This window comes from Hyperolius riggenbachi, chromosome 4 (genome assembly GCF_040937935.1).
Source record: "Hyperolius riggenbachi isolate aHypRig1 chromosome 4, aHypRig1.pri, whole genome shotgun sequence".
In the NCBI taxonomy this organism is placed as follows: Eukaryota; Metazoa; Chordata; class Amphibia; order Anura; family Hyperoliidae; genus Hyperolius; species Hyperolius riggenbachi.
In genome coordinates, this window is record NC_090649.1 from 46,469,708 (window position 1) to 46,613,886 (window position 144,179).

At 45.1% G+C, this 144,179-nt stretch overlaps 2 protein-coding genes across 2 annotated transcripts in view; both read right to left on the reverse strand.

Moving 5' to 3' along the window:
• Positions 1-46,852: 46,852 nt before the first annotated feature.
• Positions 46,853-102,081, reverse strand: LOC137570339 (serotriflin-like). Its single transcript, XM_068278987.1, has 8 exons — positions 102,027-102,081; positions 86,345-86,404; positions 79,695-79,811; positions 78,013-78,103; positions 73,545-73,690; positions 55,734-55,828; positions 53,524-53,612; positions 46,853-47,066 (listed from the first exon to the last, which is right to left on the reverse strand). Exons 2-8 carry the CDS (start codon positions 86,402-86,404, stop codon positions 46,933-46,935), a joined length of 732 nt encoding a protein of 243 aa, XP_068135088.1. The 5' UTR covers positions 102,027-102,081; the 3' UTR covers positions 46,853-46,932.
• A 25,892-nt stretch (positions 102,082-127,973) lies between these two features.
• The window catches only part of LOC137504639 (allurin-like), a 98,349-nt gene continuing 82,143 nt past the window's right edge, over positions 127,974-144,179 (reverse strand). The window contains exons 8-9 of the mRNA XM_068233220.1: positions 142,660-142,748; positions 127,974-130,360 (exon numbers count right to left, since the gene is read on the reverse strand). Coding sequence (XP_068089321.1) covers positions 130,356-130,360; positions 142,660-142,748 — 94 coding nt within the window. The 3' untranslated portion in view covers positions 127,974-130,355. The remainder of the gene's footprint in view (positions 130,361-142,659; positions 142,749-144,179) is intronic.

A 144,179-nucleotide genomic window follows, 5' to 3' on the forward strand; every position in this document is an offset into this window, starting at 1 on the left:
GACCGCATCAGGGCCCTTGGGCCACAGGGGCCCCGAAGGGCCCGCCCTCAACTACAGTATTAGCTCTCTATTGGTCCTGTGCTCATAATAATCACTTCTATAGATACTTTGAATAGTGGTAATCATTAACAAATAGTTCCCCATCCCCTTCTTGCACCTCAGACACTGTAATTGCCATTGGCAGGTTGTGGTGCACCGTATCAATTGTTATGTATAGAGTGCTTGGGGGGCCCCATTGTAAAACTTGCATCGGGGCCCATAGCTCCTTAGCTAAGCCACTGTTTACAAGGCATGGTCCAATTAGCCCCAAAAGGGAAAAATTCCTTCCCGACTCCAGATGGTAATCAGATAAATCCCTGGATCAACACCACTGGGCATTACCTAGTAATTGTAGCTATGGATGTCTTTCAAAGCAAGGAAAGCATCTAAGCTCCCTTTAAATGCAGGTATAGAGTTTGCCATAATTACTTCCTGTGGCAATGCATTCCACATCTTAATCACTCTTACTGTAAAGAACCCTTTCCTAAATAAATGGCTAAAACGTTTTTCCTCCATGCCCAGAGCATGTCCTCTAGTCCTTTGAGAAGGCCTAGAGACAAAAAGCTCATCAGCCAATCTATCTATATATATAATAGACTAAGTGCCTCAACCTTCAAACAAGAAGAAGAAGTACTTTGCATGAGAAAATTTATGCGTGATCAAACACCAAGTTTAAGGCCTCTTTTCCACGGACTGTTGAGCTGTGTGCTCAGCAAGCAGTTACCAGGCAGCAGTGAGCAGATACCAGGCAGCAACAAGCAGTTACCAGGCAGCAACAAGCAGTTACCAGGCAGCAGCAAGCAGTTATCAGTCAGCAGTGAGCATATACCAGGCAGCAGCAAGCAGTTACCAGGCAGCAACAAGCAGTTACCAGGCAGCAGCAAGCAGTTACCAGGCAGCAGTGAGCAGATACCAGGCAGCAACAAGCAGTTACCAGGCAGCAACAAGCAGTTACCAGGCAGCAGCAAGCAGTTACCAGGCAGCAGCAAGCAGTTACCAGGCAGCAGCAAGCAGTTACCAGGCAGCAGCAAGCAGTTACCAGGCAGCAGCAAGCAGTTACCAGGCAGCAGTGAGCAGATACCAGGCAGCAACAAGCAGTTACCAGGCAGCAACAAGCAGTTACCAGGCAGCAGCAAGCAGTTACCAGGCAGCAGTGAGCAGATACCAGGCAGCAGCAAGCAGTTACCAGGCAGCAGCAAGCAGTTACCAGGCAGCAGCAAGCAGTTACCAGGCAGCAGCAAGCAGTTACCAGGCAGCAGCAAGCAGTTACCAGGTCAGCAGTGAGCAGTTGTGAGAGTTTGAGAGCCATTTCACTGCCTATTCACAGTCCATGGAAAAGAGGCCTTACCTTAGCAAGTCTGACATTGCAAATCTGGCCTAATTGGCTATTCATGAGGCAATGCTCATGCAAATGCATGCACAAACCAATACCACAAAGCAGTCACCCTGCTACATGCTACATTAGCACTATCCAGCTTAGTGCACACCAGAGCGGTTCGGCAGCGTTTTGCGATCCACTTGCGGCTGCGGATACGCTTGGGTAATGTATTTCAATGGGCTGGTGCACACCAGAGCGGGAGACGTTTTGCTGAAACGCATACTCCCGAGGTGAGGCATTTTTTTGGATTTCGGATGCGTTTCTGCCTCAATGTTAAGTATAGGAAAAACGCAAACCGCTCTTAAAAACGGCAGTTTAGAGCGGTTTTGCAGGCGTTTGTTACAGAAGCTGTTCAGTAACAGCTTTACTGTAACAATATATGAAATCTACTACACCAAAAACGCTTTACAAAACCGCAAAATGCTAGGTGAAATGCTACAGAAAAATAAGAAAAAGCGTTTCAAAATCTGCTAGCACTTTGCGGATCTGCTAGCAGTTTTTGGTGTGCTCCAGGCCTCCAGAAGTGCCACGGGGAGGATTCCCAATGCCCCCTTTTTATACAACTGGGGGGACCGCAGGGTCCCAGGCTCTCTCACTGCCTGTAAACCACAGCGGCACCCCGGAGGGGGGGGCTGGGTGGCGTGGACGACCCCCCCCCCCCAAGTTTGGCCAGCGCCGGGGAGAGCCGTCTGCACCCAACTCCCAATATTAAAAACAGGCACTTACCTTAACGTCCATTGCGTTCTGCTACATGCGCATTAATTTGGGGGCACCACATGAGAAAGGAGAGAAGCATGGGTCACCCCGAGCTTTAGAGCTCAGGGCTGGCTCACATACAGCACTCCAGAGGGGGGGGGGGGAGGACAGGCGCACTCACTCCAGGGTTCACACCACCGGAGCAAGCCATCCACCAACTGCCTCCAAAGGATACAAACTGCACAAAATGCTTTCCATGAGAAAATTAATGCGCATGTAGCAGAACCCAATGGACGTTAAGGTAAGTGGCTGTTTTTATTATTAGGAGGTGGGTGCGGACGGCTCTCCCCAGCGCTGGCCACGCTTGGGGGGGGGGGGGGGGGGGCGGCTGCGCCACCCAGCCTCCCACTCCGGGGTGCCGCTGTGGTTCCCAGGCAGCGAGAGAGCACTTTGCAGTATTGTTTTTTTGACCCTGCATAGTTTGGCATGCGAAAGCAAATGCATATTTGCATGAGCATTGCCTCATGAATAGCCAATTAGGCCGGATTTGCAAAGCCAGACTTGCTAGGGTTAAACTTGGTGTTTGAGCACGCATACATTTTCTCATGGAAAGCCTACTTCTTCTTGCTTCAAGGTTGAGGCACGTACTCTATTAGATAGATAGATGCGGCGTATGCTACGACGCGGGTTGGCTAGTCTTTTATATTCACCTATGATGTCTTTATACATGTTAATTAGATCCCCTCTAAGGTGTTGTTTCTCTAGACTAAATAAACCCAGTTTATCTAACCTTTCTTGGTAAGTGAGACCTTCCATCCCTCGTATCAATTTTGTTGCTCGTCTCTGCACCTGCTCTAAAACTGCAATATCTTTCCTGTAATGTGGTGCCCAGACTGAATTCCATATTCCAGATGTGGCTTTAGTAGAGAGTTAAACAGGGGCAATATTATGCTAGCATCTTGAGTTTTTATTTCCCTTTTTATGCAAAATTTTATTAGCAAAATCGCAAAATTTTGTTCGCTTTAGCTGCAGCGGCTTGGCATTGAATATGATTATTTAACTTGTTGTCGATGAGTACTCCTAAGTCCTTCTCCAAGTTTGATGTCCCCAACTGTATCCCATTTATTTTGTATGGTGCTAGACCATTAGTACGTCCAAAATGCATGACCTTACATTTGTCAACATTGAATTTCATCTGCCATGTATGTGCCCATATAGCCATCCTATCCAGATCCTGTTGCAATATGACACTATCTTCCTGAGAGTTGATGATTCTGCACAATTTTGTATAATCTGCAAAAATAGCAACATTGCTTTCTACTGCATAAATTCATAAATTCTAAATAATAATAATAATAATAATAATAATAAAAATAATAATAATAAAAATAATAATAATAATAATAATAATAATAAAAGGGACTCCTCTATTGGGAGAAAGGTTAGTAGTTGGGGGTCCCACACAGCTCTGGGGTCACTGGGCCTGCATCCCTATAGTTACAATCGTGCATAATGACATTTATTCTGCATTTCAAAATGCTCCCTTCCTGCTATCAGAAATCTTGATTACATAAGGTGACCGCAGGCCCTGTGGGTGGGGCTGCTACATAAGCTCTTCAAACTACAGAACTCTATAAGAAGATAATTATACAGTACACTAATGAGTGATTATAAGTTCAGGGAGAGTATACAGTGCATTTCTTTTTCACAGGCTAGTAACAGTCACTTTTGTTCTGCAGGAGTTATTTATTTTGTAAGTGTTGCCCTAGTATGTTCAGGCTTGTGTACATTATACAGTAGGTGACCTGTTCTGACCTGCGTTATTCTACTAACAACAAATGTAGAGTCTTAGAGGCTAATTCAGTGCAATTATAAATGCTTAGAAACAATTACCATGTGCTAGGGGAATAACTAAAAATGATGGGCCCCAAGCAAATCCTGGATGGGGCATCACAGCGCTCACAACCATTCCTGTGCCAACCCCTTGAGACCCTCACAGCCTGGGGGCCCATCTCACAAGAGTCATAAAACAAGTGTGCACATCGTAATCTTCACACCCATAACAAGTGTAGCCACAAAAACATCTGAAGGATGGAGTCAGGGGCATAACTAGAAATCACTGGGCCCCCCTGCGAAATATGTGATGGGGCCCCCTTCCGCCAAACGGCTCCCAGCCGCAGCTTATTACACTCACTCTGTCCATCTCTGATAAAAAATAACTGGTTCTGCAGCCTTCTCCAGCAAAACTACAGTAGACAGATCCCAGGTAGGGGTAGAGAGGTTGGGGTCTGGGCACTGTACACAAGAGCCTGCTGCACACTGAATAGGGAATGTCTACAAATCTGTGTCTGCAAAACTTTGTATGATTCCTTATCGGTGGCTGAGCAGATACTTTCCTTACAACAATTGAACAGAGAGCAGAAATATTTTTCTCTCCTTCGCCTTAGTTGTCAGTCTCTCAGGACGGAGCCCCGTGTGGCTTCTGGGCCCACTTGCAGCTGCATCCGTTGCAGGGTCTATCTATGGAGCCTTTTATGAGAAGGAAGGAAAGTAGTAGTTACAGCTTACAAGCTCTGGGCCTCCCTGCGGCCACAGGGGCTGCCCCCCCCCCCTTCCCTGTAGTTACACTCCCTGGCATGTACTACCATTAAATTGTGTCAAGGGTTACTTAAGATAATCTTTACCATATCATGGGGTACTTGGTGAGCACAGGCTTCAAGAGGGGTACATGCCAATAAAATGTTGAGAAATGCTGCTCTGGAGGTCCTGTTTACACATTCTTGATAGGGCTGAAGATAAAGGCACCCTCCGCATGCAACCTTGTTGCTACGGCTCAGAGGGGGGAATAACATTTAACGCAGCCGGATATTTGAGCGGCAGCAAGGTGAGCTGCCATTCGGCTCACCCTGCACCCAGCTCACTGGCAGCGTATATATATATATATATATATATATATACGTATGGTGCCATGTGATCAGGGGAAGGAAGCCTGGAACCACTGCCATTAACAATAGAAGGGACACAATGCATCACTGGAGCAAGTAAATATCACATTGCTCCGCTGTGCTACTCTGCTATGTGGGGATATGTAGTTGGGGGGGGGGGGGGTACTGATTTTGCTGGGGAAGTACCATGGGGTTTTGCAGCACCCTGGTTAAAACGGACAATGGCCTCAATTCACTAAGATCATGCTGGAGATAATAGGGCAAGAGAAAACTTACCTCCACACAGTGAGAGAGTTATCTTATCTCTTCATTCCTTAACCTTCCTGGCGGTAAGCCCGAGCTGAGCTCGGGCTATGCCGCGCAGGAAGATATCTCAGCCCCTGGTGGAGCGATTTGCTCCATTTAAAATGCTGTACGCGCAGCTAGCACTTTGCTAGCCGCGCGTACAGCTTGATCGCCGCCGCTCTGCGCCGATTGCCCGTACGCAGCGGCGCAAGAGGGCCCCCCCCGCCAGAGCCCTGCGCTGCCCGGACCAATGAGTTCCGGGCAGCGCTATGGGCTGGATCGGAGGTGTCTGACGTCAGGACGTCGGCTGACGTCCATGACGTCATTCCGATCGTCGCCATGGCGACAGGAGAAGCCAAACAGGGGAGCGCGTTATATACGCGTTCCCCTGTTTGCTATTGATGCCGGCGACGATCGCACTAGAGGGACACATGCGCCCTCTAGTGGTGTTTCATGTAGCTACCACTCTGGTAGCTTTACATGAAACACAAAAAAAAAAAATTAAAAAAGAAGGATTTTTGCCATTTTGGCAAAAAAATTAACCGCCAGGAGGGTTAAAGAAAACCTGAGGTGTGTTTACAGAATGTTATCTGCATACAGAGGCTGGATCTGCCTATACAGCCCAGCCTCTGTTGTTATCCCAAACCCCACTAAGGTCCACCTGCACTCTGCAATCCCTCATAAATCACAGCCGTGCTGTGAGGCTGTGTTTACATCTGTAGTGTCAGTCTCAGCTGCTCCCCCGCCTCCTGCAGATAATATTCTTCAAACCCACCTTGGGTTCTATTTAAAGGGGAACTTCAGCCTAAACAAACATACTGTCATTAAGTTACATTAGTTATGTTAATTAGAATAGATAGGTAATATAATCTCTTACCCACGCTGTTTTAAAAGTACAGGCAAATGTTTGTGATTTCATGAGGGCAGCCATCTTTTTGGTTGAAAGGAGGTGACAGGGAGCATGAGACACAGTTCCAACCATGGCCGGCCTTTGACCTGAGCGACCTGAGCGGTCGCTCAGGGCGCCGGCTTCCAGGGGGGCGCACATCCCCCTGGAGTCACATAAGGCATCTACTGCATCGCTTCCCTCCCTCCGATAAAAGGGTCTTCCCCGCCGCACTGCTTCCCTCCTTCCCTCTGAATGTCCGCCGCTCTGAGCTTCTCTCAGTTCCCTTCCCTCCCTCCAATGTAGAAACCGGTGTAGGTAATCTCTCCCCAGCCGCAGAGTAATACAGCCGCAGCGCGTGTGTGATGTAGGAGACAGGCAGCAGCAGGCACAGGCAGGGGAACATAGTGTATCAGCTTATTTTGCAGCATTGCCGCTCTCAGTCCTGCCTCCCGACCCGACCTGATCCAGCCATGGTTCTCTCCTTGAGAGCACAGCAGGCACAGGAAGAAGGTGCCGTGCTGTAGTAGGAAGCAGACGGAGTGTGAAGTCCTTGGCAGCTGCATCCACAGGTAAGAGATGCTGCTGGCCTGCTGTACTTTCTCACTGCACGCTTGGGTAGGGGAGGGGTGTATGGAGAAGGAAGAGAGAGCTGCCTGTGTCACTGTAATTCATGCTGGGAACTTTTACTCTTCCTTAATTAATCAGCTAACTATCAGTGACCATGGCCCCCTCCTCTTACACACACACACACACACACACCCCAGCAGCAGGAAGGGGGGATGGGGGTTGGACAGACTGAGGAATGAAGAGAGAGAGAGTTGCCTTCAAGATGGGAATAGTTAAGTTACTTACTCATTACTCTATTTGTAAATTCTCTGCAGTCTCTTCCTGTTTTACATTCCCCTTTCTTTGCATTGGATGGGACACCACAGCTGCACTACATGTAGTGGTGGTGAGCATTGTGGCTTCCCTTCATGTAATAGATTCATTATGAAAGCATGTGTTACATGAAAGTCATAATGCCCACACAATTGCACTCAGCTGCCCTTCCCCCGACTTGTGCACCCTGCAAAGTTTTTGACAACATAGCAATAACTCGTCTGTAACTCGCCTGTCCCGACTGGCACTGCTTCATTAGTCCCTGCTACATGTCTTCATCCTTATTAGACTCATCTTCTCAGGCCATTGAGAAGAGGCGTCCCTGCGAGGATGAGGACGAGAGCTCGGACTAATAGAGCAGCACATCTACAGGGACAAGTGAGTTGCTGTGTTGCCAAAAACTTTGCAGTGGGCCCAGGGATCAGAAGGCCTGGAGAGGGGGCACTTCGACAGCCAGTTTGGGGACCCTGGGGGGTGAATTTGCTGCCCCCAGGTTACTTTTGTCCCAGGGCCCCATTGTAGCTAGAACCGGCCCTGATCGGAGGGAGGGAAGGGAACTGAGTGGAGCTTAGAGCAAGGGACATTAATCAGAGGGAGGGGAATACGCTTTTATTGGAGGGAGGGAAGCTGTGCGGAGGGGAAGACGCTTTTATTGGAGGGAGGGAAGCTGTGTGCCAGGGGGAGATATTTTAATTGGAGGGTGGGAAGCGGTGCAGCAGGCGCCTCTTATTTGACTCCAGGGGGACGTTCTGCGAGAGGGGAGGCCGTGTGTGTGTGGTCTGCATGTGTGTGATCTGTGTGTGTGATCTGCATGTGTGCATTTGATCTGCATGTGTGTGTGATCTGTGTCTGTGTAATCTGCATGTGTGTTTGTGTGTGTGGTCTGCATGTGTGTGTGTGATCTGCGTGTGTATTTGATCTGCATGTGTGTATGTGTGATCTGTGTCTGTGTGATCTGCATGAGTGAGTTTGTGTGTGTGGTCTGCATGTGTGTGTGATCTGCATGCGTGTGTGTGATCTGAGTGTGTATTTGGGGGGGGGGGGGGGGGGCACCAAAATCTGGTTACGCTCAGGGCGCTGTGAAACCTAAGGCCGGCCCTGGTTCCAACTGCCCTGTGTCCTAATCACACCTCCCAGTTGCTAGGCAACATGAATAACAACATAGGAAATCCCATCATGCTTTGCACAGCATCAGGGGAAAAAAGCCCGGGCAGTTTTCTTTGATGGGGCCGAGCTTAGCTAAAAATGTAGCTAAAAATGAGACTTCTTTGAGACTTCTATAAGAAAGACAAAGGTCTGATGCTTTGAAACTGTTGAAGAAACACCAAGCCTTTTCAGTTCTGCTGAGTAGATTTTTAGTCTGGAGGTTCACTTTAAGTTACCTCCTCTGTAGTTATTTTCACATGCAGTTAAAACAGCCTGTCTTTAACTTTAGAATTCTGGAGTTATTATAAGGATTGAAGAGTTAACTTTGGGTTTGCCTGAGCTAAAATGTTTTCTGAATACGACATGCCTTATCACCATGCTGATAACTCTAGAAACGTTATTAAAGACAGGAGATAAGCCTATTGAATTGAGGCCATTGTTTCAACTGGAGACACTGTCACTGGTGTGCTTCTCTGGATTGGGAGCAGTGTGCTGTGCTGTGCTGTGTTCTGCTCATAGTCATACACTTTTGAAGCTTTAGAGGCCACACACAACGGCAAGGAGGGCCCAATTTTGCCCACGGACCTTGAGTTTAAAACCTGTGGCTTAAGGGATACCTGAAGCGATCCAAAATGTACTAAAGTAAACATGTAAATGTGTTCATCATGGGGTCTGAAACTTATAGGTCCACTGGTCACTCAGAATTCCCCACCATTTCATTGCTTTGCACCCACATTCATGGGTCTGATGCAAGACCGTGGAATGGAAGCTGAATAAGCTAGTGATCCGGTCCTGAGTGAGCCCCTCCCCCAAGTCACAAAGGACACTGGGGGCCATTGCTAGCATGCTAGTGATCCGGTCCTGAGTGGCCCCTCCCCCAAGTTGCAGAGGTCACTGGCGGCCATTGCTAGCATGCTAGTGATCTGGTCCAGAGTGGGCCCCTCCCTCAAGTTGCAGAGGTCACTGGAGGCCATTGATAGCATGCTAGTGATCCTGTCCAGAGTGGCCCCTCCCCCAAGTCGCAGAGGTCACTGGAGGCCATTGCTAGAATGCTAGTGATTTGGTCCTGAGTGGGCCCCTCCCTCAAGTCGCAGAGGTCACTGGAGGCCATTGCTAGCATGCTAGTGAAAAGGTCCTGATTGGCCCCTCCCCCAAGTCACAGAGGTCACTGGGGACCATTGCTAGCATGCTAGTAATTTGGTCTTGAGTGCACCCATCCCCCCATGTCACAGAGGTCACTGGAGGCCATTGCTAGCATGCTAGTGAACCGGTCCTGAGTGGCCCCTCCCCCATGTCACAGAGGTCACTGGAGGCCATTGCTAGCATGCTAGTGAACCGGTCCTGAGTGGCCCCTCCCCAAGTCGCAGATGTCACTGGAGGCCATTGCTAGCATGCTAGTGATCCGGTCCAGAGTGGGCTCCTCACTCAAGTCGCAGATGTCACTGGAGGCCATTGCTAGCATGCTAGTGATCCGGTCCTGAGTGGGCCCCTCCCCCAAATCGCAGATGTCACTGGAGGCCATTGCTAGCATGCTAGTGATCCAGTCCTGAGTGGCCCCTCCCCCAAGGCGCAGATGTCACTGGAGGCCATTGCAAGCATGCTAGTGCTCCGATCCTGAGTGGGCCCCTCCCTCAAGTTGCAGAGATCACTGGAGGCCATTGCAAGCATGCTAGTGAACCGGTCCTGAGTGGCCCCTCCCCCAAGTTGCAGAGGTCCCTGGGGGCCATTGCAAGCATGCTAGTGAACCGGTCCTGAGTGGCCCCTCCCCAAGTCACAGAGATCACTGGGGGCCATTGCTAGCATGCTAGTGATGACATAATACATCATTGTGCAGTTCATCTGAGTTTGTTTTCACCTTACTTTAAGACCTGCTCCAACCCAGATGAATTTTTTTATTATGTTTTGATTTACAAACCTTAGAATTAAAATAGGGTGTACTTTCTGCTTCTCATGGCTGTAAATACACAGTAGTAATCATAATTTAACGTGCATTTCACTTTAAAAAGTGACCTATTTATTTATTACTAGGTAATAAAAAAGATCAAAGGCATGCCTGCCCAGAATACAAAAACATTTGTGTTTGCAGCTGGGTTATTCTTTCGAGCTCCGTCCTAAAATACAGACCAGCCTGCATCGATCACATGACCCAATATTGTAAGAGGAGAAACAAGGCATCCTGTGCTGGAGGATGTGGAGGGATTTGGTGCAGCAGTTTGGCTGCCCGTTCCTGATAAGTAAACTATTGGGTAAAGTCTTGTCACCAGTGATGAGCATAAATTACGCCTATGCGTAACTACGCATCGTAATTCGCAATCCCGCACCGTAATCTTAATGCAAAATTTTGGAAAAAGCGTAATTAATTTCATATGCAATTGTAAGATTTTGTAATTACGCATTAATTTAATTTCGTGCTGCCTTTGGTGGTGAATAGCAAAGCCCTGATACCTGCTATTGCTACCAAAATTGCCACATGTTTTAAAGGATACCCGAAGTAACATGTGACATGATGAGATAGATATGTGAATGTACAGTGCCCAGCACACAAATAACTATGCTGTGTTCCTTTTTTTCTTTCTCTGCTTGAAAGAGTTAAATATCAGGTATGTAAGTGGCTGACTCAGTCCTGACAGGAAGTGACCACAGTGTGACCCTCACTGATAAGAAATTCCAACTATAAAACACTTTCTTAGCAAAAAATGGGTCACATTGTAGTCACTTCCTGTCAGGACTAAGTCAGCCACTTACATACCTAATATTTAACTCTTTCAGGCAGAGAAAGAAAAAAAAGGAACACAGCATAGTTATTTGTGTGCTAGGCACTGTACATACCTATGTTTATCTCATCATGTCACATGTCACTTCAGGTATCCTTTAACCACTTTGTCCTCCTGGACGTAGAGCTACGTCCAGGAGGCCATGTGCACTCCTCCAAGCTCCCGGGGCCGATCGCGCGCGTGCACACGCGTTTACACGCGTTCCTGGCTGCGGATCGTTAGCCCAGGAATCAATGAATCGGGCCATGGTGCATCACAGAAAAAGTGACAACTTCTCTCGGAAGCCTTGCTTTTTCTACCTCCTACGTCCCCCTACGTCCCTCTAAGCGTACATGTTATGCTTAGAGTGACGAAATGTAAACAAACCTAAGGTAAAACTACATCTACATAAAAAAAAAGAGAAACGTATATTTACATTAAAAAAATTACTATTTACATCCCACCCTCCCAAAAATACCCAAATAAAATGTTTAATAATAAAAAAAAATTACAATAAAAAAAACAAAAACATAAATATTTACCTAAGGGTCTAAACTTTTTAAATATCTATGTAAAGATGAAATATATATATATATATTTTTTTTTTTTTTTTTTTTTTTTTTTTTTTTTTTTTTTTTTTATTATTATTATTATAAGCTTGTCAAAAGTGATGGATGCAAAATGAAAAAAATGCACTTTTATTTCCAAATAAAATATTGTTGCCATACATTGTGATAGGGACATAACTTGAACGGTGTAATAACTGGGAAAAATGGGCAAATACAATACATGGGTTTTAATCATGAAGGCATGTATTATTTTAAAACTATAATGGCCGAAAACTGAGAAATAATGAATTTTTTTCCGTTTTTTTCTTATTCTTACTGCTAAAATGCATTTACAGTAAGGTAGCTCTTAGCAAAATGTACCATCCAAAGAAAGCCTAATTGGTGACGGAAAAAACAAGATATAGATCAGTTCATTGTGATAAGTAGTGATAAAGTTATTGGCGAATGAATGGGAAGTGAACATTGCTCGGATGCATAAAGTAAAAACGACTGAGGGCTGAAGTGGTTAAGGAGAATAGTGGGTAGAAGTTAAAAAAGGTAAAACAAAAAAATCAAAAAGACCTTGTAGTTTTTGAGAAAATCGATTTTAAAAATACAAAGAAAAATTGTTTTTAAACTATAATTTTTCTGAGTTTAAAAAACATTTTTCTTTGCATTTTTAAAATCAATTTTCTCAAAAACTACAAGGTCTTTTTGAAAAATATTTTCTTTTCACTTAATCACTATTCTCCTTAACAAATCTACCATGTATGGCGGCTTTGCTATTTACCAATAGTCGGCACAAAATTATGCTTAAGTGTGTGAATTAACAATTTGTACTTACGTATAGGTGTAATTGCGAAAATGTACGCAAAATTTTGCGTAATGGTAATTCGCTGTTTCTGATCATCACTGCTCGTCACACATACAAGGCATGTCTGCACACTCCAACAGGTGAAGTCTGTCTCTGAGAATCATGTGTTTCAGGGCGGCAATAATAAGACGGCTGCAAGAGCCAACTCCCCTCTCCAAATGTCCCCCTCCTCACATCCTAAAACGTACAGATAAGTTAATTGATTACCTTGCACTACGATACGAACACTAGACTATAAAGGTCCGTACACACGCCCGGCGGATCGCTCAGAAACAGCCGTATCAGTCCGCCGACAGTGCGTACACACGCCGGACTGTCGTTGGAACGCCCACCCAGCGGGAGGTGACGACGGAACCGTTGTTGCCTCCAGTCCGGCGTGGTACGGACCTTAAAGAGGATCTGTAACATCAAAAGATCCCCTGGGGGGTACTCACCTCGGGTGGGGGAAGCCTCCGGATCCTAATGAGGCTTCCCACGCCGTCCTCTGTCCCACGGGGGTCTCGCTGCAGCCCTCCGTACAAGATGACGTCATTATTTACCTTCCCGGCTCCTGCGCAGGCGCTCTGACGGCTGTCGGCTCCGAACTACACAGAAATACCCGATCGCCGTTGGGTCTGCTCTACTGCGCAGGTGCAAGTTTCCGGCGCCTGCGCAGTAGAGTGGACCCGACTGAGATCGGGTATTTCCGTGTAGTTCGGAGCGGAAAGCAGCCACAGCGCCCCCGCTGGAGCCAGCAAAGGTAAATATTGAAGCTACAGTCGGGTCTGTCGCCGGCTGTTCGGAGGGCTGCAGCGAGACCCCCGTGGGACAGAGGATGGCGTGGGAAGCCTCATTAGGATCCCGAGGCTTCCCCCACCCGAGGTGAGTACCCCCCAGGGGATCTTTTTGAGGTTACAGAGTCTCTTTAACACTGGTAGGAGTTTCATTACCATCTCATCTATGGACAGTCAGTGACATGACTATGTCCTCTGTACAGTGCTGCTGAAGATGTCAGTGCTATATAAATACATAATAATAATATGGTAGGACATCAGGCTATGACTATGGCAGGATTATATTGTGAGCTCCTCTGAGGACAGTCAGTGACATGACTGTGTATTCTGTAAAGTGCTGCAGATGATGTCAGTGCTATATGCATAATACTAATAATATAGTCGTACATTACACTACTGCTCTGGTAGGCTTATTAGCCTATGAGCTCCTCTGAGGACAGTTGGTGACACGACTACGTATTCTGCAAATTGCTCAGTGGCTATATAAATTACATGATAATAATATGGTAGGACATTAGACTATGACTATGGTAGGGTTAGATTGTGAGCTCCTCTGAGGACAGTCATTGACCTGACTATGCACACAATTTAAGTCCATTGGAAGATGTCAGCACTATGTAAATAGTGTATAATATTAATTTGAGGGTTTTGCTCAGAAGGCAAACACAAGGCAGTAATACAAATGACTAAAAGTTATATAAGTAGTTACAAATGAGATTATTCAGGAAGGGTAAGTACACCCTCAGGCAGCTGAGAAGATGGTGTCCTGCCATGTCTCAGGAGAAGGATGAAGAACCAGGAAGGATATTTAGAGGGCTTTTCACAGTTGTTTTTGTTCTGTAAGCTCATTAATGCATGATGTCACTGTGATTTAGATGAAGAATATGTTATTGATATAAGTGCATTTGTGTTGGCCTTTTGTTAATAGCGTGGAGTTCTCAACATGCCACAGAAGATAAACAAGTAGCACCAGTCCTTCCCTGACAGGGCCTCATGGTGCCGAGCATGTCCCATAACTGTACCGAGACAGAGGCGCTATACCACATGTAGACACTCTTAGAGTTGCTCCTTCTAGTATTTTTGTCTGAGGAAGCGGGCGTGAGACCAGCGAAATGCGTTGCAGATCTTTTCGAGTAAGAATTAAATATAATTTGTATATTACACATTATTGTGTCTTTTTTTTGTGATGAGGTAAGTCCACCATTAACCCCCCAATTTTAAACAGCTTTTAATTTATTTTATACTGTAAGGCTTGGTGGTGTATTCTCCACAGTCAGCATGCAACGCATGAGCTGGCGTGGAGGAGGTACACACACTAGCACCAGGAAACAGGCTATCCCTAGTATAGTGGAGGGGAGGACTGACTCCAATAGGAGATTGTGGCGCACAGAGCCGGTGCAGATCTGACAGCCACAAACAATGCTTTCGTTATAACGTCTCAGCGCAAAGTAGCGCTGAGCGCACAAACCAGAACTGAGGAGATCAGGACAGGTAGACAGAATGAACGCTTGCTAGCTAGCGGCTACTTAGCGACAGCAAGCGTCCAAAACCAGACAGACTGGAATGAGGCAGCCAATGCGATGCGGCGATGGCGTGCCTCACAAAGACAGGACAGGATAGTCAGAAAATAGCAGGATTAAGATAGATAAACGTAACACAGATAAATATACAATAAGTATGTTTTCCTAGCGTATTACAATTACAGCTATCAATGAAACTATTTGTAATGTCTGACTAACATATGTATATATCGGCAATGAACCGATATATGACATAAGCAGGAACGCTGACTAACACTGGAGCAAAACAGGGAACAGGGCTCAGAAGGATTCGCTATCTCTTCGCAGAGATGAACGCAATCCACAAACGGTAACAGGACAGGATTCAGAAGGATTCGTTATCTCTTCGCAGAGATGAACGCAATCCACAAACAGTGACAGAACAGGATTCAGAAGGATTCGTTATCTCTTCGCAGAGATGAACGCAATCCACAAACGGTACCAGGAACAGGATAACTAGCTCAGCACGGGTGCTCACGGTACGCGCAAACTACCAAAACGTGCTGGAAGGCTGACTAACTGCACACAGGATATAAACAGTTCGTGTACGTATACATCAGCGACACTGATGTATTAACGTAACACAAATACAAGGAAAATAATAAACGTGCTGGTATGCATATATATTGGCAATGAACCAATATATGATGCAAAGACCAGCAAAGTATCTTTATAACAAGAAACACGATCGGGGGCTAAAGCGACAGCAAGGCAGGCTTAAAGGGGAACTGAAGAGAGAGGTATATGGAGGCTGTCATGTTTATTTCCTTTTAGACAATACCAGTTGCCTGGCAGCCCTGCTGATCCTCTGCCTCTAATACTATTAGCCATAGCCCCTGAACAAGAATGCAGCAGATCAGGTGTTTCAGTGGTTCAGACTTATAAGTCTGATCTGACAAGACTAGCTGCATGCTTGTTTCTGGTTTTAATCAGATACTACTGCAGAGAAATAGACCAGCAGGGCTGCCAGGCAACTGGTATTGATTAAAAGGAAATAAACATGACAGCCTCCATATACCTCTCTCTTCAGTTCCCCTTTAAGCTGAAGCTATGAAAACCCAAGGAAACCCTGCAGGAAGCAGATCTTTATACTGAGGTCATCCAATGGGAGCAGACATGCAGATTCCCACACAGGTGAATGATAATCAGTCACAAGCTGACAGCAGGGAAAGACAGACAAATCTATGCAGCTTGCATGGAAATAGATCAGAACTGCCTGAGCTGCAGCACTACTACTTCCAGTAATAGCTGCTGCAGCAGCGATCATTACAGTACCCCCGCCTTCAAAAGCGGATTCCAGACGCTTTTCAAAACTGAAATTCCCAACAAAACAGTCTGACTGATAATTCATGATGACCGGGACAGCCCGGCAAGACCGAATTCCAGAATCAGTCCCCACAAGACTGGACCCATCAGAACCAGAACCTACAGAACCATGCCCATCAGTACTACAAGCCCCAGTGTGACACCCATCAGAACCATGATTTCCAGAAGAAAGCCCTCCGAAATTCCCTGAGCGATACCCACCGCCTTCCAGGAACCGTTCAGAAACGCCAAAGCCTTTGCAATGCCCACCGGTACTGTCTTTACCAAGACAAAACCCACTGTTGAACCAGTCCAAGGCACCAGGACAAGTTTTCTCAGAGACCTCCCAGAACACCTTGAAGCTCCAAAGAGATCCCCATAGGTCAGAATGCCCCTTAGGCTCACATGGAGAACTATCAAGAACCCCTATGGAACCTAGGGCAATTCCCGAGTCAGGGCCACAAGGACAAACATCAATATCAGGGCTTTCAGGGACCAGAACCATCTCTGGGCATGCAGGCAGACTGGCAACATCAGAACGTGTTCCCACTAAGGAAGCATCAGAGCACGCTAACACCTTAGACACACTTGGGCATTCTGGCACACAAAGAACATCTGGGCACACCGGCACAAGAGAAACCTCTGGGCATGTCAAGGAACTGTGAGCCTCAGGGTCAGCCAAGACAGGACCAAAACCAGGACTGGCCAAAAAAAAATCATCATGACTAAACTTCGCAACTACTGGACTTTTACACGAGAATGCTGGATCAGACTTAGATGTCGCTGATTCCAGCAAAGTCAGTAACAAATCAGATTCAGGGGCACTAACCAGACAGGACAAATCTTCTGATGTATGCACTGAACCAGATAGGGACTCCACAACTACCTCTGGACTGGACAGAGACTCATTTAATACACTGGATTGGAGCTCATGAGGCGCTGCAGAACAAGTCAGTATTGCAGCAGCCCCCACTGGACTAGGCAAAACTGAGGAATTCCCTGGACAGGAAGGGGACTCTGGAACCTCTGCCACAGCGGCCAGAGAACCAGAATCTTCCAGGATACAGGGCTGGGTTTCAGGAACACTCATCAGACCGGACTGAAATTCTGAGATTTCTATTATTTTGACCAGCGAGTCAGAATTATCCATGTTACAGGGCAAGACTTCTGAAACATTCAGAGGACAGGGCTGGAGTTCCTCGGCTGTTACAACACTGGAGAGGGACTCAACATTGGTTAAATCAGACTGTGTACAGGGCAAGGTATCTGACACACTTGCTGACGAGGACAATATTTCAATGGCTTCTGCTTTGCTGGGCAGAAATTCATCAAGTTTTATTAGAGCAGACTGTAATTCCAAAACAGCTGCTAGACAAGTGAATATTACTGCAACACCAACTGAGGTAAGCAGTGCTTCAGCCTCCTCTGCTAGAGGGTTTAAAGTATCCAAAGTACTGGGTGAAGCATAAGACTCTGTGACCACAGCTTCACTGGACAGGATCACTGAACAGTCCATATTGCAGGGCAAAACCATGGAAGCACCTGCTGGACAGCATAATGATTCTGTGACCTGAGTTTCATTGGAGAGATCTACTGCACAATTCATGGTACAGGGCAAATTTATTGGAAAATTTTCTGAACAAGGTAATAATTCTGCGATTTCAGGTTCACATAGCAGATGCTCTGAGCTATTCACGAAACTAGAGCGAGGTGTAGAAACAGGAAGATCAAGACACAATGTTTGCGCATCTGAATCACCATTCATTTGTAAAATTGGAAAATTCAGATGCTGGGGTTCTGAGTTTACTAGACAGGATTGCTGGGACTCGGAAACTGATGTAGTGCATCTGCTGGATCAGACATGAGTTGAACTTTATTAACACAGGTAATTTCTGCAGAAGTGTTTGCAGAGACAGGCAAGATTTTTCTGGTGTCTGTTTCACTAAACAAAGAGTCATGAGTACTGGCTAGGCTGGACTCGGAAGTCAGCAGGACCTCTGGATTCTCTGCTGAGAAATTTGCGCAGGGCAAGGTTAAGAATGTATCAGTGGCTTCTGTTTTACTGGGAAGTAACACTGAGTTATCCATGGTACAGGGTGGAATTGCAGGAACTTCAATTTCACCCAAAAAGAGCTCCGAATCACCTGCTGAATCAGCCAAAGGTGCTGAAGCAGGCGGGTCAGAACGCCAAATTTGCGAATTCGGAGTCACATAAAAATCATCCAAAATCAGTTCCCACACATCAATCAAGGGAGCCACACAGTCATACCTACACACACCAGCCTCTATTAGGTTATAGGCTGACTTAATGCATGCGTTCAATACCATTTCACTTTTTGCACTGTAAAATTGACAAAATGAACTTGAATCATTCTTCCATTCACAGACCAGGGCTTCCATCTCTCCCCTCTCGAATGGAGGATCCCATGCATACTTAACAGGCAGATCATGGTTTGCAGATATGATTGTGGCAGGCACATGTATAGGGTTAATTAGCAGGTGATTGGCAGATTCCTTATTCTTAAGAATCTCCAATACCTGTAGCAAATGTTGAACTGTAGTGTATGCAAACTTCCCTTGGTTCACAAATAAGTTGATTTGTTCAATACTCTGTAATATCTCATCATAATCATACTCAGATAATTCTTTTAAACAAAAATCTTTATTTTCCCTAGCCAGGGAGGAAAGTTCATTAGTAGTTTCATAAGTCCATTTAACTCCCCTGAAAGACAATTGCATTTCATTATCTGTTAATGGCAGAATCTCATTATAGGTCTCAGTCGCTAAGGATAACGATTCTGCAGATTGGACACGTTTCTTAGAACGTTTGCGTTTTGCCTTTGACCTTGCGGTTTTTGGTGATTTATTCAAAGCTGCAGGAAAATTGTCAGGAACACTTTCTGCTTGCTGCTCATTCCTGCAAGCAATTGAAGGAGCAGCTGATTGGCCTGCTGCCAGGAGTTCATTAAGAGGAAAAGGCAATGGATCTATGCGCAACCAGTTATGGATCACAAACGCTAGAAATTCCAGCGGTCTATCTTTCAAATCAGAATGATTGAGAACATCAAATGCCCACTGGAATAATTCCCCTTTAAACAAAATATAACTTAGTTGGAGTGCCCAGGTTGAAACAGGAGTCGCTTGGAGATCAGGATTGGCCAGGAACCTGGCACATTCAGAGAAAAACTCATTTTCTGTTTCAGAGCTAAGTTCTTCAAATTTCTTAAAGGAACAGGAACCATAATTAACAGTGTCATACTTTCTGGGAATCCCCCCCACAATGGGGATTGGTAAGGGGGTTTTCATAATGTAAGGCTTGGTGGTGTATTCTCCACAGTCAGCATGCAACGCATGAGCTGGCGTGGAGGAGGTACACACACTAGCACCAGGAAACAGGCTATCCCTAGTATAGTGGAGGGGAGGACTGACTCCAATAGGAGATTGTGGCGCACAGAGCCGGTGCAGATCTGACAGCCACAAACAATGCTTTCGTTATAACGTCTCAGCGCAAAGTAGCGCTGAGCGCACAAACCAGAACTGAGGAGATCAGGACAGGTAGACAGAATGAACGCTTGCTAGCTAGCGGCTACTTAGCGACAGCAAGCGTCCAAAACCAGACAGACTGGAATGAGGCAGCCAATGCGATGCGGCGATGGCGTGCCTCACAAAGACAGGACAGGACAGTCAGAAAATAGCAGGATTAAGATAGATAAACGTAACACAGATAAATATACAATAAGTATGTTTTCCTAGCGTATTACAATTACAGCTATCAATGAAACTATTTGTAACGTCTGACTAACATATGTATATATCGGCAATGAACCGATATATGACATAAGCAGGAACGCTGACTAACACTGGAGCAAAACAGGGAACAGGGCTCAGAAGGATTCGCTATCTCTTCGCAGAGATGAACGCAATCCACAAACGGTAACAGGACAGGATTCAGAAGGATTCGTTATCTCTTCGCAGAGATGAACGCAATCCACAAACAGTGACAGAACAGGATTCAGAAGGATTCGTTATCTCTTCGCAGAGATGAACGCAATCCACAAACGGTACCAGGAACAGGATAACTAGCTCAGCACGGGTGCTCACGGTACGCGCAAACTACCAAAACGTGCTGGAAGGCTGACTAACTGCACACAGGATATAAACAGTTCGTGTACGTATACATCAGCGACACTGATGTATTAACGTAACACAAATACAAGGAAAATAATAAACGTGCTGGTATGCATATATATTGGCAATGAACCAATATATGATGCAAAGACCAGCAAAGTATCTTTATAACAAGAAACACGATCGGGGGCTAAAGCGACAGCAAGGCAGGCTTAAGCTGAAGCTATGAAAACCCAAGGAAACCCTGCAGGAAGCAGATCTTTATACTGAGGTCATCCAATGGGAGCAGACATGCAGATTCCCACACAGGTGAATGATAATCAGTCACAAGCTGACAGCAGGGAAAGACAGACAAATCTATGCAGCTTGCATGGAAATAGATCAGAACTGCCTGAGCTGCAGCACTACTACTTCCAGTAATAGCTGCTGCAGCAGCGATCATTACATATACTTTATTGGAGCCTCTGTGTCAGTAATCCTGCGCTTACCAGGTCAGTTGCTGCTGCCACCGCTGGCAGCGCATCTGGGACTTCCGGTGCGGCTGGCCGCAGTGGCAGGGATGGTGTCAGCGACGTTCCTGCGGAGTTCCAGCCGCATAATACTCAGACTGTTAATGAGGGCGGACACATGCGCTGTCAGCGTCGCTCCTCTTATGCTCTAAGGAAGCGTGTCAGCTGACCAGATGTCAGCTGACACGCATGGCTCCATCTCCGGTTCCGGATTGGCCAAACGGCTTGGGGGCGTGTTCTCCTGCTTACCCGGGCTTCTTAAGCGCTGTCCTGACATTTGCTCACTATATGCTCTAGCGAACACTTCGCAGTGAAGGCTTCAGACCCTAGTCAGTTCCGTGTGTGGCTTGAACCGGCAGGACCCCGGGGATTCCATACTAGCTCAGCTTACATATATATTGATTGCTTGTGTTTGACTATTGCCTGTTTCTCTGACTTCTCTCTGCCTGCCGATTCTGTACCTCTGCCAATTTGATCTGTTGCCGACCTCTGCCTGATTACTCACTTAGATTTTGCCTGCCGATTTTGTGCCTTACTTATCTGATCTGTTGCCGACCCGATTTGTATGACCATTCTCTATATCTGTATTCAGTGTTAGCACTGTCTTCTACTATCACTGTCTATTAGACATTTCCCTTTCAGGGAACGTCGTATAGTTGTCTGTCTGCTAGTGCCCACACACACTAGCAGATCGTTACGCTCTGTTCTTCAAAATATCCCATAATTGGAGCTGTCACTGTGTCACAAGATTAGTGATGATCGCAATCAGCTAATTTCAATTACGCTGAATTTCACTTAAATTTTCACAATTACGTCCATATACAAATTCATTTTATATTGTGTAATGATTTGTAATTTCACATAATATTTGCGTTATTTTGTGCCATGAATAGCAAAGCATGCTATCTCCACTAGTGATCGCAACCCAAATTGCTACATATAGTAAGGGGAATAGTGGGTACAAGTAAAATAAGAAAAAAAGAACTTTTCAAAAAGACCTGTAGTTTTTGAGCAAATCGATTTTAAATAAGCAAAGGGTTTTTAAACTCAGAAAAAAGACAGTTTAAAAACCATTTTTTCTTTGCATCTTTTAATCACTTAAACCTATCTGGACGAGCATTCTCGTCCAGATAGGCTGCGCACACTCCCGCGCGCTCCCACCACCGGCCATTAGTCCTGTGATCAATTAATGGGATTATAGATCCCATTCATTGAATGAAGCCCCATGTAGAAAAACCGACAGCCTCCTATCAGAGGCTGCAGTTTTTCGGAGTTGAAAAAAAAAATCCTGACCTCCTAATGCATCCTGGAAGCATGATGGTACGCTTCCAGGACTTTTTGACTGTTGCCCTTTAGTGGCCAAATAGTAAAACTACACCCACACCCATTTTTCAATAAATAAAAACATTTTTTTACATTAAAAATTAGCTATTTACCTCCCACACCAAAAATTACCCAAATAAAATTTTTAATAAAAAAAAAATACAATTAAAAAAATAAATAAAACACAAATAGTTACCTAAGGGTCTGAACATTATAAATATGCATGTCAAAGGAGTATATTAAGATATATTTTTTTTAAATTATGGGCTTGGAAATAGTGATGGACGCAAATTGAAAAAATGCACCTTTATTTCCAAATAAAATATCGGCGCCATACATTGTGATAGGGACATAATTTAAATGGTGTAATAAGCGGGACAAATGGGCAAATAAAATACATGGGTTTTAATTACCGTAGCATGTATTAATTTCAAACTATAATGGCCAAAAACTGAAAAATAATGATTTGTTTCCATTTCTTTCTTAATATTCCTGTTAAAATGGATTTAAAATAAATTAATTCTTAGCAAACTGTATCACCCAAAGAAAGCCTAATTGGTGGCAGAAAAAACAAGATATAGATCAATTCATTGTGATGAGTAGTGATAAAGTTATTGACAAATGAATGGGAGGTGAAAGTTTCTCAGATGCAAAAAAATAAACAACCCTGTGGGCTTAAGTGGTCAAAATCGATTTTCTCAAAAACTACAAGGTCTTTTTGAAAATTATTTTTTTTTGAATTGTGGGGAGAAAAGCATGTATGGGGGCTTTGCTATGTACCGCTAAAGTTGGCACAAAATTATGCAAAAATTACGCAAAGTTATGAATAATTACAATTACGAATGAAATTAAATACGATTTTTCCCCAAAATGTTGTATTATGATTTGTGTGACATAAAGAAATAAACGTGTGCACACAGTGCCAAGCATATGAATAACCAAGCTGTGGGGGACTAAGTTGCATGCATGGAATAGAGAAAAAATTGGGGGCAGGTGGAAAACAAAATCGTAATTTACGATAGATATCGTGGCTAACTGGGCGCGGGTTGAAACCGAAAATATGTAATCAATATAGCGTTTTGAAACAGACAGGAAATGAAAATGAAAAGATATTTACTTTAAAAACTGTTTCATACTTCAAAAATGCAGCATAACCTAACCCTACTCTCACACAGATCCCTCCCCTGGTGGTGCCTAACCCTAACCCTCCTGGTGGTGCCTAAAGCTGGCCATACACTAGGCCGATTCCCCGCCGATCGACAGCAGATTCGATCACTGGGATCGAATCTGCTGTCAAATCGTTAACATTAACGCTAAATTTCGATCTATTGCGTCCCGAAATAGATCGGTCCCATCGATCGCTCTGTGCGGGAAATTAGCGTCAATCGTAGGGAGTGCGTCGCTAGCAGTGTTCGAGTGCCCGACGACCGACGCAATACAGCTGCAATACATTACCTGCTCCGCTGGCGCTAATCCCCCGGTCTCTGCTGTCTTCTTCTCCGCTCTGGTCTGGTCTCCGGCATGCTTCACTTCTTCCTGTCCCGGCAGGAAGTTTAAACAGTAGAGGGCGCTCTACTGTTTAAACTTCCCCCAGACAGGAAGTGATGCCTGCCGGACCCGGAGACCAGTCCAGAGCGGAGAAGAAGACAGCAGAGACCGGGCGAGAAGCGCCGGCGGAGCAGGTAATGTATGCGGGGGGGGGGCGGCAGCACCATCACCACCACCACAGATTGTGAACGGTTTCAGGCTGAAATCAAGTCACAATCTGTTTGCAGTAAAGGCAGCCATACGATCCCTCTCTGATCAGATTCAATCAGAGAGGGATCTATCTGTTGGTCGAATCTGATGGCAAATCGACCAGTATATGGCTACCTTAACCCTAAGACCCCCCCCCCCCCCCCTTCCCAGTGGTGCCTAAGACCCCCTGGTGGGACCTAACTCTAGCCACTCCCTCTCCCCAAACACAATACAACCATACCCTTACAAATGCAGAAAAGAAAGCATATTTGATAACGTAATATTTGTATATGCAAACAAAATAATATGACAAAAACTTAAGTTACAAGTTTCAAAACAATAACCTATTTCAAAAATTGTAATGTTCTAATGTTGAAAACTATATTTATCGGGCGCCCAAATTTCTGCCGTATTACAGATAAAAGCATAAGCGCATAGGGGGCGCCCAATTTGTCCGCTTGCCACCGGCGCCCGAATTCCCTGCTTCCATTAAGGACGCATGTGCTGCGTCCCGACCCCCACCCACCCTCCGTTGTGGATTCACCTTGCCTCCTCCATCCTGCACGGATTCAAGCAAGCTTGCCTTACACAGCGGAGACCAGCTAATCACGTTGGGACAAGACAGTCAGCTCACGTAAGCAACACGGGATGTCTGCTATATGCATCCCAAGCCAGCAATTGAGCGCTTCTGTCTGTCTGCTAACCTAACCAGCTTATAAACCACCTGCTTTATGCTTGAAGCATACTAATATGGAACTATGTGTCGCTGCAAAGTTTCTCTGATTGCCTGAACTGTATCTATGCAGGAGCTGAGCGGAATTTATTTGCTGCTGGGCTGTATGTCTATGAACTTGTGCTTCTGAGGATACGCTTTGCTGTGAGCTTATACTGCTTTATCTGGAACTGTATTGAATATACTGGCTCATCACTGTGCGCAATGTACCCAACTGTGAGATAATACTGTCTGGCTGTGAGCCAACTTTGCCCGGCCTAGGAACTGTCTACAAAGATCCTGGTTTATCACCATGTGTGACGTGTTTGGTTGAAATCAACACTATTTCATCTGGATCTGCTTGTCTATGTGTAACGTGTTTTGTTGAAATCAACACTATCTCATCTGGATCTGCTTGTTTATGGTCTCTCCAGCTTGGCTGGTGAACATCCACATAATCTTGTACAAGACTTTGCATTGCAGTCCAATACCAACGTTATTCCTTAGGTTTTGGTATACTACCAGCAGGAGTTAGGGAGGGGTTTTGTGACCCTACGGGGTGGTGTGGTGGGGGATGCGGGGTGGGCACATTTTTATGGGGTCATTTTTAAATGTTTGATATATTCGACTAATAAAGTACCTTTTTGGATTTGAAGAATCATTGTTCAGTGTGATTTGTGCTCAACCGGGTCATACCGACACTTCATATGATCTCATCGTTTTTTGGATTGTTCCATTAAGTTTGCTTCAGGCAGCAGATAGTCTAGAACCAGCCCTGTCTTTGCCCCATTGCCCCAAGTCTGCCTTGCAGTCTACGACAGCCAAGAAGCTTCAAGCTGGAATAAGGTGATCAAGGTCTTCTGAAGTTTCCAAGAATCAAAAAGAGAATCAAAAAGTACTTTTGATAAAGTGACAGCAGAAGGTGGCGGGGAAAATAATGAAGTCATTGTGACACATAGCAGTGCCGGTGAGTCACCCCTGCCCTGGCATTATCTCTATGAATGGTGTGCAAGGAAGGTTCTGCAATGACTAAAGTAATTTAAGAACACGCTGTAACGGGCAATCTGAACCTGTATCAAAATAACATGGCATAAACACGTCACAGAAACAAAAGGGCCACTGTTACTCCGCATGATTATCATGATTGGAAAGTGAAGGCTACAAAACAGCTGAATAAGAGATGGGATTGGAGATGGGACAGTCTTGCCATAGGCTAGGAACATACTAGGCAGAAAAGCTAACGCTGCGGAAAACGCACACAATGCAAGTCAATGGACCGCATGAAAAAACACATATTATGCAGGAGAACAGAGGTGCCAAAAGGATAAAAGGAAGCTAAACGAGTTAAAAAAAACAAATTCTTGGTATATAGCCTGGCTCTTCTACTGACCACATATGCTATTGCTCTGTTGTTATTGCCTGATGAAGCGGGATCAAACCTGCGAAACGTGTTGCATATTTGGAGTTCATAAATAAAATATATTGACTGTCTTTACTACAGTCGTTGTGTGTCTACTTGGAGGAGGTAAGTCCACCACTACCTCCTCTATTTACCAAGAATTTGGTTTTTAAGCTCATTTAGCTTCCTTTTATCCTTTTGGCGCCTCTGTTCTCCTGCATAATATTGAGTCCACCCTGGGTGGAGGGTTGAACCGCCTTTTTTCTCATCTACAGAGAGCGACTTCTTATTCCTGAGTGGGGTCAGGAAAATCTCCCCACCTGTCTTTACAGTGGTTGCCTAATGGTAACCCTGGTTTGTGAGTATTAATATTTACTCTATCTAGTAACCATTTACCTGTACATATTACACTATTGGGGCTCTTGGCGTTCCTTGTTTTTGAAAAAACACATACAGTATGTTTGCGTTCAGCAATGTGCATTATTAGAAATGTCGGTTTTATTGCATGTTTTTCAAAAACCCATCAAAACCACACATAATCAAAGTCAATGGTGACGCCGAGGTTTTGCGTTTTTAGTCCGTTTACTATGCATTTTGCATGCTTTTTATATGCGTTTATTATTTTTTTTAAGTTTGATGTATTTCCTCTTCCAGTTGACTCCCTAGTGTTTTGCATAAAACGCATAAAAAAGCATGCCAAAACGCATAGAAAACGCATATGTGATATATATCCAGTGGCTGGATGGTGTAATGGTTAAGGGCTCTGCCTCTGACACAGGAGACCTGGGGTTCAAATCTCGGCTCTGCCTGTTCAGTAAGCCAGCACCTATTCAGTAAGGAGTTTCTTGGGCAAGTCTCCTTAACACTGCTACTGCCTACTGAGTGCGCTCTAGTGGCTGCCTCGCAAGCGCTTTGAGTCCGACAGGAGAAAGGCGCTATACAAATACTGCAATTATTATATATGCGAACTGCAAATGCATTAAAACGCAAACACAAAAGCATGTGCGGGAAAAAAACGCAAACGCACAGAAAACGAAGGTAAAATGCACTAATAACGCACAAATGCATATGCAGTAAAATGCGACCTTTACCACACTGCCTAGTGTGTTCCCAGCCTCAGTTATGTAGACTAAACAGCTCATAATATTGACAAAAAATAATTGATGACAGTTGTGTCACAACTATTGAGTAGTCATGCCCATTGCATTCCTTTTCTTCCCCTCAGGCCCCAATCATATTATGCTTCACATATTCACTCACTGGGTCCTACTAGCGGAAGTTGGAAATTTGGGCGCCCAGTGGCTAATGGTGCCCCATAGGCGCTAATGCAAATATCGGCTATTAGGTGCCCAAAGCAGAAATTTGGGCGCACGATAATTATCATTTAGAAAATTACATTAAAGTTTTTGAATTTTTTTTATAATTTTGAACCATTTGGTTCTGGTATCCTTTAAGAGTGCTATCCACTACGCCATCATGTCGCCAAAATGTTCCACTATCTAGTGAGGAATTCTGACTTCTCTGGTTGTATATAGGCAAGAGATGAAAGTGGGCATCACACATACAGTATATCTTTATCAAAAAGTTCCATCACGCCATTGTATCTCCATTGTGTAACCATGTATGTACTTTTCCCGGATTTTATTCTGGATGAAACAAAACAATAAGTTGTAAGAAGGAAGATGTGCTGTTTAATGTTCTGTCAATTTATTCCCACTATTAACAATGCTGGAAAGTAAACAAAAGAATGACAGCGTAACAACAGTTGCTAAACTTTTTCCTTGTGGTTACAGTAAATAGCAGAGATGGATTAAGCTGTAATGTACATTGACCAGATTTTTCTTAGCTCAACCTGGGACGGGATGGGGGGAGGGGCAATAGTGCAGTGCGTCTATGGGCGACAATTGTGTGTGTCCATGACCGTGGGGGGAAATGGGCGTGTTATGGTGTGGGCGGAGTGTAACGCTGTAACTGTGAGGCAGTGGGCCAGAGTTTCCTCCCAAAACATAGATAGGCAAAGTGACCCTAAAGATAATTAGGGCAAAGTTTCCCGAAACACATAAGAAAGCATCCCGAAACACATAAGAAAGCAGTGTTCCCACAATGATGTGGTGAAATGGGAGATTCGCATCATGGATGCCACAGTCCATGACATGACTATATACTCTGTAAAGTGCTGCAGAAGAGATCAGTGCTATATAAATACATAATAATAATAATATGGTAGGACATTAGACTATGACTATGGCAGGATTAGATTGTGAGCTCCCCTGAGGACAGTCAGTGACCTGACTATGTAATCTGTAAAGTGTTGCAGAAGATGTCAGTGCTGTGCTATATAAATACATACTAATAATATGATAGATCATTACACTATGACTATGGTAGGGATTAGATTTTGAGCTCTTCTGAGGGAAGCCAGTGACATGACTGTGTACTCTGTAATGTGCTGCAGAATATGTCAGTGCTATATAAATAAATAATAATAATATGGTAGGACATTAGACTATGACTATGGTAGGGTTTAGATTTTGAGCTCTTTTGAGGGAAGCCAGTGACATGACTATGTACTCTGTAATGTGCTGCAGAAGATGTCAGTGCTATATAAATACATAATAATAATATGGTAGGGCATTAGACTATGACTATGGCAGGATTAGATTGTGAGCTCCCCTGAGGACAGTCAGTGACCTGACTATGTACTCTGTAAAGTGCTGTAGAATATGTCAGTGCTATATAAATACATACTAATAATATGGTAGGACATTACACGTCACTATGACTATGGTAGGAATTAGATTGTGAGCTCCTCTGTGGACAGACAGTGACATGACTATGTTCTCTGTAAAGTGCTGCAGGATATGTCAGTGCTACAGTATATACAGAAAATACATAATTATTACAGTGCTGCCCATGTTCATAATTATTACAGTGCTGCCCATATTCATACATAATTTTGACTTACTTAGTTACTTTTATTCAACCAGCAAGTGATTTTTTGATGGGAAATGACATACAGTAGGTGTCTCCCAAAAGATAATTAGACGATGTACCAGAGACATTAATGTGGAAAAAAAAACATTTCCCAGCTTTTATTTACATTTGAGCAAAAAGTGTCCAGTACAAAATTATTCATACCCTTCTCAATAATCAATAGAAAAGTCTTTATTGGCTATTACAGCAACAAATACTTCCTATAATTGCAGACCGGCTTTTTGCATCTCTCTACAGGTATTTTTGCCCATTCATCTTTAGCAATGAGCTCCAAATCTTTCAGGTTGGAGGGTCATCTTTTCCTGGCATAGTATGGCTCACCCTGCTGCTTCAAGGATTAGTACTAGGCAATTTTACATACATAGGTATTCATTACCAGCATAGCACCAATGAAAAGCTAATAAGATGGATGAAGGAAGGGCCCTAGTGGATCCCCTATCGCTACGCCACTGGTGTTCATGACCATTGAGAATACACCCCAATCCAACGGAAGTGCTGCTAAACAGATGACAGCATGAGATAGGCTCAGCGCCAAATGACGATCCCGTCTAGCAGGTGACATCTGACGTATCTTTTCTTTGGCTGTAAGAACCAACCATGCAGAGACCAGCTATTCCCGACACAACATCTCACACAAAGAGCCTGCTTGATGGATGTCTTGTGAAACAGGTACAGATATCAATCATTGTGCCATGGCTCATGTTTCATAACTCCTGTCAGATTTCCCAGATGATAATTAGGTGACACATTGAATAAAACCACATCCACAGGACGATCCAACGGAAACACCAGCCAAAGACAAAATGGCCTAGATTAAGCCGCTCGGCAGGGATGACCACGGTATTTCATTTGCGGTATGTCATTCAGTGTATGACGTCTTGTGAAACGGATACAGATATCCATCATTGTGTTCTAGCTCATATTTCATAACTCGTGTGAGATTTCCCAGGTGATAATTACGTGACACATTTATTGAGTAAAACCTCATCCACAGAACAAACCAACGGAATCACCAGCCAAAGGCAAACATGCTTTGTTTAAAGGCAGCCCCTGTCAGCCATAAGATTGGGGTGGCAAAGTCAACAACCACCTCACACACACGCACACACACACTTTTTTTTTTTAATTTTTTTTTTTAACAAATTGATCTTTTCCACTATCATGAACAAGGGCTCACCCCTACCTTGAGCCCAATGGTGTAGCAATAGCCATAGCAGTCATAGCAATTGCAATGGGGCCCCGGAGGTTGTACTTGATGTCTTGACTATTAACTTTTCTTTGGACCTCCGCCCTCTGACTTTTTCTCTAAAGGTGCCTACACACGTGCGACTATAGTCGTTTGAAACGATCGTTCCCCGATCGTTTCAAAGGACGATCGTTTAAAAAAAAGCAGCCAACGACCATTAAGTCTAACGACGGACGAGCTAGATCGTTAAAAACGAACGATCTAGCTTGGCGGATTTTTTCCAACGTCGATCGTTTGCAAAAGTAGTACATCGCGCAAAAAGGTGGATCAGCGCAACACCAGGCCGCCTCCGAATGGCCTCCATCAGAGATGCGCTGAGCCCCCCCAAGAACTACAAACGCACCTTGAACCCAAACAGAAGCTCTGCATATACACCAAAAGCATGGCTGTTCCTTGCTATGCTATGCAAAAGTAGTACATCGTTGGAAACCGTCGTTCGTACTAGGCTTGACATGCGCATTTCACTATTTCTCCATGGAACTTTTCATTTTTATGCTCAAGCGCAATAGTTGCTTTACGTGATGTAACGTTCGTTCTAACGATCAGATCGTTACACACATTTAAAACTAACTTTACTTAGGTCGTTCTTTCGTCAATTAAAAGTTCGTTCGCCGTTCACAACGAACGATCGTTGTCCCATGTGTCTACGTAGCTTTAGCCCAAGGATCAGTGATGATCGTAATCAGCTAATTACGTTTACGCAAATCTTTGCGTACATTTTTGCAATTTCGCCTATACGTAATTACGATTTCTACATTTAATTGATTTCGTATGGTGTCATTCGTAATTTTGTATAAAATGTTGTGTAATTTTCGCATAATTTCTTGCATAATTTGGCAGTGAATAGCAAAGTCCCCATAAATGCTATTGACACCAAAATTGCTATGTATGAGAAAAGTGGGGACAAAAAAAAAAAAGAATTTTCCCAAAAGACCTTGAGAAAATCGATTTTTAAACATGCATATAAAATTTGTTTTTTAAACTCTGAAAAATGACATTTTAAAAAACATTTTTCTTTACATTTTTAAAATCGATTTTCTCAAAAACGACAAGTTCTTTTTGAATAAATTTTTTGCGTTGTACCCACTATTCTCCTTAACATATGTAGCAATTTTGGTGTCAATAGCATGTATGGGGGCTTTGCTATTAACCACTAAAGTCAGCACAAAATTATGCGAAATGTAGCGAAAATAACACGAAAAATTACTCAAAAATATGAAATATTACTATTGCATACAAAATTAATTATGATTTTCCTTGAAATTTCACATTACGATTATGATGAGTAATTGAGAATTTTGATGCAACATTTTGGCTCCCCACTGCCAAGGACTTCATTGCGTGGGAATGTCTACTGGCCAATCAACTCATATCCATACGATAGAGGCAGATGGCATTGCTCAAGAGTGCCTAGTTCTGAGGTCCCCATGAAAATGTTGCCATGGGGCCCCATCATTTCTAGCTCTGCCACTGCTTGAGCCTCTTACTGAAGAAGGCAGGAAACAATTCTCTGTTTTCAAGTCAGCTGTGGTGCCTCAATGGCGGGCATGCTGGGAGCTGTTGTGCATCAGTCGGGCTTATGCTGGTTGCTGTGGTGCCTCTATGTGGGCATACTGGGTGCTGTGGCATCATGTTTGGTGCTGTGATGCCTTTATGGGGGCATGCAGGGAGCTGTGGTTCTTCTATGGAGGCATGCTGGGAGTTTTGGTACCCCAACGGGAGGCCCGTGGGAACATGGGAGGGGGTCCACTAGAAGGTCATGGACTGCTGTGAGGAAACTCCCATATAACTTAGTGGTAGGCCAGCCCACCCGGCAGAAAGCCAGACGAGCCATCACAGAAACCAACTAACTCTTCTTAGTTTTTGCCTTTTTATATGATATGCTATTTTTTTTTTTTTTTGTATTAATGAAGAGGGGGCTTCATCCAACATTTTTCTGGGCAAGCCTACTTAGACTGCTGTTAAGTTCATGTAAATGTGGCTCCACCCATGACCACACCCACATTGTGGTGTGTTGCCTCAGCCATTTTCAATATGGAGTGTCCAAAAGTGGATCGGTTCTCTTACGATCCTAGCAACACCCCTGGAAGGACAGATAATTCATAAAGTAAACAGATAAGTATAGTAATAAAAAACACCAAGAGCCCCAATAGTGTAATACGTACTGGATAAGGTGGCAGTAAATTCGTATTACTAGATACTCACAAGTCAGGGTCACCAGCAGGCAACCACTGTAAAGGCAGGTGAGATGCTTAACTTGAATCCTTGTGCAGACCGCTTGATACTCCTCCATGTATTGCCTGATGAAGCGGGATTGAGCCTGCGAAACGTGTTGCAAAATTTTTGGGGGAGTTTCTAATAAATGTTTGACTGTCTGAATCACAGTCGTTGTCGTGTCTGCTTGAGGGAGGTAAGACCACCACTTCCTCCTTCATTTTTGCCATTTGAGTTGGTTTTTAAGCTCATTTAATCTTATTGTATACTTTCTTCATTGTATACAGATAAGTATAGTAAACCATGAGGTAAGTCAGTTAATGAGACTCTGTAACCCCCCCCCCCCCCCACACACACACACACACACACACACACACCAACCCCAAGTAGAGTGGGCCCGATCGGGTTCGACTGTTTCTGCCTGAGCCCGATTGGAAAGCCGCTACTGTACCTGTGTGTTGTTGATGTTGCCACCCCAATCTTATGGTTGGCCTGTTTGCCTGTGGCTGGTGTTTCCGGGGGTTAGCCCTGTGGATGTGGTTTTGCTCAATGTGTCACGTAATTATTGTCTGGAAAATCTGACACGAGTTATGAAACATGAGCCAGAGCACAATGATTGATATCTGTATCTGTTTCACAAGACATCCATCAAGCAGGCTCTTTGTCTGTGATGTTGTGTCGGGAATAGCTGGACTCTGCCTGGTTGGTTCTTGTAGCCAAAGAAAAGATACATTACATGTCACCTGCTGGATGGTATCGTCATATGGCTCATCTGAGCCCATTTGGAAAGCCGCTACTGCGTCTGCACAGGTATGCAGTAGATAAATGTTTATTGACAGTGTTTGGGGGCTACCAGGGCTGGATCCCGGAGGGTGAAGAGGACAGGACAGGGGAAGCCTCATTAGGCTCCAGAGGCTTCCCCCTACCAAGGTAAGTATTCCCCGGGGGGGGGGGGGGGGGTTGTTAGAGATTTTCTAGGGAAAGATAAATCATGAGTTAAGTTAGATAGGAAAAGATTCAAGGAGAGCTAAATTGTGAGTTAAAGGGACTCAGAGGAGTAACAAAAAAACAAAACCGGAACTTACCTGTGGCTTTCTTCAGTGCACCATGGTCGGGAGGTCCCCTGGCGTCCTCCTGGCTCCTCTCTGGATCCCTCTGCAAAAAAAATGACCGGTGACACCGGGGCCGAGTGTCAGGCTGACACTTCCTGAACGGCCACGCTCCTCCTCATCACGCCAGGCCACTTGGCGTCATCGCGGCGGCCGACGTGACAGTACTGCGCATGCACGGTTTAGAGTTAGAAACCCGCGCATGCGCAGTACTGTCACGCCGGCCACCTTGATGATGACGAGGAGCGTGGCCGTTCAGGAAGTGTCAGCCCGACACTTGGCTCCGGTGTCGCCGGTTGTGTTTTTTGTGGAGGGACCCAGAGAGGAGCCAGGAGGATGCCGGGGGAGCTCCCGACCTACGGTGGGCTGGAGAAAGCCCCAGGTAAGTTCAGATTGTGTTGTTTGTAACTCCTTGGAGTCCCTTTAATAAGTAAGGTGAGATATTCAACAGAAAAGCTTTATGAATCAGCTACTTGTGTTTTATTTACAACAAAGAGGACAATATAAGAAAGCTATTGCTCACCTTTACTTAGTGCCAGGTTGTAACAATAGCAGGTGTCGAGGGGGGGCTAAGGGGGCACAGTCTTGAGGTGCGGAGTAGTGCTGAGGTACAGAGTAGCTAATTTTTAAAAAAATCGTGCCATAAGAAGTACCACAGCGAAGCTTCACACTGTACCTCGACAGGTCCCCTTAATTTCCTCTTCAGTGTAGCTGCTGTGCAGCCAATCATGTCTGTCTCAAGACACACAGTGTTGGGAACTGCAAGGTGATTGGCTGCGCGCCCCTGCTAAGTGCATCTAAAGCCTCGTACCCGCGTACGCAGAGTGTTGTCCAGCAAGACTCAATCCCTTGAGCGACAGTTGGGATCTACAGATGCGTCACTAACCTACAGACGTGTCTTTCACTATGGTGGGAGGAGGAGGGACAACACACAGTGTACTGTATGACGGAGCAGCAGCTTCTGGCTGGCGGTTGGAGTGAGGGAACAATGTGCTCAGGGATGCTTGGGGATGCTGCATGCCAGATCTTTAGGCGACATCAGGGGGCCCCCTTACACATGCCAGATTCTCGATTGCAGTGGTATTTATCAGCTACCTTGGCTGAATGTAATCTTCTAGTTATGTAGCTTTAGGGAGTGACCTCCAAGTGACTGAAAGCGGATGGGTCATCGAAGTATGAGAGAGCAGCTGATAAGGGTCCATAAGGTCTGAGGTGACCAGAAATGGATCCTCAATCAGGAAGAGGGGCACAATGGCTTCAATTCACATGTTCAGTAAAAATTACGTTCGGCAATTTACCTCATGCAGAATTTTAGATGTTTTTTTCTGACTAAGATTTTTACACATGCGGTAATAGTTTTGTAATATACCAGAAAACTGCATGACAATTCACTATGATTTGTACCTTATGCTGTATTTCAATTCAGTATATGATGGATTATTGCGGTGCAGAGAAAAGGGATGAACGATGTGCCACAGATAACATTCTTTTTTGTTTTTCTAGGAAGTAAAGAACAAGTCCAAGCTGCTTAAAAAAAAAAATTAAAAAAAAATAAAAATTAAAAAAAAGCTACCATAAGTATTTTATTTACTTTAAAATTACTACATAATAAATATTGTGAAACTAGGGAAATATGTTTTTTTTATTACAGGGCCAAGCCAATTTTCATAATTCTGTGATGCCTTTGCTTAAATTGATAAATCTTGGGCAATTTTTAGTCTACCCAAACATATTTAGTCTTGTTTTTTTGTGTGTTTTTTTTTCAGGACAAATAGGGCTTTCTTTTGATATCACTTAATTATAGTAAATCTGGAATTTGCTTGTGTTAGAGATAATATACTTAAAAAATGAAAAAAAAATGGAATTTTCTGAATTTTTCAACCAAAATTATGTAAATATCTCAAACTGCAGCAGTAAAACTTTCAGAAATGGACTATTCTATATGTTGTCTATGCAGAGATGTCAATATTATGTAGATTGCTTTTTTTTGTAGGTACACTGCAGGGGCACTAAAAGAGGTGGAAATTAGGATTTTACGAGCAAAAAAGTGATAATTATGCAATCCTAATGATAAGGTGATCAGCAGCCAATCAAAATCCTCCTCATTCATTCCAGAAGGTGGCAGCTGTCAAAGTACACAAGAATGGTGGAGTAAAAATCTACTATGTGTCAGAAACTGGCATTCATAGACAAGACATAGATTTTAATATGCATGGTCCTGAAGTGGTTACGTTTCTTTGTTTTCCTGAATAGTTTAATTAGTTTGTTTTTGGCAGTATCCACAGAAAAGGCATTAGAATAAGTTAATTGTCTCCCCCTAAAAAAAATTGGCCCTAGACTACAGTATTTACACTACATAATATAGACATATGGCAATGGTAGGGATTAGATTGTGAGCTCCTTTGAGGGACAGTTAGTGACAAGATATATATATATATATATATATATATATATATATATATATATATATATATATATATATATATATATATATATATATATATATATATATATATATATATATATACACACACTGTACAGCGCTGCGTAATATGTCGGCGCTATATAAATACTAAATAATAATAGTAAACCAACCACAAGATGTCACTGTCTGTAGAATGATGTGATGATCTCTATGGCATTGTTATTTCCTGTATTCTCTCTGTGTTCCTCTCTGTTCTAAGTTAGCTGCATCACCTGATGGTGGTGTATGATATATCTCTCTGCACGTTTTTTGTTCAGTAAAGAATTCTAACTTGTTATACCAGGAGCCTCTCTGTGTGTACAGAACTCTCTGCTCCATCAGTTTTCACCTTTTCTCTGTTCTGTCCCCTCCCTTCTATAACCTTACCAGAGGGCTGTTTGTTACCGACAGCTTCAGGCTGGAATAAAAAACTAAAATCTCACTTGTTTTACTGCATGCTCTAATCTATGTGAATTAGCGTTTATTTTGGTAATTTATCTCACTAGTCGGTAATGCCAACTGTTCATGTGCCATAGTTTTCTGCTTTACTTACTAATTCTCAGTGAATTTATCTCAATACGTTTTATACCACCTGGCTGGCATCGATAGACTTTCAGTCCTCTGACAAGCATGGTGAAATACTATTTTTATAACTCTCTTGAGACATTATAAGTACCTATTGAAGCACAAGGCAGACATGGAGCTACTCCAGTAGCTCATAAAAGGGCTATGGTAATTCTTACATCAGATGGGCCGGGCATTGGAGGATCTCTTTCTCATCATAACGAAATGCAACCGCCAGGAACATTAAAGTGCTATGAAACTCAACATTTCTTCTTTGTACTAAAAGATTATTTACAGCATAACATCTACTACCACAAAAAATGTAGCAGAACATCATTCAAACAGTTAAACACAGCACTTTGTTCTTCAGTGAAAAGCCTCTGGCCACATCTGGATGTGATAACATTATCTTTTGTTTACAATCCATTGTCAGATACAATTAGTATACATTGCTAGCTGTGCCTAAAAAGAGCCGTCTCCGTTGTAGAAGATGAAAGCTGAGAAGTTATCACTAGATAGATTTAAATATATAAATACAGAGGCTATACAAGAAATGCAATGGTAGCTTTCAGTGCAGGTAAACTGTACTTTGGGAACTTTTGATTTGTAAACAGAAAATATTATTTGTGCACAAAAACAAATATACTAATTATATAGGTAAAAAGTAGGAAAACACATTTTTATTGAATGTTATGTCAGAGTTTTATCTCACTTTTAAAGTCCTTACAAGCCGTTGTCATGTGTGGGTTAAAGAGGAACTTCAGCCTAAACAAACATACTGTCATTAAGTTACATTAGTTATGTTAATTAAAATAGATAGGTAATATAATCTCTTACCCACCCTGTATTAAAAGAACAGGCAAATGTTTGATTTCATGAGGGCAGACATCTTTTTGGTTGAAAGGAGGTGACAGGGAGCATGAGACAGTTCCAACTGTCCTGTGTGCTGATCACCCCTCCCAGTTACTAGGCAATGTGAATAACAACAGAGGAAATCCCATCATGCTTTGCACAGCATCAGGGAATAAAGCCCGGGCAGTTTTCTTTGATGGGTGGAGCTTAGCTAAAAATGCAGCTAAAATTTATCCTTTGGTAAGGAAAACAAAGTTCTGATGCTGTGAAACTGTTAAAGAAACACCAAGCCTTTTCAGTTCTGCTGAGTAGAGTATTAGTCCGGAGGTTCACTTTAACCTCCTTAGCGGTAACCCCGTGCTGGACACGGGGTAAGCCGCCGGAGGGTGTCGCTCAGGCCCTGCTGGGCCGATTTTCATAATTTTTTTTTTGCTGGACGCAGCTAGCACTTTGCTAGCTGCGCCAGCACTCTGATCGCCGCCGGCCCCCGCCCGATCGCCGCTATTTGCTGCGGCGCACGGCCCCCCCCCCCAGACCCCAGCGCTGCCTGGCCAATCAGTGCCAGGCAGCGCCGAGGGGTGGCCCGGGACTCCCAATGACGTCCCGACGTCAGTGACGTCGGTGACGTCATCCCGCCCCGTCGCCATGGCGACGGGGGAAGCCCTCCAGGAAATCCCGTTCTATGAACGGGATTTCCTGATCGGAGATCGCCGAAGGCGATCGAAGCGGGCGGGGGGATGCCGCTCAGCAGCGGCTATCATGTAGCGAGCCCTCGGCTCGCTACATGATTAAAAAAAAAAATTTTTTTTAAAAACTGCTGCGCTCCCTCCTGGCGGTATTTTTCATACCGCCAAGGAGGTTAACTCAGGGAAATACTAGCTAAGGGAGATGTGTTTTGGATAGTTTATTTCTTAAAGAAGACTAGCTAATATTTGCCCATTGGGCACAGCAGGGGTTACACTAAGCCAGTAAGTGGGTAAGGGAGTTGTTAGAATGTGGTGATGTTTGGGAAGGGTGTGGGAAGTCTTCAGTGAACATGAATTTTCCCAACCCCCACGTGATAGCAAGTATAATCATTTTAAGAAAGGTTAATGCTAAAATAAATGTTTTGTGTGGGTTTGTTAGTAGATTTGTTTCTTAACTCTGCTAACAGGGCCGGCGTTACCATAGAGGCAAAGGAGGCAGTTGCCCCAGGGCCCCTGAGCCTGTAGGGGCCCCCAGTGGCTACAAGAGGTTAAAAAACAAAAAAACAAAAACAACCTTATAGTTTTTTACAGAATCAATTTGAACGTTTCAAAGGAAAAAAAAAACATTTACAAACCTGCCGACTTTAACGGTTAATAGCAAATCCACCTTAAATGCTAGAAACTCTGATTTTGCAGGATATATTAAGGAGAACATTGGGAATAAGATGAAAAAACAATTTTTCAAAAATACCTTATCATTTTGGATAACATCGATTTTAAAGTTTTGAGGAAAAAAAGTATACTTTTAAATGCGGTAAATGTCACTTTTAGTAGCAAACCTAACAGTAGTGTAAGTTTACATGTATCAAAAGAAAGAGCAATACATTTCCTGACGGGGTTTCCAGGGGGTCCATACACAGCCGCATTGCTTTGGCCAGGGATCGTTATACAGCCGCAATATGGCTGTATGAACATCCCTGGGATTTTTTCCTATTTCCCAAATTTTTTTACTTATGTTTACAGTGTGGAAATGTAATATTTTCATTATGTGGGGTCCCCCCTCCTGACACTTTTTAACCCCTTGTCCCCCATGCAGGCTGGGATAGCCAGAATGTGGAGCTCCAACCGATTGGGGTCACCCTGACTATACCAGCTGCAAAAAAGGTCCCTTAATGCCGATTTTTGTTCCGGGGTATCTGTTGGGGGGGCCCCCCAGGTTAATTTTGCCCTGGGCCTCATTGTTGCTTAAACCAGCCCTGTCTGCTAAGGTACCAATATGGTTAGCCCACCTGAAGTGAGAGTGATAAGGAGGCTGACATATTTATTTCCTTTTAGGCTGCTTTCACAGTGGGAGCAGCCTGTAACGCAGCCCACCGCACAGTAATGAAAAATCAATGGGCTGTTCACAGTGCCCACGTTGCGTTACATTGTAACGCTGCACGTTCTGGGAAAGTGCAGCATGCTGTACGTTATACTGGGCTTTAGCTGCGTTAGACTGCTTGCACATGCTCAGTGACTAGCCACATGGCTAATTAATATTCACTGCACTGTGGAGACGTAACCTGGACTCGTAGTGTTGTCCGGATCATGAATGAATCGTTCATTTGATCCGGATCTTTTTTGTGAGTCGAATCATCCGGATCATCACAATGAACAATTCGGTTCACAGTGGATGTCTGTCTGGAAGAAACAGGAACATACAGAATGTACAGTGCAGGGAAAGTCCTATCCTGCTAGTCATTTCACCACCATGCGTTGCATTAGGGGCACGTTATGCGACCTTAACGTCCCCTAAAACGCAACGTCTTGGTGTGAAAGAGGTCTTAAGCAATACTAGTAGCCTGGCTGTCCTGCTGATCCTCTGCTTTGCATTACTTTTAGCCATAGACCCTGAACAAGCAGGCAACAGATCAGGTGTTTCTGACATTATTGTCAGATCTGACAAGATTAGCTGCATGCTAGTTTCTGGTGTTACTCAGACACTGCTGCAGCCAAATAGATCAACGGTGCTGCCAGGCAACTAGTATTGTTTAACAGGAAATAAATATGGCAGCCTCCATATTCTTTTCACTTCAGTTGCCCTTTAAAGGGTACCTGTGAGGAAAAAAGTAAACGTTTGATGCTTACCTCAGTAGAGGCCTGTGAATAATCCAGAGGCTTCCCCCACTTTTCCTCGACCTCACTATTCCAGGGCCATTCAATTAAATGATCGAATTTGAACACTAAGTCAATAACAGGAAAACTTGGATTCGTTTTCTGGATTGTGTGGATCTTGTTCAGACCCAAAATACGTTTAAAATGGCCCATCGAGACTCTCACAGCTCCACACAAGACTGTACAAGCCAAGAAATAGGTCAGGGAGGCTTTTTTATGCTGTGGACAAGATCATTTTATAGGCCAGCCCAGGGGCGGTCCTAGGGTCCTTGGAGATCGGTGGCATCTGGGGGCACTAGGTGGGGCTATGTGCGCGCCGCGGCACAAAATGGGCGTGGTCATGCAGTGAATGGGCGTGGCCATGGGTGGGACCAATCTGACATTAGATTAGGACAGTGGTGGCGAACTTTTTGGAGGCCCAAACTGCAACCCACAAGTCACTTATCTATCGCAAAGTGGCAACAGCAATTTAAACTAAATACTATACAAATGTTTTAACACATACATGAACATTATGGAAAATCCAAGTTGCAAAACTGAAAAGATAAACAATTTCATCCATCCTACTCCTGAAAACATATATTCATTTTTTTAGAACCTCCCAGTTTTATTTTCTGTTTTAAAAAGCTAAAAAAGTAGGTTTAATGCTATTGTCTCATATGATGATGATTCACTTTTCCCATAGTCTTGCAGTTAGCAATCATGTGACCCCCAACAAGACAAATTCAGCAATCATGAGGCCCCTATCAAGACAAATTCAGCAATCATGAGGCCCCCAACTTGACAAAGTCAGCAAGCGTGAGGCCCCCAACAAATCATGAGGCACCCAACAAGACAAATTCAGCAATCATGAGACACCCAGCAAGACACATTCAGTAACCATGAGGCCCCCAACAAGACAAATTCAGCAGTCATGAGGCACATAAATAGACAGCATTTCACATAAATAGGCAGAATGCCCCCTTAATATGGTAGACACCTCTCACCTGGCTTCTGAATTCTCCTCTACTGGCTGCTGTGCCTGGCAATACTGTTTTTGGCTGGATTGGGGATGATGTGTGGGCTGAAAGGCCTGGCAGTGATGCTGTGGCCTGGCTGGCGGTGATGCTGGGCTGTGCTTGGCTGGTTGAAGTAAATGCTGGCCTGACTGGTGGTGATGCTGTGGCCTTTTTGATAGTGATTCTGGGCTGGTTGGCTGGTGGTGATGCTGGGCTGGCTGGCCTGGATAGTTTAGGTAGCGACAGGTGCCCCCTAGTTAAGGTAGCGCCAGGAGTACCCCAGTTTAGGTAGTGACAGGAGCCCCCAGTTCAGTTAGTGACAGGAGCCCCCCAGTGTAGGCAGTGACAGGAGCCCCCAGTTTAGGTAGTGACAGGCACCCCCCAGTTAGGTAGTGACAGGCACCCCCCAGTTAGGTAGTGAGTGACAGGGACCCCCAGTTGGGTAGTGAGTGACAGCAGGGACCCCCAGTTGGGTAGTGAGTGACAGCAGGGACCCCTCAGTTAGATAGTGAGTGACAGCAGTGACCAACAGTTAGATAGTGAGTGACAGCAGGGACCCCCAGTTAGATAGTGAGTTACAGCAGGGACCTCCATTTAGATAGTGAGTGACAGCAGGGACCCCCAGTTAAATAGTGAGTGACAGCAGGGACCCCCAGTTAAATAGTGAGTGACAGCAGGGACCCCCGTTTAGATAGTGAGTGACAGCAGGGATCCCCGTTTAGATAGTGAGTGACAGCAGGGACCCCCGTTAGGTAGTGAGTGACAGCAGGGACCCCTGTTAGGTAGTGAGTGACAGCAGGGACCCCCAGTTAAATAGTGAGTGACAGCAGGGACCCCGTTAGGTAGTGAGTGACAGCAGGGACCCCCGTTAGGTAGTGAGTGACAGCAGGGAACCCCGTTAGGTAGTGAGTGACAGCAGGGACCCCCGTTAGGTAGTGAATGACAGCAGGGACCCCCGTTAGGTAGTGACAGCAGGGACCCCCAGTTAAATAGTGAGTGACAGCAGGGACCCTCGTTAGGTAGTGAGTGACAGCAGGGACCCCCGTTATGTAGTGAGTGACAGCAGGGACCCCCATTAGGTAGTGAGTGACAGCAGGGACCCCCGTTAGGTAGTGAGTGACAGCAGGGACCCCCAGTTAAATAGTGAGTGACAGCAGGGACCCCCGTCAGGTAGTGAGTGACAGCAGGGACCCCCGTTAGGTAGTGAGTGACAGCAGGGACCCCCGTTATGTAGTGAGTGACAGCAGGGACCCCCATTAGGTAGTGAGTGACAGCAGGGACCCCCGTTAGGTAGTGAGTGACAGCAGGGACCCCCAGTTAAATAGTGAGTGACAGCAGGGACCCCCGTTAGATAGTGAGTGACAGCAGGGATCCCCGTTAGGTAGTGAGTGACAGCAGGGACCCCCGTTAGGTAGTGAGTGACAGCAGGGACCCCCGTTAGGTAGTGACAGCAGTGACCCCCGTTAGGTAGTGACAGCAGGGACCCCCGTTAGGTAGTGAGTGACAGCAGGGACCCCTGTTAGGTAGTGAGTGACAGCAGGGACCCCCATTAGGTAGTGAGTGACAGCAAGGACCCCCGTTAGGTAGTGAATGAGTGACAGGGACCCACGTTAGGTAGTGAGTGACAGGCACGCTCCCCACCCCACCTACCTTGCCGCGTCAGACCTCAGGATCAGCGGGCGACCTGACCAGATAGAGCGGGCGCCGGGCACAAATATGCGGAAGTGATGTCTAGCGACGCCCCTGCCAGCCATGGAAACATGCTAGATTTTATACAGGCTTCTAAGTAGAGGCATAAAGGGGCTCTGAGGGGGTCCAAAAACTAGACCTCAGGCCTCACCGCTCCCCTATAAGCAATACACAGGCCTCAGATAAGAGGCAGAGGGCTCCAAGAGGGTCTAAAAACTAGACGCGAGGTCTCACCACTCCCTATAAGCAATACACAAGCCAAAGATAAGAGGCAGAGGGCTCTGAAAGGGTCCAAAAACTAGACGCCAGGTTTTACCGCTCCTCTATAAGCAATACACAGGCCTCAGATAAGAGGCAGAGGGCTCCAAGAGGGTCCAAAAACTAGACGCCAGGTTTCACCGCTCCCCTATAAGCAATACACAGGCCTCAGATAAGAGGCAGAGGGCTCCAAGAGGGTCTAAAAACTAGACGCCAGGTCTCACCGCTCCCCTATAAGCAATACACAAGCCAAAGATAAGAGGCAGAGGGCTCTGAAAGGGTCCAAAAACTAGACGCCAGGTTTCACCGCTCCCCTATAAGCAATACACAGGCCTCAGATAAGAGGCAGAGGGCTCCAAGAGGGTCCAAAAACTAGACGCCAGGTTTCACCGCTCCTCTATAAGCAATACACAAGCCAAAGATAAGAGGCAGAGGGCTTCGAGAGGGTTCCTCCAGTCCAAAAACTAGACCCCAGGCCCAGGGGTGTAGCAACAGGGGTTGCAGAGGTAGTGTGGGGGGAAGGCTGCGCATCCCTAAACACATGTTGCAATTGAATGGTTAATCGCACAGGCATACACCGCCTCTGCCAGACTGAAAAATGCATGCCCTGCATCCAAGACAAGAGCTAACATTTATTAAACTAGAAGGAACTTTAGCTTCCAATATGGTTTGCATGCAAAGTATATTATACTAGACACTTGCGCCACGGTGAGGCAAACCTCCGGGCAAGTGACCTAACCTAAATTTAAAACCTTGGGAGCAGCTAAGCAAAAAAAAATGTGTAACTTACATTTTGTTGGACAGCGAGGAGAGCGCCAGCGCATACCACTAAGGCTGCATCTGAAATGACAACCAGCTCTGTGTGCAGCACCTAAATAGATTTTCTGCACACTTCGCATTCAATTCAGATGCTTAGCTGCTCCCAAGGTTTTAAATTTAGGTTAGGTCACTTGCCCGGAGGTTTGCCTCATCGTGGCGCAAGTGTCTAGTATAATATACTTTGCATGCAAACCATATTGGAAGCTAAAGTTCCTTCTAGTTTAATAAATGTTAGCACTTGTCTAGGATGCAGGGCATGCATTTTTCAGTTTTGCAGAGGCGGTGTATGCCTGTGTGATTAACCATTCAATTGCAACATGTGTTTAGGGATGCGCAGCCTTCCCCCCACCTTTCCTTAACTTTGTAACTATGTAACTGTCAGGTTAGCTGCTCCCAGCCCCTCCTCCTGAGTTTCCTGTTTGCATGATAAGTAGTAGCAGATTTGCATATGATTTGCATCTGAATTGAATGCCATGTGTGCAGAAAATCTATTTAGGTGATGCACACTGAGCTGGTGGTCATTCCAGATGCAGCCTTAGTGGTATGCGCTGGCGCTCTCCTCGCTGTTGCAGAGGTAGTGACGCATCGGGGCCCTTGGCCCAGAGGGGCCCCGAGGGGCCCTCTCTCAACTACAGTATTAGCTCTCTATTGGTCCTGTGCTCCTAATAATCACTTTTAGGCCTCTTGCACACTGCAACCGATTCCGATTCAGATTCCGCTTTTTAATCAGTTTTTACATCCGATTCAGATTCCGATTTGCAGTGTGCAAGGAGCAAACTGCAAATCTGAATCTGAATCGGAAGTAAAAACCGATTAAAAAGCGGAATCTGAATTTGAATCGCTTGCAGTGTGCAAGAGGCCCTATAGATACTTTGAATAGTGGTAATCATTAACAAACTGCTCCCCATTCCCTTCTTGCACCTCTGACACTGTAGTTGCCATTGGCAGGTTTTGGTGCGCCATATCAATTGTTATGTATAGAGTGCTTAGGGGGCCCCAATGTAAAACTTGCATCGGGGCCCACAGCTCCTTAGCTACGCCACTGCCCAGACCTCACCGCTCCCCTATAAGCAATACACAGGGCTCAGATAAGAGGCAGAGGTCTCTGAAAGGGTCCAAAAACTAGACCCCAGGCCTCACCGCTCCCCTATAAGCAGTAGACAAGCCATAGATAAGAGGCAGAGGGCTCCGAGGGGGGTTGTGCGGTCCAAATCACTTGGCCGTTTTTAAGAGTTCAATTACAATTTATGTAACATGATGACATCTGTCCAGTCTAAACCACCTGGGTTCTGTTATATATATATATATATATATATATATATATATATATATATATATATATATATACTTCACAAATACTCAAAGTATATTTTTTAAGATATATCCCCCCCCCCCCCAATCCTTGTGTGTTTTGTGTCAGTCTGTCAGACCGACTGGCCATGCAAAACTTTAGTGCTAAAATAATCAACAAAACACAGTCAAACTATCTGTCAGTGAACAAAAACAAAAAAAGTGAACAGTGACAAAAAGTATACTTCACAAATTCTCTAAGCATATTTTAGGGGGTATTCTTCCCCAAAAAATCCTTGTGTGTTATGTGTTTTACATTCTGGCCATGCCAGACCAAGGCGGCCTAAATCAAATTTTATATACTTACCTAGATAGTCCCGTGTCTCTCTCACCCAACCTGTTGCTACCCTTGGACCCTTGAAGCATATCGGACAAGAGCATGTTGGATATGTTATCATGGCCACACTCCTCTGCTTGCACAGATGTCTCCATGCTACTGCGCAGGCGCAGATGTACTCATAAAGGCCAGTACGACCACCCTCATGCACAAACAGCACATCTCAGATCTTGTAGAGGGTCCTGGGCAGCGGAGGTGTTCTGGAGAAGGATGTAGAAGGATTTTGGAGGATCCAGAAGCTTCCCTCTTCTTAGGTAAGTAAGTGTAGGAGGATAGATACAGGATAGATACAATTGTTTATTATCTCCTCGTTATAATTTCACTTAAATGATTTCCGAGCAGGGGTGCTTAAACAGATTTTACTTACTTCTTCCAGCCCATAGCAGCCATCTCAGTCCCTTGCGCAGCCCCAGTCCTCCGCGTTGTCCCACTGGCCGCCGGTAATGATCGCGAACCACCGGCGGGGTCGGCTCTTCCACACGTCCACATCATCTGATCTGGCGCATACTGCATACTGCGCCAATTTACGTGGACGCGTAGGCCTGAATGCCCGCACAGGCTCAGAAGAGCTGACCTGTCGGCGGGGTTGCGATCATTGCCGGCGGCCAGCGTGACAACGCGGAGGACCAGGGCTGCGGTGAGGAACTGAGACTGCTGCTAGACCCAGGTGAGTAAAATCTGTTTTGCCCCCTCGCCTCGACAGTCCTTTAAAGAGAAACCGGAACCAAGAATTGAACTTCATCCCAATACCATAGCTGATACGCCCTTTCCCATGAGAAATCATTCCTATTCATAAATGGATCATCAGGGGGCTCTGTATGGCTGATATTGTGGTGAAACCCCACCCACAGTGTGATGTCAGGATTATGGTTCTAACATCACACTGTAGGAGCCTTGTTGCATTGTGGGAAATAATGTTTGTTTACAGCTGTTTCTAACTGCCAAAAAAGCAAGCAGCATCTCCTTTTACTGACATCACCTGCCAGCAGTAAACATGTCACAATGTAAATCAGGGAGAGGAAAGATTTTACAATGGGCAAACACTGACTAAATCATTTATACATAATTATTGTAAAAATGAAGCGCTTTTTATATTACATTATTTTCACTGGAGTTCCTCTTTAAGTATCACTTTAAACAGGAATACCCAGATGCATACATCTTTAATCAGGAGGAGCACTAACAGAAAAAAAAATTACACAAAAATGTTTCTAATCTTAAATTCCAACTTTATTTGCCAATTCTTATTATGGGTGATATGTTGCCTTTTGTTTCATTTTACATAGGTTTGCCTTGTGCTGCAGGATATATCGTTTCCCTATTATCTGCAGTTACAAGTTTCTTTACACAAATTTTTAATTTTAAATTCCTCTGACATGCCTTCTTCTTCGGAATCACACATTTCGTAGAGATCTTCACACTCATCAAATTCATCCAGATACGGGCAGTAGTTAGCTGCAAAGCAATGAAATATTGGCTTCAGTAATAGGGTACATTCTGTATAAACATTGGAGTTCAAAGCTCTGAGTCATAAATAGAGTTGAGCTGAAATTTTCGTAATTTCGCATTACTATAATTACGCATGCGAAATTTGCGATTACGATGCGAAATTAGCGTAGCGAAATTGCCATTAAAATCGTAATTGAAAATACCGTAAGCGTAATTTTCAACGTGAAATTTCGCGTTTCGTTCATGCCGTAATTTCGCATTAAACGCTACCGTAATTTCGCGTTAAACCGTAACGCTCCGTATAATATAAAAAAGCCGCCGACTTTAAGGGTTAATAGCAAAGCCCCCTTAAATGCTAAGAGCCTCTAATTTGGAGAATATATTAAGGAGATCAGGAGGAATAAGAGGAAAAATTTTTTTTTCAAAAAGACCTTATAGTTTTTGAGAAAATCGATGTTAAAGTTTCAAAGGAAAAATGTAAACATTTAAAAACCCGCCGACTTTAACGGTTAATAGCAAAGCCTGCTTAAAGTTTAGGAACACCAAATTCCCAGGGTATATTAAGGGGATCAGTGGGAATAAGAGGAAAAAATTTTTTTTCAAAAAGACCTTATAGTTTTTGAGAAAATCGATTTTTAAGTTTCAAGGGCGAAAATGTCTTTTAAATGCGGAAAATGTCCGTTTTTTTTGCACAGGTAACAATAGTGTATTATTTTCATAGATTCCCCCAAGTGGGAAGAGTTTTACTTACTTCGTTCTGAGTGTGGGAAATATAAAAAAAAAACGACGTGGGGTCCCCCCTCCCAGACCTCTTTAACCCCTTGTCCCCCATGCAGGCTGGGATAGCCAGAATGCGGAGCACCGGCCGCGTGGGGCTCCGCACCCTGACTATACCAGCCCGCATGGTCCATGGATTGGGGGGTCTCGGGAGGGGAGGGGCAGCCAAGCTTTCCCCTCCCCCTCCGAGCCCTTGTCCAATCCAAGGACAAGGGGCTCTTCTCCACCTCCGATGGGCGGTGGAGGTGGAGGCCGCGATTTCCTGGGTGGGGGGTTCATGGTGGAATCTGGGAGTCCCCTTTAAAAAGGGGTCCCCCAGATGCCCACCCCCCTCCCAGGAGAAATGAGTATAGAGGTACTTGTAGTACCCCTTACCCATTTCCTTTAAGAGTTAAAAGTAAATAAACACACAAACACATAGAAAAAGTATTTTAATTGAACAAAAAACATAACCACGAAAAAAGTCCTTTAATATTCTTAATTAACCATTAATACTTACCTGTCCCTTTAAATAAATGATCCCACGCAATATCCTCGGAAATGTTCTATCAGTTACAATGTAACAAAGTTATTACAATATAACAACTTTGTTACATTGTAACTACGCCGCACCCGACGTCACTCACCGCCGCCGCCGCCGCGTCTGTGCTGCAGGACCCGACAGAGCTCTGAGCTATAGCTCAGAGCTCTCAAAAGCATCTTTGTATTTGGGCTCCAAGGAGCCCCATTGGTCCTTAGCAGACCAATGGGGTTCCTTCTGATTTGAAGGAACCCCATTGGTCTGCTAAGGACCAATGGGGCTCCTTGGAGCCCAAATACAAAGATGCTTCTCAGAGCTCTGAGCTATATAGCTCAGAGCTCTGTCGGGTCCGTGCAGGACGCTAAGTCCCCGCCGGCTCCGCTGCCCTCCCCGCCTCTCCCACATGTCACCCACATGTGGGTGACATGTGGGTGACAGATGTGGGCGGGGTGGACAGCGGGAGCTGCGGGGACTTAGCGTCCTGCACGGACGCGTATGCGGCGGCTGAGCGGCGAGTGGCGTCGGGTGCGGCGTAGTTACAATGTAACAAAGTTGTTACATAATAACTTTGTTACATTGTAACTGATAGAACATTTCCGAGGATATTGCGTGGGATCATTTATTTAAAGGGACAGGTAAGTATTAATGGTTAATTAAGAATATTAAAGGACTTTTTTCGTGGTTATGTTTTTTGTTCAATTAAAATACTTTTTCTATGTGTTTGTGTGTTTATTTACTTTTAACTCTTAAAGGAAATGGGTAAGGGGTACTACAAGTACCTCTATACTCATTTCTCCTGGGAGGGGGGTGGGCATCTGGGGGACCCCTTTTTAAAGGGGACTTCCAGATTCCACCATGAACCCCCCACCCAGGAAATCGCGACCTCCACCGCCCATCGGAGGTGGAGAAGAGCCCCTTGTCCTTGGATTGGACAAGGGCTCGGAGGGGGAGGGGAAAGCTTGGCTGCCCCTCCCCTTCCGAGACCCCCCAATCCATGGACCATGCGGGCTGGTATAGTCAGGGTGCGGAGCCCCACGCGGCCGGTGCTCCGCATTCTGGCTATCCCAGCCTGCATGGGGGACAAGGGGTTAAAGAGGTCTGGGAGGGGGGACCCCACGTCGTTTTTTTTTTATATTTCCCACACTCAGAACGAAGTAAGTAAAACTCTTCCCACTTGGGGGAATCTATGAAAATAATACACTATTGTTACCTGTGCAAAAAAAACTGACATTTTCCGCATTTAAAAAACATTTTCGCCCTTGAAACTTAAAAATCGATTTTCTCAAAAACTATAAGGTCTTTTTGAAAAAAAATTTTTTCCTCTTATTCCCACTGATCCCCTTAATATACCCTGGGAATTTGGTGTTCCTAAACTTTAAGCAGGCTTTGCTATTAACCGTTAAAGTCGGCGGGTTTTTAAATGTTTAAATTTTTCCTTTGAAACTTTAACATCGATTTTCTCAAAAACTATAAGGTCTTTTTGAAAAAAATTTTTTTCCTCTTATTCCTCCTGATCTCCTTAATATATTCTCCAAATTTGAGGCTCTTAGCATTTAAGGGGGCTTTGCTATTAACCCTTAAAGTCGGCGGCTTTTTTATATTATACGGAGCGTTACGGTTTAACGCGAAATTACGGTAGCATTTAATGCGAAATTACGGCATGATACGACTGTAATGCGAAAATTACGCGAAAATTACGCTTACGCGAAATTTCGCGAAATCCTTCTTCATTACGATTATGTACTTACGGCCATAATCGTAATTACACTAATTACGCGAAATTTCGCAAAATCGTAATTAGGTCATTACGCTCATCTCTAGTCATAAATATGCAGATGTAACAATCTGAATACCCATTCCTGATGTTTCTCCAGCCTGGAAGAACTCCAGTATAGGTGTCTACTGTACTGCCCCTCACGCTAAATACATCCCATTAAAGCTGTCTATTGTACTGCCTGCTAGGCTCAAAGAATCCCATTAAGGCTGTCTACTGTACTGCCTGTTAGGGTCAAAGAATCCCATTAAGACTGTCTACTGTACTGCCTGTTAGGGTCAAAGAATCCTATTAGGCTGTCTAGTGTACTGTCTGTTAGGGTCAAATAATCCTATTAAGGCTGTCTACTGTACTGCCTGTTAGGGTCAAAGAATCCCATTAAGGCGGTTTACTGTACTGCCTGTTAGGGTCAAAGAATCCCATTAAAGTGGACCCAAATTAAAAATACAAGATTTCAGAAATAAAATCTATTTTCTAAATTATAATAATAAATAGCAGCCTTTTTTCAGCTGCATGATGACAAATATAAAATATTTTACATTTATTGGAGGAACCCCTCCCTTCCTTTCAAATTGCCGGGATTTTTCCGGCAAACTGGTGGAGTAGATGGTGTCTGGCAATGGAGGAATTGCTAATGGCTGCCCCCAGTATAACCCTAGCTATGAAAAGAGAAGGGTGAAAAGCATGCACTGAAATGATCATAGGTTTGAAGGAGTGTTTATTTATCTTTGTATGTGTCAGAGTGGTGCAACTAAATATTTTTATTTAAAAAAATGTTTGGTTTGGGTCCGCTTTAAGGCTGTCTACTGTACTGCCTGTTAGGGTCAAAGAATCCCATTAAGGCTGTCTGCTGTACTGCCTGTTATGGTCAAAGAATCCTATTAAGGCTGTCTACTGTACGTGTACTGTCTGTTAGGGTCAAAGAATCCTATTAAGGCTGTCTACTGTACTGTCTGTTAGGGTCAAAGAATTCTATTAAGGCTGTCTACTGTACTGTCTGTTAGGCTCAAAGAATCCCATTAAGGCTGTCTACTGTACTGCCTGTTAGGGTCAAAGAATCCCATTAAGGCTGTCTACTGTACTGCCTGTTAGGGTCAAAGAATCCCATTAAGGCTGTCTACTGTACTGCCTGTTAGGATCACAGAAACCCATTAAGACTGTCTACTGTACTGCCTGTTAGGATCACAGAAACCCATTAAGACTGTCTACTGTACTGCCTGTTAGGGTCAAAGAATCCCATTGAGGCTGTCTACTGTGCTGTCTGTTAGGTTTAAAGATTCCCATTACTGCTGGGAATACACAATGAGATTTTTCAGTCAATTTTTATTTTCCGATCGATTTTCTTATCTTTTCTTATTCATTTCCATTCACTTCTATGAGAAGACGATCGAAAATAAGATTGGACATGTCGGAAATTATCTATCGAACCATCTATCTGCTGAAAAATCTTATGGTGTATTCCAAGCATTAGGCTGCTTAAAACGGCCCTGAACTCAGAACTTCCTCTATGCTCTAATAAAAGATAAGACAGCATAATAACCTCTTTGTTACAGCTGATACACACCGTGCAATAAATCTGCAGTGTGTCTAATTGCTGCTTTCAGGGAAGAAGACATAGGATTAACATCATGTGATAACAAATTAGCTGCTCTATCAAGGACTGCTGAGATTCCTGAGCTAAAACGGCTAAGAGATCAAATTACACTTGTGATTAATCACAGATAAGGGGGAATTAGACAAGTTAAACTCTCTATATAAATACAGGGTGCATTTCTCTAGGTTTATCTTCTGTCCTGTGCAAGAGTCCAGGTTCACTTTAATGTACTATCAGTCTTAAAGAACCTTACAGAGGCTGTATACTGTACCGCCTGTCAGGCTATAAGAACCCAAATGAGGCAGTTTGGTGCTCTGAAACAGAGATACACACCTCAGACACTGTCCTTTATTGACCTGAGGAAGCGGACACGTCCCATGAAACATGTTGCTTTTTTATTGGTGTCTAACAAGTAAAATTTCAACCTCTGATCACGATGTAAGACTGTTCCTATTACTAATCTCCACTCACTACACATTGTATCACAACTGGGGCACCTCCTCTCATCTTACATTGTCTCCTCCCCTGTCCCAGGGGTTACCTCTGTGACTACATCCAGTGGTCCTTTGTTTTTTCTGGAGTGAGACCCGCATTGATCAACCGAGTCATCATAACCGAGTGTGAACAAATGTGTCAGCACACCGTTTTTCCTTAAGATCACGCTCTTTTATTGAGCCATGCGTTACAAAAGGTAAGAAACCGACAATTGTTTCGGGGGCCTCACAGGGTCCCCCTTCTTCAAGGCGTATAGTTACAAGTGCATGCAATTCAAATCACCATATAAACTGACATAATCCCCCATCACTCCACCCATGATGATGCAAAACAATGATGTCATCTCCGTTGTTTACAACATAAACATGCCACATAGTTGATTGTAACCTTCAAACGCTGCAGCAATTATCCACTGTTTCACAACGGGGTGTGACTGGAGGAACCCCCAAAAGGTATGAATAACAATATACAGTAACGCTGAGCGCACTGATAAACATTATTTCTTAATCAAGGGCTTTGATTACAGGTTACAATCATGGGTGGGGTGATGGGGGATTATGTCAGTTTATATGGTGATTTGAATAGCATGCACTTGTAACTATACGCCTTGAAGAAGGGGGACCCTGTGAGGCCCCCGAAACAATTGTCGGTTTCTAACCTTTTGTAATGCATGGCTCAATAAAAGAGCGTGATCTTAAGGAAAAATGGTGTGCTGACACATTTGTTCACAGTTCTACTTGGGACATTGCCTATGTCCCAGTGTCAAGCACCCAACAACAATTCTGATGGTGTGCCCTCCAGAACCCTTTTCTTTTCATCATAACCGAGTGGAGACGGTCCTTCTCCACATGCCCGATATTGTGGTTGCCTACAGCAACCCACGTTTGTGAGTAGTTGTTATTTCTTTACATTTCCCAGAAAAACTACACTATTTATGTTCTTTTTGTCTCCTTTTCTTACCGGTACCTGGGTTTCCAAACCTGAAATTCATCTACCGGACCTCCCAGAATTGCTACCTAAGTGAACAGTTTGATTTCACAGAAGTGTGATTGACTTAGAGTTACACTGTGTTGTTTAAGTGTTCCATCTATTTTTACGAACAGTGTAGTAGCCCCTTTTTCATATCCAGGTGCCCCTTGGCCTGCATCTGCCCATGGCTCGGGCCTTTGGGGCCTTTGTGGCCTTCCCAGATATCCGGCCCTGTGTACTCTTGCGGGTAGATCTGCATCAGATGACCTGTTGATGAAGCCTTCAGGCCAGGTCCCAGCTAGATTATCTTCAGTGAAGTGATATAAGAACTTACTACATAATCCATTGCGACAATGGTTGGTGCAGTTGGCACAGTTATGCCCTGGAGTATAAGGAGTGTTGATGGTTTTCTTTTCATTTCCTCTGCAATGAAAGAACAGGACACCTAACTATCTCTGTTGTCACATAATGGTACACCTTCTACAAAAAACAATGCAAAACATCCGCATGAACATAAATCAAAGCTGGTTCAGCTATTAAAGGGGAACTCCAGCCTAAACAAACATACTGTCATTAAGTTACATTAGTTATGTTAATTAAAATAGATAGGTAATATAATCTCTTACCGACCCTGTTTTAAAAGAACAGGCAAATGTTTGTGATTTTATGATGGCAGCCATCTTTTTGGTTGAAAGGAGGTGACAAGGAGCAGGAGACACAGTTCCAACTGTCCTGTGTCCCGATCACCACTCCCAGCTGCGCGCTAGGCTTCAAATCTCAAATTCAAAATTTACATAAAAAAAGTTTGTACCAAAACAGCAGAATGAGAACAACAACATCAGAAATCCCATCATGCTTTGCACAGCATCAGGGGAAAAATGCCAGGGCAGTTTTCTTCTGTGCAGCTAAAAATGAGGCTTGGGTAAGAAAAATAGTTCTGATGCTGTGAAACTGTTAAAGAAACACCAAGGGCTCGATTTACAAAACGGTGCTAACTTTAGCACTGGCACTTAGCACGTCTAAACTCAGTTTAAATGTGAGAAGTAGTGATCGCGCGCAAAGTACCGCGCGCAAAGTTTTGCGCGTGCACTGCATAGAGCGCAGGGCGCTCCGCGCGAAGTGCCCACTGAAGCCTATGGGACTTAGACTAAAGACTTTAGACGTGCTAAGTAGGTTAGCACCACATAGTAAATCAAGCCCCAAGCCTTTTCAGTGCTTCTGAGTAGATTTTTAGTCTGGAGGTTCACTTTAAAGCAAACTTGTAACGTGTGTGTGTGGGGGGGGGGGGGGGGGGGGGGGTGACGGTGGTAGATACTTACCTCAGTAGACAAAAGCCTTGGGATGATTTATAGGACTTTACAGAACCTTGTCAAGCCACTGTTCCAGTGTAGGGACTATTTAGACTGGGCATGCACAAGCAAGATCCGCACATGCCCGGTAGAAGCTTTTTCTCCCATGCATTAGGGCTTTGATCTACTTAGCATACACAGAACGTACTTGCTCATGCCTAGTCTGGATTTGCTTGCCCACAGCAGGAGCACAGCCCCAAGAAACCTAATCGATAAACTTTAGCCAAAGAAGTTTAGAGGAACCAAAGCTGGAACTCTGGGCTGCAAGAGGACCAATTGAGATAAGTAACTAACTTTTTAGTTTTTTTTCCTTCAAGCACACCTGAACCAGATTTAGAACTGGGGATTTTAACTCATCTGGGGCTTCTTTCAGCACCCTGTAGTCCCTACTGTCTACACATTCTTCTCGATCCCATCCCCATCACTTAGAGCGTTCTGCCCATGTGTGGTTCATAAAATAATAAAATGTGCATGCATAGTGCACTCCCAGCGACAGGAGAGTGATTGACAGAGGGCACATGGATCATGGGATTGTGGCAGGGCCAGATTTGTTTTGGAGGCTTGGCCGTCCCTCTCCCCCAGAGCCACCCATACCATGAACCATGCGGGCTGGTATAGCTCAGGGTGGCTATCCCAGCCTGCATAGGGGCTAAAGAGGTTTGGGAGGGGGTCCACACATATTTCTTTTTTTTTTAAAAGTACCCTTTTAATGGCCCAACCATAGCTGCTATTGCCACTGACCACCTGGAAACCCCATCATGAAATTCACTGATCTTTCTTCTGATATATGTAAATTTACACTACCAATAGGTTGATACATTATCTGTCATTTAACTGCATTTAAAATATTTTTTTCCTTATTGTAAGTTAAAAATATATTTTCTCAAAAACTACAAGGTCTTTTTGAAATGTATTGGGGCTTTGCCATTGACCGTTAAAGTCGGTGGCCATTGACCAATTTTTAAGGCAAAATTCAAGTTAAACCTGAGCAGGCGAACGATCGTTATTCGCCGGGAACCGTTCGCCGTCGAACATGCACTGCCATCACCATTCTTCTTATATTTGTTTGCATCTATTTTGTTTGTTTTGATTTGGTTGCTGTAGCCTCTCGTAAATTCTGGTTATTTAATTTCAGTTGGGCAGATAAGCAGCTCATGATAGTTATATTAGTAAGTAACAGAGGAGATATACTCACGCAGGGCAGTAATGGCACACATAGAAGTAGCACAATTCCTGATCAGGACAGTAATGGACGGCACAGCCTAGTTGGTAAGACTTGTGCCAGACAAACTGTAAAGATAAAAAGAAAATACATTAATATCCATGCACTGAACTTCAAAGCATGATGAAAAAAAAAATAAAAAAAAAAAAGTTGCAAATACTTCTACTACTTGGAGTTCTCTTTTTATAGCCGTGGTCCCCTCCATGCTGCTGCTGTAGTCGCCATTCTACAACTAATGTTTTGAACCACACTTACCCAGGATGCCCTTGGCCATGCCTACTGTGCACAGCCATTTGGGAGTAGGAAGTGGCATGTAAATAAGACAGCGCATGCTTCCCTGACTGGAACACAAGATACATCAAGGAACATATCAGCTGCCGGGGCTGGAGGAAGTCCTGGGTAAGTATAGCTCATTTTTCTTATTTGCCTGATGATTCCACTTAAAACTAATGGGAAGCACAAATAAATCGAACAGATACTTACCTAAGGAGAAGGAAGGCTCTGGGTACTATAGAGCCTTCCTGCTCCTCTCCTGGTCCCCATGTTCCAGCTCTGGCTCCTCTGGTAGCAGTATTTCACCAATTGATACTGCTCTCTGCCGCTGCATTGGGAGCAGGAGTGCTACTGAAGACGGGCGGCTCCATACTACACCTGCATTGGTGTGATATCTCACGCGCTCACGTGCGCGCAGTACAGAAGTGTCTTCGGAAGCACTTGAGCTCCAAAAGACTTCCGAAAACTCCCACAGTGGGGCATTCAAAAGGCGGGGGGGGGGGGGGGCGTTAGGGGATGACACTGCTGGAATATATATAGGACCCAGAGCCTTCCCACTCATTAGGAGAGTATCGTTTTTTTTTTTTTTTTTTTTTTTGTTTGCTTCCAATTCACTTTAATCAGGAGCTCCTTCACAGGTCACTTCATGGTTACAGACACCCATGGCTGCAGCTGCAATCTTCAGGACATGCTTGGTCTGAGCCAGCCCCTTGCAGACAGGATGATTCAGCAGAGACCTCTCCCAGGTCGGGATGCAAGACCACAATATTAAAATTAGGATTTTTAGCTGCTGGTGCATTCTTTGACACCAAAAGGTAACATATGGACACTCTGCGTCAGAGCAGGGACAAGGTCCTCCAGCACCCAAGGCTGAGACACCAAAGTGCGCCCCTCCATCCCTGCCACCCCAGCCACCACACACTGATTGCTATTAGACTAAGAGAGCCACAGTGCCCACAACCTCCCCAACACCTTAATCTCTAGTTATATGGCTTGCAGTCACTGCTATGTATCCCTTTTTCTTATTTCTTTCTGCTTCATACACAATTAGGAATGACAGCTGAATGAATTGTGCGCCCCCTCCTACACTGCGCCCTGAGGCTGGAGCCTCTCCAGCCTATGCCCCGGCCCTGCTCTGCGTTCTAATGTCTATGCCTGAAGCTGGGCTTAGCATCCTCTATAAGATTAATTTTCCACTGCATGAGTTTCAAACCATTTTTTCAGCAGGCATGTGTTTGGCAATGATTCTCCTATTGCTATATAACTTGTTTTGCAAATGAGTTAAAGTCAATGGAAGCAATGGAGAGAATCTTACACAAAATGCAATGTTATGTAATATTTTGTGCAATTTCCCTGTCTCAAGCAGCTCAGAAGGTTTGTGACAGTGTTCTGCTGCCATCAGGTGGCTGAAATACGTCTGTGCAGCCTTCAATCCAAAGTGAGGTCTCATTCACACCTAAAATCGAAAAATGCAAACGCAAGCGTTTTGTATTTTTGTGTGCTTTCCCCACCTCTCCCGGCACTTCACTGCACACTCTGTTACTGGTAAAAGCACTTTTCTAAGTGCTTTTCCAGAGCGGTTTTGTAACTCGCTCCCTGACTCAAGTCAGGAAGTGAACTGTTTAACCCAGAAAATAATAAATACAATGTATTTATTCTTAAAAACGTGAACGCAATTTCTGCACAAAGCGATTTTCTGAGCGTTTGCGTTTTTCCTATACCTTCCATTGAAGCAAAATCGCCTCAATGGTCCAGGCACCGCTTTGCTGAACGCACAGTGCACAAACCGCGCTGATATGAACCTTCTCATAGACATTCATTGCCCAAGCATTTTGTGGGCAATTTTAAAAATTGCCTGCTTAAATCCGGAACCGGGAGACATCCGGATAGTTGCTATCTGGATATCTCCCAGTAAATCTGGGCGGGGTGGGCGGGGGGTCAATCTTACCTGTCTGACGTATTCTTCGTCCGTCCCTCGGCGCCTCCCATGGTGCGGTCCAAGCGGCGGTCACGCGATTACAAACACTTCCTCCTTCTGGGTTGAAGGAGGAAGTGTTTGTAATCATGTGACGTGCGTGGACCGCATCGTGGGAGGCGCCGAGGGACAGACGAAGAATACGTCAGACAGGTAAGATTGACCCCCCGCCCACCCCGCCCAGATTTACTGGGAGATATCCAGATAGCAATTATCCGGATGTCTCCCGGATCCCAATGAGGCTTCCCCCTCCCCTGTAGGTGCAGGCAGTACAGCTCTGGCTCTCCTGAAGTGTCCCTCAATCTGCCCTCGACAAGCCTGACAAGCGGTGAATATAATAAGCGCTGATTTATTTACCTTTCCTGGCTCCAGCGGGGGCGCTGTTGCGGCTCTCAACATGGAGATAGGCGAAAATAGCTACTGCGCAGGAGCAGGAGACTTGCGCCTGCGCAGTAGAGCGGCCCAACAGCGATCGGCTATTTCTGCCTATCTCCGAGCGGAGAGCGGATAGTGCGCTTGCGCTGGAGCCGGGAAGGTAAATATTGTCGCTACCATGGGACACAGGAGGATGGGAGAAGTCTCAATAGGATCCGGAGGCTTCCTCCACCCGAGGTGAGTACCACCCAAGGGAGGTTTTTTCGTTACAGGTTTTCTTTAAGGCTTGCATTGTCTCCATTACGTCATTTAAGTAAAAATCATAAAACAGAATTCAAAGTTATTGATAAGTTATGTCGAAGGCACTCTCACCTTGATGGTTGTCCCAGTTTGTTATAATGTTGATGATTTTTTGAGCCATAATCATCAACATTATAACAAACTAGTTGACCTAAGCCTGTTACAATAACGGGCTCTAGGCCACCCTCGCAACCCCCTCCACTCCCACCCGTCACCTGTGCTGGCCTTATGTCACTATGCATGCGCATGCACCGAGCACACACCCGTGCACCAAGCGCACAATCTCACGTGCACCGTGCTGCACACGCCCGCCCCCCTTACCCCATACTCCTGCTGCTCTAAAGTCTTCCCGCATGCCTCATATGTGCAGTACGCAAAAGCACAAACACAGGAACACGCAGGAGGAGGATGCAGGGACACATGGGTTTTATTAGGTAGGATTAAGGGCACCAGGTTCCCTCTCCTATGCATCCTACAGCTTTCAGCTGCTTTCCGGCACCCGATGCAGGTCAGGTGACACGTCGGGAGCCATACGCGTAGGACACAGGAAAGGTGCTGGGAGCTGCAGCATTAGTATATTGTGAAAATGTTCAATATTGTTTGCTCAAAGTGTCTTACTCTAATTCATCCAAAACACCTGTGAAGTGTTCCTGTTTCATATAGTAGTTTCACCTTTTAAAGAGAACCTGTAACAAAAAAAGTTCCCCTGGGGGGTACTCACCTCGGGAGGGGGAAGCCTCAGGGCCCCAATGAGGCTTCCCCCATCCCTGTAGCTGCAGGCAATCCAGTGCTGGCTCCCAAGTGTCCCGCAATTCTCCCTCGACAAGCCTGACAAGCGCTGATAAGTGCTGATTTATTTACCACTAGTCGACCCGCGGCGTAGCATACGCCGCATAAGAGGGTAGAGGGCAGGAAGGGGGTATTGGGCACAGCGGCGGGGAGGGGGGTTGGACCCCCCTCAACTGGGTCCCCCATGTGTGCTCTACCTCCAGCTTAAGCTCAGCAGGAACCCCCTCACCTGGGTCCCCCATGTGCACTCCCCCTCCTGCTTAAGCACAGTAGCAGCCGCCACTATTAGTAAGAGGCAGCGGGCGGGGATGACTCACCTCTTCCGTGTTCCATCGTGCGTTCCACTGTCGTCACTTCCTGCAATGCCGCACACTGTATTGGTGTAATTTCCCTTTTTAAAACAGAAGGAAATCTGCAATAATTCAGCTATAAGTGAACCTTTGTGGCTACCCACAATGCACTGTTACTAAATATGCAAATTACCCCTTTTCCCCCTTGGTAAGCCAAGCAAGCATATAGCTTTAAATTTTACACAGTCATATCAAACCCACATGTAGACTGTCTGTTTCAGACTTTTGGTCCTCATCAGTACATGGCAGGGATTGATATGGCTGTATGAGATAGGGCTTGGACCAGTACAACAGAGTAACCAAGCAGCTCAGGGTGACCCAAACCACTCGGAATGCATAGGGGGGATAAAAGGGACCAAAAAGACCTCCGACTAAAAAAAGCAAAGCTTGGTATAATTTGCCTTCTTAAATCTGCAATAATTCAGCTATAAACGAACATTTGTGATTACCCACAATGCACTGCTATTAAATATGCAAAGTATTCCTTTTCATCCTTGGTAAATCAAGCAAGCCTATAGCTTTAAGTTTTACACAGTCATATCAAACCCACATGTAACAGCCTATTTCAGACATTTGGTCCTCATCAGTACATGGCAGGGACTGATACAGCTGTATGAGATAGGGATTGGATCAGTACAACAGAGTAACCAAGCAGCGCAGGGTGACCCAAACTACTAAGAATGTATAGGAAGATAAAAGAGACCAAAAAGCCCTCCTACTAAAAAAAAGCAAAGCTTGGTGTAATTTTCCTTCTTAAAACAGAAGGAAATCTGCAATAATTCAGCTATAAGTGAACATTTGCGGTTACCCACAATGCACTGCTACTGAATATGCAAATTATCCTCTTTGCCCTTGGTTTGATATGGCACTACTTCTTCTTCCTGCTTGGACCAGCCCCTTCTTCTTGCTTGGACCGGCCCTGGGGGCAGGGCGCTACTTCTTCTTCTTGTTTGAAGGTTGAGGCACTTACTCTATTATATATATAGATTCCTGGCTCCAGCGGGGGCGCTGTTGTGGCTCTCCGCACGGAGATAGGGGAAAATAGCCGATCTCAGTCGGGTCCGCTCTACTGAGCAGGAGACTTGTGCCTGCGCAGTAGAGCGGGCCGACAGCGATCGGCTATTTTCGCCTATCTCCGTGCGGAGAGCTGATACTGCGCTGGAGCCGGGAAGGTAAATACTTACATCCCCGCTGTTTGGGGAGCTTTATCGCCGCTGCTGTGGGACCGAGGAGGACGGGGGAAGCCTCAATAGGGTCCGGAGGCTTCACCCACCCGATGTGAGTACCCCCCAGGGGAGGGGGGGGGGGGTTTGTTACAGGTTTTCTTTAAGTTGAATTACTGAAATAAATAGACTTTTGCATGATACTCTAATTTTTTGAGTTTCACCTGTACTTAAAATAAAATGCCGTAAAATCTCCTTCTCTTATTACACAGACTAACCAGCAAGCTCATGGTGACCCAGAACTCATTGGCGTGTGTAAGGGACTACAATGGTCCTAAAAGCCTCCTTACTAAGATGTTAACTTTTGTTTTTCTTAACATCTTAGTAAGGGGGCTTTTAGGACCATTGTAGTCCCTTACACACCCCAATGAGTTCTGGGTCACCATGAGCTTGCTGGTTAGTCTGTATCTCTCGGTGTTACAAGCCCTACTGCATAGAGCCAAATTAATCCATGCCATGCACTGATGAGGATCAAACAATCCAAAACAGTCTGTATGCATGTTGGATTATTATGGCTCTGTACACATTAACAAGCTGACACATCATTGCATTCCAGCAGTTCTGGAGGTGTGTTTAGCTTCTAAGGGTAACAATGGTTAATTTGCATATATTCAGCAGTGATGCCCTGGGAGACATTTCAAGCTCACTCCAACCTGAATTTTTGCAAATTCTTTCTGTTTTAAGAAAGCAAACTTTTGTTTTTCTCTTATTACACAACTGAAGAAGCTGAATTGAAGTAACTTTAGATTTTATCTTGCTCAACAGTGTTCTGCTGCCACCCAGTGGCTGATATAAAATATTGCACCTTTTGGTCTTGAACAGTGCTTGGCTGCGTTCTGTCACCTAGTGCTTGGAAGAAAATCATATACGTACGGTATATATTTATTTATTTTACATTTCTGAATATATTTTAATTTAATTAACTTAATTACGTCAAATAACTTTTTGAATTGTACTGCATAAAATCTTTTCCTGCTAAGGAAAAAAAACAACTTTTGCCTGTTTGTCAGGGAGGAAACATAACGCTAAGGAGTTTAAATCCAATAGCACAATATTTATAAACCTGTGCTAATGTATTGATACATAGTTATATCTACATTATTTACTTTGCCATAATCATTTCTCGGTGGTGAACTGCAATTGCCGACTGCTGACTTAGTTTGCAGAAGCAAGAAGTTTTAAATCAGGATGATACCATTTATTGGCTAACTAAAAATGAATAAGAATAAGCAAGCTTTTGGCCTTGCAGCCTTCGTCAGGTTTATATCCTGTTAGTTTGCAAGCTGGTGGTACAGACAGCTTATATACATGCAACATCAAAAGGGAAAACAGATATTTTTTTCAAGCATAAATACATGTCATTAAGATGCCTTAATTCAAACAGACCATCAGAATGGGGTTAGAGGTTATTAGCTAAAATAAGGATCCTTGTTTATGCCATTGCTCACAGACCTGGGATTAGGATTGACCCAGAGGTATCGTAAATTCTTAGTTCACAAGTTCAGCTAGAATGGCTGAGAAAGTTTAAATATCATCAGTCTCATACCAATATAAAAAATTGTTGTCCTTATTCAAACCGTTTTGCACAGCTTTAAACCAATTTATAAATTTTGTTTCTGCTATTAATCGATCATTTGACGTTTTGAAGCCGCCCTTCAGGGCAGTGACATGAAGATCATCCATGCTGTGTCCGTTGGACCGAAAGTGTGAAGCAACTGGGAGTCCAGATTTGGTATCATTAATAGTGTGCTTGTGTCCATTCATACGTTTGCACAGGGTTTGTCCAGTTTCTCCCACGTACATAATATTGGGGCATTTAGCACACATGATCAGATATACCAGATTGGTGAACCCACAGGAAAATTTACCTTGTACTCTGTACTCCTGTTGTGAACCTGGTATCGTTACCCTGTCAGTGGAGTAAATGTGTCTGCAGGTCCCACATATTTTTTGTCGGCAGGGTGATGTTCCGTTTTGTTGAGGCCTATTCAAAGAACTCCTGACAATCATCTGTTTTAGATTGTGTGGTTGCCGATATGACAAGAGGGGAGGTTTAGGGAATATCTTTCTCAGTCTGTTAGTTTGCAGAGAGAGACTATGCCACTGGTGGCTTCGTAAGATGTGCAAACTAAGCGTGAGTCGCACCGAGTGTACGCACACACACGGCCCTGTCCACACATCCTTCTTGATTGTGCTCCCAACCCCATAAGCATTCTGTGCATGCATTGTTTTCAAAAAAACTAACCGCGCATGGCCTGAACACCCCCTGCGACTTTCGGGTCACACATCTTACAGTCACGCATCTTACAGAGCCAACAGCAGGAGAGTAGAGGGGAACAAGAGGATAGTGAAGGGCCTCACAGACTACGGGGGGGGGGGGGGGGCGGGAAGAAGCCCCAGGCATTAAAACAAGAAAAAAAAGATACTTACCTATAGAGCCTTCCTGCTCCTTTCCTGGTCCCCTCGTTCCAGCACTGCCTTCCCTGTTAGCAGTCTCCAACCGATGGGTCAGGGACTGCTCTCTTCTGCCACAGGAGGCTTCGGTCTTCGAGAGTTCGGAGCTGCCCGTCTTTGTGAGTACTTGAGCGAGGGGGGCAGTGCTGAAACGAGGGGCCGTGAGAGAAATAGGAAGACTCTATGGCCCATATGCAGTTCACTTTTTCTCCTGAGTTTTCTCCTAGGTGATATTTTCACACCTCCTCATAAATTACCTTTAAAAACACCAGCAAGTGGGAACATACTCAAAATAGTTTTGATAGTACTTTGTCATTTACTTTTTGGTACTTTTTCAATTGCAAAGTGCTAAAAAGTTATTTTAACCACTTGAGGATCACAGTCTTTTCGCCCCTTAAGGACCAGAGCCTTTTTCTCCATTCAGACCACTGCAGCTTTCACGGTTTATTGCTCGGTCATACAACCTACCACCTAAAGGAATTTTACCTCCTTTTCTTGTCACTAATACAGCTTTCTTTTAGTGCTATTTGATTGCTGCTGCGAGTTTTAGTTTTTATTATATTCATCAAAAAAGACATGAATTTTGGCAGAAAAATGATTTTTTTAACTTGCTGTGCTGACATTTTTCAAATAAAGTAAAATTTCCTATACATTTGAGCGCGAAAGTTATTCTGCTACATGTCTTTGATAAAAAAAAAAACATTCAGTGTATATTTATTGGTTTGGGTAAAAGTTATAGCGTTTACAAACTATGGTGCCAAAAGTGAATTTTCCCATTTTCAAGCATCTCTGACTTTTCTGACCCCCTGTCATGTTTCATGAGGGGCTAGAATTCCAGGATAGTACAAATACCCCCCAAATGACCCCATTTTGGAAAGAAGACATCCCAAAGTATTCAGTGAGAGGCATGGTGAGTTCATAGAAGATTTTATTTTTTGTCACAAGTTAGCGGAAAATGACACTTTCTGACAAAAAAAAGAAAAAAAAAAGTTTCCATTTCTTCTAACTTGCGACAAAAAAAAAATGAAATCTGCCACGGACTCACTATGCTCCTCTCTGAATACCTTGAAGTGTCTACTTTCCAAAATGGGGTCATTTGTGGGGTGTGTTCACTGTCCTGGCATTTTGGGGGGTGCCTAATTGTAAGCACTCCTGTAAAGCCTAAATATGCTCATTGGACTTTTGGCCCCTTAGCGCAGTTCGGCTGCAAAAAAGTGCCACACATGTGGTATTGCCGTACTCAGGAGAAGTAGTATAATGTGTTTTGGGGTGTATTTTTACACATACCCATGCTGGGTGGGAGAAATATCTCCGTAAATGACAATTGTTTTATTTTTTTTACACACAATTGTCTATTTATAGAGATATTTCTCCCACTCAGCATGGGTATGTGGAAAAATACACCCCAAAACACATTATACTACTTCTCCTGAGTACGGCAATACCACATGTGTGGCACTTTTTTGCACCCTAACTGCGCTAAGGGGCCCAAAGTTCAATGAGTACCTTTAGGATTTCACAGGTCATTTTGAGAAATTTCGTTTCAAGACTACTCCTCACGGTTTAGGGCCCCTAAAATGCCAGGACAGTATAGGAACCCCACAAATTACCCCATTTTAGAAAGAATACACCCCAAGGTATTCCGTTAGGAGGATGGTGAGTTCATAGAAGATTTTTTTTTTTGTCACAACTTAGCGGAAATTGATTTTAATTGTTTTTTTTCACAAAGTGTCATTTTCCGCTAACTTGTGACAAAAAATAAAATCTTCTATGAACTCACCATACTCTTAACGGAATACCTTGGGGTGTCTTCTTTCTAAAATGGGGTCATTTGTGGGGTTCCTATACTGCCCTGGCATTTTAGGGGCCCTAAACCGTGAGGAGTAGTCTTGAAACCAAATGTCGCAAAATGACCTGTGAAATCCTAAAGGTACTCATTGGACTTTGGGCCTCTTAGCGCACTTAGGGTGCAAAAAAGTGCCACACATGTGGTACCGCCGTACTCAGGAGAAGTAGTATAATGTGTTTTGGGGTGTATTTTTACACATATCCATGCTCGGTGGGAGAAATATCTCTGTAAATGACAATTGCTTGCTTTTTTTTTTTTACACACAATTGTCCATTTACAGAGAGATTTCTCCCACCCAGCATGGGTATGTGTAAAAATACACCCCAAAACACAATATACTACTTCTTCTGAGTACGGCGATACCACATGAGTGACACTTTTTTGCAACCTAGGTTCGCTAAGGGGCCTAACGTCCTATTCACAGGTCATTTTTAGGCATTTGGATTCTAGACTACTGCTCACGGTTTAGGGCCCCTAAAATGCCAGGGCAGTATAGGAACCCCACAAGTGACCCCATTTTAGAAAGAAGACACCCCAAGGTATTCTGTTAGGAGTATGGTGAGTTCATAGAAGATTTTTTTTTTGTCACAAGTTAGCGGAAAATGACACTTTGTGAAAAAAAAAAACAATACATATCAATTTCCGCTAACTTGTGACAAAAAATAAAATCTTCTATGAACTCATCATACACCTAACAGAATACCTTGGGGTGTCTTCTTTCTAAAATGGGGTCACTTGTGGGGTTCCTATACTGCCCTGACATTTTAGGGGCCCTAAACCGTGAGGAGTAGTCTTGAACCCAAATGTCTCAAAATGACCTGTGAAATCCTAAAGGTACTCATTGGACTTTGGGCCCCTTAGCACAGTTAGGCTGCAAAAAAGTGTCACACATGTGGTATTGCCGTACTCAGGAGAAGTAGTATAATGTGTTTTGTGGTGTATTTTTACATATAACCATGCTGGGTGGGAGAAATATCTCTGTAAATGACACATTTTTGATTTTTTTTACACACAATTGTCCATTTACAGAGAGATTTCTCCCACCCAGCATGGGTATGTGTAAAAATACACCACAAAACACATTATACTACTTCTCCTGAGTATGGCGATACCACATGTGTGACACTTTTTTGCAGCCTAGGTGCGCTAAGGGGCCCAATGTCCTATTCACAGGTCATTTTGAGGCATTTGTTTTCTAGACTACTCCTCACGGTTTAGGGCCCCTAAAATGCCAGGGCAGTATAGGAACCCCACAAGTGACCCCATTTTAGAAAGAAGACACCCCAAGGTATTCCGTTAGGGGTATGGTGAGTTCATAGAAGATTTTATTTTTTGTCACGAGTTAGTGAAAAATGACACTTTGTGAAAAAAATAATAAAAATCCAATTTCCGATAACTTTTGACAAAAAATAAAATCTTCTATGAACTCACCATACCCCTAACGGAATACCTTGGGGTGTCTTCTTTCTAAAATGGGGTCACTTGTGGGGTTCCTATACTGCCCTGGCATTTTACGGGCCCAAAACTGTGAGTAGTCTGGAAACCAAATTTCTCAAAATGACTGTTCAGGGGTATAAGCATCTGCAAATTTTGATGACAGGTGGTCTATGAGGGGGCAAATTTTGTGGAACCGGTCATAAGCAGGGTGGCCTCTTAGATGACAGGATGTTTTGGGCCTGATCTGATGGATAGGAGTGCTAGGGGGGTGACAGGAGGTGATTGATGGGTGTCTCAGGGGGCGGTTAGAGGGGAAAATAGATGCAATCAATGCACTGGGGTGGTGATCGGAAGGGGGTCTGAGGGGGATCTGAGGGTTTGGCCGAGTGATCAGGAGCCCACACAGGGCAAATTAGGGCCTGATCTGATGGGTAGGTGTGCTAGGAGGTGACAGGAGGTGATTGATGGGTGTCTCAAGGTGTGATTAGAGGGGGGAAATAGATGCAAGCAATGCACTAGCGAGGTGATCAGGGCTGGGGTCTGAGGACGTTCTGAGGTGTGGGCGGGTGATTGGGTGCCCGCAAGGGGCAGATTAGGGTCTAATCTGATGGGTAACCGTGACAGGTGGTGATAGGGGTGATTGATGGGTAATTAGTGGGTGTTTAGAGGAGAGAAGAGATGTAAACACTGCACTTGGGAGGTGATCTGATGTCGGATCTGCGGGCGATCTATTGATGTGGGTGGGTGATCAGATTGCCCGCAAGGGGCAGGTTAGGGGCTGATTGATGGGTGGCAGTGACAGGGGGTGATTGATGGGTGGCAGTGACAGGGGGTGATTGATAGGTGATTGACAGGTGATCAGTGGGTTATTACAGGGAATAACAGATGTAAATATTGCACTGGCGAATTGATAAGGGGGGGTCTGAGGGCAATCTGAGCGTGTGGGTGGGTGATTGGGTGCCCGCAAGGGGCAGATTAGGGTCTAATCTGATGGGTAACAGTGACAGGTGGTGATAGGGGGTGATTGATGGGTAATTCAGGGGCGTAGCAATAGGCCCTGCAGCGCCTGCGCCCGGAAGCGGAAGTGACGTCAGCCGCTAGAGCGAGAAGGCAGCGATGGAACGCAAGGAAGAAGGTATGTATCCCGCCGCCGCTGCCCACACACATTCACTAGCTGGAGGGGGGCGCAGAGGGGAGAGCCCCGAGGTGAGGGAGAGGGGGGAACTTCCCCTCTCCCCGCCGACTGTGGGCAAGGCTTTCCCCTCATGCTGCCACCCCTCCAGCCCCCAAAAACCGACCACGAGCGGGCCCCAGGGGGGGGGTAGGGAGGGGGGCGCTCTGAAATTCTGCAGGGGGATTTTCAGGTGTCTGCTGCCCACATTACGATTTTCTGGTCACTGCTGCCCACATTGCGATTTTCAGGTGTCTGCTGCCCACATTACGATTTTCTGGTCACTGCTGCACACATTGCGATTTTCTGGTGTCTGCTGCCCACATTACGATTTTCTGGTGACTGGTGCCCACATTACGATTTTCTGGTGAACTCTGCCCACATTATGATTTTCTGGTGAACTCTGCCCACATTATGATTTTCTGGTGAACGCTGCCCACATTACGATTGTCTGGTGAATGCTGTCCACGTTACAATTTTCTGGTGACTGGTGCCCACATTACGATTTTCTGGTGAACTCTGCCCACATTATGATTTTCTAAAGGCCCACATTACGATTTTCTGGTGAACTCTGCCCACATTACGATTTTCTGGCCCACATTACGATTGTCTGGTAAAATGCTGTCCACTTTACAATTAATTTACAGTGAAACGCTGCCCCATTACGATTATTTGGCACCTATGGGGGGGGGGGGGCATCCAAATATTCGCAGGGGGGCCCAGTGATTTCTAGTTACGCCCCTGGGGTAATTAGTGGGTGTTTAGAGGAGAGAAGAGATGTATACACTGCACTTGGGAGGTGATCTGATGTCGGATATGCGGGCGATCTATTGGTGTGGGTGGGTGATCAGATTGCCTGCAAGGGGCAGGTTAGGGGCTGATTGATTGGTGGCAGTGACAGGGGGTGATTGATAGGTGATTGACAGGTGATCAGTGGGTTATTACAGGGAATAACAGATGTAAATATTGCACTGGCGAATTGATAAGTTGGGGTCTGAGGGCAATCTGAGCGTGTGGGCGGGTGATTGGGTGCCCGCAAGGGGTAGATTAGGGTCTAATCTGATGGGTAACAGTGACAGGTGGTGATAGGGGGTGATTGATGGGTGATTGATGGGTAATTAGTGGGTGTTTAGAGGAGAGAAGAGATGTAAACACTGCGCTTGGGAGGTGATCTGATGTCGGATCTGCGGGCGATCTATTGGTGTGGGTGGGTGATCAGATTGCCCGCAAGGGGCAGGTTAGGGGCTGATTGATGGGTAGCAGTGACAGGGGGTGATTGACGGGTGATTGACGGGTGATTGACAGGTGATTGACAGGTGATTGACAGGTGAGCAGGGGGGATAGATGCATACAGTACAGGGGGGGGGGTCTGGGGGAGGGGTCTGGGGAGAATCTGAGGGGTGGGGGAGTGATCAGGAGGGGGCAGTGGGCAGGGGGGGGGATAAAAAAAAAATAGTGTTGACAGATAGTGACAGGGAGTGATTGATGGGTGATTAGGGGGGTGACTGGGTGCAAACAGTGGTCTGGGGGGTGGGCAGGGGGGGGTCTGAGGGGTGCTGTGGGCGATCAGGGGGCAGGGGGGGGGGAAATCAGTGTGCTTGGGTGCAGACTAGGGTGGCTGCAGCCTGCCCTGGTGGTCCCTCGGACACTGGGACCACCAGGGCAGGAGGCAGCCAGTATAATAGGCTTTGTATACATTACAAAGCCTATTATACATACGTGCAGCGGCGATCCGGGTGCTAGTAACCCGCCGGCGCTTCCGAACGGCCGGCGGGTTACTACGAGCGGTGGGCGGAGCGAGTCCCCGGCGGCTGATCGCGTCACGAATGACGCGATCGCCGCATAGCCACTCCCGCAGCCGCCCCCGCCGATGGGCGTATTGCGGTCGTTTGGGCCCGGACTTTGCCGCCGCCCATCGGCTGGGGGCGGTCCTCAAGTGGTTAAAAAGAAGTTGAAAATTATCTCCTAGGAGAAAAACACAGGAGAAAAAGTTAATTGCATATGGGCCTATAATACTTTCCTTCGGAGGGGGAAGCCACTGGGTCCCAATGGGGCTTCCCTATCCCTGTAGCTGCAGGCAATCCAGCGCTGGCTCCCTCGTATCCTCCGGTAATCATCCCCCGACAAGCCTGACATGGGATGATATATTTCTCTCTCCGGGATCCAGCGCAGGCGCAGTAGCTATTCTTCATTCGGGCTAGGCAGGAATAGCCAAGCCCGATCGTATTTACACTACTAGGACTCATGCCTGTGCAGTAGAGCGGATCAATTGGGTTCGGGTATTTCCACCTTAACCTGAAGGAAGAGCGGCTCGGGCGCCTGCGCAGGATTGCGGAAGGTAAATATTTACCTCTCCACGCTTCGGGGGACCCAGACAGGTTAACGGAGGGACGGAGGAGGACGGGGGAAGCCTCATTAGGATTCAAAGGCTTCCTCCTCCCGAGGTAAGTATCCCTGGAGTCCTATTTTGACAGTACAGATCCTCTTTAAGCTCAGTTCAGGTGTGCTTTAAAACTTCTAAATATATATATATGGGTGGGACCTGAGTGATCCGGGAAAAAGGATCAGGACCAGGGCTCCAATACATACACAGTGGCAGGGGGGCAGGGCATGGCATCAGTTGCGGGGGGCTGGGTCAGTACCAACTTACACCCTTTAGCTCTACCCCCTTGCACAAGACCCAGCGTACCATTAAAGAGACACTGAAGCGAGACTAAATCTCGCTTCAGGTCTTATATATAGCAGGGGCACGTGTGCCCCTGCTAAAACGCCGCTATCCCGCGGCTAAAAGGGGGTCCCTTCACCCCCAACCCACCCCCCGCAAAAGATGGTCGGCAAGTTGGTCGTGGGGATTGTCTTCCTGGAGGCAGGGCTAACGGCTGCAGCCCTGCCTCCAGTCGCGTCTATCAGACGCGCATCGCCGCCTCTCCCCCGCCCCTCTCAGTGAAGGAAGACTGAGAGGGGCGGGGGAGAGGCGGAGATACGCGTCTGACAGACGCGCATGGGGCAGGGCTGCGGCGGTTAGTCCTGCCCCAACCAGGAAGCGCTCCCCCGCTGCACGGAGGGAGTTTGGGGGGACAGGGACCCCCGTTAAGCCGCGCTATAGCGGCGTATTAGCAGGGGCACGCATGCCCCTGCTAGCTATGAGGTCTGAAGCGAGATCTATTCTCGCTTCAGACTCTCTTTAAGCGCTTGTGGTTTCTGGAGGGGTCCACTACTTTGATCCACATAGATTCTATGTGGATAGAGGGATGCCATGCTGGACCGGATCCAGCAGTGGTGCCCCTACAGTGGACAAAAAGCGGTGGAGTGACATAAAGAGGTGGTGGGCTCAGCAGCAGGGGTGAAGGCCGGAGGAGTTCTGAGTATCTGAGTTAACACGTTTTTTTTGGTAGAAAAATACATATATTTACATAGATCCGTACATGAGTCCTGAGAGAGGGACAAATGAGGGAGGGAGAGGGACAGGGGTACATGGCTCCCAAAGAGGGTCTGTCCCTCCAAAAGGGGGACAGCTGTAAGCTATGGGTATACTCTACATCTATGATTCTGTTAATAACGTTTGATACCTTAGCTAAGCAATGTTAATGTATACGATGTGAGCAGTATCATCTCCCCACTTGACATGAACCCATATGTGGTGTCGGTATATACTCCTCTATACTTCCTGATACTGTTTGTGATTACAATATGCTATCCTATGATTGTATAGTCATTGTTTTTTATAACTTTGCCAATAAACATGTTTAAAAAAAAAGTGTGCAAAATGCACAAAGGTGTATTAAGACTCACGCTGCTCTACAAGTACCGGGTGTCGCGCTAATAGGGTGACTTGTGGTACTTGCTGGCGGAAATAACAGTAATATTACCATGCAATGTCTGTGCCTGGCAGTATGAGGCTGGGAACACACTAGGCAGAAGCGCTAGCGTTGCGGAAGAACGCAGCCAAAACGTGCATAATGATAGTCAATTGGGCCGCATGAAAAAACGCATGAGCTTTCTGCAATGTGCTTTTTTAAAAACGCTGGTTTTGTTGCCTATTTTTCAAAAACGCACAAAATGAAAGTCAATGGTGACACAGAGGTATTGCGTTTTAGTGCGTTTTGTATGAGTTTTGCATATGTTTTTATATGCTTTTTTTTTTAAACAAGTTTGACAATGTATTTCCACTTCCTGTTGACTTCCTAGCGATTTGCTTGAAACGCATTAACCACTTAACGACCGCCTAATGCCCATAGATGTCGGCAGGTCGAAGTGGTGTTACCATGGAAACGTTCCATGTCAGTTCACGGAGGGTGTCTCCATGAACAGCCTGCGAGCCTCCGATCGCGGCTCGCAGGTTAAATGAAAGCGCGCGGGGAAGAAATCCCCGCTGTTTACATCATACGGCGCTGCTGCGCAGCAGCGTCGTAAAGGAGATCGGCGATCCCCGGCCTGATTGGCCGGGGATCGCCGGCATCTGATAGGCTGAAGCCTATCCTAGGTGGCGCAGGACGGATCGTCGTCCTGTGCCGCCCACAACGTGAGGGAGAGGGAGGGAAGGAGAGGGAGGGCGGAAATCGCTGCGGAGGGGGGCTTTGAGGAGCCCCCCCACTCGGCCACACAGAGCGGCGGCGATCAGACCCCCCCAGCAGGACATCACCCTAGTGGGGAAAAAAGGGGGGGAAGTCTGGTCGCCCTGCAGCAAACCTGATCTGTGCTGTGGGCTGGAGAGCCCACGCAGCACAGATCAGTGAAAAAGAGTGTGGTCCTTAAGTGGTTAAAAAAATGCATACAAAATGCATATGCACTTTATATATAAAAACCACAAACACATTAGAATGCAGGCAAAACGCATGTAAGGGAAAAAAGCGCAAAACACAAACGCACATGCAGTAAAACGCGACCTTTACCGCACTGCCCAGTGGGTTCCCAGCCTGACAGCGATGTTGTGCATTAACCTCCCTGGCGGTTTATTTTTTCCGCAAAAATTGCAGAAATCCAATTTTTTTTTATTTATTTTTTTTATGTTTCATGTAAAGCTATCAGAGTGGTAGCTACATGAAACTCCACTAGAGGGTGCATGTGTCCCTCTAGTTCGATCGTCGCCGGCAACAATTGCAAACAGGGGAACGCGTATATAACGCACTCCTTCCTCTGTTTGGCTTCTCTCGCCATGGCGACGATCGGAATGACGTCATGGACGTCAGCCGACGTCCTGACGTCAGGAGCCTCAGATCCAACCCATAGCGCTGCCCGGAACTCATTGGTCCGGGCAGCGCAGGGCTCTGGCGGAGGGGGGGGCCCTCTTCCGCCGCTGCGTGCGGGCGATCGCCGCAGAGCGGCGGCGATCAAGCTGTACGCGCGGCTAGCAAAGTGCTGGCTGCGCGCACAGCACTTTACAGCATGTAAATCGCCCCACCAGGGGCTGAGATCTCCCCCTGCGCGGCATAGCCCGAGCTCAGCTCGGGCTTACTGCCAGGGAGGTTAACCCCAATGTTGGGGGATGGGCAGTGCAAAGGTAAAATTTGCTTTGGAATCTGTAGCTCTGCAGATTTGCCACTAAACATGACTATAGATAATGAGGTATTTGCATATTCTAGCCATACCTGGGTGTAATGACCAATGACTTTGCCTGTCATGATGGCTCCTTTTCCATGTTCAAAGTCCGCATGTTCATCCCACCAGCTCTGTAACACTTTGGACCAGCTCTGCAGCCTGTTAGCCATGTACAGGTTCTCTCCACAGCCCCAGTCTGTAAAGGATAATGGTGAAGTCAGGTGCATACAGAGGCGTAGCAATAGGGGTTGCAGAGGTAGCGACCGCATCGGGGCCCTTGGGCCAGAGGGGCCCTCCCTCAACTACAGTATTAGCTCTCTATTGGTCCTGTGCTCATAATATTCACTTCTATAGATACTTTGAATAGTGGAAATCATTAACAAATTTCTCCCCATCTCCTTCTTGCACCTCTGACACTGTAGTTGCCATTGGCAGGTTTTGGTCTGCCATATTAATTGTTATGTATAGAGTGCTTGGGGGGCCCCGTTGTAAAACTTGCATCAGGGCCCACAGCTCCTTAGCTACACCACTGGGTGCATATATTCTTCATTACATTGGCACATACCTCCCAACTGGTTGAGATAACAAATAGAGACACTGTAATTAAGACATGCCCTGGCCACACCTCTACTCACACCCCACCAAACATTTAATTATACCCCTGCCACACCCATAGTCACACCCCTGCTAAACCTCTAGCCATGCCCACACCATACCTCTGATCATGCATCTGTCATACCCCTCGTCACACCCCTGCCTCACCTCTAGTCACACCCCTGCCATACCCCTCATCACACCCCTGCCACACCCATAGTCACACCCCTGCCACATCTCTAGTCATGCCTACACCACACCTCAAATAATGGGTCTGTCATACCCCTGGTCACACCCCTGCCACACCCCTGCCACACCTCTAGTCATGCTCACACCACACTTCTAGTTATGCCCCTGCCATACTCATAGTCACACCCCTGCCACATCTCTAGTCATGCCTACACCACACCTCAAATAATGGGTCTGTCATACCCCTGGTCACACCCCTGCCACTTCTCTAGTCACACACCAGCCACACCTCTAGTCATGCCCACATCACACCTCTAATCATGCATCTGCCATACCCCCTGGTCACACTCCTGCCCCAGCTCTAGTCACACCCCTGCCACACTTCTAGTTATGCCCCTGCCACACTTCTAGTCACACCCCTGTCACATCTCTAGTCACACCCCTGCCACACCTCTAGTCACACCCCTGCCACACTTCTAGTCACACCCCTGCCACACTTCTAGTCACATACCTAATCTCACCCCAGCCACACCCTTAGTTGCACAAACCACAAAAATGAATGCCATAATATTAACCACTGTGGCCCTTTCTATAATCACTGATTTTCCATCATATCAATTCATTTGAAAATAAGTAATATATCAATTTTAGACTAAGAAAAACATATTAATCTTAGAGAAAACCACATATTAACCTCCTTTGCTGTAATCCCAAGTCAGGCTCAGGCTGGAAATCCGCAGCTCGGAGCGGTATCCCCGAGCTGGATCCATGGGAGGTGTCTAATGTGCAGGGCTGCCGAAGATCTAAAACATATACAAATAAGAAGTAAATTTTTCCCAGAGTAAAATGAGCCATAAATTACTTTTCTCCTATGTCGCTGTCACTTACAGTAAGTAGTAGAAATCTGACAGAAGCGACAGGTGTTGGACTAGTCCATCTCTGTATAGGGGATTCTCAGGGATATATTTATTTTCAAAAGCACTTAGTGAATGGCAGTTGCTCTGTCCAACTGCCAAAAAACTGTGTAGCGAGCAGGGAAGCTGGCCAGCATCATTGTTTAAATACTTTTTAGGGAATATCTTTATAAAGAATAAAAGCCTTGCTGAGAATCCCCTATGAAGAGATGGACTAGTCCAAAACCTGTCACTTATGTCAGATTTCTACTGCCTACTGTAAGTGACAGCAACATAGGAGATATATGGCTCATTTTACTCTGAAAGAAACATACTTCTTATTTGTATATGTTTGCACATATTTTAAATTTTACAGTTTTTCGCTGTAGTGCCCCTTTAACTACCTGTGTGGATTTCCACAAAACATGCACTGTTGGTGGGCCTTGAGGACAGGGTTGGGGAACAGCATCATCAGACAACAAACTGCAGGAAACAAATAAAGTCTAGAGAGCACAGCAGCAATTATGTCTATATCCCCAATACAAATCTAGAGCTAAACGTCATGTAAACGTCATGTAAAAATCCAAAGAAGAAAAAGGTCTTCCAATGCACCAGATGTAAGAAAATATGAATATGACACTTTATTAATGATTACAACTAACGCTATCACGGGCAATGACAGGAAGCACTCAGCAGACTTATATACTACATGCAACCAATCAGTGGCCGGCCACATGCATACAGCAGCCAATCACACGCAGGCATAAATCAGCTGACAGTGAGATCAGCTGAAACAGATGACCACAACAGGTCAGCTGACCCACCCAATGCTGACCAGCAAAGCTTTCTGAGTGTATTAACCATAGCACAGTGGTCAAGCTCACCACCTCTGATGTGGGAGAACAGGGTTCAATCCTAGGCACGGTCACAAACTATACTTTTATATTATTAAAATAAACCCCTGCTAAGTGTTGGCTGACTCTACCTCAATCGTCGCCTCAGACCATACTGCGGCCGAGAGGAGCGGATCCTTACAATAGTATAGGCAGTACGAGATAAACCAAATCCCACAGATATATATATATATATATATATATATATATATACACACAACAAGTTAAATAATCGTACTCAATGCCAAGCTGCTGCAGCTAAAGCTAACAAAATTTTGGGATGCATTAAAAGGGAAATAAAAACTCGAGATGCTAGCATAATATTGCCCCTGTTTAATTCTCCAGTAAGGCCACATCTGGAATATGGAATTCAGTTCTGGGCACCACATTACAGGAAAGTTATTTCAGTTTTAGAGCAGGTGCAGAGATGAGCAACAAAATTGATACGTGGGATGGAAGGTCTCGCTTACCAAGAAAGGTTAGATAAACTGGGTTTATTTAGTCTAGAGAAAAGACGCCTTAGAGGGGATCTAATTAACATGTATAAATACATCAGAGGGCAATATAATAGCTTGGCGGATGAGCTTTTTGTCCCTAGGCCTTCTCAAAGGACTAGAGGACATGATCTGCGCATGGAGGAAAAACGGTTTAGCCATTTATTTAGGAAAGGGTTCTTTACAGTAAGAGTGATTAAGATGTTGAATGCATTGCCACAGGAAGTTGTTATGGCAAACTCTATACCTGCATTTAAAGGGGGCTTAGATGCTTTCCTTGGGTTGAAAGACATCCATGGCTACAATTACTAGGTTATGCCTAATGATGTTGATCCAGGGATTTTATCTGATTGCCATCTGGAGTCCGGAAGGAATTTTTTCCCTTTTAGGGCTAATTGGACCATGCCTTGTAAGGGTTTTTTGCCTTCCTCTGGATCAACAGGGATATGTGAGGGGGCAGGCTGGAGTTGTGCTTTGTTTTCTGGTTGAACTCGATGGATGTATGTCTTTTTTCAATCAAAATAACTATGTAATTATATATATATATACAGTATATACAGACAATATAATACAAACTACAGTGAGGCCAGAAAGTGGTGGTGGGGTGGGGACAAGTAGGAAATTGCAGCGGAGACATAAGGTGTCCACACACAATACAATTTTTTTAGATTTCTTTTCAATTAGATTTATTTTCAATTTCTTTTTAATTTGAAAAGTACAGTCAATGATTTGAGAAATCTGACCAATGTATCACACGTGTTAAATGTTTCCACAATTATAAATTAAGAAATGTCAAATATGAAAAATGGGTGAGAAAATAGTTTTGATCTACAAATCAAGAAATTGACAATCTATCCTACACCATTCAATTTTCTTAAAAAATTCTACAGAAACTTCTGCAGCTCCGAAGTTTTAAAAACTGGAAAATTTTTATTGATTTGCCATGAAGTTGGATCTTTTTATTGTATCATGTATGGCCACGTATACGAGAGTAAACAATTACAGATTAGATAGGAGGAGAGGAGATGCACTAAATAAAGAAGAGGAGGAGGTGGGGTCACTCCTTAGACTCAAAGTGTACCAAAGACAAAAAAAATAAAAAAGGTCACTGGAGAGATACATGAAGGGCGCACTTCCTCTTGCGCAGACTGGCCGTGGCTGGAGGATGTGACGGGACCCGGTACTGGAGCTGCAGGCAGTGGAGGATGGCAGCATGGGAGCGATCAGTGCGCATGGGGCTAGAGGATGCCCCAGGTATGTATGAAACGTTTTATTTTTTTTGTCTCTGGTTTCCTTTAAATGGGGTTAAACCGTCTGAAAATAAAGGTTTGAGCAATAATGCACAATAATTGGAGACCTGTTCATTAGAACTAAACACATTCCCCACACACCTGCATACAATGGACACACTAAGAAGCTGGATTATGTTTCTGACATTTGCTAGAGAGTACTCACTGGAGATCTCCCGTTCGTTGGGCTTGCTGTGGCCGTGTTTACACTTCTTGGCCCATTGGAGTGCCGTGGCTGCTGCTTCCTCATTCCACTCCTTATAGAGAGAAAAGAGAAAAAGGTTATTACCAGGTGCCTGCAGGTTTCTGTGACAGCCCCACACAGCCCTGTTCCATCGGTGCACAGCTGCAATTCCGGTCCCAGCCACTGGGAGTCCCCAGAATGCCTTCCTCACTGTGCACAAAAAGTAACAAAACATACTTGGGGCTCCATTCACAAATCAGTGATAACCCAGTTATCACGCCTAAAAGACTTTAGGCGTGATAACCATTGCACCACGCTGGTGAAAAGCCCCTTATCACACCTAAAATCAGTTTAGACATGATAAGTTTAGGCGTGATAAGTTTAGATAAGTTTAGATTGCACACAAAGTCCTGCGTGCAAAGCAGCGCCATTAAACTCTATGCGAAGTGCACCAGACTTTGCTAGTGCAAAACTTTTGATCAGCTGTGCACTGCGGTGCTAACCCAGTTGGTGCTATAGTTATCACGCCTAAACTTATCACACCTAAACTTATCACACCTAAACTTATCACGCCTAAACTGAGCTAACTGTTATCATGCTTTTGTGAATCAAGCCCTTGGAGTTGGAGTGACCCTACCCCATACAATCTCAATTATATGATTAACCGATACAATCTGCAATCTCGTTACAAGATATTTGATACGCTGTTATCACCACACATCCAAAAAAGGAAATGTAGAATCTCAATATGAGTTGATATAACAGTTCCAATATGGAGCAATAAGGATCCAGATGCAGTATAAAACCAGGGGTTAATATATGCATCTTACGTGTCCCTGTGGCCAGGGCCGGTTCTCTCATGAAGCAAGTGAAACATATGCATCAGGCGCAGAAATTACAGGGCGGCATGTTTGTATTGAGTACTAACAGCATGCAGTCAGAGTAGGAGGAGAAGTTAGAGGAGAGCGAGTTTAAGGACTTACGAGGCGAAAATAAAAATTTCAGTACCTGCATCAAATTTGAATCCATGGAGGACGCAATCCGCGCCCTCCGTGTAGTTCCGACGGGCCTCCCCCCGATCCATAAGAGCCCGACCTGGGCTGTGGGGTCGGGAACCAGCCCGGGAGGCGTTTAAACAGCGGGGACCTGGTGGAAGTAAACAGAGGGCACAGATGGTGTCCTCCGTGGATTCAACTTTGATGCAGGTACTGAACAAACTTTTTTTTTCGCCTCGTAAGTCCTTTAAAGAGGTCATCATTGAGGAAAATCAGCTTGTTGTGCTGTGTGAGGAGCCTGACAGTGAGCCTTTGATTGAGGGGGACAGCAACCAGGAGCACCCCAAATCTGTGCTGCAGGAAATGGCAGGTGATAGAGCTTGAAGCTTCATTCACACTTCCTGCGTTGCATTGTGTCGCAATACTCTCCCCTGCCACAGCTCGTCATGAGGGCAGTGTAAGAGAGACTTACACACTATGGGCACGTGGTACGGCGCAACAAAAGTAGCGAAATTGACACAAGGGTGGTGCGAACTCTGCAGCTCATTCCCGCACGATCCATGTCACTGCAATTGTTTGCTGCCCGGGTCTCTCTTGCCACAGGACGATCTCGCTGTTCTGTTTGTGAAATTAGCCTCAATATTATACACAACAAGTATTAAGCCTTACCATTAAAAGCATATTTGCTGGGGCAGGCTTGACCTGGCCCCTCAGTTCATTGTGTCTGTCGACTATGTATTTTTTGATGTCCTCGTTCTCACATGAGTATTTTGAAAATGCTTCTTCCTGGAAAATAAAGAACAGCAAAAGTCATTGTCAAAGTTAGCAGCAAACACAGAAATGCAAAAAGTAATTAGAATTTGCTTGAATAAAAAGGTTGCAATAAATGCAACAAATGTTTGCTTTTGCTCAACTGAAGCTGCTGTAAAGAAAAATGTCTCATACTCACCTATGGAGAGTGAAGACTCTGGATTCTATAGAACCTTCTTGATCTGGTTTTCTATTATTCCTGTATTGTCATATTGCTGTTTGTCACCCCTAAATATTGTCTGTAACCTAAATTAATGTTCAGCGCTGCGTAATATGTTGGCGCTTTATAAATACAATAAATAAATAAATAACCTTCCCTCTCCTCTCTTGGTGTCCTGGTTCCCCCTCTGTCCATTTTAATTTGCTGCCTCTGGGGTCCACATGTGACCACCCACCTCAGGTACATTTTAAGCTTTGGAGACATGTAGCTTCGTACATAATCAGGAAAATATGAGCTGGTTTTGAAATCGCCCCTCAACTAGCTCTGTTGCCTATAGAACTAGATTCTACTTCCCTGAATCTGAGATTAGAAGTAACTCGTATCCAGGGCAGTTTCTAGGCTAAATTGCCTCCAGGGCCCCCACCCCAGGTATAGGTGTCCCAATATATGTTATCCAGATATAGGTGCCCCCAGTTTAGATTAGCCAGGTATAGATGCCCTAGTATAGGTAGTCAGGTATGGGTGCCCCAGTATAGGTATCCAGGTATAGATTAGCGAGGTATAGAAGATGGTGATAGAGAAGTGAGCCAGGGGCACACTGGGACTCAGCTGTGGTGAGGGGGGCCCAACTCCCCCCCTTTCCTTGTTCTGATTTGAAGCAACCCCATTGGTCTGCTAAGGACCAATGGGGCTCCTTGGAGCCCAAATACAAAGATGCTTAGAGAGCTCTGAGCTATATAGCTCAGAGCTCTGTCGGGTCCGTGCAGGACGCTAAGTTCCGCCGGCTCCCGCTGCCCTCCCCGCCTCTCCCACATGTCACCCACATGTCACCCACATGTGAGTGACAGATGTAGGCGGGGTGGACGGCGGGAGCCGGCGGGGACTTAGCGTCCTGCACGGACGCGTAAGTGTATGCGGCGGCTGAGCGGCGAGTGACGTCGGGTGCGGCGTAGTTACAATGTAACAAAGTTGTTACATTGTAATAACTTTATTACATTGTAACTGATAGAACATTTCCGAGGCTATTGCGAGGGATCATTTATTTAAAGGGACAGGTAAGTATTAATGGTTAATTAAGAATATTAAAGGACTTTTTTCGTGGTTATGTTTTTTGTTCAATTAAAATACTTTTTCTAAGTGTTTGTGTGTTTATATACTTTTAACTCTTAAAGGAAATGGGTAAGAGGTACAAGAACCCCTATACTCATTTCTCCTGGGAGGGGGAGTGGGCATCTGGGGGACCCCTTTTTAAAGGGGGCTCACAGATGCCACCATGAACCCCCCCCCGCCCCCCCCAGGAAATCGCGGCCTCCACCTCCACCGCCCATCGGAGGTGGAGAAGAGCCCCTTGTCCTTGGATTGGACAAGGGCTCGGAGGGGCAGGGGAAAGCTTGGCTGCCCCTCCCCTTCCGAGACCCCCCAATCCATGGACCATGCGGGCTGGTATAGTCAGGGTGTGGAGCCCCACGCGGCCGGTGCTCCGCATTCTGGCTATCCCAGCCTGCATGGGGGACAAGGGGTGAAAGAGGTCTGGGAGGGGGGACCCCACGTCGTTTTTTTTTTATATTTCCCACACTAAGAACAAAGTAAGTAAAACTCTTCTCACTTGGGGGAATCTATGAAAATAATACACTATTGTTACCTGTGCAAAAAAACCTGACATTTTCCGCATTTAAAAGACATTTTTGCCCTTGAAACTTAAAAATCGATTTTCTCAAAAACTATAAGGTCTTTTTGAAAAAAAATTTTTCCTCTTATTCCCACTGATCCCCTTAATATACTCTGGGAATTTGGTGTTCCTAAATTTTAAGCAGGCTTTGCTATTAACCGTTAAAGTCGGCGGGTTTTTAAATGTATATATTTTTCCTTTGAAACTTTAAAATCTATTTTCTCAAAAACTATAAGGTCTTTTTGAAAAAAAAATTTGCCTCTTATTCCTTCTGATGTCCTTAATATATTCTCCAAATTTGAGGCTCTCAGCAATTAAGGAGGCTTTGCTATTAACCCTTACAGTCGGCGGCTACCTAACATTGATCCATGTGTCAACTTTTCCGCTTGGGAGCATTGCCTTACGCATTAATTGCTAGTAGGAAACTACGCGTTAGGCAATAACGTAACAACCTGAATTACGGTATTCTTACGCGTAATTGCGTAAGGGCTATGCGTAATTACAGACATGTACCGTAAATGAATGTCTATGCCGTAAGCGTAATTCCGTAATGCGTAATAGCGTAAAATTACGCGTAATGATCCGTAAGCGTAGTTTTTTCCATTACGCCCAGCACTGATTGATTCGGTGAGCCATGCTGCTGCTTCCTTTATTTATTAACCACTTTGTCCTCCTTGACGTATTTATACATCAAGGAGGACATGCGCGCTCCTGCGGCCGATTGCGCGCGTGCACGCGCGTTCCCGCTAGTGTTGGGCGAACAGTGTTCGCCACTGTTCGGGCTCTGCAGAACATCACCCTGTTCGGGTGATGTTCGAGTTCGGCCGAACACCTGATGGTGTTCGGCCAAACCGTTCGGCCACATGGCCGTACTAAGAGCGCATGGCCGAACGTTCCCCGAACGTTCGGCTAGCGCTGTGATTGGCCGAACGGGTCACGTGGTTCGGACCCGAACGCGCTCTGATTGGCCGAACTGTCACGTGGTTCGGGTAAATAAATACCCGAACCACGTCATATCTCCGCCATTTGTCTGTGGGTTTAGCTTTGGGTAGGCAGGCAGGGTAGTTCGCGCTCCAGCCACGCTAGCCAGGGTCCCCCCCAGTCAATGTGTCGCTGCTGGGAATAGTAGTACACCGCTCGCTCAGCCACACTATATAGCATTCTGTTTACTGCCACTCTGTGTACCTCGCTCAGCCACACTATATAGCATTCTGTTTACTGCCACTCTGTGTCTGCTGGGAATAGTAGTACACCGCTCGCTCAGCCACACTATATAGCATTGTGTTTACTGCCACTCTGTGTACCTCGCTCAGCCACACTATATAGCATTCTGTTTACTGCCACTCTCTGTCTGCTGGGAATAGTAGTACACCGCTCGCTCAGCCACACTATATAGCATTCTGTTTACTGCCACTCTGTGTACCTCGCTCAGCCACACTATATAGCATTCTGTTTACTGCCACTCTGTGTCTGCTGGGAATAGTAGTACACCGCTCGCTCAGCCACACTATATAGCATTCTGTTTACTGCCACTCTGTGTACCTCGCTCAGCCACACTATATAGCATTGTGTTTACTGCCACTTTGTGTCTGCTGGGAATAGTAGTACACCGCTCGCTCAGCCACACTATATAGCATTGTGTTTACTGCCACTCTATGTACCTCGCTCAGCCACACTATATAGCATTCTGTTTACTGCCACTCTGTGTCTGCTGGGAATAGTAGTACACGTAGTAGTACAAGCGTGCAGATCCACCTCCAACACCGATCGCCTGGAGAAGATGGTCAAGGACTACATGTCAGATGGCGTAGCTGTGTTGAACAATCCATCTGCACCCTTCAACTATTGGGTATCGAAGCTAGACACCTGGCACGAACTGGCAATGTACGCAATAGAGGTGCTGGCTTGCCCGGCAGCCAGCGTTATGTCGGAACGCTGTTTCAGTGCTGCCGGAGGCATCGTCACAGATCGGCGTATCCACCTCTCCACAGAAAATACAGACCGTCTGACTCAAATTAAAATGAATCAATCCTGGATTGGAAACTATGCAACACTCCCGGACCCCAACCAAGTAACATGAACAATGACCATCTGTGATGGGTTAGCGTTGCCGGTCCCTGTTTATGGAACCTCTCATCTTTATTACATTAATGACTGCATGGCGGTAAAAAGCATGCTATCCGCACGCTTCTTGTCCTCATGCAAGGCCTGGGTTGTTGTGTCTCAAAGCGTGGCCTTCTCCTCCTGCGCCTCCTCCTGTTCCATCACGTCTGCTGCTGCTGGGTTAGCGTTGCCGGTCCCTGTTTATGGAACCTCTCATCTTTATTACATTTATGACTGCATGGCGGTAAAAAGCATGCTATCCGCATGCTTCTTGTCCTCATGCAAGGCCTGGGTTGTTGTGTCTCAAAGCGTGGCCTTCTCCTCCTGCGCCTCCTCCTGTTCCATCACGTGTGCTGCTGCTGCTGCTGGGTTAGCGTTGCCGGTCCCTGTTTATGGAACCTCTCATCTTTATTACATTTATGACTGCATGGCGGTAAAAAGCATGCTATCCGCACGCTTCTTGTCCTCATGCAAGGCCTGGGTTGTTGTGTCTCAAAGCGTGGCCTTCTCCTCCTGCGCCTCCTCCTGTTACATCACGTGTGCTGCTGCTGGGTTAGCGTTTCCGGTCCCTGTTTATGGAACCTCTCATCTGTATTACATTTATGACTGCATGGCGGCAAAAAGCATTGCTATATCCGCACGCTTTTTGTCCTCATGCAAGGCCTGGGTTGCGTCTCAAAAAGCGTGGCTTAATTATGGAGGCATGTATTATTTTGAAACTATAATGGCCGAAAACTGAAAAATAATGATTTTTTTTAGTTTTTTTTCTTATTCTTCCTGTTAAAATGCATTTACAGTAAAGTGGCTCTTAGCAAAATGTACCCCCCCCCCCCCAAGAAAGCCTAATTGGTGGTGGAAAAAACAAGATATAGATCAGTTCATTGTGATAAGTAGTGATGAAGTTATAGGCTAATGAATGGGAGGTGGACATTGCTCGGATGCATAAAGTGAAAACGACTGAGGGCTTAAGTAGTTAAAGGATACCCGAAGTGACATGTGACATGATGAGATAGACATGAGTATGTACAGTGCCAAACACACAAATAACTAGGCTGTGTTACTTTTTTTCTTTCTCTGCCTAAAAGAGTTACATATCAGGTATGTAAGTGGCTGACTCAGTCCCAACTCAGACAGGAAGTGACTACAGTGTGACCCTCACTGATATAAAACTGCCCTTTTTATCTCTTTCTTGCTCTCAGAAGCCATTTTCTGCTAGTAAAGTGTTTTATAGTTGGAATTTGTTTTATCAGTGAGGGTCACACTGTAGTCACTTCCTGTCTGAGTCAGGATTGAGTCAGCCACTTACATACCTGATATTTAACTCTTTCAGACAGAGAAAGAAAAAAAGGAACACAGCATAGTTATTTGTGTGCTAGGCACTGTACATACCCAAGTCTATCTCATCATGTCATATGTCACTTTGGGTATCCTTTAAGGGGGAGCGGAGTAGACATGGTGGACAGAAGGGACACATGGGGGGAAGAAGTAGGCACATGGGGTGCTCAGGAGGACACATGGGGACAGAAGGGGACACATGTAGGACAGAAGAGGACACAGGAGGACACATCGGGGACACAGGAGAACAGATGAGGTACAAGGGGGACACAATAATTGGGGGGGGGGGGACATCTACAAGACACTCCTGGACCATGGACACACCAGGTTTAGTATATTTTCTTCTGGTTTTTGCCTTCTAATCATAGGTCTTATGGCAATAGACTAAATCAATAGGATGGGCTCGATTAACAAAGCGGTGCTAACCCAGTTAGAGACTTTAGGCGTGATAACCATTTTTATCATGCCTAAACTCAGTTTAGGCATGATAAGTTTAGGCATGATAAGTTTAGGCATGATAAGTTTAGGCATGATAAGTTTAGATAAGTTTAGATCGCATGCAAAGTCCCGCACGCAAAGCAGCGCCATTAAACTCTATGCAAAGTGCACCAGACTTTGCTAGCGCAAAACTTTTGATCATGTGTGCACTGCAGTGCTAACCCAGTTGGTGCTTAAACTTATCACGCCTAAAAACTTATCACACCTAAACTTATCATGCCTAAACTTATCACACCGTTATACACTCTGTAGTCAGGAGGATACTCCACACCAGAAAGAAGATGCCTCGACCTTCACCTCTGCGTCCACTGAGGTGCTCAAAGCATTCAAGTAGTAAGGAGGTCGGCACCACTCCAAGCATCAGGAAAAGCTCAGCCATGGCTGTTGCAATTTGAAAAAGGGCTATGCCCGAAACAACGTTTGTCATTGTTAAGCCACAATGGTGATGCAATAAAAGAGCTTTTCCTGATGCTTGGAGTGGTGCCGACCTCCTTACTACTTGTAAACTTATCACACCTAAACTTATCACACCTAAAATTATCATGCCTAAACAGAGTTTAGGCGTGATAAAGGGCTTTTCACCAGGGTGCTAACTGTTAGCACCGCTTTGTGAATCAGGCCCGATGTGTAATTATTTATTAGCCTCTTCTTCATTGACACTCTGTAACTGGGATTGGAAGTTGCTTGTAAACCTATTGATAAAGTCACAACTGATAGCAATTAATTAAACAGTGAAAAAATTACCTTCTGAGCATAAAGGGTCACACAAAGGCAGCAAAGGGAGAAGAACGCCAACCAATTCATCTGCAGAGCAAAATAATGTATCATAAATCATTGCGTCAAAATAGGCCCAAGATGTTCTCATAGTCTCATTTTATAAATTACAGAGGTAACTTCTGACCTATACATACCTCCTAACTTTTTGAGAAAAGAAAGAGGGTCACTTTAAGTCTTTAACCCTTTCGGGACCGGCTGCCTAACCCCCCTTAAAGGAAAGGTTCAGGGTAACGTTGAAAAAAATAAAAATCCATATCCACTTACCCGGGGCTTCCTCCAGCCCGTGGCAGGCAGGAGGTGCCCTCGCCGCCGCTCCAGAGGCTTCCGGTCGTCTTCGGTGGCCGACCCGGCCTGGCCAGGCCGGCTGCCAGGTCGGGCTCTTCTGTGCTCCACGGGCGGGCTCTTCTGCGTCCCACGCGGGCGCGCTGACTTCATCGGACGTCCTCCCGGCTGTACTGCGCAGGCGCAGAACTACTGCGCCTGCTCAGTACAGCCCGGAGGACGTCCGATGACGTCAGCGCGCCCGCGTGGGACGCAGAAGAGCCCGCCCGTGGAGCACAGAAGAGCCCGACCTAGCAGCCGGCCTGGCCAGGTCGGGTCGGCCGCCGAAGACGACCGGAAGCCTCTGGAGCGGCGGCGAGGGTACCTCCTGCCTGCCACGGGCTGAAGGAAGCCCCGGGTAAGTGGATATGGATTTTTATTTTTTTCAACGTTTCCCTGAACCTTCCCTTTAAAGCGGAACTGCAAATTTGTTTAAACCAAACAGTTTCACTTACCTGGGTCTTCCCCAAGCCCCCAGCAGCCGTCCTGTGCCCTCACCGGTCCTGTCCGAGCCTCCGTTCTCCCGCGGGAGCTACTTTCATTACCGCCGACCTACAACTGCGCCTGCGCGCCCCAGGCAATGTATCGCTTTCTTCGTGTTCCGGACCGCTATAGCTGCTCTAGCGGGTGGGAACGCAAAGAAAGTGTCACATTGCCTGGGGCGCGCAAGCGCAGTTGCAGTCGACTTGTAAGTCGGCGGTAATGACAGAAGCTCGTGCGGGAGACCGGGGGGGTCGGGCAGGACAGGTGAGGGCACAGGGCGACTGGTGGGTGCTTGAGGAAGCCCCAGGTAAGTGAAACTGTTTGGTTTAAACAAATTTACAGCTCTGCTTTAAGGACCAGGCCAATTTCCATGTGTGTGTGTGTGGGGGGGGGGGGCGTTTGGGGGGGTCAGGCAGCCGGATCTTAAGTGTGGGTTGCTGGGCTGTGTGCCCCCCCCTGCAGGGCCGGCGCTACCATTAAGGCAAAGGAGGCAGCTGCCCCAGGGCCCCCGAGCTTGTAGGGGCCCCCAGTGGCTACAAGAGGAAAACAAATTTCAAATCGGCCTTATAGTTTTTGAGAAAATCGATTTTAAAGTTTCAAAGGGGAAAAAAAAACACATTTAAAAACCTGCCGACTTTAATGGTTAATAGCAAATCCACCTTAAATGCTAGACATCCTAAATGTGCAGGATATGTTAAGGAGATCATTAGGAATAAGAGGAAAAAACAATTTTTCAAAAAGACCTTATAGTTTTTGAGAAAATCGATTTTAAAGTTTAGAAGGAAAAAAGTATAGTTTTAAATGCGGTAAATGTCACTTTTAGTAGCAAACCTAACGGTAGTGTAATTTTACATGCATCAAACGAAAGCGCAATAAATTTCCTGACGGGGTTTCCAGGGGGTCTATACGCAGCCGCAGCGTTTTGGCCAGGGATCGCTATACAGCCGCCATATGGCTGTATGAAGATCCCTGGTATTTTTTTCCTATTTTCCCAATTTTTTTTATGTTTAGAGTGTGGGAATTTTTTTTTTTTTTTAAATTATGTGGGGTCCCCCCTCCTAAAACTTTTTAACCCCTTGTCCCCCATGCAGGCTGGGATAGCCAGAATGTGGAGCTCTGACCGATTGGGACTTCACACCCTGACTATACCAGCTGCAAAAAAGGTCCCCTAATGCCGATTTTTGTTCCGGGGTATATGTTGGGGGGGGGGGGGCAGGTTTATTTTGCCCTGGGGCCCCATTGTTGCTTAAACCGGCTCTGCCCCCCTGTAGTCAGATGTCCCCCTTGTAGCCAGCAGCCTTTACTCACCCCCCAGGCTCTAGATGACGTCATCAAGCCGGGACCCGACAAGCGGGGATGCCAGCCAGAGCAGAGAGGAACGCCAATCGCCAGGGGAACGTCAGGAAGGTGAGTGGATCCTCTTTTTTCCACCTACCACGTATCTCTAAACAGTGATCACTACGATTTGCCGGCGATCGTAGTTATCACGTGACCAGGAGCCATACACCATGGCTTCTGATCACCGAGGGGAGATGTCAACTGTCATATGACAGCTTAACCTCCCCTCTCGGGTGCGCGTGATCGCGTAGGGAGTGGAAACAGCGGGCAGCTTAAAAGCTACGCCGCATCAGGCTAGAACAGCCACAAGTGCGGCGAAGGTTTTACTATGCGTGGTCCGGAATAGGTTTGCTGTGACATGAGACTTTCAAGCAAAAATGCTATATTAACATCATGTGATTTTTTGCAAATTTTTGCATTTACATAAAACCTTTTTTTTTAAATTTTACTCTTTAACAATATAAATAAAGTTTTTTGTGCCGTTTTGGGAATTATTGCCATATTGCAAAAATTCAGTGTATGTTCGCAAAAATTCTCTCGGAATCGAAAATACCATTTTGGATGTGAAAATGACTTTGGGGAACATTTGCGAGCAACACTGATGATTACGTGTCTGCCCTGCTTCTTGCGTTGACAAAAGCAGGAAGTGATCTCATCATGTCAGCTAAAGTTTTGTAGCAATTGATTCACAAAACTTATCGCACAAATTAAGTTACCTTATGAGAAGAGATAATGCAAGAAATAAACATAGAGAGATAACTTGTCAGGTTTTTTTCCCCCTCATTTAGGCTATTTGGTTCAAGTCTTAAGCCCAATCTACACGATACGATTCTTTATATGATTCGATTTATCCGATTAAATCCGACATGTCCGATTAGGATTCGATTCAATTCGATTTGCCATTGCAAAACAATGGCAAATCTAATTGAATCGAATCCCGATCGGACATGTTAGATTTAATTGGATCGTAAATAGAATTGTTATCGAATCGTATAAAGAATTGTATCATGTAGATTAGGCCTTCTAATAGTGTTGGTCCACATTTAGCTTTGATAACAGCCAACATTCTTCTCTGCATGGGCTCTATAAGATGCTGATACCCTTGCTGAGGAATGTTGGCCCATGCTGACATAATGCCAGCTCTAAGTTGGGTCAGATTGGATGGTGGCATTTCCTAGCTTTAAAGTGGACTTTCGACTTCGCCACAGAAATGTTCAATAGGATTGAGGTCAGGGGACTGAGCTAGCCATAGAAGCAGGTGAAACTCTGATTGATGTTCCACAAATCAATTTGAGACCAAACGAGTATGGGGGCAAGGGCTCACAACAAACATAATTTCCTATTTTTTTGTGAAACCAATGGCACTCTGGATGGTCTCCTGCTGCTAAAGTCCATCCTTTGCAAAGTCTGTCCTGCTGTGGGATATGCTTTGTGATGCAACTGCATTGACTTCAGCTGTAATTTGTCATGTTGATGTTGCTGCGGACTCTAGGTTTGATTCAATAAGACAAATAGCATGCCTTATCCGAGTCAACATGCCCTATCAGAGTTACCACACATTATCCAAATTAACCCACCTTATCAGAGTAGCATAGTGATCGCTACAAACTTATGCCTGCTAATTGGCAATGACGAGAGCTCCACTTGTCCTGCCCTGAGCCCCTGCAGGTCCAATCACTTTAAAGGACATTATCCCTGCACTTTGATTGGCCCAATAGGCTGCCAGTCAAGTTTCCTGTCAAGTGACAAGCAGCCTATTGGGCCAATCAAAGTGCGGGGATAATGTCCTTTAAAGTGATTGGACCCACTGGGGCTCAGGGCAGGACGAGTTGAACTCTCGTCATAGCCAATTAGCAGGCATAAGTTTGTAGCGCTCGCTGTGCTACTCTGATATGACATGTTAACTCTGATAAGACATGTTAACTCTGATAAGGCATGCTATTTGTCTTAGTGAATCTCGCCTTTCACCTCTCTCATTCACCAGACTTTTTCGACCAGAATAGTCCTTATCAATTGAAGTTTTATTTGTTGCTCAACTGCCACTCTCTAAACACCAGAGATACTTTTGGGTGAGAAAATCCTAAAAGAGTGATTGTTTCATAGATGCTAGCACCACCTCTTCTAGCACTGATGATCAACAACTACGTCGTTCAAATTTGAGAGCTCCTTATATAAGCAACTCTGCATTTTTATGTTACTCTACATCACTGTTATACACGTTTACTTTCAATTCAGGGGTGTCTCTAATTGTTTCCCTATAACCTATCATGCTCCTTTGTGCAGCTCTGTAAAGAGAGAGAGAGAGCAGTACGCACTACGCAGCAGTGCGGACATGCCCAGTACAGGATCACTTCAATTACATACAGTATACCATTATGCAGGAGAACAGAGGCGCCAAAAGGATAAAAGGAAGCTAAATGAGCTTAAAAACCAAATTCTTGGTAAATAGAGGAGGTAGTGGTGGACTTACCTCCTCCAAGTAGACACACAACGACTGTAGTAAAGACAGTCAATATATTTTATTTATGAACTCCAAATATGCAACGCGTTTCGCAGGTTTGATCCCGCTTCATCAGGCAATAACAACGGAGCAATAGCAAGCATATGTGGTCAGTAGAAGGTGCCAGGCTCTTCTCGCCTCTGTTCTCCTGCATAATATTGAGTCCACCCTGGGTGGAGGGTTGAACCCCCTTTTTCTCATCTACAGAGAGCGACTTCTTATTCCTGAGTGGGGTCAGGAAAATCTCCCCACCTTTACAGTGGTTGCCAAATGGTAACCTTGGTTGGTGAGTATTAATATTTACTCTATCTAGTAACCATTTACCAGTACATATTACACTATTGGGGCTCTTGGTGGTCCTTGTTTTTATACAGTATACCATGATCCTGGTGATCCTCTTCCCTCTTCTGTTAAGTAAACACAGCAAACCAATGTAATATTTACCTGCTCCAGCGCTGCATTGATTGGCAGCTGCACGCTTTGTGCTTGCATACCAGGCAGTGGCTCCCTATTCATGTCACATGATTAGGAACCAGGTATGCAGTACAGGGCCAGCGGCTGCCAGGTAGACAAGGAGAGTCAATGCAGCCATGGAGCAGGTAACTATACACTGTTCCGCTGTACTAACTCTGCAAGGTGGGTAGAGGTTGCCAGGGGGGTGTGTGTGACAGACCAGGCATGGGGGAGGAGGGGGTCCCATGGCAATTTTGCTTGGGGGCCGGGGTGGGGTTGTAACTCACCTGATGACCATGACAGCTTAAGATGAAATTGACTGAAGGTCAACTGCAGTTCAGTGACAGCTGATCAGTTTGGTCAAGTACACACAGACCTTTCGGCTTCTTTCACACTAAGACGTTGCGTTAGGTGCTACGTTAAGGTCGCATAACGTGCACCTAACGCAATGCATGGTGGTGGTGGCAGAGGACGTTAGCAAAGAGCCGCGTGAGCGGAACACTCCGCATCACGTGGTCCCGCCAGTGACGTCAGCACAGTGCAGTGAATATTAATTAGCCATGTGGCTAATCACTGCGCCTGTGCAAGCAGGCTAACGCGGCAAAGCCGCTCTAACGCCGTAGTATGCTGCACTTTAGATTGACGTGCAGCGTTACAATGTAACGCAACGTGGGCACTGTGAACAGCCCATTGCAGTTACATTGCTGTGCGTTAGGGAGCGTTACAGGCTGCACTAACGTGCGCCTGCAACGTCTCACTGTGAAAGCAGCCTTCAGAGGCAAACGCAGGGGGATTAAAGCTGCCCAGAATCCCCCCTCAGACAAGGGCCAGTGCAGTGTCTGGGGACAGGTACAAGTTGAGACACCAGAATATCTGCAGGCATCCTGCAGCTTACAGCACCGCTCCCTGTCTTTCCCTGCTACAGTTGTCTTTGAATATAGCAACAGCGTGTGCACAGAACATGGAGCAGCAGCATGTGTACAGAGCATGGAGCAGCAGCGTGTGTACAGAGCATGGAGCAGCAGTGTGTGTACAGAGCATGGAGCAGCAGTGTGTGCACAGAACATGGAGCAGCATGTGTGTGTACAGAGCATGGAGCAGCAGTGTGTGTACAGAGCATGGCGCAGCAGTGTGTGTACAGAGCATGGAGCAGCAGTGTGTGTACAGAGCATGGAGCAGCAGTGTGTGTACAGAGCATGGAGCAGCAGTGTGTGCACAGAGCATGGAGCAGCAGCGTGTGTACAGAGCATGGAGCAGCAGCGTGTGTACAGAGCATGGAGCAGCAGTGTGTGTACAGAGCATAGAGCAGTAGGGTGTGTGCAGAGCATGGAGCATCAGGGTGTGTACAGAGCATGGAGCATCAGGGTGTGTACAGAGCATGGAGCAGCAGTGTGTGTACAGAGCATGGAGCAGCAGCGTGTGTACAGAGCATGGAGCAGCAGTGTGTGTACAGAGCATGGAGCAGCAGCATGTGTACAGAGCATGGAGCAGCAGCGTGTGTACAGAGCATGGAGCAGCAGTGTGTGTACAGAGCATGGAGCAGCAGCGTGTGTACAGAGCATGGAGCAGCAGTGTGTGTACAGAGCATGGAGCAGCAGTGTGTGTACAGAGCATGGAGCAGCAGTGGGGGCACAGAGCATGTAGCAGCAGCGTGTGTACAGAGCATGGAGCAGCAGCGTGTGTACAGAGCATGGAGCAGCAGTGTGTGTACAGAGCATAGAGCAGTAGGGTGTGTGCACAGAACATGGAGCAGCAGTGTGTGTACAGAGCATGGAGCAGCAGCATGTGTACAGAGCATGGAGCAGCAGTGTGTGTACAGAGCATGGAGCAGTAGGGTGTGTACAGAGCACGGAGCAGCAGCGTGTGTACAGAGCATGGAGCAGTAGTGTGTGTACAGAGCATGGAGCAGTATGGTGTGTACAGAGCATGGAGCAGCAGTGAGTGTACAGAGCCTGGAGCAGCAGTGTGTGTACAGAGCGTGGAGCAGCAGTGTGTGTACAGAGCATGGAGCAGGAGTGTGTGTACAGAGCATGGAGCAGCAGGGTGTGTACAGAGCATAGAGCAGCTGTGCGTGTACAGAGCATGGAGAAGCAGCATGTGTACAGAGCATGGAGCAGCAGCATGGAGCAGCAGTGTGTGTACAGAGCATGGAGCAGCGGTGTGTGTACAGAGCATGGAGCAGCAGCGTGTGTACAGAGCATGGAGCAGCAGCGTGTGTACAGAGCATGGAGCAGCAGTGTGTGTACAGAGCATGGAGCAGTAGGGTGTGTACAGAGCATGGAGAAGCAGCATGTGTACAGAACATGGAGCATCAGGGTGTGTACAGAGCATGGAGCAGCAGTGTGTGCACAGAGCATGGAGCAGCAGCGTATGTACAGAGCATGGAGAAGCAGCATGTGTACAGAGCCTGGAGCAGCAGTGTGTGTACAGAGCATGGAGCAGCAGGGTGTGTACAGAGCATGGAGCAGCAGTGTGTGTACAGAGCATGGAGCATCAGGGTGTGTACAGAGCATGGAGCAGCAGGGTGTGTACAGAGCATGGAGCAGCAGTGTGTGTACAGAGCATGGAGCAGCAGTGTGTGTACAGAGCATGGAGCAGTAGGGTGTGTACAGAGCATGGAGAAGCAGCATGTGTACAGAACATGGAGCAGCAGCATGTGTACAGAGCATGGAGCAGCAGTGTGTGCACAGAGCATGGAGCAGCAGCGTATGTACAGAGCATGGAGAAGCAGCATGTGTACAGAGCCTGGAGCAGCAGGGTGTGTACAGAGCATGGAGCAGCAGGGTGTGTACAGAGCATGGAGCAGCAGTGTGTGTACAGAGCATGGAGCATCAGGGTGTGTACAGAGCATGGAGCAGCAGGGTGTGTACAGAGCATGGAGCAGCAGGGTGTGTACAGAGCATGGAGCAGCAGGGTGTGTACAGAGCATGGAGCATCAGGGTGTGTACAGAGCATGGAGCAGCAGTGTGTGTACAGAGCATGGAGCAGCAGCGTGTGTACAGAGCATGGAGCAGCAGTGTGTGTACAGAGCATGGAGCAGCAGTGTGTGTACAGAGCATAGAGCAGTAGGGTGTGTGCACAGAGCATGGTGCAGCAGCGTGTGTACAGAGCATGGAGCAGCAGTATGTGTACAGAGCATGGAGCAGCAGCATGTGTACAGAGCATGGAGCAGCAGCGTGTGTACAGAGCATGGAGCAGCAGTGTGTGTACAGAGCATGGAGCAGCAGCGTGTGTACAGAGCATGGAGCAGCAGTGTGTGTACAGAGCATGGAGCAGCAGTGTGTGTACAGAGCATGGAGCAGCAGTGTGTGTACAGAGCATGGAGCAGCAGTGGGGGCACAGAGCATGGAGCAGCAGCGTGTGTACAGAGCATGGAGCAGCAGCGTGTGTACAGAGCATGGAGCAGCAGTGTGTTTACAGAGCATAGAGCAGTAGGTTGTGTGCACAGAACATGGAGCAGCAGTGTGTGTACAGAGCATGGAGCAGCAGCATGTGTACAGAGCATGGAGCAGCAGTGTGTGTACAGAGCATGGAGCAGTAGGGTGTGTACAGAGCACGGAGCAGCAGCGTGTGTACAGAGCATGGAGCAGCAGTGTGTGTACAGAGCATGGAGCAGTAGGGTGTGTACAGAGAATGGAGCAGCAGTGAGTGTACAGAGCCTGGAGCAGCAGTGTGTGTACAGAGCGTGGAGCAGAAGTGTGTGTACAGAGCATGGAGCAGGAGTGTGTGTACAGAGCATGGAGCAGCAGGGTGTGTACAGAGCATAGAGCAGCTGTGCGTGTACAGAGCATGGAGAAGCAGCATGTGTACAGAGCATGGAGCAGCAGCATGGAGCAGCAGTGTGTGTACAGAGCATGGAGCAGCAGTGTGTGTACAGAGCATGGAGCAGCAGCGTGTGTACAGAGCATGGAGCAGCAGCGTGTGTACAGAGCATGGAGCAGCAGCGTGTGTACAGAGCATGGAGAAGCAGCATGTGTACAGAACATGGAGCAGCAGCATGTGTACAGAGCATGGAGCAGCAGTGTGTGCACAGAGCATGGAGCAGCAGCGTATGTACAGAGCATGGAGAAGCAGCATGTGTACAGAGCCTGGAGCAGCAGTGTGTGTACAGAGCATGGAGCAGCAGGGTGTGTACAGAGCATGGAGCAGCAGTGTGTGTACAGAGCATGGAGCATCAGGGTGTGTACAGAGCATGGAGCAGCAGGGTGTGTACAGAGCATGGAGCAGCAGTGTGTGTACAGAGCATGGAGCAGCAGTGTGTGTACAGAGCATGGAGCAGCTCTGGGGAACATGCGGAGCACAGAGCCAGGTATGAGCATAGCCCTGTGCCCTGCTGGGTGAACGCTTCACTTTCCCCTTAATTAGCAATGTTGGCTGTCCTCAATATTATCTGTATCCAAACTGCTCCTGATCGATCCCATTATTGATCAGGGCAGATCGGGCATTTAGGAAAAAGTCATCAAATGCTGTCAGTTGGATGTGAAATTGCATTCTGTGTACCCAGCATGATGTCCTACCATATTATTATAATGTATTGTGTGTGGTTGAGGAAGATCTTGTAGGAATCCCCCCTTTGAAAATCCTGAGTGTGCCCCTGCCTTTGTCTTCAGTTCATCTTTGAGTTGACCTTTATTCTAGTTTTACAGTGACCCATAAAGTTGGAACATAAATGGAATTCAGGTCTGTGTTCATCAGTGTTTATGCTGGCCAGGAGCAAAACACAAGCTGGGCTCTTGGGAGCAAATGTAGCGGTGTCCACCAGAGCTTGCTAAAGAAGTGGGTGTGTTTTTCATGGATTATTCAAAACCTTTGCATCTAATCCCTTATGATTTCCTTTGCAATCCTTTTCTATTATCCTAAAATCACAAATTAATCTCAAGTAAACACATGCTCTGCTTAGCTTATGACAAGCTCTGTGGACACAATGCTTAGGAAGTTATAGCAGAAAGTTTATCAATACCCGGGGGGGGGGGGGGGGGGGGGGAGGGGGTTGTATTGTGCATGTTTAATATAAAATAAGCATAATAGTGTTCTTTGTGTGCAGCACTACTCGAAACTCTCAGTAAAACATTGAGCAGAGATCACCTGCCAGTACTAACAATGCTGCCACCTGTGATACATTTCAGAATGTAAATCAGGGAGAGGGAATATTTTACAATGGATAAACACTGACTAATCTATAAATAGATGTTGTAAAAAAATACAGAAAAGCAATTTTATTAAGTTATTTTGATTTTAGCACATGATCGGCACCAGCCAATCAGAACCTTACAAGTTTACCACCTGATCGCATGCTTCTCCCGGAGTTCAACTACTCACAGGTAACTGTAATTGGAAGTTTGAAAATCTGATCCAGTTACTCCAGCCCAGATTTCAGCTGGATTCAGTACCTTTACAGAAAATGGCCCTTAGGCATGACCAAGGACGGATTTATACTTTTTGTGCCCCTAGGCCAACTACATTATGTCTTCGTGTTGTTGTGCAGTAGTACCCCTCCCATTCCATGTGCAGCCCTCTCTTCCATGTGGATCATCCATGTACAGCAGCGAGGCCCAGCCCTAGACTTTTTGCCGCCTGAGGCAATCTTTAAAGAAATCGCCATCCCCCCCCCAAGCCGTGGGTGTGGGGGGCCGCCCGAGCTGGAGGGGATAGCAGGCAGGAAGGGGGTATTGGGCCGAGGGGGGTCAGACTACGCCGCCCAGGAAGTGACAGGAAGTGACGTCAGTGGAGCGCACGCTGGAACGAGGAAGAGGTGAGTGATCCCCGCCCGTTGCCTCTTACAATAGCTGTAGGCAGCAACGTAACTTTTTAAAGCTGGAGGGGAGCGGAGGACGGGGGACCCAGGCGAGGGAGGGGGGGGTCCGACCCCCCTCCCCATCGCTAGGCCCAATACCCCCTTCATGCCCGCTATCCCCTCCAGCTCAGGCGGCCCCCCACACCCACGGATGGGGGTGCCCCCCCCCCCCCCAGAAGTGCCGCCTGAGGCAAAAGTTTCACCCCGCCTCATGGGCAGGCCGGCACTGATAGCAGCCCCTCTCCCATTCCAGGTGCAGCCTCCTCTTCCATGTGTAGCATCCATGTACAGCAGCCCCTCCCATTCCATCTGCAGCCCCCTCTTCCATGTGTGACATCCATGTACAGCAGCCCCCTCCCATTCCATGTGCAGCCCCCTCTTCCATGTGTAGCATCCATGTACAGCAGCCCTTCCCATTCCATGTGCAGCCCCCTCTTCCATGTGTGACATCCATGTACAGCAGCCCCCTCCCATTCCATGTGCAGCCCCCTCTTCCATGTGTATCATCCATGTACTGCAGCCCCTCCCATTCCATGTTCAGCCCCCTCTCCCTTGTGTAACATCCATGTACAGCAGCCCTTCCCATTCCATGTTCAGCCCACTCTCCCATGTGTAACATCCATGTACAGCAGCCCCTCCCATTCCATGTTCAGCCCCCTCTCCCATGTGTATGATCTATGTGCAGCAGCCCCTCCCATTCCATGTGCAGCCCCCTCTTCCATGTTTATGATCTATGTGCAGCAGCCCCCCATCCCATTCCATGTGCAGCCCCCCATTCCATGTGTATCATCCATGTACAGTAGCCCCTCCCATTCCAGGTGCAATCTATCTGTGTTCTCCCTCTGTCCAGTAAAAGAGTTCAGGTCCACTTTATTAATTTTTGTAAACATGGATATATTTTTTTTTCATTGAAGTCTATGAATTTCAGAATGAACTGCAGAGAGAGCCCCCCTCCCACCCCAAACACACAATTGTCTTGGAAAATTCTGTCTTACATGCAAAATGTACGTGGTTTGCGAATGGGCCAATCAGAATCAGCAGGAGGTAACTCTGATTGGACCATTCTCAAGCTGCATTCAGTTGCAGATGCATGAAATGTACACACAAGCAGCTATTACTAGCATCTCATTGCCCTTTACTAACCCTATATAGGCTACAAACTACACATTCTGTAGCATAATATCTCAAACAAGTGCATCAGGGGATGCTGCTCTTAAGATAATGGTGATCACAGGTGAAGGGGATACCTGAAGGTCACTGAATTCTGGAACCAAATACGGGACTTGATTACTACCGCTATAGAGTTCCACTTTAAAGTGGACCTGAACTCTTGCACAGGACAGAGAGAAACAGAGGGAAATCCACCCTGTATGTATTTAGAGAGTTTAGCCTGTCTAATCCTCCCCTCAACTGTGTCTAATCACAAGTTGTAATTTGTTCTCTACCCTGTGTCACATGGCTGCCGTGGCAGAGATGGCGGATAAGCTCATTTGAAAGCACAGGATGTTAAGAATATGTCTGCTTCCATGAAAGCAGGAAGTAGAAACACTGCGGATTTATTGCAGGATTTGTATCAGCTGTAACAAAGAAATGTTTTTTGTTTAAAGGTTATTATGCTGTTGCTTATCTTTTAGAACAGAGAGGACGTTCTGAGTTCATGTCCGCTTTAAATGTGTGCCAGTGACCCTACTTTTTGGCCATAAAACAAGTAAAAATCAAGTAATATCAAATACCCCTCCCGGAGACGTATACTACACATTGCCATGAAAAACTGGAAGCCATCCACATTATCCATTACCACAGCTAAGATTAGAGTAAATAATACAAAGAAAACAAAGTTGATACTCTTAACGACTCAATAGAAAATTCCTATCTAGCAGGGAAACCCTGGAAAGATTGTCAGAACACCTTGAAACTAGCCACTAAGTCAGGCATGTACAAAGTCCAGCCCAGGGGCCAGATGTGGCCCACCGAGGCATTTCTGATGGCCCCAAAGCTCTCTACAGTGGTACCATGCATACATTAAATAAGGGTGCAAGGAAAAAAGGGCACAGGGTGAGGCCGAAATCTCAAAATATCCTTTATAACAATGTTTTTTTATCGCTTCTCCATCTTTATCTCCATTAGAATAATACATACCTATGTTAAAATACCGGTATTAAAAGGATGTGGGATGAAGCCCAAATGTCAAAATATCATCTATAACTATAACATGTTTTTTTATGATTTTTTTTTTCATGAATATCTTCATTTGACTTATAGATAGGGTAAATAACGGTATAAAAAGGGCACAGGGTAAAAAATACTGAGAAGTACTACCAATAGTTTACTAAAACTAAACCTAACCCTACTCTCACCAGAACCCTCCCCCCTCAGATGCCTAACCATAAGATCCCCCCCCCCCCGGTGGTGCCTAACCCTAAAACCCCCCTTCCTGACGCCCCTAAAACTCTTTCCTGACGCCTAACCCAAAGGCCCACCGACCTGACGTCTAACCCTAAAACCCCCCTTCCTGACACCGAACCCTAAAACCCCCTCCCTGGACACCGAACCCTAAAACCCCCCTTCCTGACACCGAACCCTAAAACCCCCCTTCCTGACACCAAACCCTAAAACCCCCTTCCTGACACCGAACCCTAAAACCCCCCTTCCTGGCGCCTAACCCTAAAAACCCCTTCCTGACACCGAACCCTAAAACCCCCTTCCTGACACTGAACCCTAAAACCCCCTTCCTGACGCCTAACCCTAAAACCCCCCTTCCTGACACCGAACCCTAAAATCCCCTTCCTGACACCGAACCCTAAAACCCCCCTTCCTGACACCTAACCCTAAAACCCCCTTCCTGACACTGAACCCTAAAACCCCCCCTTCCTGACGCCTAACCCTAAAACCCCCTTCCTGACACCGAACCCTAAAACCCCCTTCCTGACACCTAACTGTAAGACCCCCCCTTCCTGATGCCTAGCCCTAAAACCCCCCTTGCTGACACCTAACCTCAAAACCCGCTTCTACCGCAGCAAATAACGTAAATTCAAAAATCAATTAATTTCTAAAACAAGACATTTAAAAATGATAATTCTGAAAACGAATTTCAACATGATAATTTTCAAACTGATCATTCTTAAAACTAAAAATTTCAGCTGCATAGGCCCACATAGCGCCCACATTTCTGCTTTTGGATCCCAATAGCCGATATTTTACACAGGTGCCCTAATTTCCTGCTTCCGTTAATTCCATGTAGCCCGCAGGCCATAGTTGTAGTGCCGCAAGCAGGGGCCAGAAACCACTGAGCGGAGCATGATGTCAGCTGGGCCAGCGCAGGTACACTAATGTCCGACTCCGGCGAGTTCCTGGAATAGGCTGCTGGGAGGCTTTAGGTAAGAAAGTGTGTGGGGGGGGGGGACAGGAGAATAGGGGGAGCGGTGGCCCTCAGGATAGCTTACAGTGCATGCCTGCTACCCCCATTCCTTGGACTTGATTTGGCTTTGCTATCCTTTAAAGGTAACCTGATGCGAGAGTGATATGAAGGCTAGAATATTTCTGTGAACTTTATGCTAAGTCCACAGTGCAAGCTGTGTTCTCTGTAAAAGCATGAATGCAACGGGAGGTGTCGCACGTTGTAGGAGTGTTGGGTCGTATACAGTGAATGGAAGGTATACTTCTCTGGCACTGTTAATGTGTGTGTCATGCGATAACGCACTGCATGTACTGCAGTCCATTGGAGCGCATTGCACAGAATGTCGCATAGACTTAAAATTGCAGTATGAATCTGTGCGTTATGATGCCTCTGTTAAATTGTACCCCAACGTACCACTGTGAACTCAGCCTTAAACAATGCACATTGCCTGACTGTCCTGCTGATCCTCTGCTTCTAATACATTTAGCCTCAGAACAAGCATGCAAATCAGGTGCTCTGACTAAAGTCCGACTGGATTAGCCGCATACTTGTTTCAGGGTGTGATTTAGATCCTTCTGCAGCCAGAGAGATCAGCAGGACAGCCAGGCAACTGGTATTGCTTAAAAGGAAATAAATATGGAAGCCACCATATCCCTCTCCCTTCAAGTTCTCTTTAGAGGATATATCTCTGGGGGGAAAAAAGTTTAACTCACTAGGGGCTTCTTCCAGTCCCTAGAAATCTGGTCATATGATGTTGTTCTGCTCCGAGCCAGGTCTCCCCTCCGGAAAAAAGGCCGGTTTTGGAACTCCTGCACAGGCACATCTCGTGATCGCTCTGCACTTGCACAATTCAATCCCCTCTGAACTGCGGAAGCGCAGAGTGCTCCCAGCAATGGGGGCGCAATCATGAGAGGCGCACGTCGCTTCCGCTGCAGAAGATCCCAACACGGCCACGGGTCACGATCTCCCGGAATTGAGAGCGGAGGCTTCGCTCGGAGCGCAACTACAGCGTGAGGCCTTACAGACTTCTAGAGGCTGGAAGAACTCTGAGTGGCTGAATAGATTACTGGTTAAGAGCACTGCCTTTGATGTGAGAGACCAGGGTTCAAATCCTGGCAAGGGTCAGTACCTATTCAGTAAGGAGTTCAAGGCAAGACTCCCTAGCACTGCAGGATGGCCTCCTGAATGTGTCCCAGTGCCTGCAGCTCTTGAGTGCTTTTAGTCCAACAGGAGAAAAGTGCTATACAAATGTTCAGATTATTAAGTCCCAGATGAGTGAAACTTTGCTTGCAACCCCTGTTATGAGGCTATATAAGCAGTCTGTGATACACATTGAGAAGCAGCCATAGAAGTTGAATGTTACCTCTGTTCGGAAGACACCTTGCTATCTCTCGCTGGCGGTCAAACAAGAATTCCTCCTGAAGTATGGTTTATATAGTAGAGGCGTCAGATCCCCGCTCCATTGTCCTCCGTGGGTGTGGGCCAGCTGCCCTTTCACAAGAACCCATTATAAAGACAGTCTGACGAGCGTTTCATGACCGTTTAATGACAAACAGGGTAACACACAAGATTAACATGACTTTTGTGTCATGTAGTTACTTAATCTAGTTGTAGCAGAGGCTTCGTGTCCGGATTTATAGCGATAAGCCTAGCTAGACTTTAACAAGGCTTAACGGATGAAGAACTTGGCAGAAGTTAGTCTTCTTGTTTATCATAGGTGAGTGCCCCTGTTAGTTTTATTTCTTTTGTCCATTTAGTTTATTTCTTTTTTCCACTGTTAGAGCTTATGTAATATCGTTTTCTGCATTTAGCCTATGCTTCTAAACCACTTTAAACAGAGTTTGTATATTGAACAAAACTTTGTACCAAGGTGTACATTTGTGTTTGAATTGGCACTTGAATTCCTTTCCTGATTATTTTCAATTCAGTGGGTGTTCAGAAAGTGTTCAGAGACCAAATACTAATGGAGCACGGATTTAAGGATACCCGAAGTGACGTGTGACATGATGAGATAGACATGTGTATGTACAGTGCCTAGCATACAAATAACTAGGCTGTGTTCCTTTTTTCTTTCTCTGTCTGAAAGAGTTAAATATCATGTATGTAAGTGGCTGACTCAGTCCTGACTCAGACAGGAAGTGACTACAGTGTGACCCTCACTGATAAGAAATTCCAACTATAAAAACAGTTTCGTAGCAGAAAATGGCTTCTGAGAGCATAAAAGAGATGAAAAGGGGAATTTCTTATCAGTGAGGGTCACACTGTAGTCAGCCACTTACATACCTGATATTTAACTCTTTCAGGCAGAGAAAGAAAAAAAAGAATGCAGCATAGTTATCTGTGTGCTAGGCACTGTACATACACGTGTCTCTCTCACCATGTCCGATGTCAATTCGGGTATCCTTTAAAGGCAGAGCATGTGTAAGCTGTCATTTTATTTGCATTTGATTGGGCATTCATTTTAATTTGAAGTGGAGGGTTTTGTGTGAGAGTGGGATTAGGTTTAGCCATAGTAAAATATTGGTAAAGATCTAAATCAAGTAATAGAATATCTCTAATTTTAGCAATATTCTACTAGCAGCAATGACCTGTGCCCCTTTTTCCCGACATCTGTTGGTTCCCTGAGTGCATTCCTCATCATCATCATGTCATCTCTCCACTGGAACGTAGCTTATTAAACAATCCGTACGAACCAAATACAAAGATCTGCGAAGGATTGTTGCTATAAAACATGATGCTGCCTATTAAAAGGAAAATGACCTATGTATTTATACTGAGATTACTAGAGGGAAAAAAATGTAGCACATGAACAGAACATCCCTAGATGAGCTTTTGGCTTCACGGATCACAGCACACACTGGGCAGAATTCAGGCAAGACAAACAAATGTGGTATTTAATGATTTGCTTTGTTTCTGTAGATCACCATAGCATTGTAGTATGTAGAGGAGCACCTTAGGACACAGGGCAGGCCAGGCCTGGATTTATGTCACAGGACTTTGCCCTCCATGAACCTATAAACCCCGCGCCGAACCACACTGCAAAGTGTGCTGGCTGTCCCAGCATTCACTTCTCCCTTACCTACCTTGCCCATCATAGGTAGCTACAGGGGTCCCTTAGCATTAGGTGGCCAGAGGTACCTTCACTAGTAATAAGTAGCTACTGAAGGAATATCTCATCAGTGGAATGCCAAGAGCTAGGTGGGTAATCTCTCATTTAGGCTCTGCCCTGGACTCTACATAGGAAAGGAGGGAGGCACTAGGAGAGGGGTGTGAGCTGCCTTGCCATCATCAGGTGCCTGTAGGCACATGCCTAGAGTGCCTTATGGTAAAACGAGCCCTGGGGCAGGCAGAACTTAGAGATGACACTGCTTTGCTGAGTTTTATATGCATTTTCAGCACATGTTGCTCAAAACAATATGGAATTGTTTTTGGCAGCAGTGTACTAATGAGCATTTTATGGACTCTTTGCCTGGTACCAGGTCAAGCAACATGTTTTGCTGTATGGCCCGGAGGTGGAGGACTAGTAAGTGACTATGTGACGGAACTTCAAAGGAAGGTCCTACAAGATCTATAGCAGGTGAGGAGCATGATCCATCGTGCCAGATTCCTGAGAAGGAGACCAGTAATATGGAGCAGGGCTGGGCCGAGGCAGAGGCGAGAGAGGCTCCAGCCTCAGGGCACAGTGTAGGAGGGGTGCACAACTCATTCGGCTATGTGTTTAAAGCAGAGAAAAATAAGAAAAGGGGATACATGGCAGTGACTGCAAGCACATGGGGAAAAGGGTCCTGCCAATAGGCTTACAATCTAAGGGGTGGGGGAGAGGGACACATTAGGGGGGTTATAAGTAGGGATGGTCGGAAATGGCCATCTTCGATTACGCAGAAATTCCGATTTTTCATTTTTTCCGAATTTCCAGATTCCAAATTTTCTGTTTTCCAATTTTAACCTCTTGAGGACCATGGTGTTAACCCCCCCCCCCCCCCCCCTAGTGACCAGGCTATTTTCTACTTAATTGGCCACTGCAGCTTTAAGGCCAAGCTGCAGGGCCGCACAACACAGCACACACGTTATTCCCCACCCCAGAGCTCTCTGTTAGTGGGGTCTGATTGCCCCCTTTGTGTTTATTTTTTTTTTTAAATAAATATTTATTTATTTATTTATATTTATTACTATTTTTGTATTTTTCTTTAACAACCCCTCCCTCCCCCCAGCCGGCCAATCACGGCGATCGGCTGTCATAGGCTTCTGCCTATGAGAGCCGATCGCTCTCTTGTCCCCCAGGGGGACAGCTGTGTCACACGGCTGTCCCCAGTACAGCGCTGCTGCTGATCGGAGCGCTGTACATGTAAATACACGGCGGTTTTGCCGTGTAACAGTCTTGAGATGCGTGCGCAGCCTGCGTGCGATCTCCTGCAAACTGATGCCCCAGGACTTTACGCCGATCGGCGTTAGGCGGTCCTGGGGCTGTGGTCGGCAAGCAGTTAAAGGAGTATTGTATTAGTTATTTTTTGCATCAGAGAATTGGAAAATCAAAAATCGGAAAGTCTTGTGATTGGTCTAAAATTACCACAGTGATCCAAATTTTGCAGAAAAAAAATCTGCATTCTTTGATTGGTCCAATGCTTCTGAGTTCTGTGATCGGGCTAAAACTACCGAGTCGAATTGGATTTTTTTTTCCGTTTTCGGAAATGCATACATTTAAATTCTGCTGAAAGTGAATGAGCATTCCTAGTTGTAACTCCAAGGGAGGGCAATAAAGGTATGAAGATGGAGGGTAAACAATGGTAAACAAATGGGTCTTTAAGCTCTGCTTGAAGGAGTTGAATATGGGGGTAAACCTGATGGGGGAGAGGGGCGTGGCCTGGCTATGAAGCTGTGAGGACGCGCGGCGCCTGAGCTCCACAGAGTCTTATCATCCTGTCTGATCCTGTTCGTTACAGACAGCTCCATACCTCACCAGTCCGGTGAAATACGGCCGGTACATCCCTCAGCCACGTTTGGAAGGTCAGCTATGGCGTCTTCCAAGATTGCCTCGGTCTCTGCGCGTCTGGCTCAGTATGCTCATGGCGGACCCCAAGATGGCGGCGGTGGTGGCGTTTCCTCCCCCTCCGTAGAATCTCCTGCTCAGGACTCCCTGGATGACACAATCCCGCTGGATGGGGTAGAGGAGGCCGCAGATAACACACTACCTTTACCACCCAAGGAAGGCCGCAGTGAGTACGCACAGACATATACCTCTGCAGGGACGGGACCAGGGGACAAGATGGTGGTAGTCACTACACTAGGCCCAAATGCGGACACGGAGCCTTCTCGCCTGCAACTATTAAAGGCCATTATTGAACTCAAATCCTCTCTCACAGTCAAATTAGATGTGATCCAGTCTGAGCTAACATTTGTGAAAGCTGACATGCAGAAACTTCGTGATCGCACTGGCGAGGCGGAAAAACGTATAAGTGATCTGGAGGATGACATGAGGCCACTGCAAACAGACATGCATTATCATAACAAGCTTGCCGTTGCCCACTCTTTTAAACTTTCCGATCTTGAAAACAGATCAAGGAGAAATAACTTGCGATTTGTGGGTTTCCCAGAAAAGGCTGAGGGCTCGGCAGCCGAGGAGTTCTTGGAGGACTGGATTACCTCTGCGATTCCGGAATTTAGGCCCTCTAAGCTATTCTCAATTGAAAGAGCACATAGAATACCGACTGGCCCTCCTAAACCTGGTGCAGCTCCACGACCCTTGATTGCAAAGCTGCTGAATTATAGGGATAAAACAGAAATATTGAAAGCAATCAGAGTTGCGAAATCACCAATTCAGTTTAATGGCGCAGATGTGCATATTTATCAAGATTTCTCAGTGGATGTACAAAAGCAGAGGCTGGCCTTTTATGATGTTAAAAAACTGCTACGAGAAAAAGGCATCAGTTATAGCATGATGTACCCTGCAAAGTTACGTGTGGTTCATAACGACCGTGTTCTGTTCTTTACAGATACATGCAGAGCCGGGACAAGGTCCTTCAGCACCCAAGGCTGAGACACCAAAGTGCGCCCCCCCCATCCCTCCCACCCCAGCCATCACACACTGATTGCTATTAGACTAAGAGGGCCACAGGGCCCACAACCTCCCCAACACCTTAATCTCTAGTTATCTGGCTTGCAGTCACTGCTATGTATCCCCTTTTCTTATTTCTTTCTGCTTCATACACAATTAGGAATGACAGCTGAATGAATTGTGCGCCCCCTCCTACACTGCGCCCTGAGGCTGGAGCCTCTCCTGCCTATGCCTCGGCCCGGCCCTGGATACATGTGATGCAGTTAAATGGCTAGAATCCATCGGTATAAGCAGACGGAAACCACTGCGCCAGCCCGACGCCGTGTATAACTGCCACTCTAAATGATCTGCTGGCTGCAGTGACTAGATGCTTCTTACTAACTTTACTTTGTTATAAATCAAGATATAGATGCATCACTACTGTTTTTAGTGCCTTAGGTGGTCTAATTGATAATATATGCTATGAGGCAAATCGGCCATGCCACGATGTACCTGTGAGCTATGCTCTATATAAACCGGACATCTCTCATACTATATGTTATGTCCGGAACTGGCATTCTGAATGCTCTCAGTTGAACAGGCTGTAGCCTGGCCTGGATTACTTGCTGTTATATTCTTTTGCTGTTCAAGTTCTTTCAATAAGTTAAATAAGTATAGGTACATGACATCTTGGTATATAGAACACTGCTGTTTATACTAAATAATAGTTGATATATAATGGAAGCACTTTGCTGTATGTGAGACTATTGCCTTCAACTATATTGATATGTTGCTGCCTGTATAACATACATAAGATTAGGCTCTGGAGTTATTTCTCTAGTCAACGTCTCTGAATGCTGCCGGGGTTAGGGAATGAAGCGGGTTGTAGTTTTAGACAGCTTGCGGGGTGGGTAAGGGGTGGTTGGGGGGTAGTTTCCTCTTCATTGACAGTGAGGGTTTTTGATAAGATATATTTGTCTGCTGCTAGATGTGCGAGATTAATTTCTTACCTCATATTTCTTGACAATGGCTGATTTTAAAGTTTTGTCATGGAATGTCAGGGGCATGAATCACCCCATAAAACGACGATTGGTCTTTGATTATATGAAAAAGCATAATCCATATATTATGTGTCTCCAGGAGACGCATTTGGTTGGAGATAAGTTGTCCAGTCTTAAAAAACCCTGGATAGCAAATGTGTATGCTGCTCAACACTCCACTTACTCTAGAGGCACTGCTATCTTGGTTGCAAAATCGGCCCCCATTAAAGTTACATCTGCATACTCTGATCACTTGGGCAGATTTGTTATAATCCAATTCTTACTTGAAGGTCAACTTATGACCATTGCTTCGGTATATGTCCCGCCCCCATTTCATGTCTCGGTTTTGGAGAAGCTATTCTCGCACATTTATGACTTGGCCCCTGCTCCTATACTTTTATGTGGAGATTTTAACAATATCATAGATTACACTCTAAATAAATCAAGCGCAGGTGACCAACGAGGCCATATATCCTTTAAAGAATGGGCTCAGAAGCACAATTTATATGATATCTGGCGTTGGAATAACCCAAACAAAATCACCTTTTCATGCTTCTCTGACCCCTCAAGATCCATGTCACGTATAGATATGATGCTCGGCTCACACGATATGCTATTAAAACTTAACCAAATTAATTATCTTGCACATGGGATCTCGGATCACTCCCCATTAGTTGGTTTGATAATTGCAGGCCCCGGTTGTGGGGCTAGGGGGTTAAGATTGGGCACTAACTGGCTCCAGGATGAGACAGTGCTGACTCATTGTAAGGCTCAAATGTCTGAATACTGGCAATTGAATCAGGGGTCTACCTCAATGAACATAGTCTGGGACGCGTCAAAGGCAGCCCTACGAGGCCACTTTGGCCATATAAAGGGTATTATACTTAAAAATGATGAAGCATACATAAATTCAACCGAGGCGTCCATGGTGGTGGCCAGACAGGCATTTGAGTGCACCCGGTCTACAGACAGTTATTCGATATGGATTAAGGCGGGACTATGAATTGAAACTATTAAACAGAGCCAAACGCAAAGAATTTATAGGTCACCACAAATTATTCGAATGGGGTAACAAATCTAGGAAGATTCTGGCAAACCTGGTTAAAACCCAATCTCCATCAATTGCAATCCCTAGAATTATATCTACAGGTGGCCAGGAATACTCCACTACTACCGAAATTATAGGAGTATTTAAAGACTTCTACAGTAATTTATACAATGCCACGTCTGTTTCTGACCCAGCCCTCACTCACAATTTCTTGACTGACTGTCTGGTGCCCGCTGTGGACGACACGGATAGAACAATGCTAGATGCCCCCCTTACTCTTGAAGAAATCTTATTAGCCATAAATAACCTTAAAGCCAATAAGGCACCGGGCCCTGATGGGATACCTGCAGAGTGGTATATTAAAAGTAAATCAATAACTGCCCCTATGCTACTCAGAACTTTTAATGAGGCCTTTGAGTTCGGTTTTTTGCCAGCATCTATGAGAATGGCACATATTACGCTTCTCCTGAAGTCAGACAAAAACCCAGACTCCTGTGACTCTTACAGGCCTATTTCTCTGTTGAACACGGACGTCAAGGTGCTTGCTAAAGTCCTGGCGAATAGGTTGAAGCTGGTAATCGGGAAGCTTGTCTTTCAGGATCAGACCGGATTTATCCCTGCCAGATCCACTAAATTGAATCTTAGGAGACTGTTTGTCAACCTCCAGCACTCTCACCATAATTCGGGGTCTAGAACCCTTTTAGCACTTGATACAAACAAGGCATTCGACACTGTCTCCTGGCAATTAGAGATGGGCCGAACCTCCGATTTTAGGTTCGCGAACCGGGTTCGTGAACTTTCGCGGAAGGTTCGGTTCGCGAAAAAGTTCGCGAACCGCAATAGACTTTAATGGGGAGGCGAACTTTCAAAGTTTTAAAAAATTCTATCAACTGGAAAAATGTTAGAAAACATGTTTCAAAAGCTCTAATACCTGGAGCCACACCTAATTGAGTGAAATACACATCAATGCTGGAGGACCTGCCCACCTTCCCTCCTCCAAGCAAGGTCCTTTATACCATTTGCCTACCTACACTAATTAGTTATGTCTCTTGTATTGAGCATAAATAGTAAATTTTAGGCCAGCAATTTCAGGCCAGCAATTTCAGGCCAGCAATTTCAGGCCAGCAATTTCAGGCCAGCTTCAGTTGGTATAGTGGATAGTGTGCTTGTCCACCATACAGTGAGACCCAGGTTCAAATCCCAGCCAATGTGAGTTGGCTTTTATGCTACAAATCCTTAAAGGGAACCTAAACGGAGAAGGATATGGATTTTTCCTTTTAAAATAATACCAGTTGCCTGAATCGCCTGCTGATCCTGTGTCTCTAATACTTTTAGCCACAGCCCCTGAACAAGCATGCAGATCAGGTGCTCTGACTGAAGTCAGACTGGATTAGCTGCATGCTTGTTTCAGGGTGTGATTCAGCCACTATTGCAGTCACAAAGATCAGCTGGACTGCCAGGCAACTGGTATTGTTTACAGGAAACAGCCATATCACTCTCAGTTAAGGTTCCCTTTAAAGGAGAACTGTAGTGAAAGGTATATGGAGGCTACCATATTGATTTCCTTTTAAGCAATACCAGTTACCTGGCTATCCTGCAGATCCTCTGCCTCCAATACTTTTAGCCCTAGACCCTGAACAAGCATGCAGCAGATCTGGTGTTTGACATTTTTGTAAGATCTGACAAGATTAGCTGCATGCTTGTTTCTGGTGTGATTCACACTACAGTGGCTGGATAGTGTACTGGTTAAGGCCTCTGTCTTTGACATGGGAGACCAGGGTTTGAATCCTGGCTAGGTCAAGTACCTATTCAGTAAGGAGTTCAAGGCAAGACTCCCTAACACTGCAGGGTGGTCTCTTGAGCGCGTCCCTGTGGCTGCAGCTCTTGAGTGCTTTGAGTCTGACAGGAGAAAAGCGCTATACAAATGTTTGGATTATTATTACTGCAGCCAAATAGATCAGCAGGGCTGCCAGGCAACTGGTATAGCTTAAAAGGAAATCAATATGGCAGCCTCCATATACCTCTCACTACAGTTCTCCTTTAAGCAACCTAATGGTTCTATTGCATTGAGCATAAATGGTACATTTTAGGCTAGCTTCACTTACTACTGTAGTGGTACAGTGCTTAGGGTGACGTGCCCACCACACAGTGAGATCTGGGTTCGATTCCCAGCTATGGTATGATGTATACTGGTTTTTAAAATAGTATAATTCCCTGGCAGAAGAAACCCTCCTCCCTCCGGTAGGAGGGAATAGGTAGAAGGCGAGGAGGGAGGCCAATTAAACTCTCCCTAGCAGAGTGTGTAGCAGCTGTCCCATAACTAATTAGTGTAGGCAGACAACTGAGTCAAATGGTATAAAGGACCTAGCTTGAAGGGAGGGTGGGCGGGTTCTCTAGCCCTGAAAGCAGTGTGTTTGACAATAACATGTCTGCTGACAGTGAAATGGAGGGTAAAAATTTTGCTCAATACAGCATTATGGGGCAAATCGAACTTCCGCAAAAGTTCGCCTGATGCATGCGAACGCGAACCCCCAAAGTTCGCCTGGAACCGTTCGCCGGCGAACCGTTCGGCCCATCTCTACTGGCAATACCTGTGGGCAGTCTTGGATGCTTTCAAAATTGGTGCAGTTTTTAAAAAGTGGGTACAGCTTTTATATACTGGACCAATGGCGTGCGTTAAAGTTAATAACCAACTTTCTGATGAGTTCCCCATAAATAGAGGCACCCGGCAGGGCTGCCCCCTGTCCCCGCTTCTTTTCGCCCTCGCAATGGAGCCACTGGCTGCCTATATACGTGAAGACCAATATATTGGTGGATGGAAAATTAATAAAGTTCAAGAGAAAATTTCTTTATATGCGGACGACGTTTTATTATATCTAGATAATCCGGGCTCCTCCTTGGGGAGGGTGCTGGAGGTTTATGAGCTGTTTGGGGAGATTTCTGGGTTGAAAGTTAATTGGTCAAAGTCAGCGATGTTTCATGTGGACCCGGTGCTCCCTGAATTGATTTTGCCCAACCAGCCTTTACAAATAGTTTCATCCTTTAAATATTTGGGTATCAATATTTCCAGACACAACGATGCTTATATAAAGTATAATTTAACCCTGGTACTGACTACTATTGAAGGGAAATTGAAACGGTGGTCTTCATTGCCTCTGGATCTGCTTGGCAGAGTGAATATAGTGAAAATGATCATTGCCCCCAAAATTTTATACATTTTACTGATGTCCCCTTGCTGGATCTCTGAGACACATTTCCGTAATATCAATTCTGTGATTCAGAATTTTTTATGGGCAGGTAGGTCTCCCAGACTTTCACTGGAGGCCTTGCGTATGCCCATCAATATAGGTGGCCTTGCCTTACCTCATTTTCAACTTTATTACCTAGCTGCTCAGCTTACCTATGTTAGAAGATGGCTACATTTTATTAGAGATGATGCTTCACTGGACACCGAAGCAGATATAGCTTCATCCTTTGAATCATTATGCAATGTAATTTAGAGGTGGCATAACATCTTATAAAGAAATTCCAATACTGAGTTATTCTCTTAAAATCGTCCATAAAGCTATGAAACTTACTGGCGAAAACCCTAGCAGATGTTCTCCTAGCTCCCCTATTTGGGGTAATAAACGACTGCCCAAATTTCTTTCTATTGATGAGGTGAGCTTTTGGGCTCAAAGGGAGGTGAAGTACGTCCACCAATTATATCAGAATGGTATATTTAAGACATGGTCTCAGATGAAGACAGAATTCCACTTACCTAGACACTCAGTATTTAGGTACTTTCAAATTAGGCATGCTGCATTGTCCCAATTTAAATCTTTAGAAGTGCACTTGACACCGGGTATTGTAGAAAGTTGGCTGCTGGCCAAAGATGACGAAGGCCTTATATCTAATTTGTATTCTAACTTAATTACCTATGAGTGTGCGTCCCGCCTAAGCAGATCCAGGGCATTATGGGAAGACTGGGGGGACATAATAACACAAGAGGACTGGTCCGATTTTGCAGATACATACATGAAGACAGTTATTTGCTCCAGGGAAAAACTGATTCAGATAAGATGGTTTCCCCAGATTTACTTTACACCAGTTAAAATTTCCAAATTTTCTAGTGGAGTCAGTGATGTATGTTGGAGATGTGGGCATAGCCCTGGTACCTTTAAGCATATGACGTGGGATTGTGGAGTGATTCAGGCCTTTTGGAACAAAATAACATCTTTTATGAGTAATACTTTGGGGCTCCCTGTGATTCCCTCATATAAGGCATATCTATTGGGTATGATAGAGGACTGGCCTTTGAATAAATACAAGCTAATACTAGCTAGACTATTGTTATTTTATGCCCCAAAAAACTATTGCCATTGAATGGAAACAAACTGCGGAGCCTCCCATTGGCCTGTGGAGGAAACAAATTAATTGCGCCCTCCCTCTATATAAACTAACTTGGATGGCCAGGGGCTCTCTAAATAAATTTGATAAAGTATGGAAGATCTGGCTGGATACCCTAGAAACAACAATTGATAATCGAGATATTAATCCACATGTTCTTGATAATCTGTAGCCTCTTCCGGGATGATGGGATAACTCCGCCGTTTAGTAATGCTTCCTCTGACTTTCTGTATGCATCTGAATGCCCTAGGTGTTCACTCCCAATACTTGGACCTGTACTAGGTTTGCTCTTTGTTAACTTAGTTGGTATCATATATCTCGCAATTTGTATGCACAATAGCATAAAATGTATCACTATGCTGTATAGCCACTGTCATTGTTGGGGTTTCAGGGTCGTTGTTTTGTTCTGTTTTGTGTTTGAAAATCAATAAAAAGACTTTCAAAAATAAATAAATAAATAAATAAACCTGATGGGGGACGGAGTTCTGCTTAATGCCTCATTAACATGGGCAAACGACAGTTGGCGTTTTCACCCCGGGGTGTAGATAGAAAAAAATCACTGGTCTCCACAGCAACATTTGGGTTGCACACTTCCCATTGAAGAAACGCCTCCTCATCACTCCTTATAGCTTTCCCTTGTGGTCTAATGGTTTTATTTGGCCTTATAGTTTTCCTAGTGTGTTAGTGGTAATCCCTCCTACTAATAGTGGTAATCCCTCCTACTAATAGCCTACTAATCCCTCCTACTAATAGTGGCCCCTCCCCTTATCATATTCCCTCATAGTCTAGTGCAGCCTTTCTCAACCTTTTTACCCTGGAGGAACCCTGTAAATAACTTTTGGATCTCAAGGAACCCCTGCAAACATTTTTTTTTTGTCTCGAGGAACCACTGCATTTATTTTTTAGGAGGCATGGTCTTTAAGTAGGTTAGGCTGCTAATTTCACTATCTCCTATTACACTGCCACTCATTATACTGTCTCCTGACCCCCAATTTAGTGCTTCTTGTTACAGTACCACCTATTATAATGTGCTCTATTATACTTCCCCCACGATGGGGTAAAATGCCAAGGAACCCCTGCAGAGTCCTCAAGGAACCCAGGTTGAGAACGCCTGGTCTAGTGTTTCACCCTTACATTTATAGTTTTTCCTAGTGGAGTAGTGGTCCCCACTCCCACTTGTTGTTTTTCCTGATAGTCTAGTAGTGCCCGTCTTATATAATTTCCATAACCGTCTGATGGTCTCCCCATATAGCTTTCCCTTGCAGTCTAGTAGTCCTCTCACCTCCCCCCTTTTTATGATATTTTCTGGTGGTCCGGTGGTAATCTCCCACTTATACAATTTCCTTGTGCCCCTCTTATATAACTTTCATGGTAGTCTATTGGTCTCCCCCTTTAGTTTTCCCTGGTGGTCTAGTAGTTCTTCCCCCTTCTTATTATATTTTCTGTTGGTCTATAGAGATGTCGCCAACATAGAATTTTCCATTAGCAAACGACAAAAGCGCACTTCCTCAAATGTTTGCGAACAGGCCAATCTGGCGAACCACCACAGGCTTCAATGGCACGGTGGCATAGTGGTTAGCGCTCTTGCCTTGCAATGTTGGGTTCCCGGTTTGAATCCCAGCAAGGTCAACATCTGCAAGGAGTTTGCATGTTCTCCCTGTGTCTGCGTGGGTTTCCTCCGGGCACTCTGGTTTCCTGCCACATTCCAAAAACATACAGATAAGTTAATTGGCTTCCCCCTAAATTGGCCCTAGACTATGATACATGCACTACACGATACATGCATAGACATATGACTATGGTAGGAACTAGATTGTGAGCCCCTCTGAGGGACAGTTAGAGAAGAGACAATATATACTCTGTACAGCGCTGCGTAATATGTTGGCGCTATATAAATACTTAAATAAATGGGCAGGCAAATTTTAAAACCTACAAAGACTGTTTCTGGCCACAAAAGTGATGGAAAAGTTGTTTCAAGAGGTTCTAACACCTGGACAGGGGCATGCCTGAGGAGGATTCATGGCAAAAGTCTCATTAAAAAATTACAGAGTTGTCACAAATTTGGGTTTTAATCCCTAAAGGGCAGGAATCCCATTATACACAGCTCTGGGTGTCAGTGGGCTGTGGAGTGTCACACACAGAGAAAACCACAGGAGACTGATGTGCTAGCCCTCAAAAGGGCTATTTGGGGTGCTTTCACAGCAAGTGAGGAACAAGGACACAGGCCTAGCTAATGCTTTCCCTACCTGTCTGCAGCAAGTCTGACCCTGCTCTCACTGAGTGCCCATTCCCACTTGTGCGTTGCGATACCGTTGCGGAAAACGCGTCAACGAATCGGCATGCGGGTGCGGATTCGTTCGCGTTTCCATTCGTTTTTTTTCTGTTTACTGTATGCCGGTAAGCATTGACATGGGTTTTTAAGCGACAACACACGCAAAAATGCATGGAAAACCGCAAGACAAACGTTACATTACCGGCGATTCACGTGCGGGTGTGCGGCATGCGAATTCTGACGGTTCCGCCGTGCAGATTTTTTATGCACAGCAGACTGCACAAAATTCCTGACAAGTGGAAACAGCCCCATCCACTTGTATTGGGATTTATGCGAATCTGCATGCAGAAAACGCATGCAGATTCGCTCTAGTGTAAACGGGCCCTGACAGTCAGCAGCCAGCAGACAATTGATCTAATATAGCCACTGCTACTGCTTTTTGATAGGTGGGCGTGGGAGGTCCAGGTGGGAGGGATAGCTGATTTGCTGCCATGTGTCTGCTGACTGTGAGGTAAGGGGTCAAAGTTTAGCTCAATGATAATGTATAGGGGGCAAATCGAATCGCCAAATGTTTGCTGTTTGCTGAGAGAGAACTCAGCCGGTGAACTGTTCGGGCCTCTCTATTGGTCTAGTTGTCACCCTCCTACATATAGTATTTCCTGGTGGTCTAGTAGCCCTCTTCTTATACACATTTCCCTGCCAGATTAATGGTGCTCCTTCATTTAGCTTAGCCTGGTAATGTAGTGTAGCGATGATTGTAATCATCAAAATTACGATTTCGCTAAATTTCGCGTACATTTTGGCAATTATACGTAATTACGATTTGCTAACTAAATTGATTTCGTAGTCATTCGTAATTTCGCATAAAAAATGTGCCTAATTTCCCAAAATTTTGCATAATTCTGTACCGACTTTGGAGGTTAATAGCAAAGCTACTGAGAAAACTACAAGAGAAAAAAATTATTTTCCAAAAAGACCTTGTAGTTTTTGAGAAAATCGATTTAAAAAATGCAAAGAAAAAGGGTTTTTAACCACTTCCCGACCGCCTAACGCACAGAGGCGGCCGGGAAGTGGACCCCGCAAGGACCGCCGTATAGACAAATGGCGGCGGTCCTTGTAGGGGCATGGGCGGAGCGATCGCGTCATCTGTGACGCGATCCTCCGCCTCCGCCTGGCGCCGCTCACCCGCCGCAACATCCCGCCGGCCATACGGAAGCGCCGGCGGGATGTTAACCCGACGATCGCCGCATACAAAGTGTATAATACACTTTGTAATGTTTACAAAGTGTATTATACAGGCTGCCTCCTGCCCTGGTGGTCCCAGTGTCCGAGTTACCACCAGGGCAGGCTGCAGCCACCCTAGTCTGCACCAAGCACACTGATTTCCCCCCCCCCTGCCCCAGATCGCCCACAGCACCCATCAGACCCCCCCTGCCCACCCCCCAGACCCCTGTTTGCACCCAATCACCCCCCTAATCACCCATCAATCACTCCCTGTCACTATCTGTCAACGCTATTTTTTTTTATCCCCCCCCTGCCCCTTACTCCCTCCTGATCACCCCCCCACCCCTCAGATTCTCCCCAGGACCCCCCCCCCATGTACTGTATGCATCTATCCCCCCTGATCACCTGTCAATCACCTGTCAATCACCTGTCAATCACCCGTCAATCACCCGTCAATCACCCCCTGTCACTGCCACCCATCAATCAGCCCCTAACCTGCCCCTTGCGGGCAATCTGATCACCCCCCCACACCAATAGATCGCCCGCAGATCCGACATCAGATCACTTCCCAAATCCATTGTTTACATCTATTCTCTCCTCTAAACACCCACTAATTACCCATCAATCACCCATCAATCACCCCCTATCACCACCTGTCACTTTTACCTATCATATCAGACCCTAATCTGCCCCTTGCGGGCACCCAATCACCCGCCCACACGCTCAGATTGCCCTCTGACCCCCCCTTATCAATTCACCAGTGCATTAATTACATCTGTTCTTCCCTGTAATAACCCACTGATCACCTGTCAATCACCTGCCAATCACCTATCACCCATCAATCACCCCCTGTCACCCCCTGTCACTGCCACCCATCAATCAGCCCCTAACCTGCCCCTTGCTGGCAATCTGATCACCCACCCACACCATTAGATCGCCCGCAAACCCGCCGTCAGATTACCTCCCAAATGTATTGTTTACATCTGTTATCTTCTCTAAACACCCACTAATTACCCATCAATCACCCATCAATCACCCCCTATCACCACCTGTCACTGTTACCCATCAGATCAGACCCTAATCTGCCCCTTGCGGGCACCCAATCACCCGCCCACATGCTCAGATTGCCCTCAGACCCCCCCCTTATCAATTCGCCAGGGCATTATTTACATCTGTCCTTCCCTGTAATAACCCACTGATCACCTGTCAATCACCTGTCAATCACCCATCAATCACCCCCTGTCACTGCCACCCATCAATCACCCCCTGTCCCTGCCACCCATCAATCAGCCCCTAACCTGCCCCTTGCGGGCAATCTGATCACCCACCCACACCAATAGATCGCCCGCAGATCCGACATCAGATCACCACCCAAGCGCAGCGTTTACATCTATTCTCTCCTCTAAACACCCACTAATTACCCATCAATCACCCATCAATCACCCCCTATCACCACCTGTCACTGTTACCCATCAGATCAGACCCTAATCTGCCCCTTTGCGGGCACCCAATCACCCGCCTACACGCTCAGATTGCCCTCAGACCCCCCCTTATCAATTCGCCAGGGCATTATTTACATCTGTCCTTCCCTGTAATAACCCACTGATCACCTGTCAATCACCTGTCAATCACCCATCAATCACCCCCTGTCACTGCCACCCATCAATCACCCCCTGTCACTGCCACCCATCAATCAGCCCCTAACCTGCCCCTTGCGGGCAAACTGATCACCCACCCACACCAATAGATTGCCCGCAGATCCGACATCAGATCACCACCCAAGCGCAGTGTTTCCATCTATTCTCTCCTCTAAACACCCACTAATTACCCATCAATCACCCATCAATCACCCCCTATCACCACCTGTCACTGTTACCCATCAGATCAGACCCTAATCTGCCCCTTGCGGGCACCCAATCACCCGCCTACACGCTCAGATTGCCCTCAGACCCCCCCCCTTATCAATTCGCCAGTGCAATATTTACATCTGTTCTCCCCTGTAATAACCCACTGATTACCTGTCAATCACCTATCAATCACCCATCAATCACCCCCTGTCACTGCCACCCATCAATCACCCCCTGTCACTGCCACCCATCAATCAGCCGCTGTCACTGCCACCCATCAATCAGCCCCTAACCTGCCCCTTGCGGGCAATCTGATCACCCACCCACACCAATAGATCGCCCGCAGATCCGACGTCCGATCACCTCCCAAGTGCAGTGTTTACATCTGTTCTCTACCCTAAACACCCACTAATTACCCATCAATCACCCCCTGTCACTGCTACCTATCAGATTAGACCCCTATCTGCCCCTAGGGCACTCAATCACCCGCCCACACCCTCAGAATGCCCTCAGACCCCAGCCCTGATCACCTCGCCAGTGCATTGCTTGCATCTATTCCCCCCTCTAATCACACCTTGAGACACCCATCAATCACCTCCTGTCACCCCCTAGCACACCTACCCATAAGATCAGGCCCTAATTTGCCCCGTGTGGGCTCCTGATCACTCGGCCAAACCCTCAGATCCCCCTCAGACCCCCTTCTGATCACCTCCCCAGTGCATTGATTGCATCTATTTTCCCCTCTAACCACCCCCTGAGACACCCATCAATCACCTCCTGTCACCCCCCTAGCACTCCTATCCATCAGATCAGGCCCAATACAACCAGTCATCTAAAAGGCCACCCTGCTTATGACCGGTTTTACAAAATTCGCCCCCTCATAGACCACCTGTCATCAAAATTTGCAGATGCTTATACCCCTGAACAGTCATTTTGAGACATTTGGTTTCCAGACTACTCACGGTTTTGGGCCCGTAAAATGCCAGGGCGGTATAGGAACCCCACAAGTGACCCCATTTTAGAAAAAAAGACACCCCAAGGTATTCTGTTAGGTGTATGACGAGTTCATAGAAGATTTTATTTTTTGTCAAAAGTTAGCGGAAATTGATTTTTATTGGTTTTTTTTCACAAAGTGTCATTTTTCACTAACTTGTGACAAAAAATAAAATCTTCTATGAACTCGCCATACACCTAACGGAATACCTTGGGGTGTCTTCTTTCTAAAATGGGGTCACTTGTGGGGTTCCTATACTGCCCTGGCATTTTAGGGGCCCTAAACCGCGAGGAGTAGTCTAGAAAACAAATGCCTCAAAATGACCTGTGAATAGGACGTTGGGCCCCTTAGCGCACCTAGGCTGCAAAAAAGTGTCACACATGTGGTACCGCCGTACTCAGGAAAAGTAGTATAATATGTTTTGGGGTGTATTTTTACACATACCCATGCTGGGTGGGAGAAATTTCTATGTAAATGGACAATTGTGTGTAAAAAAATCAAACAATTGTCATTTACAGAGATATTTCTCCCACTTAGCATGGGTATGTGTAAAAATACACCCCAAAACGCATTATACTACTTCTCCTAAGTACGGCGGTACCACATGTGTGGCACTTTTTTACACCCTAAGTACGCTAAGGGGCCCAAAGTCCAATGAGTACCTTTAGGATTTCACAGGTCTTTTTGCGACATTTGGTTTCAAAACTACTCCTCACGGTTTAGGGCCCCTAAAATGCCAGGGCAGTATAGGAACCCCACAAATGACCCCATTCTAGAAAGAAGACACCCAAAGGTATTCCGTACGGAGTATGGTGAGTTCATAGAAGATTTTATTTTTTGTCACAAGTTAGCGGAAAATGACACTTTGTGAAAAAAAACAATTAAAATCAATTTCCGCTAACTTGTGACAAAAAAATAAAACCTTCTATGAACTCACCATACTCCTAACGGAATACCTTGAGGTGTCTTCTTTCTAAAATGGGGTCATTAGTGGGGTTCCTATACTGCCCTGGCATTTTAGGGGCCCTAAACCGTGAGGAGTAGTCTTGAAACAAAAATGACCTGTGAAATCCTAAAGGTACTCATTGGACTTTGGGCCCCTTAGCGCAGTTAGGGTGCAAAAAAGTGCCACACATGTGGTATCGCCATACTCGGGAGAAGTAGTATAATGTGTTTTGGGGTGTATTTTTACACATACCCATGCTGGGTGGGAGAAATACCTCTGTAAATGACAATCTTTAGATTTTTTTACACACAATTGTCCATTTACAGAGGTATTTCTCCCACCCAGCATGGGTATGTGTAAAAATACACCCCAAAACACATTGTACTACTTCTCCCGAGTATGGCGATACCACATGTGTGGCACTTTTTTGCACCCTAACTGCGCTAAAGGGTCCAAAGTCCAATGAGTACCTTTAGGATTTCACAGGTCATTTTGAGAAATTTCGTTTCAAGACTACTCCTCACGGTTTAGGGCCCCTAAAATGCCAGGGCAGTATAGGAACCCCACAAATGACCCCATTCTAGAAAGAAGACACCCAAAGGTATTCCGTACGGAGTATGGTGAGTTCATAGAAGATTTTATTTTTTGTCACAAGTTAGCGGAAAATGACACTTTGTGAAAAAACACAATTAAAATCAATTTCCGCTAACTTGTGACAAAAAATAAAATCTTCTATGAACTCACCATACTCCTAACGGAATACCTTGGGGTGTCTTCTTTCTAAAATGGGGTCATTTGTGGGGTTCTTATACTGCCCTGGCATTTTAGGGGCCCTAAACCGTGAGGAGTAGTCTTGAAACGAAATCTCTCAAAATGGCCTGTGAAATCCTAAAGGTACTCATTGGACTTTGGGCCCTTTAGTGCAGTTAGGGTGCAAAAAAGTGCCACACGTGGTATCGCCGTACTCAGGAGAAGTAGTATAATGTGTTTTGGGGTGTATTTTTACACATACCCATGCTGAGTGGGAGAAAGATCTCTGTAAATGGACAATTGTGTGTAAAAAAAATTAAAAAAACTGTCATTTACAGAGATATTTCTCCCACCCAGCATGGGTATGTGTAAAAATACACCCTAAAACACATTATACTACTTCTCCTGAGTATGGCAATACCACATGTGTGGCACTTTTTTGCAGCCTAACTGCGCTAAGGGGTCCAAAGTTCAATGAGCACCTTTAGGCTTTACAGGGGTGCTTACAATTTAGCACCCCCCAAAATGTCAGGACAGTAAACACACCCCACAAATGACCCATTTTGGAAAGTAGACCCTTCAAGGTATTCAGAGAGGGGCATGGTGAGTCCGTGGCAGATTTCATTTTTTTTGTCGCAAGTTAGAATAAATGGAAACTTTTTTTCTTTTTTTTTTTTTTTGGTCACAAAGTGTCATTTTCCGCTTACTTGTGACAAAAAATAATATCTTCTATGAACTCATTATGCCTCTCAGTGAATACTTTGGGATGTCTTCTTTCCAAAATGGGGTCATTTGGGGGGTATTTATACTATCCTGGAATTCTAGCCCCTCATGAAACATGACAGGTGGTCAGAAAAGTCAGAGATGCTTGAAAATGGGAAAATTCACTTTTTGCACCATAGTTTGTAAACGCTATAACTTTTACCCAAACCAATAAATATACACTGAATGGGTTTTTTTTTATCCAAAACATGTTTGTCCACATTTTTCGCGCTGCATGTATACAGAAATTTTACTTTATTTAAAAAATGTCAGCACAGAAAGTTAAAAAAATCATTTTTTTGCCAAAATTCATGTCTTTTTTGATGAATATAATACAAAGTAAAAATCGCAGGAGCAATCAAATAGCACCAAAAGAAAGCTTTATTAGTGACAAGAAAAGGAGCCAAAATTCATTTAGGTGGTAGGTTGTATGAGCGAGCAATAAACCGTGAAAGCTGCAGTGGTCTGAATGGAAAAAAAGTGGCCGGTCCTTAAGGGGTAGAAAGCCCTAGGTCCTCAAGTGGTTAAACTTGGAAAAATGAATAAAATCGATTTTCTCAAAAATTACAAGGTCTTTTTGAAAAATTATTTTTTTGACTTGTACCAATTTTGGTAGCAATTGCATGTATGGGGGCTTTGCTATTAACTGGCAAAGTCGGCACAAAATTTCGCAAAATTGCGTGAAAAGTACATGAAAATTTACGCGAAATTCTCAAATACTACTATTACATACAAAATCAATTACGATTTACCCTGAAATTTTGCATTCTGATTACGATACGAAAATGTGAATTTCGACCCATCACTGATGAACCCCTTCTCCTCATAGTTGTCCCTGGTGGTCTATATGTCCCCCTCCCTTAATATGTTTTCCTGGTAATGAGATCCGTATTAGGTACAGGCCCCATAGTAGCTGCTGTAGCTGCCATGGTGATCCTTGCATTACTGCATCCCCCTCCAGTAGATGTATCCACATAAAAGGACAAAATCTCCCAGCATGCATTTCAGTGGAGATTCCTCTTTTTTAACTTTATTAAAATATTTATTTATTTTAGACACAGAAGTTTGTATTGAACCCAATCCAAAAAAATTAGAATTTACTGCCCGATTTGATGATGCCGCATGTGCTAGTGTTGGGCGAACAGTGTTCGCCACTGTTCGGGTTCTGCAGAACATCACCCTGTTCGGGTGATGTTCGCGTTCGGCCGAACACCTGATGGTGTTCGGCCTTTTAAGTTCGGGTGCGCCCCGAACTTCTAATGGCCGCCGAACAGGGCCGAACAGGGCCCCTGTTCGGCCGAACAGGGCCCTGTTCGGCCGAATACTGCCCCCCTATGGGGTCGCAGGCATAAGGCAGGGGGCCTGCCCCGATCGCGGGGGGGGTCGGAAATTCCCCCCACCCCCTCCGCTAGCGCTCCCCCCTCTGCCCGCTTCCCCATACAAAAGTTTAAGCAAAGTACCTGTAGTAGATGGCCTGGCAGTGGGCGGCACTGTGGAGTGAGGAGGAGGAGTCCGGAGAGTGACGCGTTGAGGGAGGCCGGGCAGCGGGCGTGAGGTCAGAGAAAGGGCGGAAGTACCACAAGGGTACTTCCGCTGAACCGCCCGCTGCCCGGCCTCCCTCAACTCGTCACTCTCCGGACTCCTCCTCCTCACTCCACAGTGCCGCCCACTGCCAGGCCATCCACTATACAGGTACTTTGCTTAAACTTTTGTATGGGGAAGCGGGCAGAGGGGGGAGCGCTAGTGGAGGGGGTGGGGGGAATTTCCGACCCCCCCCCGCGATCGGGGCATGCTCCCCCCTTATGCCTGCGACCCCATATGGCCCCCAAAAGCTGGATGTTCGGAAAGTTCGGGGTTCGGTCCGAACATGCCGAACATCTCGGCCATGTTCGGCGAACTTTCCCGAACCCGAACATCCAGGTGTTCGCCCATCACTACATGTGGCCGACACCAGGGGTCGCACCCTGCTTCATCAGAGGAACAGGATGGGAGACACATGACTGCCGAGGGACAGGAAACAACAAACACAGAAGAAGGGATATTATCGCCGCAGGGGATTGCTGAGAAAATGTTGGAAATGCGCTTGCAGGGAAACTGCGAGGGATCCTGCACGTCAACGGCACCGCAGGTGAGTATTTGTAACTGCTGGACAAGCCTGACGAGTTCTTACCATTCCTAGCTAGTTTTTTTATGGATGAGTCAAGATCATCCAAACCGCTATGAAGGTTAAAGCAATAGCGACCCCCATGCACACTGTTATAATCCTTATCCCTCCCAATGGAAGTTGCTCCACCATGTGCTGCCTGTCATTCTTCCTCCCCATTCTCTAGCAACAGACTCATTGCTTTGCCAATTGCCACAGCAAAGCAAAACATCTATATTTTACCTAGCCTCTTAACTGTTGCCCAAGTGTCAAGTTCTAATCTCTCCAGAGGACGGACATAACTGTGTGCACCTATGCCGTGCCATCATTCCTCTGTCCCATCCATGGCAGCACAATAGACTTGTCTGTACAGCACTCAGTCCCAAACTGTCTCCCAAGGGACTGATTCCCAATCACTGCAGGCGTGAGTAAAAAGGTTCAGTTGGACAAACAAATATGACCTAACCATACAAGCATGAAACCATTCCTAGGAGTCGATTCATGAAACCTAATTAAATTGATGTACGGACCAGTGATGACCATAATCAGCTAATTACGAATACATGAAATTTAGCGTACATTTTCGCAGTTATGCCTATATCTAATTACAAATTGTTAATTTATTTTTGATTTTGTGTAAGCATTCGTAATTACACTTGAATTTAAGCGTAATTTACGCATAATTCCGTGCCGAGTTTGGCAGCGAATAGCCAAGCCACCATAAATTTTATTGCTGCCAAAATTGCTACATATGCAATATACAAATATATACAAATGCCAACAAAAATGTTTTTTAAACTCAGAAAAATGATAGGTTAAAGCAGTAGGATCAGCCATACTATTCCAGGGAAAAAAAACACATATATAAGTAGATAAATACTTGATCTACTTATATAACAGATGTATTGTACTGTCCACATTTTGATTTCAGTGAATGTTATATAGTAAATGACGAGAATTCTGTTCCTGGTGGGGGCCATGTCTTTAGCCCACAGTAAACTTGTGATTTCATTTCTGCCCTTTACTTTTTTTCTTGTCTCCTCCAATCTCTGAGTCACCTCAGCCTTGCTTGTAAACACGAATGATTAGGGGATCAGGTTTCAGATTAGCAGCTAGGTAGGGAAATAAAGGGAAGAGGAGGAATATATTATAGATAAAAAGAACCCCCAGCATGCAATTCTTTGGCACCGACTACTAAAGAGCCAGTGCTCCTATGGTATATGATAACTCCAAATCATAACAGCAGAAAACATTTTGAAAGTTTTGAATGCAGGATTAGCATCTTTATCACTTAATACACTCAGACCAGTTGCTGTTGAAATTTGATTTTTTTGGTGACGATACCGCTTTAAAAAACACTTTTCGTTGTATTTTTTAAATTGATTTTCTCAAAAACTACAAGGTCTTTCTGAATTTTTTTTTTACTTCTACTCACAATGTTCCACTTCGTCCACAGGTCAGTAGTAGATATACGTCCTCTGGGACTTCATCTAAGCCACAGGTTAGTAGAATCTACTGACCTGTATTAAAGCAGTGCTGTGCAGGATTGGGCTTGCTCCTGTGCACATTTCTGGCACTATCTGATGCAGGTCTAATTGGTGAACGGGAATATAAGTTTCCTGAGCTAATGACATTGATTTTTACCATTAAAAATACTTTTATTTTCTCATTCATAGTGAAAAACACACTCTGTAGCATTATTTCAGAATCAAATATCTTCACCATAAATTGTGACAGGAACATAATCTAAGTTTTGTGATAAACAGTAGAAACAGCCAAACAAAATGTGTGTTTTTTATCTACAGTAGCACTTTTTATTTTTAAACGGGAATTGGTAAAACTGAGAAATACATGTTTTTTCTATTTTTTTCTTTGTTTTACCATTAAAATTCATAGAAAGCAAAATTGTTTGAGGGAAAAAATGGCATACTATGAAAGCCTAGTTTGTCTTGAAAAAAACAATATATATTTCATTTCTGTGTCATAAGTAGGGACAAAGTTATTTCTGATTAAATAGGGACATAGCTAAACTGTCAAAACTGCTCTGGTCAATATGTTGAAAACAAGGTCTGGATGCGAAGTGGTTAACACATGCAGCAATTTTGGTAGCAATAACATGTATAGGGAATTTGGCACAAAATTACGCATAAATTACACATAAATTCATGCATAATTACGAATGCTTACAATTATATGTAAAATTACGCTTTTCCTCAAAATTTTGCATCATGATTACTATGCGTAATTGCGAATTTACGCATAGGCGTAATTTCTGCTCATCCCTAGTGCGTAAAAAGTGCTCAAGAACTTTACCGGTATTTACGCGAGCGATGTGACGTCCGGCTGCGAATTCTATACTTACTGCCCAGGTCTCTCTCCTTCTTTTCAGCCCGCTTCCACCCGTGTATGTGCACAACTGTATTGTGCATGTGCGAGTAAAATTTGTGCATGCTGAGTAGCAGGAAACCAGACGAGCATGGAGGAGAAAGACATGCACAAGGGGATTCATGCTACTGGGCATGTGCAGACCATACTCGCCATAGCCACGAAAGCATATCCAACAAGCTCTTTTTGAATTTGACTAGAGGGACCCAGCACAGGAACGATGGGCACCAGGAGGATCAGGAAAGTCTCTGGACTATCCAGAAGCTTCCTTCTACAGAGTTTCTATTTTATTTTATTTTTACTTCAGGTTCACTTTAATCACTTACAGGTTGTGTTCCCCTCATGGACCAGAGCAGTTTTCACCTTTTAGCGCTCCGTTAATTCATTTCAATAACTTTATCACTACTTATCACACCAAAATTATCTATATCTTGTTTTTTTTTCACCATTAATTAGAATTTCTTTGGGTTGTACTTTTTGCTAAGAATTATTTTATTATAAATGGGCATTGCAACAGGAATAATAATAATAAAAAATTGAAAAAATGCATTATTTCTCAGCCATTATACTTTTAAAATAAAACCTGCTACTGTGAATAAAACCCACATATTTTATTTTTCCTTGTTAATACAACATTTAAATTGTGTCCCTAGTGCAATGTGTGGTGGCAATATTCTGAAATAAAGGTGTATTTTTTTCAGTTTCGCATCTGTTTATATTATATCACTAGCCCTTATTTGCAAAATAAAAGTAATATGCCCTGATGACAGACATATTAAAAAAGTGAAGTCCCTAAGGTAACTATTGATGTATTTCTTTTTTTAAATGTCACTTTTTTTACAAGGGGTACTAAGGGGTTAATTAATGGGGGATTTATTTTTATTTAATTGTATGTATGTATGTAGTGTGTATTTAATGTGTATGTTTACTATTTGGCAACTAGATGCCCCCCCCCCACACACACACACACACACACACACTTTCTTCCTGTGTACTGTGATCATGTGATCAGTACACAGGAAGTGTCGTGTATGCCTTTTTACTTTCCCTTTGTTAATGACCACCGGCATCTTAACACTGATTATAGGCACTTTGATTAGTTTTGGGAACACCTGTTCCCATTTACAGATCAGTGCATTAACTGGTGGTGACTAGAACACACAAAATATATATACATATATATATATATAATACATAAGATACATGCTCCTGAGGCTAAGATGAAGTCTCAAGGGACATAGATATATTGTCGCCAAACCAGGAGCTGGTTAAAGTGTACTTGTAGGGAAAATAGTTTTTAGATAACTCAAAGATCAGTCATTTTCAATGTGGCATTAATAAAATATCAGTATAAACAGTAACACTTGTGTAATGGACATTACACACAGATACATATTTCAGAGCACAATTAGTTGCAGGTTTTATTTGCTTTAATCTTTATTGATTGTCATAGAATGTTATACAGATAGTAATGACAGCAGTAATGCAGCAGATATGTACAAAGTAAGAAAAACAGTTTTTTTGCTCTACATTTCATTATTGCACATTCTTTATTATGCATAATTACATAATGTCAGCGGACTACACGGCCTGCAGATCGTTTTGTTGAGTTTTAAAATGGAGAAAACAAGTTCAGCATTGCAGAAAAGAATCCTGTCCTGAATAGGAATGCTCGGAAATGCAGATTTAGCGGAAATTCGGATTTCCGCCAATGCCAATTACCAATTCTGATTTCCAATTTCAGTTTTCCCAGTTCTCAGGAGTTTTTTTATCCTTTGATCATTTTTTGTATTCTCTGATTGACCAAATACTTCCGAGTTGACTCTGCATGCTCTGATTGGTCCAGTGCTTCCGAGTTCTGTGATTGGGCGAAAATTACAGTAATGCTGTATTCCCACAGAAATCCGATTAGCGATCAGAAATGCAGAAATGTAAAATTCCACTAAATCCGAACTCCTAGCACTGAACACAGATTACAGAAAACGGGACACTATCCGTGCGTAGCGTAGCAATATGGGGTGCAGAGGTTGTGACCGTAACGGGGCCCCTGAACCAGAATGGCCCCAAGGGGTCCACCCTCAACCGCAATTTTAGCTTTCTATTGGTCCTGTGCTGCTAATCACTTCTATAGATGTTTTGAATAGGAATAATCCCCTTCTTGCACCTCTGACACTGAGGTCCTTGGCAGGTTTTGGTGCGCCATATCAATTGTTATGTATAGAGCGCTTGGGGATGGGCAATGCAAAAGTTGCACCAGGGCCCATGGCTACCTAAGCTACGCCACTTACAGGCATGCTTATTATGGTATGTTTCCTCTAAAAGCACTTTACCATAACTGATTTATGGTGACAATATGAGAACCACCACCAGTTGCTGGCCATCCACCCAGGCATTCAGCTGTCCGCCCTCACTGAGCGTGGACCCCCAGAAGATTGCTGACAATGGATTTTTAACAATCTTATCAGGGCTGCGCACCTCCTCTGCCTTCAGCACGGCTGTCCTCCCTGCTACTGCGCATGCGCGGCCTGGATTGCACGGATACTGCATTGTGATGCTGATGGAAGAGGAAATGGGCAGCCTCGATGTGCAGGGGGGCCGCTCTCGTGAGTAGGAGAACAGAGGGCACTGAGGGAAGCCGCTATAGGATCCTGAGACTTCACTCTTATTATGTAATTATCTCTTTTTGAACCTGAGCCTCAGCTCAGGTTCCCATTAAGCAATTTAAAGTGGGCCTGAACCCAGGACTTCCTCTCTGCTCTAAAAGATAAGCAACTGGATAATAATCTTAAAAGAAAAACCTTTCCTTGTTACAGCTTATAGAGCTCCTACAACTATGCTGTATTGTAATTACTTTCCAGTTTGCTGGGAGCACAGAAAGCGTTAACCTCCTGTATTTACCTATTATCTCTCAACTCGGCAGAGTTGGCAGACAGCTGGGAGCTCAAATTACACTAGCTCATTCCTTGCTGAAAAGGGAGAATTAGACAGGCTGTTCTCTATAAACACATACAGGGTGGATTTCTCTTTGTTATCCTTCTCTCCTGTGCAAGAGATTTAGGTCTGCTTAAATTTGGCACCAGCAAGCCCCAGTAAGAAATGGCAGAGCCAAAGAAGATTTTTGACTTGTTTGTGTATGCATAACAGAGTACAGAGAGTTACATGTGTTCCCTACATTGTCCAAGTCCTAAAAAAAAAAAAATAGCCCAGAGTAAAGCCTGGTACACATTTTCAATCATGATTGGCCAATCACTGAACAATTTTACCACCTACATGTAGTATGAGGGTTTATCTACACAATAGGCTCATATTAGTATTCAATATCTGTTGATATTACTACATGGAGGTGATAATATTGACCAGTGGGATTGGCCAATCATAATTTGTGCACCCTGAGCCTGGTAAACACATCAGATTTTGATTGGCGAATGTTGCCTCTTCCATGTTGTATGAAGGCCAACAGTTTCGAATACTATGAACAGAATGTGCAGATAAGCTTGCATTCTAGATGGAGGTAGAAAAATTGGCCAATCAAAATTGGATGTATATATTCACCCTTATGGTGCCCATACATGGTACAATTTAGTTTTCAATTCAAATGTGTCTGATTATTCCATTAGATTGAAAGAAATTGCATAGTTGTTTTCGAGGTACAATACACCAATGTTCGTTTGTCAGGACATACTGAAAAAAAATTATCGAATATAAAGATTTTTCCAACATGTCCGATTGGATTGTTATATAAAATAAAAGCAGACAAACAAATGGGAAAGTAATTTTATTGAAGCATCCTTGCTTTGGTTGGTTTGGCCTCTCCATTCATCCACTTAACGACTGCTTCTCCTTTTTCTGTTTTCAGTTTAATTAAACTGAAAAGCAAAATTAGGATTAATATATATAATTAAAGAGGAAGGCATTTTCTGTATTTCTGTTATATGCAAGTAAATCCTAGTGATAATTTGTCAGTTGATTAGGGTTTGTCCTCATGAATGGGTAAACGGCACGGTAATTACGCAATAGGCAATTGCGTATCATAATCATAATGCAAAATTTCAAGGAAAATTATAATTAATTTTGTATGTAATTGTAATCAATTTTCTCAAATACTACATGTCCGTTAAACAAGGTGTGTATGAGAGCTCTAGATATCATAAACTATGAATGCATTTTGCAGGAACTGATCTGTTGCATGTGTACAGTATCTTGCTAAGATTTTTATCACATGAGGTACTCAGCTTAATAGAATAGACTGTGTAGGTATGCTCTCACACTATCATACTATTATTATATAGTATTTTATATAGCGCCAACATCTTCCAAAACGCTTCACAGAGTGTGTATATATATATATATATATATATATATATATATATATCTATACACACACTAGCTGATGGCCCGGGTATGCATTTGGCTGGTTTTAGCCCCACCCTCTTTTTCTAACCCTAACACACAATTACTCAATGACCAAGTTTGTGAGCTTTTGCGTTCTTTGGCATCAATAATTTGCATTGAAATGAAACAAATCTGATTGGCTGTTTGTGGCTTCAACCCCTTTTCTAAATTTGAACCCCAGTCACCCAATGACCTACTGTACCAGGTTTGAGGCTTTTGCCATTTGCAGTACAAGAATGGCAGCAATTAAATATTCCCCTTGAAAATCAATGGCTGAATTTTGATTGGCTTTTGTAGGCTCCACCCACTTTTCTGAATATTAACCCCAGTCAACCAGTAACCAACTGTGCAAAGTTTGATAACCCTGCCATTAGCAGTGTAAGAATGGCTGCTGTTTACATTTTCTCCATGACATTTTTTTTGTCTCTGCCCACTGATGACCCGGTGTTGCCCGGGTATGTATCTGGCTGGTGTTGGCTGCCCTCACTTTTTCTAACCCTAACACACAATGGGGCATATGCAATTCACTTTATCTCCAAAGTTTTCTCCTTGTTGATATTTTCACGACTTGTCATAAAATGAATTTTAAGCTACCAGCAAGCAAGAAAATACTCAAAATAAATTTGATGTTTTTTTTTTTTTTTTCACCAACTTTTGAGTACTTTTTAAATTGTAAAATGCTGGAAATCTAGTTTAAAGAGAAGATAAAAAAAATTCTCCTAGGAGATAACTCAGGTGAAAAAGTTAATAGCATATGGGCCAATTACTCAATTACCAAGTTTGTGAGCTTTGCGGTCTTTGCCATCAACAATTTGCATTGAAATTAAACAAATCTGATTGGCTGTTTGTAGCTCCCCCCCCCCTTTTCAGAGTTTAACCAATTAACCTTCCTGGACGTAAAACTTACGTCCAGGAGGCCATGTGCGCACCCGCGCGCTCCCGCGGCCGATCGCGTGCGTGCACGCGCACTCGTGGCCCGCGGTTCGTTAGTCAGGCAATCAATGAATCGGGCTATGGTGCTCGATCACTGATTCCTCTCCCCCACAGAAAAAGCGACAGCTTCTCTCGGAAGCTTCGCTTTTTCTCTCTCTAGCTTCCCCATGCATCTCTCTAAGCGTACATGTTACGCTTAGAGTGACGTCACGTAAACAAACTCATGCCATCTTGTGGCCAAAAAGTAAAACTACACCTAAATGTAAAAAAATAATTAAATACACATATATTTACATTTAAAAATTACAATTTACATTCCACCCTCCCAAAAATACCCACATAAAATGTTTAATAAAACAGTACAATTAAAAAAAAAAAAACTGTAAATATTTACCTAAGGATCTAAACTTTTTAAATATCAATGTAAAGATGAAATATTTATATTTTTTTGAAAGTATAAGCTTGTAAATAGTGATGGATGCAAAACGGAAAAAAATGCACTTTTATTTCCAAATAAAATATTGTCGCCATACATTGGGATAGGGACATCATTTAAATAGTGATATAACCGTGACAAATGGGTAAATACAATACATTGGTTTTAATTATGGAGGCATGTATTATTTTAAAACTATAATGGCCGAAAACTGAGAAATAATGATTTTTTTCCGTTTTCTTCTCATTCTTCCTGTTAAAATGCATTTACAGTAAAGTGGCTCTTAGTAAAATGTACCCCCCCCCCCCCCCAAGAAAGCCTAATTAGTGGTGGAAAAAACAAGATATAGATCAGTTCATTGTTATAAGTAGTAATAAAGTTATAGGCTAATCAATGGGAGGTAAACATTGCTCGGATGCATAAAGTGAAAATGACTGAATGCGAAGTGGTTAAAGAGACTCAGTAACAAAATGTTCAGCCTTATTTCTTCTATCCTATAAGTTCCTATACCTGTTCTAATGTGGTCTGGATCACTGCAGCCTTTGCTAGTTGCACAGTGGCTGTATTATCTCTGTTATATAATCTAATCTTCTTTCCTCTGACGGCTTTGTAAGGCTCAGGCACTCAGACAGGAATGTCCTGCTCTGCTTGTGATAGGGAGAAGCTATACACACCATCTCCACGGCCCCTGCAGGCTTTGTGTGAGTCACAGGCTTAGCTCCTCTCAGCCTATCACACTCTGGTTAGAAGTCATGTCTTTTGTTTGTAAACACTGCCAAAAACTGGCAATTACAAGCCAGGATTGCAGCAGGGAGTGGCAGAAACAGCACAGAGGGGCCCAGGAGAACATAATGAATAGAATAGTATGCTTTTTATTGTAAGAATTTTAGAGTACAGATTTTCTTTAAACCCCAGCCACCCAATGACCAACTGTACCAGGTTTGAGGCTTGTGCCATTAACAGCGCAAGAATGGCAGCAATCAAATATTCCATTTGAAAAGCAATAGGTGAATTTTGATTGGCTTTTGTAGGCTCCACCCACTTTTCTGAATATTAATCCAGTCACCCAGTGACCAACTGTGCAAAGTTTGAGATCCCTACCATTAACAGTGTAAGAATGGCTGCAGTTTACATTTTCCCAGTGAAATTTGTATTTGTCTCCACCCACTGATGACATGGCATTGCCCGCTTATGTATTTGGCTTGTGTTTGCAGTTCCCACTTTTCCTAACCCTAACACACAATTAATCAATTACTCAGTTACCAAGATTGTGAGCTTTGCGGTGTTTGGCATCAATAGTTGGCATTGGAGTGAAACAAATCTGATTGGCTGTTTGTGGCTACACCCCCCTTTCTAAATTTGAACCCCAGTCACCCAATGACCAACTGAACCAGGTTTGAGGCTTGTGTCATTAAAAGTGCAAGGATGGCAGCAATTACATATCCCCTTGAAAATCAATAAGTGAATTTTGATTGGCTTTTGTAGGCTCCACCCACTTTTTTGAATATTAATCCCAGTCACCCACTGACCAACTGTGCAAAGTTTGAGAACCTTGCCACTAACAGTGTAGGAATGGCTGCGGTTTACATTTTCCCAGTGAAATTTGTATCTTGCCTCTGTCCACTGATGACCCGGTGTTGCCGGTTATGTACAGGTCCTTCTCAAAAAATTAGCATATTGTGATAAAGTTCATTATTTTCTGTAATGTACTGATAAACGTTAGACTTTCATATATTTTAGATTCATTACACACAACTGAAGTAGTTCAAGCCTTTTATTGTGTTTTAATATTGATGATTTTGGCATACAGCTCATGAAAACCCAAAATTCCTATCTCAAAAAATTAGCATATTTCATCCGACCCAATAAAAGAAAAGTGCTTTTAAAACAAAAAAAGTCAACCTTCAAATAATTATGTTCAGTTATGCACTCAATACTTGGTCGGGAATCCTTTTGCAGAAATGACTGCTTTAATGCGGCGTGGCATGGAGGCATTCAGCCTGTGGCACTGCTCAGGTGTTACAGAGGCCCTGGATGCTTCAATAGCGGCCTTAAGCTCATCCAGAGTGTTGGGTCTTGCGTCTCTCAACTTTCTCTTCACAATATCCCACAGATTCTCTATGGTGTTCAGATCAGTTGGCAGGCCAATTGAGCACAGTAATACCATGTTCAGTAAACCATTTACCAGTGGTTTTGGCACTGTGAGCAGGTGCCAGGTCGTGCTGAAAAATGAAATCTTCATCTCCATAAAGCTTTTCAGCAGATGGAAGCATGAAGTGCTCCAAAATCTCCTGATAGCTAGCTGCATTGACCCTGCCCTTGATAAAACACAGTGGACCAACACCAGCAGCTGACATGGCACCCCAGACCATCACTGACTGTGGGTACTTGACACTGGACTTCAGGCATTTTGGCATTTCCCTCTCCCCAGTCTTCCTCCAGACTCTGGCACCTTGATTTCCGAATGACATGCAAAAGTTGATCAATGAAAATAAAACACAAAGTCATGAGACATGACACTCCCCGCCTGAAATCTTTTAGATTTCACAATACACAAAGTATTATTACACTAAAGTTCTTGGAATAACTGTCCAACCTATGGGTCTGGTGATCTGAAAAATAAGAAATATAAAACAATGCAATGGTAAACAGCATCAACTATAAAGTTTAAGGCCAAAACTTAGTGGCCATTAGTCAACAAACGTGAGTCATGAAATAGCTTGAAGAAACCCATCTTCAGGCTGGGGAAGCCGCACTTGGCCAAACTTCCACCACCCTATTGTAATCCAAGTAGAAAAGTATACAAGAGTTCTACGGTTGTCATGACGCCGTGATGTATATAAGGAAACAAAGTCCCTTTATGTGATGTCTTCCCTTGGCAAAGGAAGCGCCAATTCTGTAACTGGTTGGGATGAGATTTGCTCTGAGCCGTAGGAAATATTGTAAGCTCCTGAGTTCCTGAAGTAGATAACTGCTGCTATGATTTCAATCAATGCATTGGGTGAAATGTGGATTTTCCTTCTGGTAAGAACTGTTAGGGAGCTGATAGCATAACACAACGGGGCCTGGATTTGCTGTAATGCCTCCAGAGATTTCTTCCATGTCTCTGATCGTTGTTTCCAATTGGGTAATGAAGTGTCCCAGTCTATATTTCCTACAATGAACTGTCCAAGCAGTATCTTTCCTTGAGTCATGACAGGGGTTATGAACTCGAGAGGGTCATAGTTGGTGTTCACTACAGTACAAGTAAAGAAAGATTGGGTCTCGATCTGCATTTTAGGCCAATTGGCCAATTTTTATTCGTAGAACCACAGTGCTAGAGCACAACGTTTCGACCAGATGGTCTTTATCAAGTGCTTGAATCATCTTGAGCAAATTTATTGACCATGAGACTGAGAGCTTGTCTATGTTCCCTTGAAGGTATTTGTTTACTCTCTTCACTTGTTGAATGAATCACTGTTGATCCAAGGGTGTCATCCCAGGACAGAAAGGTGTTCACGTTACTCTTTTGGTCATGCTGCCACTTGCTGTAGTTCAGCTTCTCCTTTTCCTGTTAACGGTGTGGGCATGACTCAAGATAAGTGTTGCGACCATTTGGCAAGATGCAGGCCTTGAATGAGGAAACATTGGTATGCCTTTTCATGTTGTCTATGCAAACATTACCTATGACAACCCACCCTAAGTCAAGACGCTGGGCAAATGGAGCATTGTCTGGACCAATTATTTGCTGGTGCACCTTGTGCACCTTGAGGATGTCTCTGCCGAGCAAGAGCAAGATCTTTGCATTTTTGTCCAGGGCTGGTATTTCACTGGCTATAGGCCTTAAATGAGGTTGATGAAGAACAGCTTCAGGAGTAGGAATTTCTTCTCTATTAAATGGAATCTGGTGACACTCCATGAGTGTTGGTAAAGGAAGCTGTAGATTGCCCTGAAGAGAAGATACCATCAGTCCACTGGTTCTTTTTCCAGAGACCTCTGTAATGCCACTACAGGTCCCTAGGGTATAATGATAAAGTTCTCCCTTGAGGTTGAAATGATCAAAGAGTTCTGACTTAGCTAGCGATTGATTACTCTGATCATCGAGAATAGCGTATACTCTTAGAGTCTTTTCTGGTTGGTCGCTGGGGTATACATTGACTAAACATATCTTTGCACAGGACTTGGCATGGAGATTATTACCGAAGACCTCTGTGCATGAAGATGATACTGATGTGATAGGTCCTGTTTGACTGGCACTCTCCCCCACCATGCGCCGTTACTGGGGAAGAATCTGCAGGCTGTGTATGATTGAGCTGAGATGGATGGAGTGCTCGTACATGATCTTCACAGCTGCAGTCTTTGCACTTAATGGGAATTTTGCAGTCCTTGGCAAGGTGCTCAGTAGAAGCACAACATCTGAAACACACTCCAAATCTTTTTAGAAGCTCCTTGCATTCTTGAAGTGGTTTCTTTCTGAAGCCAATAAACTTTTTGAGGGCATGTGGTGCCTTGGGAATAGGACCTAGGCAATTAGGGTCTTCAATCTTGTCACCCAGATTGCTTTCAACTGGAGTAGTTGAAGGTGCGGGGAGGACATCAGTCTTCTTTACTGATACTGGAGATTTGCGGCTTGTATAGTCGGGGTGAGAGCTGTCAGATTTAGCGGGAGACGGACCAGGGGAATTGAGTTGCCAGTAGGAGAAGCTTGGATCATACTTGATCTCTGTAATGTCTCTGATGAACTCACAGAAGTAAGAAAAATGAGGAAAGGAGACTTGATACTGTCTTTTGTACCTTGACCCTAATCCAGACCACTTCTCTTGAATATTGTACGGCAGCTTGGAAACAATGGGATTCACTCCCTGAGATGTGTCCAAGTAACTGAGGCCTAATAGGCGAGTGTCTTGCTTAGCCAGCTGGAGTTCTAGAAAGAGGTCACTGAGCTCCTGAAATCTCTGGCTGTCTTTGCTGGATATGTTTGGAAAGTTCTTCAAACGTTTGAACAAGGCATTTTCTATAACTTCAGGGCTGCCAAAGCTCTGCTCTAGTTGGTCCCAAGCAGCTTTGAGGCCTCCTGTAGGATTACAGAGGTGGACAGATCTGAGTCTCTTTATACGTTCTGAAGATTGTGGGCCTAGCCACCGGATTAGAAGGTCTAGCTCTTCAGCTGCAGTGATGCCAAGGTAACTAATTGCACCTTTGAAAGCATATTTCCAGGCTATATAACTCTCCGGCTGATCATCGAACTTTATCAGGCTTGTCTTGGTAAGCTCTCGGCGAATCATGAACCTAGCAAACTTTGACATATCTGTTCTCTCTGACTTTGGGAAAGAGTTTGTAGGCTGAGTGGCATTGAATGCATTATTTGTGGAATTGTGGCGAACAGATGCTGGGATATAAGAGACTGCATAGGCATTCAACTCAGGAGCTGGTTTAATGTCAATAGGCCTAGTCTCATGTGAATGTGGAACTGCTGGGTTGGCAGGAGTTTGATGACTTGCTGGCAAATAAGATTGCACATGAGCATTTAAGTGCTGAGCTTGCTGAGGCCAAGGTTCACTGTGGCATATGAGGAAGGATCAGGATGGCAAGTAGGTAATGCACTGTATGTAATGCACTGTAGTGATCTTCAGTATGAGGTGGGGCGGAAGAATCAGTCTTCCGTTGCTCTGGAAGAATGTTTGTATTGCCAGGCACATCTGAAGCAATCGAAGGTTCACTTTGATGGTTTAGAACATAGTCTCTAGTTAGTTTAAGGGGATCCTCCTCATGAATATCGCTTAAAATTGTATTAACCTCATCGCACTCATTGGCAGCTTGCTCTAGAACCTTCAGCCTTACCATTGCTGTGGCGTGTGCACATTGATGTTCCAGGATCGCTATTTCTGCCTTTTTGCGAGCTGCATCGATTTCCATTTCTGCTTTTCTTTGTGCAAAGGCAGCCTGTATTTTAAGGGTTTCTGAATCTGCACGTGCCTTTATAAGTTGTTCGCTGATGCTTGAATACTTTGATGATCGTGACTTTGATCGATTTGACTGCTTGCTGGAAACAAATGTGTGAGATTGTGCTTTGCGAAGTTGAAAGATTTTGGCCTCTGCCTTAGTCTGAATTTGTAATATTAGGCTTTCTTTTTCAGAATTTGAAAACATCTTAGTTCATTTAATGAATCTTCTGTATTTAGTCTTTGCACAATCATTATGTAATTTTAAATTACATCTTTGTACTGTTGAAATGCTTAAAGGAATACTGTAGGGGGTCGGGGGGGAAATGAGTTGAAGTTACCCGGGGCTTCTAATGGTCCCCCGCAGGCATCCTGCGCCCACGCAGCCACTCGCCGATGCTCCGGCCCCGCCTCCGGTTCACTTCTGGAATTTCAGACTTTAAAGTCTGAAAAACACTGTGCCTGTGTTGCCATGTCCTTGCTTCCCTGAGCCCCTTTCATGTGTCACTAGACTGCAGACTTAGATCTGTGCTTTCCTCTTGCACTGACTGGAGTTGTGCCTCACCCTCTGCAGACTCCTCTTGAGACATCATGACAGGCAGCTAGAACAGAGCAGAGGGGAAAGGCCTGCAGCTGTGTGAGGTAGGTGAGCTGTGTCAGAGCTGCAGCTGTCCTTTTCACACACATTGATGATTTGGGCTGACACTGTTAGTGCCTGACTGTATGCTGCTGGAGCTGTAACTGGCTTACAGCTCTGCGAGACAGTTTCTTCTGTTATGGCAAGTCGTCTTTTACTGTTCTGACTCGGCTATGCTGGCAGTGAGTGTAGATATTACTGAGACAGCTTACTATGTGTGTATGACTGACCTGTAATAGTATGGCTCACTCCTTTACAGTCTCATCAGACAGCTTATCTCATTCAAATTGACACGAAGAAAGGTCCAAGTGTTTATTGTTCACACTCCAGATCTTGTAAATGAACAATTCAATAGGTAAAACCGATACTTTGACCAGGTAAAGAGAGACTTCTGGATACAGTCATGTACTGGCATAAAATGGCTCCTCACAGCAGAGTGGGAGGAGTTAAGCATCACAAGTCTAACTACAGGAGCTGAGAAGGGGAAAATTATACAGTACAATAAATCTCTGCATTAAAGGGAAGGTTCAGGGTTAGGCAAAAAAAAATCAAAATCAAAATCCACTTACCTGGGACTTCCTCCAGTCCGTGGCAGGCAGGATGTGCCCTCGGCGCCGCTCCGCAGGCTCCCGGTGGCGCAGTACGGCCCGGAATACATCTGATGACATCAGTGCGCCCGCGTGAAATGCAGATTGGAGCACAGAAGAAGCCCGACCTGGCAGCCGGACGGGCCAGGTCGGGTCGGCCATCGGAGACCACCGGGAGCCTGCGGAGCGGCGCCGAGGGCACCTCCAGCCTGCCACGGGCTGGAGGAAGCCCCAGGTAAGTGGATTTTGATTTTGATTTTTTTTTTGCCTCACCCTGAACCTTCCCTTTAACAAACAAGGTTAATGGACAGTAGGGGGCAGCAGAGTGTCGATACAGAGCAATGAAAATGAATCACAAAGTCGTGGGACATGACAGCTGTCATAGGCTGAAGCCTATGGCAGCCGATCACGCTGATTGGCTGGCGCGGGGGGGAGGGGGGGAAGGAGGGAGGGATATAAATTAAATTTTAAAAAAAGGCAACATTTATTCAAAAATTTATAAAATAAATATTTATAAAAAAAAACAACAGAGAGCTCTGTTGGTGGGGAGAACTTGTATGCTGAGTTGTGCAGCCCTGCAGCTAGCCGCAGGGTGACTGATGACGGAGCAGCGCGCGCAATCTCCTGCGAAACCCTGCTCCAGGACTTGACGCCAATTGGCATTAGGCAGTCCTGGGGCTTCCGCCGCATTCACGCTCATCGGCGGGACACGGTCCTTAGGAAATTAAAGGAAACCTAAAGTGACACTAAGGTCCCCAGTTTATCTTACCTGGAGCTTCTTCCAGCCCACTGTGGTCATCCTGGCCCCTTGCTGTTTCTCCGCTCTTCCTCCTTCAGCCGCTGTGCCTGTCTGAAACTAAGCTGCAGGCGTGGCCCCAGTTGGGGCTGCGAATGTGCAGTAGCCCATGACTAGCTGAGTCAAACAGATTTTGGAAGGGCACAGCAGCTGAACGGAGAAGAGCAAAACAATGTAAAGGGACCTGGCCAATTACAGGGGCTAGAAGAAGTCAAACTGGCCACCTTAACATCACTTTCAAGTAAACCAGAGACGCTGACAACAAAATATTTCATACTTACCTTCTTCCAGCCCCATAAGCACTGTTGAGCCCCTCCACCAACCTCTCGTGCTTCCGTTCAGTTGCAATCAGCCCCGGTAACAGGCTAAGTTGCGTCAGACCAGGGTCTTCTGAATGACGCGACAGAGCCAGTTACTGGGGCTGATTGCGTCTGAACGGAGGCGCACGGGAGGATGGCGAGGGAGCTGTGCTCATGGAGCTGGAGGAAGCCCCAGATGTTTGTTGTCAGCGTCTCTGGTACACTTTAAGTTCCCTTTAATACTGTATATACTAGTTCTAAGCTCTGTATACACATGATATTTTTTTGAGAAAACTGTTAGTGTGGGGTCCCCCCTTACCAAGCCTCTTTAACCTCCTTAGCAGTAACCCCGAGTCAGGCTCGAGATGGAAATCCACAGCTCAGAGTGGTAACCCCGAGCTGGATCCATGGGAGGTGTGTAATGTGCAGGTCTGCCACAGATCTATCTAGCAGTATGATTTTAAAGATCTGAGATGAGATGAAAAACTAACTATAACAAGTAATTTGTCTCTATATATCTTATCTAAAGTTTAGATAGTTTACACAGCAAATCTAGCTGCAAACAGCTTCAACAGTATATGATTATTGATCAGGTCTTGATAAAGCCTCAATGGTGAGGCTAAACAATCATCGACCGTGATTCCTCCGCACCTCCCACTGACCTCTCACCATATGCTGGATCTCTGTCGTGTGGATATGATAAGTACTTTGTATCTATTTTTACTGCAGCCTTGTGAATTAAAGTTGGTGGAATTTTTATAATACAAGTGAGCTGCTCCTGGTTCCTTTGCTTAGATTGTGGAACAGTATATGATCCTGTGAAACAATGAGAGCTGCCATGTTCTGTTTGTTATCATTACACAGGCAAGCTGCTCTGCATCTCCAGCCCTCAGCCTGTGAAAACTCCACTCCCCTCTCCTCCTCCTCTCTGAAATCTCTGGCTAGTAAAACCTCCTCCTCCTCTTCCTGCCCAGACTGAGCTCCCATAAGCCCTTGCTACATGTGTCTGAGAGTGTCAAGGCACTGGAGAAGCTGTGGGCGATGCTTGTTTAGTTTATAGGGAATTCGAGTATTCAAACAACAACACAAAAGTACTGGGCTCGAGGAATGCTCTATAAACTATATGAAAGGAACACAATTATGCAATGAGTAAAAGATTATCGCGGATCCACTTTAAGGTCTAAAAGCTTATGAAAAAAACTGCACCGCTTTTAGACAGTACAATCTGAAAATAATCATACCGCTAGGGAGGTTAACACCTTTATTCTGTTTAACAGCTCTGGTGCCCTGAATACCATGCCCATTTCCCAAATTCTGAACAATTTCTTGCCCATGTTCTCAATTATTCAGGGGTTCACTTCCCTTACTTTGGCATTTATTTACCTGTTGCTCCTTTCCATACTGCAAACGGGGACTGGGCACCTATTTTTCATTTCCAGCATACCTTTTCCCACACTCTGAACTTATCCTCAATCAGAGCAGAACATCCTCTCCTTACACTTTTACATGTCCATTTTTGGTACTTTGGGCATCACTTCCTGGCTTCCCTTTTTCCCACACTCTGAACATTCACCTGCCATGATTAGGACCTCATTGTTTCATTTTCCCATATATCCTACACTCAGGTTTCTTTTCACTCAATTCCCATTTCCCACACTCTGAGCAGGTACTGTTTAACGACTATCCAACACCACAATTTCATCCTTCACATTTCCCACATTCTGAACATTTCCTGCCACAGACTTTTGATTTCTTCCCATACTCTGAACAGTCACACACTCAGAACATTACCCATAACCTCAACTTTGGAGCTACTAAAACATGCCCTGGTGACAATAAACGTACCCTTCTGAATTAGTTAACATATTTAAATTTGCCACTGGGGGTTGCTCATTGGTTTTAACATTGACCAATAGGCTCCCTCCATCTTAAGGGATCCCATTTGTCAGTGTAAAAAACAATGGGAAACCCTGATAGCAAATGTAAAGATACTTTTGCTGGGGTTTCTCTTCAGTGCAAGACACTGTCAAGGGTTAACGTGTGGCAGCCAGTGGGTGTAGGTGGCATAGGCAGCCCTCATGGCAGGGTGCTGTGGGTGCCCTGGTGCAGCGAGGGCAAAATATGTCTTACAAACTTGGTTGCAAATACAAGACAATCATCTTACCGCATAATTTATTTTCACAACGGCCTTTGCACTTGGAACAACTTTTTCCCTTTGCATACGGTTTTTTATCCTTAGTCCCAGAATTTCCTCTGTATTACAGAATAACATGAAATAGCATTAGGCAATGTACAGTATATACGAGCAGACAGTGGTGTAGCTAAGGAGCTATGGGCCCCAGTGTGAGTTTTACATTGGGCCCCCAAGCACTCTATATATAACAGTTGATACAGTGCACCAAAACCTGCCAGGCAAGGACAACCACAATTTCTGAGGTGCAAGGAAGAGATGGGGAACGGTGTGGTAATGATTACTACCATTCAAAGCATTTATAGAAGTGATTTTACCTCACAGGACCAATAGAGAGCTAATACTGTGGTTGAGGAAGGGCCCTACAGTGCCCCTCTGGCCCAAGGTCCCCAGTGCGGTTGAGACCTCCCTATTGCTACACCACTGTGAGCAGAACATAATACAGTGGTCTGGCCAATGAGTAAAGGCATTTTCTAATCATATCAGCCAATGGGGTTGATTCACTATAAAAAATTGTCTACCTTATCAGAGTTAACATGTCTTATCAGGGTTAACGTGCCTTATCAGGGTAGCAGAGCAACTGCTATGAACTTATGCCTGCTAATTGGCAATGACAAGAGCTCCACTCGTCCTGCCCTGAGCTCCTGCGGGTCCAATCACTTTAAAGGACATTATCCCCGCACTTTGATTGGCCCAATAGGCTGCCTGTCAAGTTTCCTGTCAAGTGACAGGCAGCCTATTGAGCCAATCAAAGTGTGAGGATAATGTCCTCTAAAGTGATAGGACCCACAGGAGCTCAGGGCAGGATGAGTGGAGCTCTTGCCATTGCCAATTAGCAGGCATAATTTTGCAGTGCTCCCTCTGCTACTCTGATAAGGCACACTAACTCTGATAATACACGTTAACTCTGATAAGGCATGCTACTCTGATAAGACATGTTAACTCTGATAAGGCATGCTATTTGTTATTGTGAATCAACACCAATGAGTGATGGGCACCCCGGACCCATCAGCAATGAAGTAATGGAAACTCCCATCATATCAGCCAATGAGTAATGGGCATTCCCAGTCATATTGGCCAGTGACTAATGGGAACGCTTATCATATTGGCCTGGCCAATGAGTAATGGGCAGTCCCGATCATATCGGCCAATGGGTAATGGGCACTCACAGTCATATTGGCCAGTGACCAATGGGAACTCTTATCATGTCGGCCTGGCTAATGAGTAATGGGCACTCCCGATCATATTGGCCAGTGTTTAATGGGAAGTCCTGATCATATTGACCAATAAGTAATGGGCACTCCATATCATAATGGCCACTCCCAATCACACCAATTACTAGAAAGCTAGAAAAGTACAAGGAACAAGCACAACTCCAGCAGATCAGCAAGTCTACTTGTCTCCAAGTATGCTGTAGAATCCAAACTAAATATGTTGGCTGCCTATATCAGCACATATTTTGGAAAACATCTCTGCTACCCATGCGGTTGCTA

Excerpts from the sequence above, each read along its gene's own strand:
- LOC137570339 (XM_068278987.1), bottom strand. The coding sequence starts at position 86,404 with ATGAATTGGTTGGCGTTCTTCTCCCTTTGCTGCCTTTGTGTGACCCTT. Across the intron at positions 73,691-78,012 it reads CAACGAACGGGAGATCTCCA|ACTGGGGCTGTGGAGAGAAC; the intron begins GTGAGTACTCTC and ends TATCCTTTACAG. Across the intron at positions 53,613-55,733 it reads GTGTGCCATTACTGCCCTGC|AGGAAATGAAAAGAAAACCA; the intron begins GTGAGTATATCT and ends CTTTCATTGCAG.